This window comes from Carassius auratus, unplaced genomic scaffold, assembly GCF_003368295.1.
Source record: "Carassius auratus strain Wakin unplaced genomic scaffold, ASM336829v1 scaf_tig00214183_4049273_7079891, whole genome shotgun sequence".
Lineage (NCBI taxonomy): Eukaryota > Metazoa > Chordata > Actinopteri > Cypriniformes > Cyprinidae > Carassius > Carassius auratus.
Genome location: NW_020527547.1, coordinates 1,110,565 through 1,232,460, shown reverse-complemented (window position 1 = coordinate 1,232,460; position 121,896 = coordinate 1,110,565). Strand labels below are relative to the sequence as shown.

General features: G+C 36.8%; 5 protein-coding genes across 15 annotated transcripts; 2 read left to right on the top strand and 3 right to left on the bottom strand.

Annotated features, from left to right (window-relative positions):
- Window positions 1-6,056: 6,056 nt before the first annotated feature.
- Window positions 6,057-13,964, bottom strand: LOC113091324 (diphthine methyltransferase-like). 5 transcript variants are annotated; one of them, XM_026256768.1, is made up of 9 exons: window positions 13,590-13,964; window positions 13,362-13,498; window positions 12,957-13,044; window positions 10,595-10,689; window positions 10,354-10,511; window positions 8,187-8,259; window positions 7,975-8,040; window positions 7,201-7,373; window positions 6,057-6,735 (listed from the first exon to the last, which is right to left on the bottom strand). In XM_026256768.1, the coding sequence occupies exons 1-9, from the start codon at window positions 13,728-13,730 to the stop codon at window positions 6,314-6,316; spliced, it is 1,353 nt and encodes a 450-aa protein (XP_026112553.1). In that variant the 5' UTR covers window positions 13,731-13,964; the 3' UTR covers window positions 6,057-6,313. The 5 variants fall into 5 exon arrangements, with proteins under 5 accessions (XP_026112553.1, XP_026112554.1, XP_026112555.1 ...); XM_026256769.1 differs by having other exon boundaries at window positions 10,354-10,508; XM_026256770.1 differs by lacking the exon at window positions 13,590-13,964 and having other exon boundaries at window positions 13,133-13,498.
- Window positions 13,965-13,994: 30 nt separating this feature from the next.
- On the top strand, window positions 13,995-16,062 carry LOC113091325 (protein PAXX-like). The gene is made up of 7 exons (XM_026256774.1): window positions 13,995-14,233; window positions 14,698-14,758; window positions 14,857-14,906; window positions 15,010-15,194; window positions 15,297-15,347; window positions 15,629-15,719; window positions 15,824-16,062. The coding sequence occupies exons 1-7, from the start codon at window positions 14,121-14,123 to the stop codon at window positions 15,861-15,863; spliced, it is 591 nt and encodes a 196-aa protein (XP_026112559.1). The 5' UTR covers window positions 13,995-14,120; the 3' UTR covers window positions 15,864-16,062.
- A 69-nt stretch (window positions 16,063-16,131) lies between these two features.
- LOC113091322 (ATP-binding cassette sub-family A member 2-like) lies at window positions 16,132-74,232 on the bottom strand. Of its 6 annotated transcripts, none has more exons than XM_026256762.1 (50): window positions 73,698-74,232; window positions 48,549-48,642; window positions 47,244-47,246; window positions 44,485-44,596; window positions 43,876-44,039; window positions 41,923-42,044; window positions 41,395-41,505; window positions 40,159-40,335; window positions 39,826-40,047; window positions 38,649-39,001; window positions 38,401-38,560; window positions 38,031-38,159; window positions 37,760-37,927; window positions 37,494-37,590; window positions 36,443-36,616; window positions 36,066-36,168; window positions 35,219-35,333; window positions 34,920-35,110; window positions 34,643-34,793; window positions 34,336-34,540; window positions 34,060-34,218; window positions 33,059-33,239; window positions 32,678-32,890; window positions 32,397-32,593; window positions 32,098-32,277; window positions 30,283-30,449; window positions 30,043-30,163; window positions 29,650-29,931; window positions 28,557-28,769; window positions 27,737-27,851; window positions 27,306-27,631; window positions 26,326-26,539; window positions 25,790-25,895; window positions 25,588-25,699; window positions 25,377-25,437; window positions 25,110-25,284; window positions 24,910-25,025; window positions 24,648-24,795; window positions 24,256-24,379; window positions 24,035-24,167; window positions 23,831-23,951; window positions 23,562-23,740; window positions 22,886-23,027; window positions 22,553-22,687; window positions 20,025-20,128; window positions 19,856-19,948; window positions 19,661-19,763; window positions 19,252-19,389; window positions 18,851-19,060; window positions 16,132-18,082 (listed from the first exon to the last, which is right to left on the bottom strand). In XM_026256762.1, exons 1-50 carry the CDS (start codon window positions 73,761-73,763, stop codon window positions 18,047-18,049), a joined length of 7,521 nt encoding a protein of 2,506 aa, XP_026112547.1. In that variant the 5' UTR covers window positions 73,764-74,232; the 3' UTR covers window positions 16,132-18,046. The 6 variants fall into 6 exon arrangements, with proteins under 6 accessions (XP_026112547.1, XP_026112550.1, XP_026112551.1 ...); XM_026256765.1 differs by having other exon boundaries at window positions 27,749-27,851; XM_026256766.1 differs by having other exon boundaries at window positions 27,306-27,628; window positions 27,749-27,851.
- A 4,052-nt stretch (window positions 74,233-78,284) lies between these two features.
- Window positions 78,285-81,912, top strand: LOC113091364 (carnosine N-methyltransferase-like). Its single transcript, XM_026256840.1, has 8 exons — window positions 78,285-78,472; window positions 79,356-79,551; window positions 79,702-79,868; window positions 80,194-80,334; window positions 80,654-80,832; window positions 80,923-81,036; window positions 81,125-81,228; window positions 81,337-81,912. The coding sequence occupies exons 1-8, from the start codon at window positions 78,324-78,326 to the stop codon at window positions 81,511-81,513; spliced, it is 1,227 nt and encodes a 408-aa protein (XP_026112625.1). The 5' UTR covers window positions 78,285-78,323; the 3' UTR covers window positions 81,514-81,912.
- Window positions 81,913-91,544: 9,632 nt separating this feature from the next.
- Window positions 91,545-114,732, bottom strand: LOC113091355 (nuclear receptor ROR-beta-like). Of its 2 annotated transcripts, none has more exons than XM_026256825.1 (10): window positions 114,445-114,732; window positions 99,915-100,000; window positions 99,162-99,303; window positions 98,609-99,028; window positions 98,302-98,423; window positions 96,971-97,103; window positions 96,727-96,834; window positions 96,469-96,579; window positions 96,158-96,270; window positions 91,545-96,065 (listed from the first exon to the last, which is right to left on the bottom strand). In XM_026256825.1, exons 1-10 carry the CDS (start codon window positions 114,449-114,451, stop codon window positions 95,907-95,909), a joined length of 1,401 nt encoding a protein of 466 aa, XP_026112610.1. In that variant the 5' UTR covers window positions 114,452-114,732; the 3' UTR covers window positions 91,545-95,906. The 2 variants fall into 2 exon arrangements, with proteins under 2 accessions (XP_026112610.1, XP_026112609.1); XM_026256824.1 differs by lacking the exon at window positions 114,445-114,732 and adding an exon at window positions 101,525-101,608.
- Between the last annotated feature and the right edge of the window lie 7,164 nt (window positions 114,733-121,896).

The window sequence follows — 121,896 nt, the reverse complement described above, 5'->3', positions numbered from 1 at the left end:
TCACCTGGCCATAATCAATTCATAAAAAAAAATTGAGACAAACTCAGACAAAAGAGGAGAGTTAGTATAAAAAAGTGGAGATATCCCAGGTGGAAAAGTTCCTTTCTGCTCTATATGATACAGATTAAAAAAAAAAAAAGTTCCACATACTGTTGTTTTTTCTTGGGCAAACTCTGAGCTTTCAGAAGCAGGAAATATATATCAAGTTCAAGTATAAGACTGGGTCGAATTCCTCTGGTGACCCACAGGTTACTGTATGTACGAAAAATGTGACATATGCCAAATCGAAGCATAAACATGTGCAGATCGGACATGAAAAGACAAACCTCTTAAAATTTATGCTCTCATACCTATATCCTGTACGTATATATGGCACATAAGTTAGAATCTGTCCACACTTAACCTGACTGATGTGCTTTTTTCCTTTGAGGTTTTGTTGGAGAATGTTCTGTTGAACAGGACCATGAGTGAGGGGTCTGGGGGAAGCCTTGGATGGGAGCTGGTACAGATGCCTGCGTGAAACATAATCTAGAGAAAGAAATGTTAGGTGATGTAATTAAGTGAACACAAAGCAGCCCCTCTTTTTCCCACTAGTACCATCCCCCCATGCTTCTGAAGGCCCACTGGTGCTAGAAATGTCATGTGGAATCAAATAGACAGAAGACTTAATACAAAGATCTATCCTCTGAGATGATATATATCAGGGCCTGGAGATGGATCGGGAGATCGGGGGGAGATGGGGTGCATGAGCTGTGCTGGCAGGAGTCCAGACCTCAGACAAACAGAGAGGAGAATGTACTTGCCTTCCACTTCTCTTTGTAGCTCAGAGGTTCCACAAGACACTAGTCTGGAGTGTGCTGCCTCCTAGTGGTAAGCAACATTGTCAAAAAAGGTATACTGTACACTGCATGTGTGTGTGTGTGTGTGTGTGTGTGTGTATGTCTACATGCTTTTTTTATACTGGTGGGGACTTAAACCTGAATACACACCAACTCATGGGTACAGAAGCTTATGAATCATGCAGAATGAGTTTGTTTGAGATTGTAAAAATGCACTTAGTTTTCTGTGAGGGGTAGGTATACGTGTAGGGCAGTGATCCTCAAATCTGGCTCGCGAGATCCAGTTTCCTGCAGAGTTTAACTCCGACTCCAATTAAACACACCTGCCTGTGATTTTCTAATGATCCTGAAGACACTGATTAGCAAACTCATGCGTGTTTGATTAGGGTTAGAGCTAAACTTCGCAGGAAAGTGGATCTCGCGAGCCAGATTTGAGGATCACTGGTGTAGGGCGATAGAAAGTACAATTTGTACAATATAAAATTATTACGTAATAGTCAATAATCATTACGCCTATGGAGAGTCCCCCGCAAGGATAGGAATTATTTCAATAATTCACAAGTAATATTTTACAAATAACTGTTTTACAAAAAAAAAAAAAAAAAAAATGCAGCGTTGGTGAGCATAAGGGACTCCTTACAAACACGTAAAAAAAAAAAATTTGACTAGTAGTGTATATGAAAATGAATAATATAGTATACATTTTCTATATACAGTGGGAGCCAAATGAGTTCCCAGCTGAGACCACATCAATTTAAACCTGGAAAATAATTATGTAATTGTCACTAACAAAGTAAATTTGTGACAATGCCAAAATTATTATAATTTTTCTTACTTAAACTGTTCTGCAGGTCAATAATTTGCTATTGCAAACACACACAAAAAAATAACTATAAATTAGATTCACTTAAAAGTTTTACTAAACTTTATGGCCCCATTGCATATATTTTAATCTTAAAATCTTGATTCTGAAAAAAAGGTTAATGGATATACAATATTTGTTAACTACCCATGCAGATTTTCTTTAGATACCTAATGTGATGTGTTTGGACGTGAAAAGATCAGCCTCACAGCTTTATGAAGCATTCCTCCTCACAGAATTGATATAAACTGCAGACTTCAGTGAATTCCTGAGTCCTGACTGAAAATAACAAAAACTCAACATTGATGAAAAGACAGATGTTGAGCGATGACAATCTTAACTTCATTGTGCTACAGAGGTCTACAGTATATAGTGCATTACATGATCAGTAGCTTATACAAAGAAGGGTCAATTTGTAGGGAAAAGTTCTGCCTGCAGTCATTAAATGGGATCAGACTGCCCTCTTTGCATCTGGTGTGACTTGCGCTCCTCTGTCAGATCTGAATTTTACAGAAGCATCGGCAGACTCCGGAAGGCTGGGTAAGAACATCAGTTTATCATTACAGACCATAAAATATGTTTCCTTTATGCTCAGTTTCATCCCAATTGGAGTCTCTCTTTTACGACTTTAAGGCAGGGAGGAGAAGCACTTTACAAAATATAATACAGAAGTAAAAACCTAAATCCTTTAAAATAAATATAAAGCAGAGGAGTGTGACTTTAATTGTACCTCCAAGCAGGTCTAAAGCAGTTAAGTGTGTTGTGGAAGTCTTGATGAGGAAGTCTTTAATGAGTGGCACGGTGAGCCACAGACGGAAGTCTGTGTGAGGTTTACTGATTATTTCCAGTTGCCTTTGTGAACATTAGAGACTCAAAAATATCTAACTATTTTTATAATTTCTGCAATTTTGTGCAGTCTCCCCCAACACAGGGCATTAACAGCTTATAAACAACATATTGACTTGCCTTTCAAACCTTTGCACCTGCAATTAGAGATGGCTGAAACCCTGATCCAGTCTGATTTTATTCAGTTAATTCTGATCACTGGAAGTAAAAGGCATAAAAGAGAGACACCTCAGTATCAATCTGCTCATTCATACATCAAAGCAAATTTAAGAGATCTCATGGAGCGCCAGATAAAAACAAACAAACAAACAAACCAGTAACTCATGCCAACCAGAAAAAAAGCTTGAAAACACTGACTTCATCATTTCTTCAGCAAGATGAAAGGGGGGATCTAGTTATCTAAACTTCAACTAGAGTTACAAACGTTGAGAAATCCACTGTTCTAAATACAGTATCTTCATGGTTGATATCAAAACAAAAAGCTATTATTTTCTTCAGCTGCAGAATAATTTTAAGAAATTATTCCCCAACACAGAACTGAAAATATGTTGTTCCATCTTAAGGCCTTGTCCAAGGTCCTGAAAATAAGTTTTACCATGACTGCTCCACTTTTGAGAAAGAGACTGCAGGTCCAGATATTTCATGTACCTCTAGTTTAACATGTCTAATTCATGTTGTCGCAGTACAATGAACTCTCATGTCAAAAAAATAAATAAACATTTTTTTTTTTTTTTTTTTTTTATTAAAAAACCTTCTCATCATGCAAGGTACTAGATATCTAGTTTTAAACAATCAACCAGGAATTCAGACAACTATGAACTTTTATTAGGCCAAATAAAACTAAAACATTGCCAATTGCTTCAATCCAAAAATGGCCTATAATCCCAAATATAAGGTCCAAAATCCTGTTGTGCACAAAAAAGAAAAAAAAAGAAAAAAAAAGAAAACTCAATTGATGGTTCTACATGTACAGTATGAGTGTTCATTGCCTAAAGGTCTCACCATGGCCCTGACATGCCCTAACTGTAATATGACTGACGCTTTGCTCTTCAGCATAGAGTGCTCCTATCAAAGAACTGATGGAAGTGCCACCAATCAGATCCACAGAGATCCCCACCTCACTCAATGCTCAAATGATTCAGCCTCTGCAGGTGTGTTTCCATATTCACACATTGGCTTAGAGTAATTACTTGTGCATTGTGTGATATTAGTATCTTTTTATAAAGCACTTTAAAGATAAAGTGAGGAGTTTTCATTAAACAATCAATTTCATCACTGTTTAAAAGTCATTTGTTGGTTGACTTTCTGAACGAGTGTGAACACTGTTCCTGTGATGCTTTGAAAAAATTGCTTGCGTGACATGAAGTGAACTTCTGGATTAACCAATGGCATGAATTAAGGGCAGGGTTAGTACTTAACTGACAAGAGGCAGAGGCTGTGAGCAAACAGGGGCTGTGGGCAATTTTGTACCTGCCCCCCACCCTCCTCACAGTACCAGCGATAGCGTTCCCTGTCAGGATTCGAGCCAGACGCGAGAATTCAGAATACCATTCGGGAGGCTTCTCAAATACCCGCCGATACATCCCTCTCTGACAGAAAAAGAGGAAAGTGGGAGTTTGCACAGATAAGAGATGAAAATGAGTAGATAAATCACACAGAAATAGTTTTGGAGAATGGTTAGTTAATAAAAGTGGATGGGGTCCAGCTGCATTACAGAAACTTCTTAATTCTTAATTCCTGACTCAAGATTAGAAAAGTTCTGCTTCTTCAGTGAAATTACCATGGTTACTTAACAGGGGGTCAGATTACAGGCATTTGCATATTGAGCGGACAAAAAACAGGCCAGATAGGTTTTACAGTTATGACATCAAAGATGCTGAGAAGACTGTGAACACTGTCTCCCGGAAAAATATGCTTCACCACAACCTCAGCTGCACAAACACCATATATCAGAGGCTTCTCAAAATGACCCAGAACACATTAGCTGCTGAACAGCACTGCCAGACCACTGGAGCTTGAATTCTATGCACTGTTTATTTTGGAAATTATATCTCTTGTAGGTTGGCAGGACAAGGTTCCAACCTCACATTTTTTCAGCATAAACAGGACCTAGAGAGCAGGTGAAAGTTCTCCAGGTCAAATTCAGTCAGATCTGCTTCTCTTTCGGCTGAAGTGTTGGTGGCTTCCTTCGGATACGCAGGATTCTGATCAATTGCAAGCTATTGATAGAACTTTTTTCTTTTTCAATTCAATTCAATTAAATTTTTCTGGTTCGCTTTTGAGATACTGGACCTGAGTTGGCTGGTAAGGACAAGGTCTGGACCTAAATGGCCACAAATAACAACACTCCAAATATCATCCCATGACCATCATATTAACCATAGTGTTGTTTTGACAGCAACACATGTAACAAGGTATTTTCCAGCCAAAGTAACAAGTTCTGGTGCCTTTCTCATTATCTTCCTGCCATAAAACATGACTTTGTCTGTTTTTCTGAATCAATATTTAGGACCTAGAAACGTAATCTTCTCCTGGAAAATCAAAAGAAAAACGTTTGATGAAAAACTCAAAACCTTAAAACCTGGATATCATAAATATAAGAGTTATATAAATAGAACTCTTTAGCACACTGTAGCAACCAGTTTATGCCCAAATAACATAATTACTAAAAAAATGTGTTACTACTGTAAAAATGCATTTAGTTTATATATCTCATTCAAACAATGTGAGATAAATTGTGTAACATTGTTAAAAATATAATTATTTTCAGAAGTAATGTAATGTAATTGAGAAAATACAAGAGGGGAAGCTGTTCAAGCTGCATCCCAAGTTCTTTGTTCGTCAAATGGACTTTGTGTTTCAGTGATTTATTGATGTGATGTTTTCTTAAACTTTCCAATGAATTGGTGTCATATTCATATTTAGCTCTTCATCTGGATATTCTTCAAAACTACTGGAATGGAAATGGTCCAACCCTTGGCAAAACTGATATATTGCCAGTGAATAATTTTGTAAATTAGGGGTTTTCAAATTGGGGTTGGGGTCAATGGAAATATTTACAGAAAAATAAAATAATTATAGTACTATAACAGCACTATGATTAAGAAAACATAACTATGCAGCTTGCAAGAAACTGAAGATTTTCCAAATAATACTTTAGACATATACTGTCAAAAATGTATATAATTATACATTAGATCAGATTAAATAATAAAAACCTTAAAATATAAAATAGACTTAAAAAAAAACTTTTTGATTAAATGGAGTAAATTAATAAAACAGTACTATGGAGATTAGAAAAAGAAAACAACGGTGTACCTAAATAGAAACTAAATATTGTCCAAATTATATTTTGGATATACAATAATATAATTTTTTCATAATGCAAGTAGAAACTATATAGATGCCTCTTGCAAAGATATAATCATATTTTGGGGTATTTAAAATTTTTTAAAACCCCAACCTCAGACAAAACACAATTTTACAAAAGAAAGGAATGTAAACACTTGTAATTATTAATATAGTTATGGTTTATTTGTTATAAAACGCCTTTGTCTGGTTCTCAGAGTAAAACTAGAAAATGTCCTTTACATTTTCGAGCTAAAATATATAGTCAAAACAAATGGCTCTAAATTGAAATAAAGAGAGCATCTCAAAATTGCATATACTGAATGCTAAGATGTTTCAGCAACACAATGCATTGAAATGTGCAGGTCCAAATAACCTCAACTTAAAAGGTTTTTAAAGCCCATCATATCGGCTATGCTCAGGAAGAGGGGACGGGTTCAGGCGGCTTCTGTTTCTCCTCTGGGCTCCAGTCCCATCTCCACACATGCATCATGTGGTCGTAGAAGGAGCAGGTAGCCATTAGGCAGGACAGAGACTGGGAGTCTCTAGCAGGGCTGGTGAAGGGGTCTGGAATTGAACTTTTTTCTGGTAATGAACACTGCTCGGGTATGTACCGCCCCGAGTCATCCTCCAGAGAGGTGTCAAAGCTGGCAGTGGGCGATTCATACTGGATCCTGAGATGACCTCCAGATTCTGTGAGCCCAACGCTAGTTTGGGGAGGTTCTTGAGGAGAGGGGGGTGTGGAGTTGCTTAAGGGGAGTCTGGACCAATCTGCTCCATATGCTAATGAGTTGTGTAGAATATAAGAGGCCAGAACTGGGCATGGTGCATCTTGTCCCTCTACAAACATGAAAAACAAAGCATAAAGAGTAGAATTCAATATCAATAATTATTTACACAGCTGTTCAAAAGTTGTTCAAAGGGTTTGTAAGATTTTTAATATGTTTGAAAGAAGAGTCTTATGCTCACCAAGGCTGAATTTATTTGATTAAAAATACAGTTAAAATAGTAATATTTGTAAATATTATTACAGTTTTTAACATATTTTTAAAAAAATAATAACATTTATTCCTATGAGGGCAAAGCTGAATTTTCAGCAGCCATTACTCCAGTGTCATATGATCCTTCAGAAACCATTTTAATATGCCGATTTGGTGCTTAGGGAATATTTATTTGAAATAAAATTTATTTGAAATAGGAACATGTATATCTGTTTCTTTTTAATCTTGACCCCAAACTTTTGATCAGTAGTGTACATTTTGTAATTTACAAACAAAGGGGCACATTAGTTAGTGTAATTCTTACCCATAGCTTTCTGGCAGTGGAGAATGTGGAAATCATTATGCATGCATGCAGCTAGCAAAAGATGCTCTTGACTGGGGTGCCACTTGAGTCTCCACACACCTCCATCCACTGCAGTCTCACTCAAGGGCTGCTTCATGTTCCTCCCATCCCAGAGCAACAAGTTCTCATCATAGCTGCAAGAAAAACAAATTTTTTTCTGTCATATTTTCCATTATTGTGTGGTCAAGCAAATTCGCCGCTGGCCAACAGCAGCTGTGTACTTTTGAGTCCATTCATTTTTCCTTTTTTTTTAACCCGGAAATGAAATACATAAAATGTTTATTTTTTCTGTAATGGTTCAAACACTAATGAACAGAATAAGTAGACACAAACTCTTGTGCTACTGACATGCTAACTGGTAAACTATTTTTATTTTTTGTTTATATTTTTATGATCTTGATCATTTTTCAAAGCTAAAAACATTTATATAAACATTAACGTTTGTTTTTTTTCCACACAAAAATACATACACGGAAATAATGACTTATAACTCCAAAACTATAGCAAGGAGAGTCCAAACGTTGGTATTAGTTTAATAAAATAAAAATAAAAAAGTGACCACACCTTAATACAGATGCTGTAAACTCTAAATTTTGTAAATCTATCTTCTGACTCACATAATCAGTTTCTATAGAGTGTTTTTTTTTTGTATCTTTTGGAAAGTCATGGAAACACATTTCTTGTTGGAACAGAAATGCAAAAAAGATATTCGAGATGTACCCCAGGGGCACTTACCTTCCAGTGGCTAGTATGTGCTCGCGATGAGGATTACTCTGTATGCTGCATACTCCCATAGTGTGTCTGTGACAGGACAGCAGTATTTACTCACAATGACTGCATAAACACCATGAAACTGCCATATAAATCATTAATGAAGTTAAACAGTAACTTAATAAAGACTAAATGTAATGTTGGTGGATAAAACAAAAACATAGCTATTGTCTGACCTCTTGCTGGTGAAGAAAGGGGAAGAGGGACCCATTCTCAGATCCCAGCCCTTAAGTTTGCAGTCATCACCACCTGGGACAGCAGGTACACAAAGGTTAAGATGGTCAAATCAAAAATCATGGACAATGTACAAATGATTTTCATCGATTACAGTTCTGCTTTTAACACCATATTACCAGACATACTGATCAGGAAACTGCTACACCTTGGCCTTTCAACTAACATCTGTACATACATTATGGGTTTTCTCACAAATCATCCACAATCTGTCAAGAACGACTCCCATCTCTCCACCACTCTTACACTCAACACTGGCTCTCCACAAGGCTCCGTGCTGGGTCCACTGCTGTACTCTGTGTACATGGGAAATCGTGGCCTAGTGCTTAGAGCATTTGACTCCTAACCCAAGGGTTGTGGGTTCGAGTCTCAGGCAGGCAATACCACGACCAGGGGCGTCGCTAGGCCCTTTTTAGGGGGGCTTCAGCCCCCCTAAACTTATGCCCAGCCCCCCTAAAACTTATTTGATTAATTAATTAGTGATCGCTTCAGTCCCCTTTAAAATCTCATTTGAGACGGTGGCAAGTGCATCAAGGGCTCCTCCCCTTATCTGAGTCTGCATGGATTCAGCGCGTTTTTCAATCCACAGGGGCGCCGAGCAGAGCGAACATCAGAGAGTACAAGGTGTGTGTGTGTGTGTGCGCGTGTGTGTGTGCGTGTGGTGTGTGTGTTCTCGCATCCAATACCAGTAGCCTACGTCTTCGCTGCGTTCACTTTCAGCCTTTATCACAGTGTGACAGATTTTTTTTTTCTTCCAACAAAAATGAAGCGATTAACACCCATGAAAACATACTTTAGAAAACGATCATGATTTATTTTAATTTACTTTTTGAAATTGAAAACATATTATTGTGTATTTCGGCATTACATTATGCAGCCATGCAAAATAAATTATTAATGACACACATCATTGTCTGAAAGTACTAAATGGCACAGAGAGAGAAACATCATGTGGAGTTATTTTGTTTTCTATTATTAAACATAATTTTGTATTAAGTAATAATTAATCATTAGTGTATCATGATACATATATTAGAGTAAGAGTAGGCTAAAGGGATCTGTGATTTTTTTTTTTTTTTTTTAAGTAATTGATTTATAGAAGTGGCAAATTGATAATGATGTTATTTTTAATAAATATAAATAAATATAGAACAGATTAAACATATTGCCAATAGACAATTACATTAATACATGTTTTGTCTATATTCTTAATGAATATTAGCTGGTTAGTTAAATGATTTGAAATGAAATGAATGTTCATGGGCTGACATGATGTATAACCAACCGTATTGTTGATTATAAAGGCTAAAAAGCTAAAAATTAATAATAATAATAATAATAAAATATAATAATTTATATTTCATTGTAGATGGATATACAAAATTTTTTTGTGTTGTGCGGGAGTAGGTCTGCAAATGAGCAACAGTCAGGTGAGAATAGAACAGACAGCCTCACACACACACACACACAATACCACTGTGTTCCCAAGATTCATTGCAGTCATTGAACCCTTATGTTGTTTTAATTTTCTGCCAATTTCCACGTACATTTCATAAGAAAAAGCAGTGGTATCATCAAAGGATAAACATGAATGTCCTAATACTGAATCAGGAAGTCTTTATTGTAAAAAAATAAAAATAAAAATAAAAAAATCTACATTCCCAATTCAAAATTTTCCAGTGACTGGTCACATGTAAAAAACTGTATTCGTTTTTTTTTTACAGTGTTATATATGGCTCAGTCAGTACTCCTACTCCCATATATGAAATACAGGGAATACAATGGAATAGTGGATTGCAATAAGGTTAGCAGTATACAACCCTACCCTAATAGTAAAATAATATTTTTTAATCATACCCTTATTGGGGGCTGAGCCCCCCTAAAATCAAAATCTTAGAATCGCCCCTGACCACGACTGAGGTGCCTTTGAGCAAGGCACTGAACCCCCAACTGCTCCCTGGGCACCGCAGCATAAATGGCTGCCCACTGCTCTGGGTGTGTGTTCACTGCTGTGTATGTGTGCACTTTGGATGGGTTAAATGCAGAGCACAAATTCCGAGTAAGAGTCACCATGAATGTCACAAAGAATCAAAATAAATACCCTCATACCTGAATAAACAATCTGTGTATCCCAGTAACTAAATGCTGAGATCCAGGCTTCGAAGTCATGAGCTTTCCACTGACACACAGCAGTTAAACTGGCTTCCCCCAGAGACAGCACTGTAAGAGAGCCACTCGAGTCACTGGACACCACACGCACATCACTGCTGCAAAAACACAACAGTAACCATTACATACAGAGACGATACAATGCCAAATCATCAATCCATCGATGACAAGCGCACTTTACCTCTCACCTCTCCCTGTGGACCAGTCTAAAGACAAGGCCAGTCTGTCAGGACCCAACTCGGTGCTCAACTCACACTCCAGAACACAGGTGCCCTGCTACTGGAGACACAGTCCAGACAGGCAGAAGATGCTTTATGAAGTACAAATACAGTCAGCAGTAAAACATCTTAACACAGTTACCAATCCCTACAGTGTTTAAAGCAGTGGTTCTCAACCAGAGTACCTCAGCAAACCTCCAAGGAGGCTGCAGGACTAAATTATAAATTACAGTTCAATTTAAGTTTACTGCCACATCAGCTTCACAGGCTATTTCATGGCAAAGATTATACATTAGAAAAACAACATAGCAGTACACATTACAACATAAAATAAATTATTTTAAGTAAGTTTACTTTTGAAATAAAGTGTAAACGTTATTTTCTGGTTCTGACCATAAAATACATAGTATTATTAATATACAGTGCAGACCAAATGTTTGGAAACACCCTCTCATTCAAAGAGTTTTCTTTATTTTCATGACTATGAAAATTGTAGAGTCACACTGAAGGCATCAAGGGCTATTTGAGCAAGAAGGAGAGTGATGGGGTGCTGCGCCAGATGACCTGGCCTCCACAGTCACCGGACCCAAACCCAATCGAGATGGTTTAGGGGTGAGCTGGACCACAGACAGAAGGCAAAAGTGCCAACAAGTGCTAAGCATCTCTCGGGGAACTCCTTCAAGACTGTTGGAAGACCATTTCAGGTGACTACCTCTTGAAGCTCATCAAGAGAATGCCAAGAGTGTGCAAAGCAGTAATCAAAGTAAAAGGTGGCTACTTTGAAGAACCTACAATATGACATATTTTCAGTTGTTTCACACTTTTTTGTTACGTATATAATTCCATTTATAATTCCACATGTGTTAATTCATAGTTTTGATGCCTTCAGTGTGAATCTACAATTTCCATAGTCATGAAAATAAAGAAAACTCTTTGAATGAGAAGGTGTGTCCAAACTTTTGGGCTGTACAGGATTTAAAGGAATAATTCACCCAAAAATTTACATTCTGACATCATTAACTCACTCTCAGTTTGTTCCAAACCTGTACAAGTTTCTTTCTTCTGTTGAATATAGAAGAAAATACTTTGAAGAATGTGGGTAGCCAAACAGCTGTAGGTCCCCATTGACTTTCATTGTATAAAAAATATTACAGAAGTCAATTGGGACCAGAAACAGCTTGGATAACAATATACAGCACTGTGCAAAAGTCTTAGGCCACTAGTATTTTTACCAACATTTTTTTTTTAAGTCTGTTATTTCTATCTTTTAGTGTAGTGTGTTATTAGGAAATATCAGTTTACATTTCCAAACATTATTTTTGCCATAAATTGTAATCAAGTGAGATTTTTGTTTGCACAAAGAGACACAGAGATCTGATCTCATCGTCATCCATTCCATCATGACATGAAGAGACAGAACAAACTGAAACAGAATAAATCCAGAATAACTTTAGCAACGTCTGCAAAATGCTTCAAGAATCCTGCAAAGCTACAGTACTGTGCAAAGTTTTAGGCACTTGTGTAAAAATGCTGTAAAGTGAGGATGCCGTCAAAAATAATTCCATAAATACATTATATTAATTAACTTCTATTAACTTAACTAAATTAAACCAACATTTGGTGTGACCACACTATGCATTAAAAAAAGCTTTTGTCCTAGGTGCACTTGCGCATTGTTTTTTAGGTAGCTTCGCAGATAGGTTTCTTGAAGCTTTTGGAGACATTGCTCTTCTGGACTGAGTCTGTCTCAGTTTTTTTCCTGTTTCTTCATGTCATTCCAGACAGACTGATGAAGGTGAGATCAGATCTCTGTGTGGAGCACTGGCTGCTGTCAGACTCCTTGTGCGAACAAAATTCTCACTGGAATATTAAAATGAATGGCAAAAATACACTTAAAATACACTACACCAAAAGATAGAAATAACTGACTTAAAAAAAAAAACAATTCATTTGTGGAAATACTAGTGGCCTTAGACATTTTTTTCTTGTGTTTTCAGCAAAATAAAGAAATTCATATAAATTTGAAACAACTAATATAATTCATATTTTAATTATTGATCACTTTAATATTAATTAAATTTTTACTTAATTAAAAATGCTTACAAAAATTCCTTTAATTTTTTTACATTGCTTGACATTAATTCAAATAACTAGGCTGTACATTCAGGAGTTCAGGTTATACATCTCCAACATAATTCCAGTGGCATTCTTTAGTAATTGTAAGTTGAAATAATAATAGATGTCAAAGAGATTCTAGACTTTTATTAAATCTAGTGCAGTCCTTGAATTTGCAATTTCTCATGCAGCATGAGTGTGTTTTGTCACCTGAGATTCCATTAGCTTGTACAACTGGATTTCTCCACTTGCAGTGGCCATACCCAACATTGGGTGCTCTGATATCGGCACGTGACACCTGAGAAATAAAACATAAACAAAAAAGTAAATAAAATACAAATAAATGGAAACACTCAAAATTCACGTGTATTGGCCAGGTCAGTTACATAAAGCATTTGATTTGACTCAGCACCCACACCATTACTGGCGATCTGTCAAGGGTATTTTCTCTGCCTCAGCCTACATAGGACAAGTGGTCTGGAAAATCGATGAATGTCATCACATTCAATAAACAATACACATAATATATACACAGAATGCACAAAATACAGTAGTATACATACGGAGTGTGTGACGTAATTGTATTAAGCAGAATGAACAGTGAGCTTGACTTAACATTTGAGATCGAGTAGAGCAGGAGTGTCTATCCGCTGAGTCTCAGTCAGTGGAGGGATGAACGACGCGCGCGGATTACAGTCAAACAGATAAAGTCGCCCGATTCTGCTCGGGGCTGTAGAGTCTAATGCGGTTTGCTGCAAACAGAAAACACTGTTTCAATCTAAAACTGACCAGTTTAATCCACACAATACCACAAACTAAAGTCGAACAATATTTTTGCGTTACCGTATCATCGCCTTTTTGAAGTTGGTAAGTCCCACAAGCCAGAACATGAGAGAACTGTGGTAATGGGCACCACTCCACGGTATCAGCGCTTAATTCCGTGTCAAACACTTGCAGGGTTCGGGTTCGAGACTGCCAACCCATTTAAGCGACTCGGCATAACATGAAGCAACTTAGAACGGATAACGTTAATCAGTCTGCGACGCCTAATTCACATAACGTTACATGCAGCACTCTAGACCAGCTGTCATTAAATATTTTAATTATGAATTTAAATTGATATCATTTATTTGAAATGTTTTTCAAGTATTAATTAAACTAAATAATACATTCCAGTTCATAAACATTTTCGTGAAACTTCGTCTTTTATCGGTTTTACGAGGTAAACAGGACGTGAATGGCGTAGGAACTTCCGGGTGGCTGAAGTCTGACTGGCTGAGCGTTTAAATCGCGATCTTGCTGTTTATGATGAGCGGTTCCTGACTGAGAAGCATGCGGGTTTTAAGTTTTTATGTAATTTTACGTTAAATCAGTATGGAACAAAACTCCGAGTCCAAATCTGTCCTTTGCACATTGCTGGATAAAAACGATCTGTCCAAGTATGTGTTTTTTACGCAGAAGCGATCATCAGGAGACCTAAGCATAGGGTGAGTAGACAGGAAATGTCAAACAGTGACAGCAGTTTGATGTGCTATACTCCATCTAAAACTACTTTAAATAATACATAGTCTACATGTTTTATTTTTTGTGTAATTATTATAAATTCAGGTTAATTGCACCACGGTTATTTTAGTAGAACATACTGCTATAGTATTTACATACGGTATAATGTTTTATTGATGTTTTAATATTTTTTAATTTTAGTATTTTTACGCGTTTTTGTAATTGATTATTATTTAAAATATTAACATTTAGCTTTAATTTCATTTTTATTTTTTGTAATTATAGTAGTTCAACTTAAACTTACTTTACGTGGTTGCTAAGACTTTTTTATCTTACAATTTTGTTTTATTTTATTTCAGTTTTATTTTCGGTATATAATTATTTATATAAATGATATATTTCGGTAATTATTTTTTATATATATCTCATGATGTCCTAAATCCTGTAGATTTACCAATGGTGAAGATGTCTGGAAAACATGTCTTTCAGAGGAGAATTTGTCTCAGCTTGTAAGGAGTTTTTATTTGTAATTTTTTTAATGGAGTCTTTCTGTATGACAGATATTCTTCTTTTATAACAATCATACACTGCTTTTATTTCTTTACAGTTTAAGAAGTTTTCATTAAAATCCACAGAGGATTATACCTTCAAACTCAAGTGAGTGGCAACTTGATGAGCAATTAATAAATCAATAACCTGATTTCTTGGTTGACAAGATCTTGTGTCCTCTCTGAGAACCATCTCTTGTGTATGTGGACAGATGTGCGTGCAAAGCTGGCAGAGCATTTGTGAAGCTGCAGGAGGACAGTGCCGTGCTGCATTTAGGAGCGGAGCCCACAGACCTCAGTCTGTCCCTGTCAAAACTCACTGACTCGGAGGGAAAGACAGAAGTCAAGGATCTGCTTTTTAAAATGGCAGACAGCCTGCAACAGCTAGAAAGTCAAGGCAAGCAAAGATGTTTTCAATTATTATACTCACTATTTTTTTTTCACATTTTCAGTAACAAAACCCTGCTTTTCGAAATGTTCACTGTTTTATCATTTTTAGGTTCTACATCCTCATTTAATCCAGTCAATAGCCCTCAGAAGAGGAGTACTGGTAAGTTAAGGCAGCACCTTTTTAAGCTTGTTAGTTGTCAAATGGATTTAAATCACTGGTTTAAACATCCAGGGAGCCTAAGAAGTCTTACAATTATTTTCTTATATTAACATTCTTATTTAAAATGCTAAAACCCCATGACATTATATTTTTGAGTTTTTTTTAAGTTTATTTTATTACAGCAGAAGTACCAGCTGTATACTGTACATCAGTTATATCACAAGTAAAAAATTACTTAAGCTCATTTAAAAATGAGTGATGACATGTTTTTTTTTTTTTAGAATTTGAACCTAGGAAACAGCATAAGGGTCCAGTAGTAGCAGTTAGAAAACGTCTTCCTGGGGATTCTCTCATCAACCCAGGAACCAAAAGGTGAATATTTTTATTGACTTTACATTCCAGAATAAATAAACAAAAATCTGCCAACACCTTTCATAGGATATTCTGTTTACTGACCATTTCTGTTTATTTTACAGAAAGAAACCTGCAACAGGTGTGGCCTTTGACGATGAATGATGTCAACACAACCACATGAACTGTAGCTTTTTAACCAACTCAACACTATCTGTTTTTAAAATGCAACTCGCACACAAATCACAATATGAGCTGTTTTACATCATGTATCCGTTTGAGGTTTTATTGAATAACATTGCTAAATGATTTCTTAATTTTTTTCCTTTCTGAGATTTTTGCTAATAAAAATTTTATTTTTAAATAATCTTGTTCACCGAAATTATTTAAATCAGTAGGCTCAAATAATAAATATAATATAAACAGTCAGAAATTCAATTTAACAATTTATTGATTCTCTTTTCTCCCTGTTAATATGAAAAACATCAGTTCACCACAGTTAAAAGCAATTGAAAACAAGCTGAAAAGGTCCAGTCAATCTTGTTACAAGGGAATCCACCTGAACATCGGTATTACTGGATGAAAAAATAATAATAACATTCATAAATATTGAATCATATTCACATGTACTGAAATAACATTCCAAAGCACTGACTAGAAAGATAAAACTAAATCACCCCCTTATCCATAAAGCTATCTTATATGATACAGAACCACACTCATGTTTGCTGGTGTCTTAAATCACTGCACTGTAAATTTCCAAAGTGAAAAGCAGCTTGCACTGATCTTTAGTTAGGCTGTTGAGGTGTCTAAGTGGCCCAGATGCCTTAATAATCAAAGCAAGACTTCTGATCATTGTGTAAATAAGTGTTCATTAGGTCAGTTTTCACATAGCTGGTCACAATTCATTTACACGTTTCAAAAACTATGCTTCATTTCCCTTTGGACATCATACAGGAAAATGCTTTCCTCTCTTTGAGCTCAAAAATATAGATCGTACTCTTTTATGCAGCAATGTCAGAAAAATAAGACCATTTTATAATTAAGTGCCGACAGCTGTGCAAGAGTCCAAGAATAAGCACGGTTAGACTTTCACTGAGCGATAGGACCTAACCATCATCAACATCGCTGACATGAAGGAGAATTTAATTTCAAACAAAAAATATAATCGACTAATTTCAGACCAAAAAAAAAATCCAACATTTACACTTGTATTACATTACAGTGCAAACAACAGAGTCAAAACCTCCTGCTATTCATGAAACATTTCAAGGGTTCTCATAAATACAATAATCAAGAGCAATGACCTGATTTCTGTCTATCTGTTATAACAGTGACTCAGAGTTCACCTTTGGCTTCACAGTGATAGCACGACAATTATTATGAATATTTCTAATGACATCTGGTTTTATGCAGCTTTTAACCATTAGCAACAATGCAACAGAAATTTACCACAGAGACGAACGTCAAATTAATTTCAGAATTCAACCAATCAAAAAAAAAAAAAAAAAAAAAAAAAGTATGCCATTTACATTCAATTACAAGACTATAAACATCTCCATAGCAGGGCTGGTTCAGTCCGGTTCCACTAAAGGCCTTTGGATCGGTCACAAGCCATTCACTATTGAATGTCCGATTTAACATTTTTAATAAAGGTGCACAGGTAAATTTGCATTTTTCAACAAGAACAACAGGTCTGTTCAACACATGTAAGCATAGTAAAATTTCTTCAACCCACAACACAACAGGCTTGTCTTTTATAGCATGCTCACCCGATGCAGGTACAAATAAACAAAGTAGGTCCGAGTACAGAAAAAAAGATTGGTTTGAACTCAACGTGAGGATAAACAGTCATAGAAAGAACAAGTTGCAAAGGCAAAGTCCTATTCTTTGAGGGATGATTATGCAACACTACAGTTAAAACAATTCAACATGTGATCAGTTTAAAGATAGTATGACCATATTTAAGTTTCGAGAGATATCAAAATAAACCACACGGCCGGGTCGTATCTAAGAAATACATTCTCTTTGATTCCCATCCAGCAGGCTTGAATATAAAGTACAGTAATACATGATTCCATAAACCATCATCTCCGAAACACAGGAGGGGAGGCCGTGGACGGAGTACCTCTCAGGCCCAGTCGAGTTCAGGCACCGACTGTGTCCGCATCTCTGTTTAGAGTTCCCAGAAGAGCCATTCTCTCCTGAAGTGCAAATGGAAACAAGAACAATCCTCTCACTGGGCCAAAGAGATGGATCCTCTCCAGCTAGAAAAAACACACTAATGTCTTTCACCATACAGACACATTTTTTTTACTATCTCTCCGGCTGTGATATGAACAGATGTTTCAGCACAGAGTGTCTGTATTAAAAGACAACTGCACCTGTGAGAAAGCAGAATGAAAATGATTAGAGAAATATTTGAAATAAGGTTGTTTAATAGTCTTGTAATAATTGCTGTTCTTTTGAACTTCTTACTCATCCAAGAATCCTGAAAGAAAGCAGCAAAACCATACAACATATTTCTTGAGCAGCGTATAATTAGAATTAGAATGATTTAAGGATGTTGTGAAATTGAAATCGGGAGTAATGGCAGCTGGGAATTCATTTTAGGAATAAATTACATTTCAAAATATAATACAATAGAAAACATTTATTTAAAATTTTAATAATATTATGGATTTATTGTTATGTATTCATTTATTTTTGATCAAATAAAAGAAGCCTTAGTGAGGACAAGAATCTCCTTTCAAAAACATAAAAGAAAAATCTCTTAACCTTTGAACTGTAGTGTAGTATTTTTAGTATGTAGTATATATATTTATCTTGCCCTATTTTTGTCTTCCATTGTTTTGCAAAAGTTAATGTTAACTTGTGAGATGCATTAAAAATTTGAATCCATTTTTTATTCACTTAACTTTTTTTTTACTGCCACAGCCTGATTCTAAATCCATAAGCAGCTCACTTGATATGTTCAATCTTTTTTTTATATATAAAATAAAGCTTTCTAATAATAGATGTCTTTATAAATCATAACTCAAGTGGGTTGGTATTAAGAGTAAGAGTCTTATGCAGACCGTGCCAAGCTGATTTAATTGAATTATCTAATCAACCGAAATGTAGTTTTTATGTGCCTGTGTCCCAAGTCTTACCCTCTCTTCCTCAAAGCTGATCAGCCCTTCATCATCATCAGTCTCAAGTTCTTCTGGCTCTTCACTTACGAGGGCGTTGAGTTCTGTGTTAGTAGGACCAGGCCTGAGGATGCTGAGCAGACGCTGCAGTGGTGACTGACCAGCACTAGATGGAGAACTTTCTTGCTGTTCTAAGTTATCACTTTGCTTTTTTGCAAAGTTGACAAAGACCTAAGAAAATAACATACAGGAAGAAATGACTACTTTTCCTTGTTACAGTATGTACTCTTTGGATTCATATTTCATACATTTAGTTAATCGTTTAGATTTTGACCAACTGAATCACTCAATGTAATTTCAGCCAAGTAAACTAATATTCACTTTTAATAATGACATGCTTCAAGTCACTGATGTATACTTACGTTGTCTAAAGTGGTCTGGCTGACAGAATAATCTTCGATGCTCAGCACCTCCACCACCTGCTCCATTCTGCTGAAGACCTGAGCCAGAGAGATGTTCTCGGACTTCAGCTGGTACTGAATCTTTGTGTGGTGCCTCTCCTTGTGTGAAAGAATATGCAGAAGTTTACCATTTTTAACTGCAAGTGAAGCAAGCTCAAAATATACTCCCATGTACACTTAGTTTTGTCAGCACTGCACAAAAAACACCTTGCGAGAGCTGCTTGCATCTTTGAAAACTCATCATCTTATATATTACAATCCAAACTGACAACATAAATGTACTATGGCCATCTGTTTTGGAGGAATCTGAGCTGATGCGCAGCAAATATGTAATCTACATTTCCAGTCAAACTCTTGTCCTTAAACGTACCTTTAGGACGGCCTCTGGAAAATTCCTGTTGAAAAACCGGATCACTTCCTTGATGTTAGCGGTGTTCTTAGTTCGTACTGTTATCATGTATCCATCCCCAAATCTGAAAAAAAAGAGAAAAGAAAAGTGAATTAACATTTTATAGGAACACTGCACTCCTGCGTCACACATTTTAGTGGCGGAGACTTTTCAAACCTGTTTTTGAGATGCTGGATGCTACCCAGACACTTGAACCTGCCGTTAACCATGATGCCCAGTCTCGTACACAAGGCTTCACACTCCTCCATACTGCAAACAAATACATTATTATATCAGTGCTATTCAAATAATTAAACAGAAAACAAGATTTATATAGTTACCACACCTGTGTGATGTCAACACCACAGAGCGTCCGGTCTTGATGATGTCAAGAATCAGATTCCATAAGAAGCGACGAGCCTTTGGGTCCATGCCTGTGGTGGGTTCATCCTATAATGATAAACAACAGACAAGGACATGTAAAAATGATTTTGTTTTGCAGCAGTGTGTGTGGAACAGGATGAAAGAAAAGTATGGAGCCAGAAGAGTCTCAATAAAGATAAATGCACACACTACAGTCACATATGCACACACAGGATTCATAGATGCACACACATGATTCATAAATACACACACAGGATACACAAATGCACACAAAATTCACAAATGCACACACAAAATTTAAAAAGCACAGAAGATTCACAAATGCATACAAAATTCAGAAATGCACACAAAAATCAGAAATACACACACAATTCAGAAATGCAAACAACCTTTACAAATGCACTCAAGATTCACAAATGCACAGAACAAGATTCACAAATGCACAGGACAAGATTCAGAAATGTATTTCTGATGCACACACACATATATCTTGATTTACAAACTGCTTGCGGTCTGTGAACTTCACTGCACACAAATGCTTTTTTTTTAAACAGGGAATGATCAGCAACCAATCAGATATCTGCCTTCTTTTAGCCAATCACAAGAATGCACCCCATGTGGGGGGGATTGTTTACTTATAAGCCAATCACATGAACGTGTTCACACAGCAATTGAATTAAATTGTATGAAAATACAGATGTTTAGATTACAATTCAGGTTTATTTTTAATTATTTTTTACAAAATATAAATTAAAAAATGTCTCAATACATATAGCCCAGTGACTGCAGAAAAAAAAGTTAACCATGGATTCATAAATTTGCAATAGGCAATTATTTCATTTTATTTAAATATTTTAATGAAAGTAAAAAAAAAATGTTTAAACCTTTTGAATATTTAAATATATCTAAATATTCTTTTGGATGCAATATAGAAGTCACTTTAATTATAATATTCAATCCCTACATGAAGAGAGAGTCAGTGGTCCGCTGCGAGAGGAAAGTGGCTCTCTTATGGAGCCAGAAGAGTCTCAATAAAGATAAATGCACACACTACATTCACATATGCACACACAGGATATCTGATTGGTTGCAGATCATTCCCTGTTTAAAAAAAGGCATTTGTGTGTCGAGCCAAGTCAGGGGAGTCTCAAAATTCACACACAAATGCAGTGAAGTTCACAGACCGCAAGCAGTTTGTAAATCAAGATATATGTGTGTGTGCATCAGAAATACATTTCTGAATCTTGTCCTGTGCATTTGTGAATCTTGAGTGCATTTGTAAATGTTGTTTGCATTTCTAAATTGTGTGTGTATTTCTGAATTTTGTGTGCATTTCTGAATTTTTTATGCATTTGTGAATCTTCTGTGCTTTTTAAATTTTGTGTGTGCATTTGTGAATTTTGTGTGCATTTGTGTATCCTGTGTGTGTATTTATGAATTATGTGTGTGCATGTATGAATCCTATGTGTGCATATGTGACTGTAGTGTGTGCATTTATCTTTATTGAGACTCTTCTGGCTCCATACTCTCTGGCTTCGAAAAGTGGGTCTGCGGCTGTCGTTCGCTTAGGAAAGTGAGTTGATCGCTGCGTGAGGAAAGTGAATCGTTCGCTCAACTTCGCTGCTTGAGGAATCGTTCGCTGAGGAAAGTGAGTCGCTCGCTGGGTGAGGAAAGTGAGTCGTTCGCTGCGTGACTCCTGAGGAAAGTGAATCGTTCGCTGAGGAAAGTGAGTCGCTCGCTGCGTGACTCGTGAGGAAAGTGAGTCGCTCGCTGGGTGAGGAAAGTGAGTCGTTCGCTGCGTGACTCGTGAGGAAAGTGAGTCGTTCGCTGCGTGACTCGTGAGGAAAGTGAGTCGTTCGCTGCGCAAAGTGGGTCGCTGGCTGCGCAAAGTGAGTCGCCGGCTGTGTGAGGTAAGTGAGTCGTTCGCTGAGGAAAGTGAGTTGTTCGCTGATTGGCTTATAAGTAAACAATCCCCCACGTGGGGTGCATTCTTGTGATTGGCTAAAACAAGGGAGATATCTGATTGGTTGCTGATCATTCCCTGTTTAAAAAAAGGCATTTGTGTGTTGAGTCAAGTCAAGGGAGTCTCAAAATTCACACACAAATGCAGTGAAGTTCACAGACCGCAAGCAGTTTGTAAATCAAGATATATGTGTGTGTGCATCAGAAATACATTTCTGAATCTTGTCCTGTGCATTTGTGAATCTTGAGTGCATTTGTAAATGTTGTTTGCATTTCTGAATTGTGTGTGTATTTCTGAATTTTGTGTGCATTTCTGAATTTTGTATGCATTTGTGAATCTTCTGTGCTTTTTAAATTTTGTGTGTGCATTTGTGAATTTTGTGTGCATTTGTGTATCCTGTGTGTGTATTTATGAATTATTTGTGTGCATGTATGGATCCTGTGTGTGCATATGTGAATGTAGTGTGTGCATTTATCTTTATTGAGATTCTTCTGGCTCCATAGAAAAGTGTGACAGGCAGATCTAACCAGAAAGATGAGTGAGGGGTATCCAATCAGAGCAATAGCTGTGGAGAGTTTCCGTTTGTTGCCTCCACTGTAGGTGCCAGCAGGTTTGTCAGCATACTTGGACAACTCCAACTTCTCCAGAGCCCACTGAACCACCTTCAGAGCGAGACATAACAATTTGATATTTTATTTTTAACAGCAAGAGCAATGAATTTCAATTATAGATTGCTAAGTGCTTTTGCACTTTTTCAAAACTGATTTCAAGAGAGCTTTCAGGAGCTCTTATCCACACTCGACTATCACTGATAAGTGCATTTTTACAGAATGCCTTGTGACTTCACAGAGTGTGCTCACCCGTTCCTCATCTTTCCAGGGGATGCCGCGGAGGCGTGTGTACAGCTCCAGATGTTCTCGAGCAGTCAGGTCATCAAACAGAGCGTCAAACTGAGGACAGTAACCGATGCTCTGCTGCACGTGTAAAACCTCCCGCAAGATACTGCAGGACAACGAGAGACTCGTACTGACCAAGCCATTCACATTAGCAGTATATACACAAAATAAAGAACAACAAGGAAATATAAAGACGCTTTAAATAAACAACACAAATGTATGGTTAATAAAATTACCAATAGTGTAAAAAAACAATCACTTTAACTCAAAACATATTCTATATTCTGTCGAAAAATACCTTGTATTTTTAACACTGAAAAATAATCAGTAGTGTTGTTAGCATAGCAACATATAACAGCTAAATCTCCTAAATAAAACTAAATAGCATAAGATTGTGCTTATTTATTAACATTTGGTGGAGGTTTATGCTTTAAGAATTACAAGTAGGGTAAAAACAATAAACCTATTTCAAGATTTACTCTACATTCTGCCAAAAATTACTTTGTATTTTCAGCAATGAAAAATTAATGAATAGAGTCATTGACAAAGCAACATGCTATCATCAAATCTTCCTTACAAAAAGTCAATAAAAAATAATTTACTTAATTTTATATATAGTGAAGAAGAAAGATTTCAGCACCTGTGTTCCTGAATAAAGGCCTCTCCCCCTGTTGTGCTCTCATCTCCTGTCAGCATTTTGAAGGTGGTGGTCTTCCCTGCCCCGTTCACTCCCAGCAGCCCGAAGCATTCCCCAGGACGGACCCCCAGACACAAGCGGTCCACCGCCAGGATCCGGCCCATCTTGCGAGACTTGTACACCTGTGAGGAAACACAAGCTCTGAGGATCATGCGTTCAGCTCAGACAGACGGGGTTAAGCTAAAGTCTTCAAATGTCATGGAGTGTCTGACCTTGGTTAGGTTGTCGATCTTCAGCATGTCACTGTCAGCGTCTCCCCTCAGCACTCGGCGTCTCTCACAGGCCACATCAACATCATCATCCTCAACTGGCTGACTGTTGACAGGCATCCTCCTTCAACCAGATGAAAACGGTGACCTTTAGAACACTTTCATTTGAATCGCTCACACACAAACTGTATACAATATCCCACTCACTGGGCTTTCCTGAGGAAGTTGTACTGGCATAGAATTGTAATGAGAAAGCCAACGAAACCCTCAATGGTCATGGCCACCAGTCCCCGTGTCACAATGTCCCATTCAAATGGAGACTTCACCTTATCAAACTGGCCTGCAGGGAAGAAAATGCATTTAACCATCTGAAAAGAGCAAAGAACACTCATCAACAGGGCCTTGAGATGGAGAACACATAAACACACCGATCTTGGCGTAATACTCATTGATATACTCATTATAGGCCATCTCCATCAATCCATGACCAAGGTTATAGTTAGGAAAGATGAGAAAACAGGACTTCAAATAGCTGTTTACCAACTTCAGATCCTGTGAGGTAAAACATAAAAATAAAAAGTATATCAGGGATAAAATTGGATACAGTCGAAAAGATCAAGAACACTGATGTGGGACAGGCCATCATTGAAATCATTTCTTTAATAGAGCATCAAATCATCAAAATAAAACATCGAAAAATACATTTGCAAATAAATGTATACAGTAGTATATTTGTAGCTCCCCTATAGTTATAAAGGTAAATTAGTTACCTAAAAAAAATCCCTGTTTATACACATTAAACCTTCTCTGTCTGACCTACCTTGTCACGTTCGAACAGCTGTAGAAGGAAAGTGGCCACCGTGGCTGTTATGCCAATGAAGAGATTGATGACTATGAGGAAAACATAAGCTGTGCTGGGCACCTCAAACCAGAAAGAGGCCGGATACATAATGGGGGTTATAGACCAGCTAGAAAGAGAGAGCGAAAGTCACATTTTATGTGGCATTTTAAGTCCTGAAGAAAAAAAAAACTGTAGTTACTGTAACACTGTCTGATTGAGTCTTCATACAGAAAGAGCTTACCCATAAAGGAGGAAGAGAGAGAGCACTGCTGGGAAATTTGTAGGTGAGGTGTACGCAGGAAGGTCAAATACAAACAAAATGAGGACACAGCACGTTGCTGGAACCAGGTAGTTCAGCTAGCGAAGACAGGACAAAAGAAATCTGTATGAACATTTTTTTTAGCCCTCACTAAATCCTACATAGTCTCTCCTTCATCTTACCATGTCCCATATGTAGTTTGCTAGCCAGTAAGTGACAGGGTCACATCCGCTGACAAACTGCAGGTGTTTGGCTTTGGTGGATTTTTCTGCTACCAGGAAGACCACGAAGCTTGCTGGCACAAAGGACATGGCTACTATGATGAAGATGGCAATAACCACATCAGTGCCCTGGAGCCTAGAAGAAGATGAAGAGCGGATATGAAATCAGAAATAAGCTATGAGCACTCGAGCGTTGGAACGGGAAGAAGAGAGGAGAGTAGGACTTACAGATAATCCAAAGAAAGACTGGCACTGGTTCTGTTCATTGGATGATTGGTCACTGTGATGCCTGTGAACACAAACAGTATTTTTACTGCAATTAAACAATCTTTCCTGAACGAAAATGATAGAATGAATATGAAAAGTGCACAGTTATAGAGTAAAGACATAGTCAATCAAAGTTTTCAGTCAGTGTTTCCTACAGCTAATTCAGACTCACCATATGCAGCAGGGTTTCCTTTACTACTGGGCAGATTGGCTCTGAGGATGGCATTGTTCAGGACATTTAGGTAAGTGGGCATGCTATGATACCCTTTGTTATTGTAAAGCACCTGTAGAGGAAGACAAAAACATTAAACTTGGGACGAAATATTAGCTAAAACAACATATCAGCTATAAAGAGTAAGGATGCTCTGACTCGCCTGTGAGGATCGCCTCACTGCTATTTTGCGCACCATGGGTGGAGTTTTTCTCCCAAAGGATGCTGGGACAGATTTCTGAATGTTTCCTACAGTAAAGCCTCCATATCTACAGGATAAGACAAGTTTTTGAGCTCTTGTTAAAAAAAAAAATTAATAATAATTTTTTCCCTTATTGATTTTACCCTTATCCCACTTATTGATTAAAAATCAATGGGTTGAAACAAAATCAACATAGATTCTTTTCTATTTTGATAATCTGTTTAACTCTGGCTCGGACTACAAAATATTCAGTATTCAGCAAATTGGTCTGCTCCATCACTTTGCTGGCATTGCAAAGATGCTCCTTAAAAAACTTTATTGAACTTGGCAGCAGACCCACAAATTCAGAGTAAGCATTTCACATGCAAGACTTTTTATATAAAATCTTAAAGGTACAGTAGAAAAACAGCCATCTTGGCTGCTATGTTACTTATGAATTATGAAATGAATTCAAACAATTAGGAAATTCACTCAAAAAATGCCTTCCAGAAGATTACCTGTGTAATCTGAGACGATCAGAGGTGTACAGGAGATATTCTGACACATTGCGACCTGTGATGTCCACCAAGATGTCTCCGGTTACTACCTTCATAAGGGGCGGTCGGCCCCCGACTCCACTGGGGCAGGAGAAGCCTGTGCCCTGCATGGAGCAGATACAGCGTACTGGCTCCCGGATGGTCAAGGGCAGAGTCGGGGGAGATGTTGCCATCTCTGTGGGAACACAGCAAGGGGAGAGGTGCAATAATAACAAATGAGTGGAAGAATACATATTACACATCTTAATGGAAAAAGACAGAGTTGGCACCCAGGATGTTTTAGAATAATCTACATTATGCAAGGAAATGCATTTTTTACTTTTAGCAATAGTCAGCCGGTGTGTGGTTATTTTCAGTCTTTCCTAATATCATATCCAAAGGTGCATAACTTACAGTATCGATCACAATTTTTATTTCTTTTATATCTCTTGGCTGCCAGTCAATGTTATCTTTTGTTGTAGTCATATTTTTGGTCTTTTGATGATTTTTTTTTATTAAATTTAGTTTTATCATGTTATATTCATTTAACTTTACTCAGTTAAAAATGCTAAATTAAACCAAATATTAATTTTGAAATATAAATTATAGTGTGGTGTATTTATATTGTTCTTACACTGCTGTAAGATGTAAAAAAATAACAACAAAAAATTATATAGCACTACAACTATTTTCAAAATTTCTTGAGCACTAATTCTACATATTCGAATGATTTCTGAAGGATCATGTGACACTGCAGACTGGAGTAATGACTGCTGAAAATTCAGCTTTGCCATCACAGAAATTAATCATATTTTAAAATGTATTAAAATAAGAAACTGTTATTTTAAATTGTGAATTTAAAGTGAAGGTACAGGTGTATCTACATTCGATCAGTTTTGTGCTGAGCTTTGTTGAAACGGACCCAAGCATTTTTAACCATACACCAGTCTGTGAACTCTGACCTCGGACAGTAGTGGGAGGAGCAGCAGTGTAGTTCCAAAGACCATCTTCAAAATGTGGGTCTGGGTCATCTGAGGGGGCAGGAGATGGTGGAGGGGGCACAAAATTTGACAAAGGCACACCCTGTGTGAAGGAATCCAGGCACATAGAGTCAAAGTAGCGGGCTGCCAGGGTTTTGGAGTTGTTGGCATATGGATTCAGGGATTGGGCCAGTTGGTCCAGAGTGCTGTTGAAGGGAGTCTTCAATACACACGTCGCGCCAACTCCAGAGGGTAAACGCAGGGTGTTAACGATCCTCTGTGGACTGGCATCTGGAGAAAGTTTACTTCTAGGGCAAAGAAAGGTTGATAGGGATTGAGAGCGAAAATGTCTGTGTAATAATGCAAAAGGAGCCTGTAGATATTGAAAAAGTGTTATTTTGCTGTACATTGACCTTGTGGCTGACCTGAACTGAAGCCTGTCTTCATTGGCATAAGGGATGAAGTTTCCACGAGGCTGTGTGTAGTTGTGATACTGAGATGGAGAAAGAATCAGGGGAGGGAGGTCACCTAAGAGCCAAAGAGAGACCATTAGAACATCCTTCACTTAGGTCTAATTAAGATCTGCATCATAAACTAATAAACACTGCTCTGATTCAATTATATAATATTTTATATAAAAAAAAAAGTTATTGCCTTTTAGATTAGTTGAATTGAGAGTGGTTCTTTGAATAAGTGGTTCTTTGTTAGTAGCTTGTACTGTATCTTGAATTTGGAAAATATTTAATACTTAATATGAAATATAATTACATAAAAATGTATATCGTATACACTTCTGTTAAAAATTTTGGGGTTTGCAATATTTTCAGTGTCAACTAGGCTGCATTTATGAGATCAAATCAAATTTTTGAAAATATTTGGAAATTTTATTAAAAAAAAATTTATATTGTGAATTATTACAATTTGAGCAACTATGTCATTTAGTCTTGTGATGGCAAGGCTGAATTTTCAGCAGCCATTACTCCAGTCTTCAGTGTCACATGATCCTTCAGAAATCATATTAATGTGCCCATTTGGTGCTTAATAAACATTCCTTATCCATGTTCCATATTAATCATGATTTATCCATGATACTTTGATGTATAAGATCTTATTGATCCCAAAATTTGAAACAGAAATGTATATCAAAAACAAAAAAATCTTTATTTCCTATACATTATCTATGAAAACAGCACATACAACAATCACAATTCAACTGCTCCGTGTCCTTCTTACCAATCTCAGGCACAGATAGAGCTACAGTCATTGCCACGCAGACAAAGAATGCAGGCAGCAGGATCTGTGAGAAAATGCCCTTGGTGTTTCTCTTCGCACAGTGAAACCTTTTCACTATCAGCCCGTGAAACTGCCGGAGTTTCAGCCACCAGCCCTCAAGCTTAAAGCTGCCCTGGCCCTCCTGTATGGTCCGCTCCGGAGAGGACTCTTCATCTGGAGCACAGAGGGTATATAGTACACTGAGTGGTAGGTAAGCATCTTATCTTTATCTGTTACCTTCAGGACTTTCAGAGATGCACTTGTCTGTGACAGACTTCCTCTTTAAATTTCCAGAGGTGGCAAACAGCATTAGAATGCACAAAATGTTCTTTTTAAAAGCCTTAAAGGTATAACTATGAAAAGAGCAGTTTACTAGTTTGTTCCTTCACAGTTTACAAACTACCAACTGAGCTATTAATAAAGAAAAGTGTCTACACATTTTAATTAATTAAATACATAATAATACAAATAGATTATTAAATAATCATCAATAGTTGATAAAACGTTTACAAATATTGAATACAAATGATCTGTAATTAACAATTTACGTCATGTTTAAGTGTCTAATAAGTTTTGTTCATTTTTTTAGACCTTTTAGAACTCTTACAGACCATAATAAAAATGTATGCTAATAATAATAATAAAACAAATAATATAATAATAATAATAATAATAATAATAATAATAATAATAATAATAATAATAATAATAATAGTAGAGAATTATGGCTCTTACTGGATAAAACATTAAACAATATTTAATAAACGTTATTGTATTCAGTTTTTTTTTTATAAGGAAAGAAATAATGTGAAAAAAATCCTAAATAACATGTGTGTTATATGTTTATAATCAACAAAAAAAGTTAACGATGTTAATAGTTTGTTTCTAACGATCAGTTCTAATCACTTCTGAATGTCAGTTTTTAGGAATCACACAGCACAATGAAACAGTTACAATGTCTAATTTAATAAATGTCTTAATATCATAAAATAATCATTCAATTAATTTGATTAAATAATAATAATAATAATAATCTATATGCTATTTTCCTGACCTCTGAGACTGGCTGAATCAGGGTCCGGGCCATTGTCAAATAGTGGGCAATAATCTCCATAGAAGTCAGAATAAAGGCCCCCTTCATCCCCTCTTATTGAGCCCAGAGAAGAACTGGATTGTAGGGACGCTTGGCTTGGGCTGAGCCTGGAGGACATCATCAGGTTACTGAGCTCCACCTCTGGGCAGATCACAGCAGCAGGTGTTGCCCCCTCACACTGCGACCCTCCTAACAGATTAGAAGGCTTCCCAGCTGATGCTCCACCAGGAGAGTCCTTCATATCTGACAGAGGAAACGATAGGGATACATATGAAATGTAAACCATAAATACAATTTCACGGCTTTACATGCATGTCTACAGCATTCTTCAGCAGATCTATCTGACCATCAAACCTGCATCGCTGTTCTCCAGTGACAGATCTTCTTCTGATACCTTCAGAAAGACCTCCTCCAGCGTGGTGTCCATCACACCAAAGCTGGTCAAGGCCAAGCTGTCCAAACTCTGTTCCAGAGCCTGAAGAAAATACACCCCCCACACAAGTGTGCATCAGTAAACACCTCATATTCAATTTCATAAAGATTTTACTGAAATCAGATTATGTTTTTCCAGTGGTCTAAAATGTTTGTGTGTACCTGAAACAGTCTCTCGAAACAGCCTTTCCTGACAGCCTCAGAAGGTAGGACATAAGAGAGCTCAGTGTTGGAGTCAGACACCAGCAGACAGGAGGCAACGTACTGACGGATGAACTGTGTCACTCTGCTCTCTGAACATGGAGATATCGAAGACTGGCTTGACTGATCTAAGAGTAAACAGAAACATGATGTTGGGTCATGGCAGATGAAACGGCAGAAGAAAACTAGGAGATTTTTCATCTGCTCTTTAATATTTTAAAGCAACAGACAATGAAATGAGGAACAGAAGAACCATATATATATAAAATCATTTATCAATTTTTTTAAATCTCAATATATTGGTAAATATCTGTTTTACAATGTAAAATACAGGTAGTTTTTGGGTTATCTCTGTAAAATATATATATATATATATATATAAATGATGATAAATGATTTTATATATTTACAATAATGTTATTTTAGTATTATTTATATACTATTATCATTTTTATTAATATTTAAAATTAGCGTTTCGTTTTATATTTTCCATTTCCATTTTAATTTGAGATTCTTTTTTATTAGTGGTGTTAAGGTTTCTTCTTGGTTTTTTTTTTAATTACTATTTAAAGGGGTCATAAGATGCGGTTTTAATTTTTCCTTTCTCTTTGGAGTGTTACAAGCTCTTGGTGCATAAAGAAGATCTGTAAAGTTGCAAAGACTAAAGTCTCAAATCCAAAGAGATAGTCTTTATAAAAGTTAAGAGTCAACCACTCCTACTTAAAACGGCTCACTCTAACACCCCCCCACATCTCTCATCATGATGTGGGAAGATTTGCATAACACTGCCCAAATGTTCACGCAACGAAAGAAGGCGTAACTTTTATTCTCGCTGTAGTATTGTCGATGCCGCGCCCGCTGTGTTACGGAGACAGGGTCTGTTTCATTGGCTTTCATCGTGGACGAAGCGTAGTCCAGCCCTGGGTCATCACATGTGGTTGCCACAAGACCATCGTCCGCTCCTTCGTTGAATCTGCTGGCCGGACCGTTCTCAAGCCCAACTTTGCTCACAAAAAAGCCGGCGTCTACACACTCTAGCCCGCCGTGAGTGATGCTGTGTTCCGTAGTGAAAGCGAAACTACTTTGTTTGGTCTTCCAAAAGTGGACACAACTAAAAATCAGTGCTTAAGTTGTATTTACAACACATGTTCCAGAACAGTTCAACGAGTAGACTAAAATGCCGTCTATTCTGACTCTCAGCCTGTAAGTAAGTTTTTGATATTTGAAGAATTTGCCACTGATGATTCAAAAGTGAGTTTTGAGCGGTGTAAAGTAGCACTTGTTGTTTGTCATTTCTCCGATCACAAATGCAGACATGGTTTTTGTTTACACTGTGCGATACGCAACGCAACATGTTAAAGACAGTATAAGTCATTAAAATCAGTAATTATGTCAACACGGGATAATACAAATGCCTCGTTTAGAATGGGTTTTAATCACAGACCGATGAGCTTTGTAAAAATGTATGCTTTTCAGAAAGGTGGGACATAGAGGAGAAACAATAATGTACAGTATGTGGAAAATAATGTGTTTTTTTAACCTTTTATTTTTATATATATATATATATATATATATATATATATATATATATATATATATATATATATATATATATATATATATATATATATATATATATATATATATATATATATATATATTGGGGGAAATAGGGAATCAGGTAGGTAAACGATGTGAGCTGGTCTCAAACTCACAATGCCAACATGCCAAAATGTGCAAGTCTACCAATGAGAAGACGCGTATCCGCACATATACCTGCAGTGTGTGAGTCACTCTGTTTCTTGACAAGTGTAAGTTTGTAGCCGTCTCCATATGTGCTCTTGAGGAACAGGGGGGAACCGCAGCACTTGAGTTTGCCATGAGAGATGATGGCAATACGGTCTCCCAGCAAATCCGCCTCGTCCATGTGGTGAGTGGAGAGCAGGATGGTACGACCTGCTCACACACACACACACACACATTCTAGTTTGGGACTGATCATATATTTGGTAACTGATTATCAAACCCACACTTTTAAACAGTATTGTTTTTCTGATTAGTAATGATAGGATCACCTTGTTTATATTTAAGAATGAGGTCCCAGATTGCTCGGCGGGCATACGGGTCGACTCCTGCTGTGGGTTCATCCAAAATCACTGCCCGGGACCCACCTACAAACGCAATTGCCACCGACAACTTCCTCTTCATCCCCCCAGACAGAGTCTGAACCAGACTGTGACGCTTGTTAGACAATTCGAGATCCTCTATCATCCTGTGAATTCCAACACACAGCCTTGATGAACTCAGGTATGGGTACAATTGAGAAAGTGTTAACAAAATGTGAGTGTAAACCCACTTGTCCATCTCCTTCCGGATATCTTCTTCAGCCATGCCCTTCAGACGCGAGTAGAACCACAGGTGTTCCTCCACACTGAGCTTGTCAAACAGAACGTTGTGCTGGGGACACATGCCCAAATTCTGCCTGATGCGCTCCATCTCTGTGCGGATGTCATGGCCGTATATAGTGGCAGAGCCAGAGGTGGGTGGAAACAGTCCCGTGAGTATAGACCTATAAGAGATTCATTATATACTAAATTCATTTTCTGCAGGAAACATTAGTTTCATACATACATCCAATTTTACAGTTGTAGTGTGCCATTATCAGCCAATAACAAGCACAGTATGGTTCCAGAACCACCCTAACACACATTAAGAAACACAATATCCTAACACTCACATGGTGGTGGTCTTGCCAGCCCCATTGTGTCCCAAGAAGGAGACAACCTGGTTTTCATGCAGGTTTAGACTCAGCTTGTTTAGGGCCAGTTTGCTGCCCGTCTTGTAGACTTTGGTCAGTTTGTCTATGCACACCACCAGCGGCAAGTGACTGGGTTCTTCTTCAATTCCACGAGTTTCCTCTAAGCAACAAACAGACAATAAATTTAGTAACATGCCAAAAAATATCTCAACAAATGACATTTAATCACAAAACATAGCTAAGTTTAACAAAGAGTGCTTGCTGATAATACGATGGATGATTAGAGCTGAAGATCTTTGCCGGGACCCGACGGGTTGGATTCAATAATGCTCCTCCACAAAAACATGTAGGCTTAGCCTAATCTCTGTGAGTAAAGGTTTTTTAAATGAGAAATAAATATTCATTGAGTCTTAAATGCATAATGTGGACAGAATATTTACGCTAATGTTGGCATTATTCTTTTATTAAATGTCAGCTGCTAGTGGTGAAGCAAATCCGTTGGAGCCTTTATCTTAATTTCGTTATTGCCAAATACCCATCTTAATTAAAAATGTATTTTAATTTAATTTGTTAAAAAATACTCTTTTTTTTTTTTTATTGGTGCGTTGGTCTATTTATAGGCTAAATAAGCCTATGCCTATTTAGAGTGCTGAGATGTTACGATATTACAGACTCAGAGGACTTATTTTATTACTTTATTCCAACTTCCACGTGGTCTAGTTTACGTTAGTTATGAATAAATTATGTTAAAACATGTATAAATGACTCATTCTTGACACAAGACCAAAGAGCTGTTTGTGTGCTCACATTTTAATAATGTCAGGCTGTAAAGGGGTTTGGGCTTTTAAAAAGCTGTCAATCAAAATGTAGCTACTTGTCGTGCTCGGGCTGAACCTGTCGGGCTCGGGTCCTGTCAGGCCTAACTTTTATGGCCCGATTACAGCTCTAGGATGGATGGATGGATATGGAACAAAGTGTACCTGAACGTCTGTGTTCCATAGCACAAGCTTGGTCCTCCTCCATCACACTCAGTCTGGTGCTGCCACCCCATGGCCACTCCCACGTCTCAATGCGGCCACTTCCCAACCAATAGGATTTCTGCAAGGGAAAATACCATGGCCTGGGCAGTCCATACATTCCTGAGGGGAAAAAAAACATTATGGAAAAACCAAAAGCATATACTTTAATCTTGATGCTGTGCAAGAAGACAGTGGGCACTGTTTGCATTGTACAATAATGACATCACTGCAGCTTACCTGGATGCACAGCCTCTATATACCAGGTCAGCACACCATATACAATGGCATCAATGGTGAGCATAACCATAGACAGCAGGAGGTTAAAGTCATCGCCCTCTACAGGTGACTGGTTGATAGTGCGCCACTGGATTCCAACCCCAGCAACTTCATACAGTGCAAAGTACTTCGATCCCAGACCGAATGCTGTGGTAGACATTAAAGACTGCACACACACAGAGGAAGAATCACTTATGAGAAATGTTTACTGAAGATCAACAGACTATCAAAATGGAACATGAAAAGGATCTGTGGGATGTCTTCATACCGCTATACACTTCTCAAAGGCAGTGATTTTGTCATGAGCCACCTCTTCTCTTATGGCCACGTACATGTATGGCACATAGCTCAGAAAGTAGATGATTCCTCCACATGCTGAAGCCAGTTTGGCTTTAGAGTACAACACAGACACTAGGAAACTTCCCAAAAAGAAAGAACATTTACATAACATTAACAACTTTTGGACTACTTTTCTTTGTTGAAAAACTATGTAAATTAAATGAAACCAGGTAGTGAGCAAGTAAAAATAATTATGGCTCCGGTACCAGAACATGATGGTGGCGACGGCATAAACTGTGAGGAAGAGCCAAATGATAAAGGGATCGCTGTGGAGGAGGACCTTGCCATATTTCAGTATGAAAGTGAGGGCTGTCACTGAGATCGAAAGCTGCACAAAGCCTGTGATGAACCAGGCCACCCAGTGCACTGCGTTATTCAAGCCCATCATCTTCATCACCTGGGGAAAAACAGCTTGCATCAACCAGGGCAGAGCACCACTCTTGATCTCTCTCAAGTTTCTCAGCAAAGGGATTAGTTTGTTTTAAAAGAAAGTTCAGTCTCTAACCTCTTTCAGTCGTTGCTCCTTTTCTGCTACGATATGCTGGATCATCATGGCCACAGAGTAGACCCAGGATATGACCATGCACAGAGGCATCATGTGCTCGATAACAAACAGGAAACTGTAAATGGAAACACCTGTTACAACTCCTCACCTGTATGTGTGTGTGTGTGTGTGTGTGTGTGTGTGTGTGTGTGTGTGTGTATATATATATACACACACACACACTGGCCTGCAACCTGGAGGTAAAGTGAATGATTCTGATCTAGGAGAAAGTTTTTAGATTACCTTTTTTAAGTATACCTAAAAGTTTGCTTGCAGCTGCTTTTCCCCACAGTATTGTCTCCAAACATGCAAATGATACAAAAGGCTATAAACCCCAAAATGTTTACACTTTAAGATTTTCTAAATGGGCTTTCCTTTAATAGTAGTAACACACACAAAAAATATACCCAGATCTGCTTGGCATCAGAAGCATCACAGCACAAAATAAACTGCCCTAAAATGAGTTTATGATTGTCTTCTTTCCCCTGAAGACTGACTAATGCTGTGTCATTTGCAAATTTAATGCAGAGTGGAAGCAGAGCTTTTGCAAATATACCTGGAGCGAGGGATGCTTTTTTTTATTTATTTATAAGCATCTGTGTTCTTTCTGGCTCCGAAATCATTCAGATACCACTCCATAATGTATATAACACACATTAACGTGATGCAACTGAACATCTGCGATTAACGCAATGCAACTGAACATCTGCCATTCACAATGTCTTAGACACAGTGTTTTAGACTATGAGCAGTCAGACGGAAAAAATAATGTACACAAAATATACACAAATATAAAGACCAGTCTCACTCGTCTCTAGTGTAGCATGGATAGGGAAACATCTGCACGTAGTTCCCAGGCTCAACAACATCATGGCCCACAAACGTGTTAATGATTGCCCGCTCAATCATATCTAAAAGAGGAAGAGACATGGAAAATCAGCAACCAACACCCCATCAAGTAAACATGCTGAAGCTGAATTTACACACAGCAGCTTTACGCTGTGAGAAAGCTTTGATCCTCCTGCTTTTTCTGAGCTCTTAAATAAGTGCAGCGTCCAGAAACACTAAGCCAGCACTTTTCTGACTGTTGCACCAAGCCATACATAAACAGATTCACATTTCATTTTGAATAAAACATCAAATTGTATTTTTTTGGAAAAGACAAATTCCTGCTTTTTATCATACCTTGGATCCAAACAAAACCATAAAGGAAGTAGAATTTGCCACCCGTGTTCGGCCCAGGGCGCCAATAAGCTCGGCGGATTTCATTTGTTTTCTCTGTGAAGCTGGAGTTCTGACGAATCTTATACAAAACATGGGGTGGCAGAGATCCATCTTTATTGGTCTGGAAAATCACACCTAGAGAGAAAGCACAGATTAAGCATATGGCTACATTTAACAAGGTATGACTAAGGGCTAAATGAATCATGAAAATGTAGTTTTAAGGGAAATGGATGAGTCAGTGTCTCAAACCTTGTTAAGAATTAGCCGAGTGAATGAGTCATATTTCACCCCAAACTTGAAAAATCGTTCACATAAAAAATTAAGCCTTCATTGCATTGTGATATCTTCAGGACAATTTTATCACCCCAAATTCTCATCCCAACAAATGCATATATTTAAACATATTTTCAATTATGCTTCTCATTATCACAAAAAAATATTACTAAAATGTACAGTTGCATGATTTTTAATAAAAAACAAGGAATAATATGATAAGCTAAGAAGTTCTGTAAGATATGTTTGAAGGTGCTCTTTGGCATGGACAAATTGAAATCTAAAAAATAATAATCCAATGCAATCTCCAAAAAAAAAAAAAAAATTCCTTCAACTGGCCCTTTCATGAGAGAAAACTTTTTAAAAAGAGTACCAACAGTGAACACTGAGGCCGAAACAAATGGGTTTGCAGCCCTTTGTTTTTTGTACTCGCTCTTTTTAAATGTTTTCGATTATAAAATAGTTTGTTGTTTATGTATGTCTATGTTATAATGTTTATGTATGTCTATGCTATGTATGTTTCTGTATATGTGTGTGTGTGCATATATGTACACATCCAATATCCAAGCATGTATACAACCAGTTGTATCAGTCATAAAAAAGGCTTAATTGTTATTTCATTTTCTAAGCAAAATCTACTTTTTTATTCCTTTGTTTAGATTTGGGAGGGAACTTGACTAGTTATGTTACAATCACTTTTTTTCCACTAAAACTTTTATGAGATCCAGTGATTACTCACTTGCAAAGACTGAGACGTTGTCCTGGTAGGCCTGGTTCAGCGTGTAATTGACAATGCTCTCTTCATCAGGGAAGCCTCTGAAGATATCCACACTGACCTGAGGCATTTAAAATAAGCTTTAGTTTTTAGAAAAATTTTGAAATTAAAAGGAAAAAAGGAAATCGTTGTTTTCATGTTCATTCGAATTCCACTTCAAAACACATGTTTTTATTTTATTTGTATGGATATATAAGATAGACCTAGTTAAATCGAATTGTTCTCCGGACCTTTGACATGAAATTTGTCCAGCCACAAGCAGCATTATCGATGGTGTGCAGCTGCTCCAGTAGTGTGGTTGTGTTTGGCAGGGTGAAGTTCTCCTCCAGCAGACTGTTCATCAGCTCACTGTCTGAGACGTTCAGCAGTTCATGGTGCCTCTTCAGGTCTGCAATGAACTACCACATAAGGACAAAACAAAAGTCATCAAGCACATGCACAACACAAAGTGCTTTTCAAACTAATAGCACTTAAATTAGCAGCTGAAAGACAGAATGTTACCTGCTGGAGCCACATCAGGTGATTGTGCAATTTACCCTCCTCCAGGAAGGCCCTTAATTCAGCTGAGATGTTGAGCCACACTCGGGCATAATGAGTCACATTCCCCACAAAAGCAAACGTCTCATTAGCCTATAGAGAAAACAAAAACAATCCGATCAAAATCTTTATAGCTATCCCAAATGGTTCTCTATTAATTGGGTACAACCTAAATCTAATGAAAGAACGCCCAGCACAAAGTTTTAGAAGGTCATTTGGATTCAGGATTCATTAATCAGCATTTTTTTTTTCTTGCAGAAGGGTTTGGGCTGCAAACCCAGTTGCTACATTATTTTTTTCAGCCTTGAAACACCTTAGCCTTTTCTGGGCTTACCTTTTGTATGACCTTATCCACCTCTGAGCCAATAGGAGAGTAGAGGATTTTGGGATTTGTAGTCATGAGATGGACAAGTAATCCCAAATTTCTTTGTTCTTTGCTGGTAAAGCCCAGGGAACTCATATTGCCCTGTTTCAGAGCTTCTGGCTCAATAATCCTGATGAAACAATAAAGATTTTTGAAAAATAAATAAATATTTGAAATTCAGAAAGTTAACGCATTGTAACACTCATACACACACACACCTGTTATTCCCACAAAGAATGGGCTGAAGACCTGCCCACAGCTGAACAAAGGCAGAAAACTGTGATTTAGGGTTTTCAGCCTCAGCTTCATTTCCTGCGGCTCTGTCTCCTTCCTCCACAGGGCTGTCGGTTGTGTTGAGACCCCATGTTGTTGTGTTGGAGCTCCAGGACGTGGTGTTGGCTATAGGAGGAGGCTGGTGGCCTGCACAGGCCCCTTTAGGGAGCAGTCTGGCCAGACCTGACAGCAAATCCACATCCCTCAGGAGCCGTTCTACATCCGCCAGGTTCTTCAGCAGAGCGCCGAGATGGGATTGATCCAAGAGACCAGACATGTTAGACTGCTCCAGACGCAACTGAAGAAGGAGGACGGGAAACAGTGCCATACAGAGAAAGGAAAGAGGAGAAAAACTTAATCGTAATCAGTAAAAATGTACAGTATCAGTGTTTCTTCAACTAATGGGCACTTTTAGAGACTTATAAAGTGTATTAAACACTTTTTTTTTTGTACTTTTAATAAATTAATTTGTCCACTTATGTCTTACTAGATGGGAGAAGTCTTTTATTCCTGAAAGTAAAGTTATGAAATGAAAATTCATATGAAAGAAAATTCATACCACAGTGTAATTTCCAGCACATCTCAAATTACATGTGTTTAAATTATTTTTTAAATTACAGTGGAAATTACATTTTAACAATAATGAATGTAATAAATGACAGTTTCCTGTGGCTTTTTAAAGCTAGTTTCACCGTTAGCATTTCTATATCCTAAAACACACTATAAAAAAGGCAATATTTGCATAATTTAATAAAATAGATTTTATTAAAAATTAAATGAAAAATGATAATTGATTTTACTAGTGAGCACTTATTTCAAATTTTTTAGACTTCTCAAACATGCTTTTCGCTGACATTGTGGTCTACCTGCTACAAAAAAAAAAAAACACACACAATTTATGGAGAAAAAAAGGCACAATTGTTTGGTGTAACAAATTACACTACAACTTGGACAGTTGCAATGTTTGGAAAATTAAATAATTGTATTAATTGTTAATTTCTTTATGTATAAAGTATGTATGCATGTATAGGTTACCTTTAATCAAAATGAACCCCTAAGACATAAAATGCAAATACCACGTTGTGTCCCTTTAAGAAGATGTGCTGTTCTTCCATATCGTACCTGATCAAAGACTCTCTGTGTATCAATCTGATCTCTCAATTCTTCACTCATCTCCTTAAACAGCTCGGCCCTGTGCTCTGCCTTTCCACCACAAACAGTCGTTCGATAGGCCTGTAAAACTGCTTGTTGTTTCTCAGGGACCAATAAGATTTTTCTTATCTCACTGTTCTCTCCTTTCCCACAAGTGAGCGTTTCAAGCACTGCACCATTCAACAGAATTCCCTGAAAAAAAAATTTTTTTTTAAGAAGATTTGTGAGGTGTCGTCATTAAACTGACGATTATGATTTCTGCGGAATGAAATTGCAAAAAAAAAAAAGGAGTGGCAGACTGACCTCCATCTCATGCAGAGCTTGAGGATCCAATGTTTGGCCTCCTCTACCTCCAGTGATCCCCAGAGCCTGGGACAGGACTCTGAGCAGAGCTTGACGGCCAGCAGCTTTACTGGGGTCGCTCAACGCCTTCTGAATCAGACCACCCTCCAGACTATGCCAGCCTCCAAGTAACTGCTTCTTAGTATGAATCAAACATTCTGATTGTTTTATAATTGCAAGGTTATAAGAATTTGCGTGCCCTAATTGGAAGTCCTTTACAGCAAATGACTAACTATACTACTACGGTATCTATACATAGCAGGGATGTTTTGTTCCCGTTTTGAGTATGCCATGTCTTTGCAAAACAAATTAGCGCAAGAAAATAATAAACAGTCTAAATTTACTTTACTTTTATTTTATTTAAAAAAATGCTCAAACTTGACAATACTGGTGTGACATAAATATGCAAACATAATTTCATTTGGCCCAGCATCATGAAATGTAACCGCAAGCTTAGAATTTATGAAGATATGAACACACCCCACAAAAAAAATACTAATAATAAAATAAATACAAATTTGCTATACGCCAATGATGCATTGTGAGATCACACCTAACCATCTAATGAATCTAAACCGTATTCGTTTTCAGATTTAATTTTCATGGCTGTCAAAATAAATATTGTATAACTCATATTATATTTAACATTTTCCATCCATTCAAGCATTATAAAAATCTGATATCCGATATCTTAACCTCACCAACCTCTCTCCAAAATCACTAACACATAGACATATCATCAAATCAGAAAACAGAGCAAATGATTTACAGGCAGAAAGCATTGCGGATACTACAAAAAAAAATCAAATAGGGCTGGGACACAGACAGGTGATTTCTCAGGACTATCTGTCAATGAGTAGGTACATTATATGTGTGGTATTCAAAAAGGTTGCTTAGAGAAGCTCAACAAGTATAAAATATGAATGAGAAAGGTACTGCAGCAGCACTGGCAGTGCATTAAGTAAAGTGTGGGAGAATTATTATATTATTGGAGACTTGCATTACTGTAGGTTTATTGTTTGCACTACTATTTTTAAGAAATAAAGAATTAATGTTTGTTTTTTTCAAACCACATTTATTTTTATATTTATTCAATTAGCAGTTACTGTTATACAAAATGTGACCCCAAACTTTTGAACAGTAATGTATATACACACATGCACAAGGAAATTTGTGTGTGTTTTTGCCATTCTGTACCTCCAGCTGTACAAGCTTCTCTCCAGAACTGTGAAGTTCATGCTGTCCTTCATCTTTTTCTCCTACCTTTGAGCCCACTTTAGGATCCGTCCCAAAGATGAGATTATACACCTGAACAGAGTACACACACATACACAAGCACAGATTTAGAAACTCCAGTCTCACACATAAGCTTAAAATAGCCAGAGAAAGGAAGAAAGAAAAGTCCCTCAGGAAAATTAACATTTCATTCGTAAACTCACAAGAGAAAATCTCAACACTACAGAACGTTATCCCAACACATTAAAGGGTGTTACGCTGGAGCTCCTCTGCCCTAAAGCATTAGAATCTATCGCACATTCTCTCTCTCTCTCTGTTGTCATGAAGCAGAATCATTAAGGGTGCTGCAAACTCGAGCTGAGACACCAAAGAGGATGAAAGAGGAAGAAGGCTCAGAAGAGCATGACGCTGAGTCATGATTTGGACTTCAAAAGCACTGCTGTCTGACCTGGGTTGAAGGAAAAAGGAAGTTGAGGTGAGAAAACAGACCTCTTTCAGGTTGATGGAGGAGGAGAGAAGCAGGCTGGCGGTGTCGTTTGGCAGGGAAAGGTTTCTGATCAGGAACTGCTGGAACATCGACTGGTTCCGGAGGACACTTCCCACGGTAAAACCTAAAGCAGAGACATGCACACAAAATTTTTCATCAAAATAATCTTTTAATTAATGCAGTTGGCATATGTACACTACCATTTACAGGTGTATCTCAATGAATTAGAATGTCATGGGAAAGGTAATTTATTTCAGTAATTCAACTCAAATTGTGAAACTCATGTATTAAATAAATTCAATGCACACAGACTGAAGTAGTTTAAGTATTTGGTTCTTTTAATTGTGATCATTTTGGCTCACATATGCTGGCATGCCAATCAGCTAATCAACTCAAAACACCTGCAAAAGTTTCATGAGCCTTCAAAATGGTCTCTCAGTTTGGTTCACAAGGCTTCACAATCATGGGGAAGACTGCTGATCTGACAGATGTCCAGAAGATGATCATTGACACCCTTCACAAGGAGGGTAAGCTGCAAACATTAATTGCCAAAGAAGCTGGCTGTTTACAGAGTGCTGTATCCAAGCTTGTTAACAGAGAGTTGAATGGAAGAAAAAAGTGTGGAAGAAAAAGATGCACAACAACCGAGAGAACTGCAGCCTTATGTCAAACAAAATTGAATCAAGATTTTGTGTTAACTTCACAAGGAGTAGACTGAGGCTGGGGTCAAGGCATCAAGAGCCACCACACACAGACGTGTCAAGGAATTTGCTGAACCACAGACAACATCAGAGGCATCTTACCTGGGCTAAGGAGAAGAATAACTGGACTGTTGCCCAGTGGTCCAAAGTCATCTTTTCAGATGAGTGCAAGTTTTGCATTTCATTTGGAAAGTCCAGTTCATTACCATTAATTTCATTACTTGAAGTCCAGTGTTAAGTTTCCACAGTCTGTGATAATTTGGGGTACAATGTCATCTGCTGGTGTTGGTCCATTGTGTTTTTTGAAAACTAAAGTCACAGCACCAAAATTTTCATGCTTCCTTCTGCTGACCAGCTTTTTGAAGATGCTGATTTAATTTTCCAGCAGGATCTGGCACCTGAAGTATTCTTATTTGCTGAGAGTGAGTTGGTGGGTTTTTGTTAAATACTTAAGCTACTTCTGTCTGTTTGCATTGAATTTATTTAATACACGAGTGTCACTATTTGAGTTTAACTACTGAAATAAATGAACTTTTCCACAACATTCTAATTTATTGAGATGCACCTGTAAATGTTTGAGGTCAGTATTTATTTTATTTTTGTTAAAGAAATTAATACTTAGCAGGGTTGCATTAATTGACTAAAAATGACAGTAAAGACTTTTACATTGTTACACAAATGTCTATTTTGAACTTCCTATTCATTAAAGAATTCTGAAAAAAAAAAAAAAAAGATTAGGGTTCCAACTAAAATATTGAGCAATATTTCTTGAACACCCAATCAGCATATGAGAATTTTTTTTTAAGTATCATTTAACATTCTGAGGACTGATACCGAAGATACTGAAGACTAGAATAATGGCTGCTACTTTACCATCACAAAAATAAATATATTAATAAAGAAAACAGTTATTTTTTATATTTTTTTATTATTAGTTTTTACTGTATTTTTGAGAATGCAAGAGACTCTTACAAAAACTTACAAATATATATATTACCAACCTCAATTGAATGGTAATGTAAGATGATTGATTCTTGAGCTCAACATTCTTTATGCAGGTACAGTTTAAAGCAATCAATGTGATCATTTAGGTCGTCTTTTAGCCATATGTGTTTAAACTATGTAAATATGCAGGTTACATTGAATTTTGGTCGGAAACTTCAACTTCACCTGTAGTGTTCTGATTTCTAATTTGCATCTAACGCTTATGGTCAAAGATGGTGTAGGTATGTATGTATGCATGTGTTTCCTGACCGTGGCTGTTGTTGTAGTGGTTCTCTAGAGGGCCTTGTGCTGAGCTCAGACTTTCAAGGTGCTGCTGCAGTGACTCCAGCTCCTCTCCCAGACTGGGCCTGTCTGACGTAAACAAGTGATTCTGCTCCACGACTTCGCTGATCCTTTCTAACAGCTGAGTCACACTGAAAAACGGGAGGACAAATAAGAAGTAGAGAGGATTATACTAAGAAGAGAGGGGCAAATCATATGACTAACCAACCGAAAATAAATAATATAGCTTAGACTAGTGTGGTCCAAACTGGCCTATACCGTTTAAAGAATTTAGATTACAGATGAGAGGGGGAAAAACATTTGGAAAACACCTGTAGTAAAACTGATCAAGGATTTTCAAAACCCAAGAAATGTCATGCAGAGGTCATAGTTACATCACTACAATCTACCAAAAGATCAAATCATATCCAAGCACAAAGATAAGATCCATTACACAATCAAACAGCTCGTAAGATCACTAACACAGGTTGTGATAGTGACTGCTCTACACACCATATAATGAGAACAGAAACCATCAGAGCCCATCTTAGTCATCGAGAGAGGACAAAATCAGAAACAGAGCGTAGGTGGACTCACGTGGAGTTTTTATACTGCAGGAAGCCAAACTCATCCCTCTGACCATCCGGACACAAGGACTGCATGATGGGAATGATGCCCGCCGAGGTGAGAGGGGCCGCGCTGTAGAAGGCTGGACAGAACCGGGGGAAACCAGACCACCAGGATGGAGGGACGGAGAGGATGGAGGTGACAGAAAATTGAAATCCAGTATGGCACAGATGTTTAAATGGTTTTGACGAAGGTGCAGTTGTGTTCAGATGAAGAATTGGAGAGGAACATAAAACAGAGAGGTGTATGGATGGAATGTGAGAATGTAAATAAATGAGCGGGATCGTGGGATGTGGGATAATAGAACAAACAATGGCAACGATATTACCCAGGGTCCGTGGATCAAAGATTTAGGGAGAGATTAAAAGATGGGGAGAGAAAAAGTAACAGCCGTCACATATCAGAGAGCAAACACAGAGTCAGAGAGGGTTTCAGATGTCAGATCGCTCCGATAAACTCCAAGTGACCTTCAAATGATTCACTTCATCACACACAAACACACAGAGGTTTACTGGACAAGCCGTCACTGAAGCAGAGAAAAACTAGTATTGCTGTGTTGCCTGGTTATTCTACACCCACATGCTGCCGCCAGTCACGTCTTTTAGAACACGGTGTTTAGATGACTCACTTCCTCACTGCAAGCTGCTCCTGTGCACACTTGATAAGGAGTCAAATCTCAGGGATGGGTAAATGATCATACTAGTCTCGCAAAGGCCAAAAACACTGTATCAGGATGAGTTCAGAAATTATGATTATGTCATGATGTGAGTGATTCAAATGCACACTGAAAATTTCATATTTTATAGCAAAGGGAAAATTGCTCCAGTCCAGAGAATGATGGGAAGTGTAGTTTGGTAATGCCTAAATAAACAGTTTTTTTTTTAATGCAGGAAACACTACCATTCAAAAGTTTCGGCTCAGTATTCAGTCAGTGTTTTTTTTTTTTTTTAACTTTTCTATTTTAATATTTTTTTAATGTAATTTATTCCAGTGATGGCAAAGCGGATTTTTTTTTTTACTAGCCTTCATTCTTCAGTGTTACATGATCCTTCAGAAAATGTTCTAATTCAATTCGGTGCTCAAGAAACATTTCATATTAGTGTTGGAAACAGTTATGCTGATTGATTAAGCATTTATTTGAAATCGAAATCTTTAACCGTAAGAAGAATCCGAACTCTTGACATGTGTAATATTATAAAATGTCTTTACTGTCACTTTTGATCAATATAATGCATCCCAGCTGAATAAAACAATATATATCCCAACAATACTAACTTGCTTCCTATATGATAAAAAAAAGAAAAAAAAAAGAAAAGAGCCCTGCCGCAACATGCCACGTCGCTTCACCCAGAAGCAGCAGCGTTAGCTAAACACCGCTTGCCATCAGCATCTGACGACTCTGCAAAAAACGTTAAACACTGCTAAACACGGAGGCATGTTATATTTCTGCTGTTCCAGTGACAGGTTGTCTGCTCACAAGAGGTAGCTGTGTTTATGGCCTCGGTTTCCTAACTCTTATATATCTGACATCTGCTCCCGCTCCACAAACACAGCTGAGGATTAAAAGAGCAAAGATCAGTCAGGGGAAATAACCTGATGGCTCAGTAAGTGGATGAATTCAGTAAGTGTGTGAGAGAGACATGAGTCTCAGACAATTATTATAACAGCTTATTGGTTGAGGAATACAAATGTGTCAAGACGAGGTGTTTGAATAACGTGTTGTTGTAATAAAGATCTTTCATTCACAGTGGATTGTGGATTATGTTAGTGTTCAGAGAGACATATGGGGGCCCAACACCTAAACCTCTTACACCAGGCATGATGCAATAAAATGGCAAGCGATAAAAGCTATGCTAATCCTAGTTTCTGAAATCAGCCATTATAACGACTGGCGCAGCACTGTGACTAATGTTTAAAAACGCTCTAGGTGCAATAGGGTTCTGGACAATATGATATTTTGAAATTTTTTTACAATTTCAAATGTTTTGTTGTTTTTTTTAGCAGCCAAGTTTTCAAAAGCGTCAAACGAGCCTTCAGAAATATAAATCTTTCATAACATTATAAATGTCTTTACTGTTAGTCTCGTGCTTGCTGAATAAAAGTATTAATAAAAAGAACTCTAACTGACTCCAAATGTTTGAACAGGAGTGTAAAACAATACTAAATAAAAAGGGGCTTGTCTGACTTTGACGTTGTAACTGTATTTTGCCTTTATTATGGAATACAAAAAAAGCATTATTACTGGTCTTCAATAATAAGCAGTTAGTTTAATGCATTTATGCCAAGAAATGGAGGATTTATGCTGATATTATCTAAAATTCTAAAGTAGTGCATTTCTAAACTTTTGGTGCTTACATGAGCCTTCAGTGCAGATGTACAAATTTCATATTGCTGGAATCTTGATGCATCACACCTGGTTATGTCACAATGTTATTATTATTATTATTTTTTAATACATTGTGTATTCGTTGTGTGTATGTATGTTGACATATGGGAAGGCTCCAGCCATTACTGCTTGAGTCATATGTGCCCCTTTAGAATTAGATTGATGCATGAGACAGTTGATATGACAAATACACAATAGCAGCACATTAAACACATTTAATAGAGTCCATGAAAAAACACCCACTCACAATTAAAGGACACACAGTGAAATGATCCCACAAACTCAAAAGACTCAAGAATTCAGCAATACACACACACACACAAAAAAAAACATTTTGACTTACACACTGGTCCAGCATGCAGTTAACATGCACGGTGAGGGAAAAAAGAATGAAAGACAGAAGTAGAGAGAGAGAGAGAGAGAGAGAGAGAGAGAGAGAGAGATACAAAAGTATTGAGGACAGACGACAGAAAGAAGCAAAAAATAAAACAAAACATGGTATGATTTCAGCACTGAAAATAACAGACATTGTGATGACATACAAATGAGGATGTTCAATGAATAAAAAAATACTACAAGGCTAAAGCTCTGTCTAACAGCCAAAAATCTTTGCAATCAATGACAGATTGGCAAAGTTGTATGAACCATTTAGAAAAATGATATACCACAAACAACACTTAGAGTATAGTTCACCCAAAAAATTAAAAATATATCATCATTTTATAATCTTTGTGTCGTTTCAAACCTGTACGGTATGTATTTCTTGTCTTCAGTGGAACACAAAAGGTTATATAAGCCAGAATGTTCTCCCTTTTCCATACAAACGAAAGTTCAACATTCACTGTTGGCAAAACCTGCAATCTGAATGTACATGAATGAGCACAAGATTTAAGAGCTACAATAAGATTTAAAAAGTGAAAGAAAAAAAAGTAAGAGTGACAGCCAATTATGGTGACCCATACTCAGAATTTGTGCTCTGCGTTTAACCCATCTAAAGTGCACACACACAGCAGTGAACACACACCTGGAGCAGTGGGCAGCCATTTACGCTGCGGCACCTGTGAACAGTTGGGGGTTCACTGCCTTGCTCAAGGGCACCTCAGTCGTGGTATTGCCGCGAACCCACAACCTTAGGGTTAGGAGTCAAAATACAACTAAACTAAACACACAAATCTTATTGCTTCAGAATAATTGGAATATAATGGAGAAGTTACTGTGGACTACTTTTATGGTGCTTTTTTGGAGTTTGACATCTTCAAATTGCATAGAAAAGAAGGGTCAGGACATTCTGCAAAGTAATTCCTTTGGTCTTCTGCAGAAGAAAAAACCCCACACAGGTTTAAAACAACACAAGGGTGGGCAAATGATGACAGAATTTTTACTTTTGAATGAACTGTCCATTTATTTACTGTTAAAGGTTAAAGGACCCAGTTTAACTAATTTAGGCACACAGAACATTATTGCAGTACAGTAGGTATGTGAACTTCTTAGGAACCCCAGGTGACAACTGAAGTAATCGGACCTCTGGATGGCGAGAATGAGCTGGGTTGGGGTAAGAGCCAACTTACTCTTCCTTCCTTTTTTTCCTTCACATCATACTCATATTCTTCTTCATATTCTTCTCTCTCTGAACTGTGTTGAAACTTACCTTCTTTCACTGGAATGGCTGGCTTCTTCTGCCGCAAGCCCAGGAGTATGAAGAAGAGCACCAGTGGGATGAATATCTCAAACGCAAGAACCCACTGTAGAGATAAACATACAGAGAAACAGGTTATGAAAGCCACACTAGCCACAGAGGCTGCTGGTGGTTATATACATACTGCAAAGTTAATTCACGTTTGGTCTGAACCTCTTTGATTGAACATCTGAAGTGTCACACAGTTCAACTAGGGCTCATCAATAAAAATGGCCCACTGGAACAGGGGCAAGTTTGTTTAAACTTTTTATTAAAATATATCTGATATGTAGTGTAGTTTCCACAAAAATTGCTTTTTTGTATTTTCTAGATTTTTTTTTATTTTAATATTTCTTGAGCACCAAATCAGCATATTAGAAAGATTAATGAAGGATCATGTGACACTGAAGACTGAAGTCATTTTTGATCAAATAAAATACAGTAGTAAATATAAAAATACATTTCATTTTTTTCATAAAAGCGGTCAGTAAAATTGTTGCCTTGTTCAAGAATATAAGGAAGAAAGAAATCTCAAGGTTGAGCTCTGCCAACTGATCGAGTCCAGTGTCAGGAATTGATCTGGTAAAAACAGACTAGCCAATTGGAGAGTTTGCTTGACATGCAATATTTGCTAGTGTGTTGGCTAACACACCTGCTAGTGCTTCCAAACAGCCTGTTCCAACAATTATTAAAAGAGGTGGAGGAGAATATTGTAAACACACACACACACTCACACACTCCACAGCAGGTGGCTGCTGTTAGGCACGTTGTTTAAAGTGTGCAAAGTACAGCAGAAAAACTGCATCTTCCAACATTTACCCCTGAATTATTTCCACTACTTCCTTATTTGCTCTCTCTCTCTCTCTCTCTCTCTCTCTCTGCAGGAGGCTCATCTTTGGACAAATCTGAACTGAAGTAACTGAGAAATAAGCTTTTGGTTGAGGTGTAGACTGTGGTTAGGAACTCACAGGGTTATAGCTAAGGATGTTATTTATAGCTGAACTGAGATCAGCCTTTTACTCTTCATCCCTCTAAGAATGCTTGCGGCTGCCACTTGTGCTTGACCGAGAGAGCCTGATCTCAGATCAGTATCTAAGGGCATCCTGTCCTGACCACAATGTGACTTTCACTGCAACGTCACCACAACAACACTGACCCCACATCCCGTCTCTGTTGACAAGTGACGAGAAGGTGCAGAGGTTTTTCTCTTGCTGCTAGATATTCTCCCCATCTCTACCATTTCTGAAGGTCACAACAAACAAGAAGCTCCTTTTACATGCATCTCTCAAAACACAAAGCTGCATCTGACACAGCACACAAAGCTTTGCTTACGAGACCCTCGGTGCTGAGCACGGGAGTTGTAAACACCAGCCAAAGACTGCTTGTTTCTTTTTAGAAAGTCCTGTGGCTTATTGAAGGGGCAAAGAGAGATTGCTTCACTCACAGTCAGTTTTAAATTATAATTTGTATGTTAGAGTCTGTTCATCTATTATGAATGGAGCTATTGTGTCTGCCTATGAGCACTGCTCCTATTCTGAAGTGAAGTCAAGTGTATCTGTATAGCGCTTTTCACAATACACATTGTTTCATTGCAGCTCTACAGATCGAACTACTTTATTGTGATATATATCTATACCGTGACACATCTCATGGTACAAGATTTTGGTCATATATCACCCACTGTTCTGCTAGAAATGCATACACAATTTAAATGCGGAAGACAGAAAGGGCATGCAAACAATCAATAATTGAGTTATGACAGTAGGGCTGCTCGATTACGACAAAAATCATAATCACGATTATTTCGGTCAATATTGTAATCACGATTATTTAACACGATTATGAGGGGGCCATATGACCAAAACTTTATATGAGTGATTTATTTAAAGAAAGTGTTACATATCAAATATGTATTTTCTGTAAATAAGGTTGCTACGACATCTACGTACATTGAAGAGACCAGCGAAATTTCAAACAAACAAACAAAAAGTCCACAAAATTGTTGAAAATTATTAAACTGTCAGTAATAAAAAGCAAAGGATAAATACAATAGAATAAAAAGATACAAACTGTGCCGTAATGTTTATTTTATGCAAGTCTCAAGCAGTTTACAGCCTACTACAGAAATTAATAATCAAATGCGAAATAAAACAGCAGTCTTCACTGCAAGAATTAAACTTTTTTTGTTTCTTAAAGCTACAAAAGTCCTTCAATCAAGAGCAGTGTGTGATTATAGATTTGTATTTTGTTGTTTGATTAATAAACACACAGTCGCAGCAGGAAAATAGCCCACTGCTACTTTAAGAGCCACACAGATCCAAATTACCGTAACACACGTATTTTCATTCTCAACTCTTTAAGTTCATTTATTACATGACCAACGAAGGTATACATGAATCACTAAGCGCAGCATTTTGACACATTTTTGCGTGTATAAGTTGAGCGCACCATGAGCTAAATTATGACTTTACATGTCCGTGTTCTGTTCCCTCTCTAAGCGCATATCTCTTCCCGAGGAGCAGTGAAAGTTCCCTTTCACGCTTTTAAAAACATGAATAAATATACTTTTATAAATAAAGCATGTCCCATTATGCAAATGTCATGTAACCTGATTTTACTGATTTGCCCAGGAAATTGGGATTTTATGGAGGAACGATAATAAAAAGTAGGTAGAATGGGGCGCAATAATCGTTTTATCTCGATTTTTTTATTTTCATGATCATTGGCCAAAATCGAAATCTAAAACTTTTTTCAACAACCTTATGAAAGTGATGGATTATTGCGGTGGAGAAACCTTAAACATATTTAGTTTTGGTAATAATCTAATTTGTCTAATATAAATATGCAATAACAGTAACACTACACGACCCAGATTTTTGCACTGATTTACAGTCGTCGCATAGTGTATGATGGTCACTATAGTGTATGATGGTTTAGCTTCATAACTGCTTTTCCATGGTCAGATCAAATGGTGGTATAGCCAACGGTTTGATTTCTCACTCAGTCGGAGGATATGAAAGATGCTTGATATTTTGAGCCAATTTCAGAACACGTGTTATAGCAACATGTAGTTTCTACATAAAATAGTGAAATGTTTTGTGCTGTAGGACTCCATTTCAACATCTCCTGGAATGCTGCTCAGCCAATTAAATTTGAGGACTACCTGATGTATTGAACTGGTCAAATTTGTCGAACCCGTAAATTATAGAGGTAATTCTAACTTACTTTAGAACTATTGTATAAAACCGATATCACCATCTTCACAGACCGGTAAGATTTTTGTACGTTTTTATCAGTGTTCACCAAGGCTGCATTTATTTAATCAAAAATACATTAAGAACCATTTTCGTCAGTCTTCATCGTCATACTTATAATTATTAACCGTATGTTATTGATTTAATATATCTTACATCTAACCAAATTCCCTTTCTCTCACTAAGACAAATTCCATGTATGTGTAAGCACACTTGGCAATAAAGCTCTTTCTGAATCTCATTCATACGACCAACGTCTAGTCAGTGTCTTTCAGCTGTCCCCTCTTTATACTTTATCTGCTAAAACACACCTTCCATTCACCAAATGACTGAATTAAGTCTTTGTGCCACTGTCCACCAAGCACAGCATCCATCACCAACCAACAGGCAAATAATGCAAGCTAAAACACTTATCCTCCAATAAGAGTATGGCTCATATAAACCCTTTGTACACACCTCTTTTCTCAGGCCGTCTCTCCCCAGACAGCTCATATGAACAGAGCCTGCATAATCAGACAAAACTCACATGCACAAAACATAATTTAGAATTCATAATTAGATTCTACTAATCAGTGCATGCAAACAGGCCCCACAGTCACCCGGGTCACCCGGTCACCCGGGATCGAGACACAGAGCACTATTTGTGTTTGTGTGAGCTGTGTTTTAGAAATGGGTATGTTTCGGAATTATTATAGTGTGCATGATCAGAAAGTCTGTGTGTTTCAGTGAGAGTGTATTTATTGCTTAAAATGGCAGCAATAGCACCATTGTCCAATGAAAATGACGTTACATTTATTATTAACAATTATTGGAATAATTATTGATGCAGTATGTAATGTGCAGTGTACAGCTCCTTTGCTAAACTAGACACACCCATCCGAGTTACCAAACCACTGAATGTATTTATATAGCACCTTCTATTTGTTTGTGATTACTGGATAAGGATTAAAAAAAAAAAAAAAAACTTTTATACATTTTATGTGTGTTATTGAATGGATTTCCATTTGCATGCCAGCTACAAATCCTTGGAAATAATGGTTTTAAAAGATTACGCTTAATATACTAATTAATCCAATAAATCTCTCCTAAAATGTCCTGAGGTTTGAACGCAGTTATCCTCAAAAGATAGAATGATGTTATATCATATCGGCATGACATATCGGTACCATATCAGTTATTAGCTGATATTAGACATTTTTTTTTAACATACATACATTTACATAATACATACATGTAATACATGGGAGCGTATTTAAATGAGGCGTTTTAGCCCGGTCTGGATCAGTCTTCTCTTTTAGATTAAATAAATCCTTTGGTGGTAGACTTTGAGCTTTGTGTTCCCTGTTCTAAGTTTCCTGGTTGGCAGTAAATGTCTTTTTGGGTTCCTTGCAAAATGTAACTATATCACCCAGCTCTTTATATAAAGTGAGCTGCTCTGAAACAATGGGCATTTTGAAAAGCAATATATAAACACATTGGACATGAACGGAATTGACATGACTTTTTTTTTTTTTTTTTTTAGACAAAATCCCCATTTATTGGTAGGGCCCAGAACTGTTATAATGGGTTATCCCTAATGTTATCCATTATTGTAGGAACTCAGATAGACACTGGAAAAAAGGGAGTGATGAAAGAAGTTGTTTTCTCAAGGTCAATCCTCTTGTGATCCTGCACACGTCTCACACAGCAGTGCTTAAAGGGGGGGTGAAATGCTCGTTTTCACTCAATATCCTGTTAATCTTGAGTACCTATAGAGTAGTACTGCATCCTTCATAACTCCAAAAAGTCTTTAGTTTTATTATATTCATAAGAGAAAGATAGTCTGTACCGATTTTTCCCGGAAAAACACGAGCGCCTAGAGGCGTGACGTGTGGGCGGAGCTAAAGAATCACGAGCGCCAGTAGGATTTTGTGTTGAGCGAGTCTGCAAGCTGTGACACAGATCCAGAGGCTGAAATTTAACAAGAGCAGCATCAGCAAAGGCTTCTCTATGTGGTATGTACTGAAACTGTATATATTTGCTTAGCGGTTTTGGAAAATGACTAAGTTCCACTTTGTCGTCTTTTTTTTTTTTTAAGCTGTACATGTGGAAAGTGCAGTTTGATAACAACATCGCATGTTGTTTACTTGATGTGCTTACGCGCTGATAGCTAAGTTAACAACACAGAGATATTTGAAGCAGTTTTACTCGTGCAGTTTGATGACAACATCGCATGTTGTTTACTTGATGTGCTTACACGCCGATAGCTAAGTTAACAACAGAGAGATATTTGAAGCAGTTTTACTCACCGCCTGCGGTTCCAACACACGATCGTGACCCTTTTTCGTTGGGATTGCATTATCCTTAAGAAATAAACGATGTGCAAATCCAGCATCAACCTGGGCCTTGTTTGTAAAACAAGCATCTTCGAAATGCAGGGGAACAAACACAAACACTTGCACAACTCCGTTGATGCTCTGTAAAAATAAACTCCATCCACTGGTCCCTTAATGCTGTTTCTCCTTTGGTAATCTGTGCAGGGTTGTCTTGCCCTGGCAACCAAAAACACTCCTTTTGTGACATTTCCCGACACTCTCGCTCTGATCAGTGATTGTCTGTGCACAGCCTCTCAGTGCTCTGCTATACGGGAGCGCGCGCTCTTCCGGCAGACGTGCCCTCAGGACCCATATAAGGAAATTCCGCTCCATCTAACGTCACACAGAGCCATACTCGAAAAAAACTTTCCGAAACTTGTGACAAACCGGAAGGAGTATTTTTGGAACAGAAATACTCCTTCAAACGTACAACTTAATTTTTGAAACTTTGTCCATGTTTAGCATGGGAATCCAACTCTTTAACAGTGTAAAAAACTCAGTTTGCAAGAAATAGCATTTCACCCCCCCTTTAAGGTATCACTCTCAGGGTGTATTCGCACCAGTCTTGTTTGGTTCGATTGAAACAAACTAGGTTTTGTTTTCCCCTTTGGTGCGGATCGTTTTGGCAGGTGTGAATACAGCAAAAAAAATCATGTTGAGTTGGTGTTTTTCTTTATATCTAATTTGTCTTCTGTGCAATGCCATTGTCAGTACGCCATGGTATGCTAACACATAAGAGCATCCTCTCTCCACCAAAACAGTTTTGCTAATCTTCGTAAAATCCTTGTTCCATCTTATGGATAAAATTGTCTCGTCTGATATTCGTAAGTGTCTTCATATTGCATTTGTAGCTGATAACAAAAATCTGTAAAATGATAACAATCGCACTACGAAAAATCTCCATGATTAGCCTGTTCTCGAACTTCCTGCTTTTCCATGCTTGAGAATTTCTGTCCAATTAATGGATGACCTTAGCGCACATGTGGTTTTGTTTACAATTTCTGGCTCTGTGAAAGTGAACTGCACCAAACAAACAAAAGAAATCAACATTGTTTTTGGTACGGACCAAAAAGTGAACTAGCAGACTATCCTAGTGTGAATACACCCTCAAAAGCCTCTGTTCTTCATCTACTATGACGTTAGGCTCGATTCAGAGATCCTGTTTCTTTTACTCACAAAGGCAGGACAGCGCTTCACCTTATTGAGTATGAAGAGTGTCTGCTTCACTTACGAATTTGTGACAGCTAATTTTGACAGACCTGCTTAGAATTGATAAACAAAGCTAGAAATTATTTGCTCAGAAAAATGGAAATAAAATGTAAAGATGACACATAAAATATATACAGATGTAACTGCTCAGAAAAGTGGAAATGTACAAATACTGTAAAACTGTATATGTTAAAATGCACTGGGCCTGTGTCTGGAGGCCAGTTACGTAGATGGCAGCATTACAGAAAACGGCTCACCTAATTTAAAGGTTAATTAACCTCTGTGTTCTTTCAGTTGATAATTCATCTCAGTGTAATGACTGAGCAGAGAGTCGTTACAGATGAACCCATGGCTATAAAAAGCTTCTGAATACAGGAGTCAGAAAAGAGGTGGAATGAGACAAGACATCTACATGCATGTGTTAAAATTGTAGGTAGACTTCCCTCTCTGTGGGATCACAGTGCATGTGAAATAAACAGAGTGGGAGTCAACAGGATTTAAACAGAAGGCTGGAGATTGTGAGCGAGAGAGAGAGAGAGAGAGAGAGAGAGAGGAGGAAGGGTTAAGAACAGGTCATTGGTAGGTGGTGTATTTTAAATTTGTTAACTAGCTTTACAACAGCTTCCCGTCACCCAGCACACCCATAAAACAAGATAATACACAATGCAAATAACTGTTTAATGAACATCCAAGAAGGGCAATAAAGAACATATAGAAATATTTCTAAACAAAGTGAATGATGCACTATTAAATAAAATTCACAGTAAACAACATTAAATACAAAAACATGCCTGCAGTTTTTATTGCATAAATGGGAGGCGGCGATGTGGAAACTAATTAAAAAGGGACATGATAATAGATGCAATAAACAGCACCTGAACACATTTAGTGTTAATTTAGTCAAATCTGCCATTATGGTTTCTACATTGTTGAAATAACAATAATAAAGAAACATTTTAATGACCAAAAACATGGGTAAAAACTACTCTAACCACAATACTGAAGTGGGTCCAGTCAGAGAATTTGCCACTATCATAACATCAGCGACATATCCCGCTACCATTAATTACTATTGGGAACCTCGACAAAGGTCTGTTCTCCTTAAAATAATTTGAATATCTTTAACAAACATTATCATGATATTTTGTCTGAGCTTACAGCTCAATTAATCTTCTTTTTAATAAACTTTGCACTTTTAAACTGAATCGACACTGAACTGATGTAAGGCAAGGCAAGTTTATTTCTATAGCACATTTCGTACACAATGGTATTGTGTGGTTCAAAGTGCATTACATAAAAGAAAGTAAAATAATCATGAAGAAAAATGATTTTAAAACTTTTAAAATGATTAAAACATTTACTTAAAATGAATTTAAAAACAGTGAAAATATAGTGCAATCAGTTCGGACATGTCACAAGTGCTCATTCAATAAATGCACAGCTAAACAGATGGGTTAAATATATATGTAATATATATGTATATGTAAGCTAAATATAGACACTATAATCATCTGTAGAGCTGCTTTATAGTTGAACTCTATTCACTTCATAACCAACCTCTGAGATTTGTTTCATAATTGAAGAACTTTCAACATTAATACTGTTATTTTCTTTCTTTTATAACTGTGAAGCTGCTTTGAAACCATATGTATTGTATAATGTGCTATATAAATTTAACTTGACTTGACTTTAAGTCACACATTTTTTCACAGTATGAGGGAAAATGGACACAGACAACAAGAAACAGTGAAAAAGAGAATACAAAATGAGGCAGCCATTCATGAAATTCCAGTGGGCATTCAGTCTTTTGTACTATGACAGGTGTAAGGTTGAGAAAGGGCATATTTTCTAGAAAGGGGAAAATGGAACCAAACTGTGCCACTTCCTTTTAAGGAGAGACGATAAGGGGTGAAGGACAGCATGTCAATCCTATCATGAATTATGCACAGCCGAGAGAAGATGAATAGATATGTAACTCTTACCACAACTCAAGGCCCAGAGCCCGCATATGACATAGCAGCTGTAATCTATAGCAGACCTGACTGTGAATCAACCTCCTAACCTAAATACACTCCTCTACTGGAACAACTCCACACTTTCTCTGCTTCCTTTGTTTATAGCATTTAAGTCAACTATGTAACTAACTATTCATTTAACTATGAAAAAGAATGGGAGAGAGAGTCTTGACCAATTGTCAATTTTTGTTGATAGCGATAATTAGACAACATTTTGCTGAGGGTGTTATTGAGCTGGTACCTTGGCAAGTTTAGGATGGCTGTAATCTTTTGATATTCTTCATCTTAGGGATGCCCCAATATGAAAATTTTGGCCGATAATGATAATTCTTTAAATTTGAAAGCCGATAACCGATATATTGGCCGATAAATCTAAATCTTAATTTTTACATAATTTTTGAGAGCCTGATTACCAAAAAAGTCTCACTATTAAAAGGCATTAAACACTTAATCATAAATCAAACATAAAGCAGCCTTACAAATAAATAAAATAATGCTTAATCGAAGCAAGTTACTGGACAACATTACTTACGTGTAAAAAAATAAATAAATAAGGCGATAAGACGATGGAGTGTGTTGAAAGAGGACATGAAGTGTCTCTGCAGGAAATAATGCATTATTTATCGGCTCTAAGATATCGGGCAAATTCTTTTATCGGTAATGATAACAGAAAAATTTAAATGTATTGGCTGATATCCATATGGTGGCCAATATATTGTGCATCCCTACTTCATTTTCTGAGGTGACATAAAATCATATGAAAAACTAAGGCGAAATACATTGTATTTAGCATTTATAGACGAAATCAGATAAAAGCTTATGTTAAAGTTTGTATAAAGAGGTTCCAGTCAGTTCCTGTTCGTTTTATTGTTAGTCAAATAAGACAGATTACTGAAACACTCACCATTTGTCGTTAATACTCTTGATGCCCGTCCCATTCTTTAAATATTTATGGTGACTGGATTAGGACTGGTGAAATGGGGAAGGTTGCTATACCTGAATACTTTATTTGAATGATTTAAGATTGTCTCCTAGGTGTTTTGACTCCGATTTCTAGGCTCTGCCCCTAAATGTATACAAACTACAATGTAGCACAAGGTTGTCTTCAATGTAGCAGGGTTGTCTTCAATGAGCCAAAAAAAGCTCACATTACACCTCTCCTCATCAGGTTACACTGGCTACAAGTAGCCGATCGCATCAAATTCAAGGTACCGATGATTGCCTACAAGACGACCACTGGCACGGCACCAACATACATAAACTCTGTGGTTAAATCTTATGTGTCCTCCAGAAGTTTGCGCTCTGCAAGTGAACGACGCCTTGTGGTGCCATCACAAAGAAGTTCAAAATCACTCTCACGGACCTTTTCCTGGACTGTACCCAGCTGGTGGAATGACCTCCCAATCTCAATTTGTTTAAGACTTGTCATGGCACTTGTATACTGTTGTTGTTCTCTTGTTGACCTGACTGATTCTATTGTTCTCATTTGTAAGTCGCTTTGGATAAAAGCGTCTGATAAATGATTAAATGTAAATGTAATGTAACGCAGTGCGTATGCAGTCCATGTGCAATATGTATGCGGTGCAGAAGCAGCACAGACTCATTATGCTTTCACATAGGACACGTTTGCAGTGGCTGTTGCTGAAAATGCTTTTTCAGCATTGTGATCCTCTTTTATCACAATACAGTAACAATGTTTCATAAACTCAAAAAATAGCTATAAACAATGTAGCCTATTATTCATGCATTTGACTTCTAGGCTTGTATAAGTTGCACAAGCAGGTGCCAACACATTTAAACACAGCATACAGCCTACTTTTCTTACGTTAAAAGTAGGCTATCAGAAACATTTTAAATTAAAACTCACCACTGACAGAAACAGTCGACCCTTGTGCCTTTTTTATTTTGCATTTAAATCTTTATTAGAAGCAATCCCGCAGCTCTTAAAAAACTTTAAGTTTGCTTTTCTATTACCACATGTGCATCTATTATGTTGCCTTATCTAAAGGTGCACTTTTCCTGGTTTTAAACCTAGTCAAGAAGCCACGTGTTAACTATGAAACAGTAAACTTTAATTATATACATTTATTGTGAAATTACTACATTTCGTTGTCAATCAATGTTAATTTTTTTTTTTTATCCAAGCAACTCTCAGTCCTTTTCTTTCTCCAATTCAAGGCCTTATTTCTGTGTAAAACAAAAGTCTGTCCTAGTCTCTCCCACACGGCATTCTTGAGATTGCAGACCATTTTGGTCTATTGTTGTCCTTAAGCACATTCCTTCCCTTTCTCCATCATTCAACACCACCGACGGAGGTAATCCCTCTATCAGGCAGAGCTTGAGATCGTCTCTTCTAGAATAGGAGTCTCTTGGAGGACAGAAGAGTTTCAAAAACTCCTTTAACTTTGGTTATTAGTTTTTATTCTAATGGCTCTACGGCCCACAGAGCATAGGCTAGTCTGCACTGAGTGCAATCATACATCTGTCCTCACAGGATTCAGTCACAATGAGAACAGGATTTTGGACGTAGGAGCAACTCAACAAATCTTATTTCCATTTTGAAACAAATAAAGGTGAAAGGCAAAAGTAAAGAAAGATTCTTAATACTTTTGTTGAAACTTAGTTTTAATCTATTTAGTTTCTGTATTGATCCATGTACATTTCGTACATACTAAACCCTCAATAAAATGACCTAGTATCTACTCACAAAAATGAACAATGTCCAAGGTATCTCTGTAAGCTGTCGACAGCAGAAGACAGATCTAACTATAATTTTTTTTGCCTATGGGAAGTCAACTGCATTGTTCTGGTTTGTGTCTATAACATCTGTGCTGTTGACACATTAGTCCCTCAAGGCTGTTTCCGACTCTGCAAGTGCATGAAGGAGACAGCAATGAAAACAGCAGCTGTCATAGGCGCAAATTAATCCTCATGCCACAGAAAGGTAATCCTAATTAGAGTAGCATCATTTATTTTAATGGTGTACTTAACACACTATTCTATGATGTTTTTTTAAATTTTATAAATAGTGCAGGTAGTTTGTTCACACTGAAAATCCCAAAAGAAAAAGTGCACTTTAAATACTTGGATGATGCACTTAAATAACAGGAAAAAAACAACAACAAAGTTTGGAATGTTGGACACTTCATGGACATAACTGTCGCAGTTATAATTAAGTACCGAAGGGGGAGGGGCTACCAGACTCAGATTAAGCGTTAATTCATAAAATAAACCTATAATTCATAAACTAAATGGTTGAATGCATAGTGAACACGTACATAATGTATGAGTGCATAGTATAATGTGTCATTTGGGTCACAGCTTTACAGTCTCAATTCCGCTAATATTGATAAATGATTTTGATGACATCACCTTGCGCTTCAGCTTCCCGCCAAACATTCTGCCCAATCAAATGCTCTCTAGATTCTAAATTGTCCCGCCCCCTACACTATAAATAGACATTGAAGCTGTGATTGAAATGATTTATGACACTGAAGACTGCAGTAATGACTGAAAATTCCATTTTGCCATCACTGGAGTACATTACATTGTAAAATATATAAAAATAGATAAGTGTTCTTTAAATTGTAATAATATTTCAAAATAGTACTATTTGTATTATATTTATGATGAAATAATTGCAGGCTGTGTGTCCTTGTGTGGTTACCATTGTCCTCCCATTACACCTGCACCAACATGACTCTCCTGAGAAAATGTATCATCTTACAACCAGGATACTGACTGTGAATGAAGATGACAGGATCGGTTACAAACCCTTGAAAGTAGACTGTCCTCCATATAACATTTCTCTCTTTTCTGACTTGGTAATCTCCCTCCTTCAAATGTTCTCTTCTTCACTAATTCCCTTCAGCATGTTCACTTTGTATCTGACTTAATTAAAGGGAAACTGCAGTCTTCTTTTCCACTGTTCTCTCTAATTCTAATTGCTAGGCTGTGAAAGGAGAACATCTTGGCACATAAACATGCTCTGCAGAGAAAAGCACAGAAACAAAATGGATACTTAAGTAGCCAGAAGAATATCATGATTCATTAGCTCATTTTTGATGTGTGATGTCTGGGAAGACTGTAGTACTCTATGTTTTATCACGGTCATTATTAAATACACAAATTAAAATTAAAATACACATAAATGATGAACCTAGTTAATAGAAGTATATCTAAATTCAAAATCAATAAAAATAATATTTCTTTATTTAATATTTGATGAAACATTGCGCAAATAAATAGAAATAAACTAAAATTTCTAACATTAAACACTAACCCATTTTAATGCACATTAAAGAAATATCAACAAAAAGTCTCCCTGCTGTCTATCAACAGTGGAAGATTTATGGAAGAACAATGCTCTTCCATAAATCAAAGCATTTGAGAAATATTCATTTGATTGGTCAAGACTGTGAAGCACAATTCTGCTGCCTTTAATATTTAATATTTAATAATTTCTTATTGTCTCTGAGGTATTTGCATGACAAAATCACAAACTTTAGGTTTTTATAAGAGATTAATATTTCATGTTTATCAAAGCACTAAATATGTCTTGATTTGCTTTACATGAGGACAAAATTAGCTCAGGCTGAGAGCAACTGCACCTCATTTCAATAAGAATACACTCTTTTTCCTTAAGAGGAGGGTAAGAAGGAGAGAGACAGAATATGAGAGCAGGAAGAAGAAAGGAAGAAAAGAGTTGAAAAAGCAGTTGAGCTGTGGGAAAAGAGAAACTGAGAGCAAGTGTTCTTGAGAGTGAGAGGACAGTCACAGAGCTCACACTCTCCCCATGGCTTTTCAGTAAAAAAAAAAAAAATATGCATGCAAATTACAGCAACAGTTACCGTACGGTGTTCAGCAGTGCACTGTTAGCAATTGATGTAATTTTTACAATAAATTTTACAACAACGCACTGTATTCATGTTTTTGTTGTAAATGCAAGTGCATTATGGGAAATTAACGGACAGTCCTGTAAAATTATTGTAACTACACTGTAGAAGCATTTTTTTACAGCAACCGCATAGCATTGTGGGATCGCTGCTGTTTGAATTTTGAAATTACGCGGCCAACGGACGGTACTTTTTGGAAGAAAGAACATGTCTCAGGTATGTAACATAAAATTTGTTTTATAAGTCTTTATATATTAATACTGGTGATCTGAGTGAGTGCTGATTGTTTCATTTGGTATAATTCAGTGGAATAGGGTGAAGTTAGTTAAAATCGCGTCTTCATACTCGATCCAGATTTACATCGCAAGAACTTTACCCAGAAACTATGGACTTTGAGCTGGAACTCGGTGTGCTTCCACCGCAGCTACCATGATCTAAATAAAGTTCTGGGTAAAAAAAATGCCCCTCAGAAAGTCCCTGCTCGCGAGGTACTTGTTCAAAGGTAACGTTACTGAACTTTCGGGAGTGGCAATGCAGCATTGTAGTTTCAACCACCATTTCTTTTGATAATTTTTAAAATATTACTGACATCGTGTCATGAAAGGTATAACGTTAGTGTTTTAACTATTTCAGGCGAGAATGTAGTTGTTTAAAACTCAAATATGCGGTTTATTTATAAAGACTGCGTCTATTAAAAAATGTGTTTCGCTGATGTCGGAGACGGTCAACTCCACGCGATCAGCGGGAGCTCAGGGATCATTAATCCGTCGGGAGCACTCTCAACTCGGGTAGACATCTGACATTTGCCGCTGGCTGTGATGTCTCTTTAGTGGTAAAGCATAAAATATAATTCGTTTTGGGTGAACCGAACAGGTAATCTTTGGTCTTTATTCAGTTAATCTTTTAATATGTTAAAATGAAAATAGGAGACAATAGGCTACTGTTTGGTATAATATTTTGTTTTATATAATGAAGGCCTAACGTTACACATTTCCCTGAACTTTATTTCTGCGGCTATTAATATGTTTAACGAATGAAAATGAGAACGAAAGGAGGCAGTGGTGTTTGATATCATATTTCGTCTTATTGAACTGTACCACGGTCATGAACGGTCAAGGCAGAAGGAAAAGACTGAGCGGGAACAGCTGTAGACCGTCCGCAGGATCAGCTGCACACTGGCTGCTAGATGGAACATATGTTTGCTTGCTTTAAGCCCTGTTAATAATTGTCATATGGTTATATGTCAAAGAAGAAAGGAAAGGCTGTAATTCAACATAATCCTATTGCATCCTTAAAATGCCTAGTCTAAATTAGGAAAAACCATACCATAACTTATTCTCCCACCTGATAAAATTGGTACTTTTGCCCATCCTGCCAATACTGCCACTCATGCGTGTGTAGTGAAGGGTTCTAGTGCTCTTTTAGTTATCATATTGTGTATGCATTTCAGGAGAGGCACTAAGTGCAGACAAATGGATGATGTCTTTGGAAGGGACAACTGTGATGGGGCCCCACAACAACCTTCTGAATGGAGTGCAGCGACCTTCACTGTCTACATGTTTAACTAACAGTATCCTAAAGAGGCCTCAAACACTAAAGGTATGTTTAAACTGTTTGCACACTTATAAAGAAAATAGACTCTACGATATACTCTATGCACTGATGTCAAAAGACAGGTTTCCATCCAATTCCTTTGCACCTTTTAAGCGCATTCGTAGAAATTTGGCAAAGAAACCCTATAACTGGAGAGCATTTCCATCAGCTCTGTTATGTAAATTAGAAATGGACAGGAGAGTAGTCATGAAACGCTGTGGGATCAAAACTTAAGGGGCAACTTAAAACAGCCGATAGAGTTGCAACAAATGTGCATTTATGTTGCATTTATTAGCAAGTCAACCCACATAAAAAGTTTTATTCACATTAGAATATTTTGTGAATTTGAACCGTTTCCATTCAGGATTTTTTTGTTTGTTTTCAAAATGTTAAAATGTGCATTAAAAAGCTGGATGGAGACAAAGCTATTGCTATTAAGTGTCTAACATAGAGTTGGTATTGCCCTGCAAGACATTTATGTAAACACAGAGAAGTCTGACAGACAGCAGTTTAACATTACAATTTTCATTAAGTCAATTTTGGGGGTTAAAGTCATTAGATGTGATTTTACTTTTTCCTTTCTCTTTGGAGTGTTACAAGCTCTTGATGAATGAAGAAGATCTGTATAGGGTGGCCATATGCGCCGTTCATACGGGACACGTCCCCGCCAGGATTTTAATATTGCCTAAAACATCCAGGTCGATCGAGAGCTAAAGAGAGCAGAACAGACAGCTCCTTAAGCTTTTGAAATTGCTCTCATGTGTTTGTTCGTTCGTTTAAATTGAAGCGTCACTCTTAAACGCTGTTTCTTTAAAAAGGGAAACTACTTTGTTTGGCCTTCCAAAAGAGAACACGACTAGAAATCATGTTTATATCACATTTATAATGGGTTTGACATTATAATGAAATAAACATTATAATTAAATGTTTGTCTCGTTGCTTCGGCCGGACAGGGCACAGTATGTTAAGTGGCATAACATTTCAGTCACATGATAGATAGATTGGATAGCTGGTCAATCAGAGCACACTTTGCTTTTCAGAACGATGAACTTTGTAAAAATCAACACATTTCAGAAGGCGAGGAGAGGAGTACCTGTAGAGGAGAAACAATAATGTGTTTTTTTAACCTTAAACCGCTTAAACATTTCATTACACCAAATACACAAAATAATGTTCTTTTTAGCAACGTCATATGACCCATTTTGCAGACACTTTTGTCCAAAGCGACATTCAATTTACAGTGCATACAGTGACATTATATATTTAAGAAAAACAATGTAAAAGCCAATGTAATTCTAAATGTTATGTTGTTAAATGTGTTGATGTTAAATAAATACATCAACGTCATTTTTTTTCTACAAGCAAGTTTACTTTTTATGTTTTTTTTTTTTTACACAGTATTTATCATTACCTGATATGAAAACTTGTTTTTACTCTCTCTGTTTTCAGAGCTTTTTGTGGAATCAATTCCAAGATGTCAGCAAAGCAGAGAAGAGACGGAGGATCAACGCACCTGTCTGCACCCTATTAAGAAGACTCCTGGGTTTTGAGTTGATGGGCTAGTATTGATGCCCACCCACACCCCACAGCTTCCCCAGTTCAAGACTGGTTGGGACCTTTTGTTATTTATTACCATGTTCCCCCTGATGATAGACTGTCTGGAAGTGAGCTAGATTCTTCAGTGAAACTGTAATTTTGTTTGTATGAAAAAAAAAGATAAAATACATTTGTAATATGTGATGTTGCATAGTGTGTTAATAATAAAAAATAATAAAAAGTTGCCATTGTTTTGGTTTTAATTTTGGAAGATGGAAAATTGCAGTATTTTATTATATTTAGAAATTACAATATTGTAATTGTCTCCTGTAAAATTACAGGAAATTCCTGGCAACTGAGTTGCAGTAAATATACAGTAAATTTAAATAAATTACAGCATTTTACTGTAATAATGCTACTTTAATCACAGTAGCACTGCTGTAAAAATACAGGACTCTATTGTATTAAAAAAACAATATATTACCTGTATATTACTTGCTGTAAATTCACGGCAATTAGTTGCCAGGAATTTCCTGTAAAATTACAATAAAGGGTGACAGTGAATTTTATTCGATTTATTCTTGTAAACACAGAGATGAGAATTCGGTCATCAATTACATTACTACACAACCTTGCTGTTTGTCAAAAAACAGTAGGTAATTTGGCCAGGGATTTTTATGCAGATGGTGGGAGAAAAACACTGACATGCTGGATTTCGGTCAGCAAATCACAGACGTAAAATGCTTAAAATAGCTTACGTCCCCATGAGAAACAATTACTGTCCGAATCGGGCTTTACAACGAAAGCAAACAGATCCACTCTTAAAAAGCAGACTTTATTTCTTTGAGATGGATAACAGGTTACTCATACAGCAGGACCAAAAGAGAGCATCTATGGAAAGAACATACATGCTTACCCACACACACAAACACACATAAACTCTGGATATCCATCATAAATATCATAAATATCTCCCAAAACAAAAACGGATCAATAAGATGCTTTCGTGACACTGGATGGCTTTGATTCATTTCTCTCGTTTTCCAGGAACTGGGGCGGGTGACAGTGAGAGAGTGGCATTTTGAAGCATTTAAAAGATAAATGAAGCAAAGAAAAAAGGGTTGGGATTCTTCATTATTTTTTTGGGTGATGATTAACTGTCACACAAGATAACTGGGATTAAAAAAAATAAAAACGTTAATTGATTTTTAACAGAATTTAAACCCAGTAAACACAGGTTAAAAGGAAAATACACATTTAAAAAGAAAACATATTTAAAAGATTTTATTTTGTATTTTGTAAAAAATTTAATATTTTGTATCTTCAGTATATAACACTATTGTCCGTTTTCACAAGTTCAAGGTTATTTCGATTATTTCAGTGTTAAAAGGTTAATCTGAAGTAACTGTACTTCACTCATACTTCCTCATTGTGTTAACTAAACAAAAAGAATGAGGAAATAGTCTCAATAGTAACTTAATATACTAATAGAGATCTCAATGGTAACAAACGTCATTGTTCGTTATCTGACTCGGCTCGGTGTTCATCTTCAGTTCTCTTCACAGCAGTTCAGTCAGTGTACTGTTTGAGTAAATGAATTACTCCGGGATATTGGTTTGTTTGAACTCAGAAGGAAAGTGAACTGACATTCAGCCAAGTATGGTGACCCATACTCAGAATTTGTGCTCTGCATTTTACTCATCCGAAATGCACACACACAGAGCAGTAAACACACACACACACACACACACTGTGAACACACACCCAGAGCAGTGGGCAGCCATTTATGCTGCGGCGCCCGGGGAGCAGTTGGGGGTTCGATGCCTTGCTCAAGGGCACCTAAGTTGTGGTATTGAAGGTGGAGAGAGAACTGTACATGCACTCCCCCCACCCACAATTCCGTCCGGCCCGAGACTAGAACCCACAACCGTCCAACCCTCTAACCATTAGGCCACGACTTCCCCATGGAGTGTTAGCCACATAAAAAAAAGTTGAAAAGCTTCGGAAGCGAGTAGAACAAAAATGGCGGAGAGATTAGAACGATTGATATTGTCTGTATCTGAATGTGCATGTCAGGTCAGCTAAATGTGATATAGTGGTATATAGGGCTGCAACAACCCTGCACTCGAGTGAGAGAGACCGAGTGTGTCCGAGAGCGGGGGGCACGATATTTAATTATTCATTTTAATTGTATTAACTGCCCTTATAATGTTATAAAATCATGAAAATAAAAAAAAACATGACATGAAAACGTGATAAAATCATTATTTACTTTATTAAAAGTTATGAATTCAGGTTTGTTTATCAGTACCATAGCAACGCTAACTTCTGCTGGAATTGTCGGATAGGAACCGTCCGTAGCCTTTCGCAAGAGTTACATTTTTTGAACGCATCCGGATGACCAACGGACACGATTTTTTTCACATCGCACTCGTTCGGAACCGGTTCGTAGCCATTCGCATGCGGTCTGATGCGTATTGGAGACGCAAACTATTTAAAATGATTCAGTTCGATTTGGTGAACTGGTTCAAAAAGTTACATCGAATGATTCGTTCGCAAACCGTATATCACAAACTGCATTGTTTTGAACTCTCTCACAACAGACAGCGAAGAGAAGACAATGCTGAATAAAGTCGTAGTTTTTGCTATTTTTGGACCAAAATGTATTTTTTATGCTTCAACAAATTCTAACTGACCCTCTGATGTCACATGGACTACTTTGATGATGTTTATCTTACCTTTCTGGACATGGACAGTAGACCGTACACACATCTTCAATGGAGGGGCTGAGAGCTCTCTGACTAAATCTAAAATATCTGTGTTCCAAAGATAAACGGAGGTCTCACTGGTTTGGAAAGAGATGAGTGTGAGTTATTTATTACATAATTTTGATTATTGGGTGAACTAACCCTTTAATGCAGTCTTTCGTGAGCATAAGAGACTTTATAACCCAAACTTTAGAACAGTTCTGTTTCACTTTATGATATTAACAAAAATCATTTGTGGTTTCTTTATGTTTTTAGTTTACTATCAAAACTTAAATCATAAAAAAAGTAGCTTGTGATTGCATAAGGATAAAAGTTTTCACTTTTTCAACTTTTGTTAGTTTTTAATGTTGTGGTTTAGAATAAAAAAGATCTGCAGCTACAAAGCTCAAAGTCCACTTCAAAAGGAGATAATTTATTTTACAGAAATCACTTTTCAAAAACTACAACAAACAAGTCATTTGGACTACAACGCATATTTTCCAAGTTGACGAATGGGTCGAGACTTGGTTGAGCTACATTAGAGAAGGCAAAGAGAGTTATCACTATGTTGGAGACACGCAAACTTTCCCAAGGCGGACTAACTTAAGAGTGGTTGCAATCATCCAAGTTGAAATTGCGCTCAAATTTATTTGATTTTGACGCTGTATTTACATAGAAGCTCACAGGTATGTATGGTAAGGGTCAAGACATTTCCCGACAGAGAGGTGCAGAGTGCTGCCAATCACAACACACACTGGCCCAGCTAACCATTCACAGCACATTTCATATTTTAGAAGGTGGACCTTCATTTGATACTTGAACTATTCAAGCCAGAATGAGGAGAGAGGTGTTGTAATAATGTAAAATATGTGAAAAATAATGTGTTTTTCCAACAACCTAGTATGAGAGCCTGTTACAGTACACCCCCAAAACAAAATCAAGACTTCGTAAAAGAGCACAATTAGGATCCCTTTAAGGATTGGCATCAGGTATTTTCTTGTGTGAAGGGTACATTATGTAGTGTTAGACAGTTAGCCTAAATCATCGTTCAGCTCTCGAAATCAGTGGAAATACAGGCTGGTTCTGAATGAGGTTCAGACACCTTACTCCAGCATAAGAATAAGAACTATTTTGGTGGAAAACTCCAAAACTAACCCAGTTCTCTCCATCTCTCTCTCTGCCCCAATTTATGGCTCCCTGCCTGAGCTTGGATTTACAAGGTCAACACTGCTGCAATAATTATCATTTAAGAGGGACCGTCCCTGCCTTAAATTCCATTCAAGACAGGCACACATTGAGAGGATTAAAGATCAAGGATTTAGCTGATCTTGTTGCCAAAGTAAAGTATAACTCATTGCCTCTCCAGTTCTGTAATCCACAATCCCTCTTTCCTGTATCATATCATTTCATTTCTGTCTTGTCTTCATGCCCCCTTCACATCTCTCTACCACCTTCTCCAAACACACTCTTTCTAAAACCTCTATTTTCTCACTGGATCCTCTTTTAACACACTACCCTGTCCTCATTACAGTCCTCTCTCACTCCAGCACTCATGTCATTAACTCTCGCTTGTCAGCACCGCACTGACAAAAGACATTTCCATCCATCAACTTTCTCCTACCTAAATCCTGCTCCTCCAGAATGGTTGACCATTATAGTACTCTCTGCCTCATTCCTTTTCTCCTCTATCTCATGTTTATTTCATTCAATCTTCCTTCAGTGCCACTTTTCTCCCAGGAGTACGGAGAGATCTCAATAATTCAGGAGGCTGTCTGAGCTATGCTGGGCTAGCAGGACAACAATCACTGGAAACGAGGAACTTTCAGTGCCCCACCTACTCCACAAGCAGACTGACGGTCATCAATATTGCTCCAACACATGGCTTTTACTGACCCGATCACTATGATCTACAGTAAACTGTCCATGAACATCTATGCTATCCTTAATGCTGCTTTTTCTTTTTGCAACTGGTGGATGAGTCACAAAGCTGCATAATCACACAAAATGTAAACAGCATTCTCGTCACAAAATCATCCTAGTAAATGTTACGGTGCACATATATATATATATATATATAGGGTACCAATATATTGTGTGTTGTTATTCAATCAATATTACAATTAAGTACAAACTAAAGTTAGAGTGAAGTTGTAAGCAAGTTGGGGCTGAATTAATTGCAGAAATTACTGAGAAGAGAAGAAATAATTAAAAGTAATATGAAAAATATCCATACAAGGACCGTAATTTCTCTGCTGCCATATCACCATATTACAACACATTCCACAATGTCATATCTAATTACAATCCAATGGATCTCAAAAACATACTGCTTCTCAATGAACTTCCTTTAATGTAATAGAATCATTTTGTGCTTGCATGATTTGTCTTCCAATGACACAGGCTCAATCTCAAAAGTGGGCTAGTGCAGCATAACTGTATTGCTTGCTGAATCAACAGTATTTGAACACTTAATATTTAAGTCTTCCTATTTAATTTTCATCACAAAAATGGAACACTTTATAGTTTGCCAAACTCAGATTGCATTTCTGCCAAACTAGAGGAGCACTGACGTACTCTATATTCATCACAGCACTGAAAGGAATCTAATGCAATAATGTAAAAGGAATAGGGCTTTCTGTAATGCTACAGTAAATGTCAAATTTACATTGTCTTTTAATGCTTATGTCAATATATCTTATATATTATAAAATATAATATAATTATTGCACAAATCTATGATGTCATCTTAGAAAATTTGAGGCCCACATTTAGCTAGCATTTTAGTAGATGTTCTTAATGGAAATAAATGTGTAACACAATCATCTCCACATACATAAACTGAATGATGGAATGGTACAGCATCTGCATTTGAGCATCTGCATTTGTTATTTCACTACTAGTGAGATCACAGCATCTTTCTATCTATTTCATCAGATACGCAGACAGTTTTGTCCATCCCTGCCTCAACCAATTGTTCAGGGATTGAAGCTTGCAGGCAGGAAGTAGGCCAGTCTGTGTTGCACTTGGCATAAGGTAAAGGCAGCCGGTGCATTAAAAGACCAATTTTGGGTTAATATTCATCTAACCTTCAAACAGGGACCATAACACAATTTATAACACAGACTATGTTTTGTATTTTTGACGGGGTATGAGGTGAAAAAAAAAAAAAGTACCCAGTCTATTGTGACTAAAACAGTCGCAAATGAAATGTGGCGAAATATAAATAGATAATAATAATAAAACTTGTAACAGCATCTCATTGGCATCACACAACACAGACCAATCCATGATTTGTGCCCTTATTGGCTGATTTTTATTATATAATGAGTCTTGATCTAAAAAATGAACACTTTGCTAATTTGTTCCCTCAATTTGCTAAATTGTGCACCCAATTTTCTAATTCTTTCTCTTGATTTATAAATCGTGTTTTAGCCTACTATTATTTTTTCTGAATGCCATGTGTGGGGCTCCATAAGTTACAAAACACACAAATACAGTCAATCACTGGGAAATCTAAACATAATGATAAGGAAAACGTGCTTGTTTAAATAACCAAACATAGTGATAAAAATAAGCATTTCAATTGAAATTGAATTCACTGCAACAAAGTAACATGTAAAGTCAACGCACTATTTTGCTTTATCTAAGCTGAGCGGTTTGGTTGTTTAGTCCTAATTTAGTCCTAGGACCTGGGTTCCAAGATATTTTTTTAGTATGGATACCCATTTATGCTTGATCAAGTATTTTGAATGGGATATAGAGAAGCAAACAAGCTGTCATTTAGCTGTGCTTTGAATATAACTGCATCCTCACAAATCAACATATCAGTCTTAGATTGCAAACATTAGGGGAACTGACCTAAATAAAGCTGTTAGCCACCACCTGCATCCCCATCAACAGCCCAGTAAATCATGACTACATTAGACATCTTTTATAGATGCATTGTCTCTGACAAACTTCTGAACACACCTGCAATCCACCACTATCAAACCACACACTCTTTCTTGACAAAAGGCTGACAGCATCAGCACTGACATATCAGCAGTGAGTTACCAATAAAGGCAGGCAGCCAGTGGAGAGCTGCACTCACTGGACCTCATTCATTTAGCATCTGAAGGACAGCGCAGGCGGAAACTTTCGCTGACTAACCACTTCCCAGAGTCCCATCAATCTACAAAGCCTTCAAACTCCCCCTGAAATTGGCCCTATGTGATCAAACTGGCCCAGTGACGTAACTGTTACTATTCTTACGGGGCGATCCTTACCTCCAGGGAGCTTGACGTCTGCTGCAAACGTATTGTAAAATGGTGCTTCTAAAAATAACATAACAGAGCAGCAAGTATCTGGCTTGTAAAGATAGGCACAATGCTTAGTAATTAAGTATCTTCTTGAGGTCAAAACGCAACTCAATGTACTGTGGTTTATTTCCTAATAGAGTGTTAGGACAAGGTTCTTGAGAGCCCACTTCTGTTCAACACCAGATTTGGATTCACATTAACATAAAGTTGATAAGATAAAGATAAGGATTAAGTGGCGAGCGTTCTTAAAATGTTGCTAGATTTAGTCATACAATATATCACTCCCAAAAACTCCCAGTTATGAGCCAGTTTGCTCTAAGGGCCTGTTCACCTCAAGAACGATATCTATAAAGATAAATAAAGATAACCATATTTGCATCCACCCCAGTGCACAATAATGTTCTGTTTATTACACTATAAAAGCACACTGCAGTTTTGTCAAGCTCTTTGAAGCTGTACATTTTTAATAATAATTATAAAAGTGATTCCAACAACGGTGTTCCTCCATTGTCATTATAGTTGTGGTGTGGACTAATGCAATTCTAAAAATGAAAGAACTCCATGATTACACTTTCTTTCAGTAAGAATATTCTTTTGTCACCTGGTATAAGACTGCTGTGCAGTACTTCAGTCCTTAAAGCATCAGAATGATATTTCCTTATAGTTTCCTTATAAGGCCAGTGACATGTCATAAGCCAGAGTTTTTGCATAGGTCATATTTGTTTAAGTGCATCTGAGCGTTAAAATGGGTTGAGCTTGATTCAGTACATAGGAAAACACTGATACACACTTCAAGGATAAATCTGATAGTTTTTATTAACATCAGAAGCAGGTAACAATTTATCACCCAGCTAATAAGTTGTATAGCGGCACCTCAACTTGCTAGAGATGTGTGGTTATAGTCGAACTAACAGGTTGTTCATGCAACAACCTGTTAGCAGGTGATCGACTGACAACACAACTTCCTTTCAGTTACGTTGTTCCGCCCAGATGTGGAATTTAAAAGAAACATTTAAAAGGCCAGATCGTGTTGAAACTCTATCACTGAAGCCAGCGGATTAACGTTACCATATAATTTCGCCTGTAGGCTCAATGTTTTGCAATACGTTACCTCAACGTGACTGACGCCCTGCTCGTGCATCTGTCGCGACGTGTTCAAACCAAAAAGGCCTAAATTAAAATAAAAATACGCGCGACACTTGTAAACAGAAACACTCTTACCGGTCCTCTGCGCTTTAAAGTCACGTTTTTCCACAGGAGAAGGTGTAGCTGGTGTAGAAATCCCATTTTCGACGAGTTGGAGAATGAAGTCGCAAATTATAATATATTCATCACAGTGTTGTTGTGGTTTTGAGATTCCGCTCTGTCTGCATTTTGCCCTCCCCGGTGTGTGACAAAGCCAAACATCCTGAATTAAGATGGCTGGGTTTGTGAACAAACTGCTCTTTTGGTAGCGGCAGATGTAGAAATTCGCATCTCATTGAGCAATGGGCGGAGATACTCCCGTCAGCTTCAGCCAAACGTAGCGAAAGAACATCTGTTATTTCTATAGTAACTTGAGCGCATTGAGCGCGCGACCGATGTGTCAGGTAGTTCAGATGTGATTTTTAAAATAATCTAGCGGCTGCCTCAGCTGGATTACTGATGCGCTGCTGAATCCTCATCATTCTGCGACGCCTGGCTATTTATAGAAACTCCATCGATGTGAGAACATTTTAACCGCACCATCTTTAGCTTTATTTCTGGGATTGAGGTAATGATGACCTAGCTGGACAGACTTCACAGAGATCGCATTTTATTTTGTGGCTCTCGTGGATTGCATGAAGTCTATGATCTTTGATCAGAGTACTGAATGTAATTGTAGCTAGTTACCCTTGAAAAGAGTTGAGTGAGAAAAGCAAATAGCACCCTCTGTAGCATAGCACTGGTTTCAACAGTTCGGTGGAGAAAAAACAGAGCTCGAGTGACCAGTTCCCACAGGCAGCACGAATTATAAAGAAAAAACATGATATATATAATAAATATGGTCTAATGGTAAAAGCAACCATTAGACACGCATCAAGGCCAGTTGTGGGGTAACTCTGTGTGACACCATTAACTGAAGGATTATAAATATTTCCAGAGGCAATGACAGTGGCAGGGCCGTGCAGAGACCTTTCAGGGACAGGTGCTTAAAGTATTAAAGAGGCACATGTAACACGGCTTTTAATAGGGCTGTGCTCATTTGCTGATATATGTATTGAAATGGATGCTTCATTATTGATACAGCAGCAAATGCTGTGACGCAGTTTTGAAGAAGAAACACAGAACAGAAAAGAGCATTTTAAGTTTAAAAGTTAAAGATCGTTTTTTCTTTCCACATCTTAAATACTCTAGAATTAGAAACTGAATTGTATTATTTATATTGTTATTATTATTAATGAGTTTACAGGGTATGGTGGTTTCTACTGTTGCTGTTTCTATTTAAAATAGAATTATATTCTAATCTTCTTCTGAATGTATTAATTTATTGAATAGTTATTAAAACAGGATTAAGTATAATTCGGAAGATCAGAAAATCAGTATAAGCCTGTTTACCAGTGCTGTGATAATTATTTTAATGCACTTTACATTTTTTTAATAAATACTGTAACAATAATAGTTCAAAATATGAATAACTTTTAGTCAGATAAAAAAGACAAGACCCCTTGACTTCCTTTAAACTTTTCCCAATCAAACAGCAAGAACGAAAGAGAACAGACACCTTTGTTTATATTGCTGTGTGTAGAACTATGTTAGCTGCATTTATTATATTTAATAAATATTTAATTTTAATAAAATGTATATTCATCCCCTGCACTTTAGTCAGTCAGTTTTTATTTATCCCCTTGCGGAAAGTAATTTGCAGCATACTCCCACAGATATCACAAACATATAGCATATACAAGTTAACAATCACTGATTACAATCTAAAAAAAGTTGAGTGAATTTTGCCAATCACCTTATCTGATCTTTGAAAGCACTGTCAAGTGTATTTTAAACCTGTCCAGGGACTTCAAAGTGCTAGTAAATTGTAACATTGATTTTTCCCAGTATTGCTTTATTAATATTCAAACGGGGCATTTGCTTCTTATTCCAACCTTGATTTCAGCATCAGATGCTGTTAGGTTACTGAATATTGTTGTGTGCACTCAATGTGTTGGAACGTCCTTACAATTCAGTATTCACAGGTTGCTATCAAGTTTTCATCAAGTCCTCTTATTGTTGTATATTTTCTGGATCTGGGGTTTTATGAGTCCTTGCAAGGTCTCTGTTTTTAAATGGTATTTATGTAAAGCATTTATGTTAATCCAACTTCATTGCAAGATTTTGCATATCCGTCTGTGAATCAGTAGCATTTTATATTCAACTCATCCTGATTTGTTTTATAAATAATAATAATAAAAAATCTTCCCATAACCTTCTGTGCTAAATATTATTCTTGGTGCAGACAAACACCAAGCTACTATTCTACAAAATTGCTATAGTGCTAAAGATAGCACTAGAGTCAAGGAACCTTCTGGATATTTCAGTGTGGTTTTGATGCATTGTCCAGAGGTGGTGGTGTGAAGAAAGGCACCACACTCTAAAAATAAAGGTGCTACAAAAGATTCTTCAAGCGATGCCATAGAAGAACCATTTTTGGTTCCACAAAGAACCAATCAGTCAAAATCTCTTTCTTACCTTTTATTATCTGAAGAATCTTCTTTCGCCACAAAGAACCTTATGTCAAACAAAAAGGTTCTTTAGATGTTAAGGATTCTTTATAGAACCATTTAGAATAAAGGGTTCTTCTATGACATCATGAAGCACCTTTATTTTTAAGAATGCAGACTGGTAAAAATGGCAGTATACTGTCAGTTATGCAAAGTGTGAGTGAAACCATGCATTGAGATGATTAACTGTTCCTACATTCTCATCCCATCACATCATATCAGATCACTAATAGTAATTTCTCTAAAGACTAAACTGATTGTATGCTGTCTAAGATCTGTGATCAACTCATCTCTTTGTCTTCACAGCCTTTCTGTGCTTTTTCACAAAAGATTTACTGACATTGTTTTCATTTGGACAGATGCAAAATCAAGATGGTTCATGCTCTGAAAAACCTTTCTTCTCTTAATGTGTTGATGTGAACATCCTGAAAGGGAACATTTTAAATGAATCTTTTTGGCAGGTAGAAATTTTTGTAGATAATTTGCATTATTATTTAAGGAGAGTAGACTTTATTTACATGATTTCTGATAAACACGTAAAACATAAGATTCTAATAAGATCAACATTTTGTCCTGAGCCATGGGTAGAGGATCTCCTGTTTCTCTCATCACTATGGAATCAGTAAGATTTTTAATTATTAATTAATTCTAGGCCTATCACACATGCTCACGTTTCTGAATAGAATACAAATATCTGATCTGATTTTTCTAAAAAGGTTTGTGGTTCATGTAAATGGTTTTTAAAACTTAACTTCCAATTTAATTTGTTGCGTTTAAATGGCGTGCAAGCAAAATGCTAAAATAAATGCTTATACTGCTTGTCATTGAATGTACTATTATTACATTGATTTAATGGTACAAAAAGACGGTCACTTGTCGCCACCTATTGGCATAATGGTGTATCCTGCAAAAAAAACGAAACAAAAATGAAAAAATAAAATTCACATTTACAGGAAAAAAAACAACAACAACAGGATTTTAGGTATTTCAATGTTTATAAAGTCTAAGACAGATGTTTTTATACCAAGGATGCCCACATGTGATTGCCTTACTATGAACCTGCTTCCTAAAATATAAAGGATTATTAACATTATTAAGAACTTTCATGTTAAGAGCTGTTTTCTACATTTCTAAATTTACTATGACCAATTTCACAATAAAAATACTGTTCTTAAGCAGCTGTAGAGAAAGAAATTATTGACCTTTAACTGTCAGGAAGCAGAATTGTTCTAACGCTCATTTGAAATTTAGTACAGTAATACTACTTCTACTTAAGTTAAACATTAATGCTTGAATTATTCTCATTTGTAAGTCACTTTGGGTAAAAGCTTCTGTCTAAATTAATACATGTACATTTAGAGGGACAAATTATAATTTTTTTTCTCTGAATGCAGTCTCATAGTCCTCTCCATCAAAACCAACATGGTTATACCTATATATCTGTCCAGTTTCATCGTCCCACTAATGGTGGCATATCCACAGATAAGTATATACATCTGAAACAAAAGTTTGGGCTGTATGGGGGTGAAAGTTTTAAAGAGACCTGTGAAAACGTGATGTGTTTCTATATTTCTCTTAGTAAAATTTAAAAGAAAGTTACAAAAAAACTGGTATGTAACTTTTCTTTTTAATGTCAAAAGACTTTTTCAATTGCCCCTACACTTCATCATTAATATCTAAATACCATTAATATATTAATATCATTAATAATAAATTCATATAATTAATATCTTAATATAATTCATATATAAATATCATTAATATATATATTTTCCTTAAATTCAAGAGTTTTATCCAGTTTTGCTTGGGAATATATTAGTAAACACCATGCTACATCTGTGATGACCAAAGTTGACTAAAGGGATGGGTCAAAATTCCTTTTAACGATAATTCTTTTAAATAATACACAACATATGTTGAGTTGTATGGCATCGTTATATAAAACAGATACCTTATAAAGAAATATCTTTTTACAGAGTCTGTATTTGACAGTAACGTTACACACCGAACAACGTCAAGCCGAACCCACGAATCGACTGTGCGGGATCCATTATCTTCCCTGTATTCAGAAATGCTGTCGATTGTTGATTACTTACCCCTACAGTGTACGACAATGGCTGACAGCGCGGATGAAACAGTCCCTGCTTCCAAACCAGAGGTATTTTACAACTATCGGGAGAGGATTAAATGTTCCCCAGAGGAAGATGCGCGATTAGAGAGACAACATTTCTGGAAAGTCATCAATGCATTTAAATACTACAGGTAAACACTTGATTCCTGGACCATCAAAGTCCCATCTGCTCCACGCAGCCACTGTTCTTTATTTAAGCTTTTATATTATTTAACCCTCTGGCATTGTTCATTTGGGGTGACACCTGTGTCGTTCGCGTTTTTTCATTATCAGTAAAATCAATGATATATATGTTTGTTCAATAATATATATTTTATTTTATATTATGAGAGAGTTTTATGATACTAATTAATATGTATGCAATCATTATAATACAATTTTCCTATTGAAAATAATAATAAAAAATATATTCTTTTTATATTACTTTTCGATCATGTTAAAATGGAGACAATGTCTTTTAAGTACAGTTTTTGAAGGCAGATGTGAGCCATCTGGTGGTAGTAAAAAAAACATCTGCAATTCCATGGTTTAGCTAGTATGTAGCTATATGAAAGGTGTATACATTTTCTAGTTGTTTATAGACATAAAAAGTTGTGGATTTTAATATGTATTTAGACATTCTCAAAGACCATTTTTGTAAAGGCTTATATAATAATTATTATTTTTTTTAAAGTACAGGATTTATTAATTATAATAATAATATTAATTTATTTATTTTTGTGTGGTCACAAAGCGACTGCCATAACAGACAGTAGCGGTTTTGAAAATTTTAAAACATTGATTTATTTTTTTTGGTCTAAAATGACTGAACAACACCAGAGGGTTAAAATGAAAAATATATTTATAGAATTCTGTTATGAACCCAACTGCTGATAAAGTTTTCATTTGAAATTTACAGATAATGCCCTGGTCCATTAAACCTAATTTAATTTATTCTAAAATCAACATGTTTATTTAATTTAATTAACTTTTCCCTCTATCCTCAATATATTTAATGGATTCCACTGTGTTCAGAATTCATGTTTATGAACGTGTGAACCGAGCCGAGCGGCAGTTCCGATGCCTTCCAGATCACCACCAGCAACTTCTGACAAACTTCCTTCCCAATCTGAACAAGATACGCTACTGCGTCGACCGAAACCAAGAGGTGCTGCAGGCCATAGTGCACAACTGCCTCCATATGTTTGAGAACATGGAATATGGACAGGATGTAGGTGGCAATCAGTGGCTGTAGGTCTTACAATTAATAATGCTGTCGTTGATGTTTTGTCTTTTGTGATGACAGAAGTGTTGTTGTTTTTTTTCCTTTGTTAGTTTTAGTGAGGCTATTCATCTATAATGTTTTCCCTGCTTTTCAAAGGGTGACCCAAGGAAGGTGCGGCCCTCCACGACTTTTGACATGGACAAGCTGAAGTCAACCATAAAGCAGTTTGTCCGTGACTGGAGTGAAGCAGGAAAGGCTGAAAGGGACAGTTGCTATAAACCTATTATAGAAGAGATCCAGAGACTGTTTCCTCCTGACCAGTGGTAAATATCAAATAAATGCAAACTTGATGAGCAGAATAAACTTTTTTCAAAAACACTAAAAATAGTAATGTTATCAAACTTTTGGTCTGTACTGTGTGTGTGTGTGTGTGTGTGTGTATGTATATATATATATATAGAAAATTCATCAAAGAAATCTAACATAGGAATAAATTGCTATTTAAAATTTATTTTACTTTCAAACAGCAGTAATATTTCAGTTTTTATTTTTTGTTAAATAAATGCAGCCTAATGTCAGATGGGCTCAATTTCTAACGAAGTGAAGTAAAGAAGTGAATCAGACTCCTGGTGATATTTCTTTCTACAGTGATGTGTCTCAGGTCAGAGTGTTAGTGCCGGGGTCGGGTCTGGGACGGCTTGCATGGGAAATCGCTCATTTGGGCTATTCGTGCCAAGGCAACGAGTGGAGTTTCTTCATGCTCTTCTCCTCTAACTTTGTTCTGAACAGGTACACCACATTAACATCTTCACAATTTAAGTAGAACTGTTCACATCAAAAATTATGACATATCAGAACAAAATATATATTTATATATTATATATTTTTTAATTTCTCTCTGTAAACTTGGGGAACTGCCTCTATTAAGTATTAGTGACATGTTAAATTGTCTAACTTGGAGGCATATGGTAAAACATACTAGAACTTTAATTTCTGGTTGAACTTCTAGGACTGTGCACATCACAATACTGACTAGAAATGAAAAGCAATCGGAATGGTTTATGACATCTGTATTAACGAGGAAGCTAACTGATATTTTGTCTCTCAGGTGTGATAAGGAAAATGCACTGACTCTGTATCCCTGGATTCACCAGTTCAGTAATAACAAAATGTCCTCAGATCAGACAAGACCTGTGTCCTTTCCTGATGTCAATCCACAGAGCCTCCCAGAAGACTCCGACTTCTCTATGGTCGCTGGAGACTTCCAGGAAGTATACAGTGAACCTGGTGGGTTGTGTCTTATTTTAATTATAATTTGCATGTGGAGACAATTATACATCTGAAATTGTAACATTTCAAGCTTTATCTTCCATACAGAAATGTGGGATTGTGTTGCTACTTGTTTTTTCATTGACACCGCCCACAATGTTCTCGATTACATTGAAACCATCTGGAATATTCTAAAACCTGGTGGTGTCTGGATCAATTTGGGTAAGTCACAGATTCTGCAGGATCATTTTCAGTCAAATTTAATCTAATCACAGGTGTGGTTGAAAGCTTTTTGTATCTATTCTCAAAGGTCCACTTCTTTATCACTATGAGAATATGGCCAATGAATTGTCCATTGAGCTGAGCTATGAAGAAATAAAGGCTGTCATTTTAAAATATGGATTTGTCATGGAGGTAAATAGTTAATCTATATATCTAAACTCATTTTTCCTGCAAGCTTTTTTTTTTATTTAACAGTCAATTATGTTGTTATAAACTGTATTACTGTATTTCTTTCCACAGCTGGAAAGAGAGTCTGTTCCCAGCACGTACACAGAGAACGACCGCTCCATGCTCAAGTACCTTTATGACTGTGTCTTTTTTATCATACGGAAACCTGCAGAACAGCTGATCAACGGAGATCAGACACCAAAAGATGGCCAGACTGAGGATTCTTTACAGAAAACAAGCTCAACATGACATTTAAAAGAGAGAAGCTCTGGACGAATTCACAGACATACAGTATGGCCCAATAATAAACTGATGCTTTTAATCATGAATGCCAACATTATAGCATATTCCTGGTAATACAGCAAGACTGGAGCTTTATTATGTGCTGAATTATCTTTATATTTACCAAAAATGTTATGTTTTGGTGCTTTGCATTCGTATTCCTCAGGTTTTCGGTGCTGCTTCAGACATACATTCAGTGTTTTCTTGCAATTATTTACAGTATCAGAGTTTCTATGTCCAAAATCATATTTACAGTCTGAATATGAGCCTCTGGATCTTGCGCAATTATTTCAGCCTCTCCTAGGAAAAATGTTGACCATCAAATTGTACTAGTTGGCAGAACTAAAATAAAAGTTGTTTTAAACTGATTTTTCATGATCTTGTACATATACACGGCAATAAAACTTTTACAGTCAAGAAAATGGGAATAATTTTTTCAAAAGCATGACCGTTTGTTCTAAGCATTTGCTTCTGTTTATTATTCACCCCACAAAGTCCACAGTAATTGTTTGGAAGGTAGTGAATAAATGATGACGTTGTTGTTCGACCTCTCTGGCCACAGAGGGCGCTGTATTCAAACACGCGTCTCAACTTCAGATGCACCGCTGTCGTAAACAACTGATTAAACCTCTGCGTAGTGCGTACATTAAAAAAAAAAGCTTTTTAATAGATGCTAAGCTTTGAATACGTCTGATCACATACATCATGACCAAACGGAGAGCAGAAAACATTTTGCCTCCCGAAGTCCTCCATAAAAGATGTTTTCGTTCTCTCTCCGATAAAGACAAACCTGTCGGAGGTGTGAACGTGATCCAAAACGCAAATCCGTCCACGTTATTATTATCAGTGGCTGGAAAAAGCTGCAGGAAAAGACCCAGTTATCTTGAAGATTCACTGGATACCGATAACCTACCGAGAAAAGTGGCTTTAAACAAGGTTAATTCAGTGCTGGGAGACAGGAAAGCATGCAAGTCTAGAACATTCGAAGATGATGATGATGATGCTGGTAGACCGGTCACGCGACGGTCATCTCGCGCGCTTCAGACTGAGACAAAAAAACAGACAGACGAAGGGAATAACATTACTGCCGGAGAAAAGGTAAAGTTTCACACGAACTAGTACAAGCACCTCAGCGCAAACTCGTGGTGTTTGGCAGCAGGTAGAATAATGTGCAATGATGAACATGTGGTGGCGCTAACGTTACGTGAACACTATGATATCAGTCTACATAAATTTCAATAGGCATGTGCGATGGTAGACAGACACTTCTGCTTATCTTAATTATATGTAAAGTAAGACTTAACTATACGTGGGTTTATATAAGCTATATGTTATATAGGTATATGTACATCCATTGTTTTATTTATACCTATCTATCTATCCATCTATCTATATCTATTTGACCCAACTTAGTTTTTTTCTGTCTAAATTTCTGTTTAACTTAAAGATTTTAAATGGTACTTTAAGTATAATTAGCATAGTTGATTTAACTTCACCCTTGTTGGTGCTGGTTGTTGCTGTAGTAAACGCTTTGGAAATTCAGCTCTGTTTGTGTCCCACTAGGTGATGCACACAGATGAGGATCTCTCTCCGTTCAATTCCTTCCAGTTCTGGCGGGTTCCACTGCCTGAGTTAGATCTCTCTCTCCTGGAGACTGAACCCTCAGCTGGCTCCTACAAAACCACTTCCACCAAAGAATTGGAGGCAATGGAAATGTGACGAGAGCCCTAATGCACACAATGACATTCTTGTTAAGATGTTGTATAGGTGTTGCAAAATTACCTGCCTGGAAATGATGAGATGATTCCCCCTGGTCTGCACTAGATGAACATAAAAACACAGTTTTGTGATGTGTACAGTGTGAAGGCCTCCAGCAGAAGCTTCCATTCTGGTGGAAATACATGATGGTCACATGACCTCGTATTCCTGTCCTACAGAGGTCAAGTGTTCAGAAATGTGAAAGCATATTTGACTAATCATTTATGGTGTTTTTTTTTTCAGTATAGCTGTGAAACCAATTATATGTCAAGGTGACGCAAACCTTTCTTTTGCTTGGACTGAGCCAGATTTGTTTCATGTTTATGGTGTTCATTAAGAATATTTTGTAGGTATTTTGTTTTTTGTAAACTTTAGGGCTTTGTTCTTTTCGTCTGAATAACATTATCATTTTGGCAACAGTATGTGTTGCTTCAGATCTTAGTAGAGACAGCAAGTGCTTTGTTTGTTCCAGTGACCAGAATCGTAATTTCAAAAATTGCTCAAAAGCAATAAAATGTATTTTTTATACTTGATATCGGCTTGCAACGTCTTTGACCTGTCTGATTTCATGACTCTTACTTTTGAACAGTGTTGGGGTAGTTATTCAAAAAATGTAATTAGTTACTTGTTACTTATTTTTATGCTATAATTCCTGAATGGGATCAGTAAATAAAAATCTAAATATGTAATTGTTGGCATGATCGACATACTTAACTTTTATGCCATGTATTTGATATAAACTTATATATGAGGGCCTATTATATGGACAACTAAATATCTAAAAATAATGGCAGTAATCAGCCAATGCGATTTCATAAGATATTCGATATGATTAACATCAAACTGTCAGTAAACTTGGTGGGGCTGTCGAAATTCGAAAGTTTGCAATGTTTCTTCGGTTTTTGACAGAAGGAGGCAGTGGGAGACAATTTAATGTACATACAAACTGGTGTTTATTATATCATTAGTTATAGTTTTATTTTAAATGCGAGTGATCGTGAGCTTAAATATGCAAATAAACCAAGTGACTGCTATTTGCAGCTTTGTTTAATGATTATTATGCAGTTGATGTTTGTCTGCCATTCTAGCTCCGTCTGCACAGCGTGCGTGACCGCGCTGATGACGTATCCTATCTGCGCGAACAGGGTGCGCAGAGGTACGCAGATACATACATACATTGACAGGCTGGTAGGAAAGCTATTTAAAAAGCTCGGACCGAGACGTAAATTTCTTGGTCCTACGTCTTCCACAGAATAAATAAATACAGATAAATAAATTGAAACCACTTACCTCAATGATTGCTGTAGGGATGTGAGGAGACTTTCAACCAGTATCACAAAAAATGTTTCTGAAGGCAATCACCTATTGCACCTTTAATATGAAATAACAATCCATATTTTTTTTTTTGTAGGTTTTTTACCTGTGTTTCTAAATTCCACACTGCATTTAGTGTTTTAAGGTTACAGTGTTACAACTTAAAGGATAACATCCTGGCAGAAAATGGCTAGTATGGGTTGGGGTTATATATACAAGCTAATAATATGCTGTTTCATAAATGTGCATTTATTATTTGACCAATTGTAACTAGCAACTTTATGCACATTGGATGTTTGTACTGTTATCTTTCTCCAGCTCTCTCCAGGCTGATGTGCTGTTTGGCTGGCTAGATGTTCAATGGTTTCCTATTTTCATGTAATTTAAGTGAAAATATGTGCCTCATTTTAGTCACTTTAAAAAAGTTGCTATATGTTGCCAAAAAACTTTTTAACTACATTTATTGCTAGGTGCTTTAAAAAAAAAAAAAAAGTTGATAGGGTAGTCTGAAAAAACAAAATCGTTAAGTTGGCAATTTTTTTTTCCCATCTGTGCCTGGTAATTTCACCTAATAATTTCTGAATGTATAGACATAATTTTCCATCTCACAATAATGCAAGTTTTTTTTTTTCTTTCTAAATGTGAAGTATTTTTAAAAGAGTCTTTAAAAAAAAGTCCTTAATGTTAATTAATAACAAAAATAATGAAACTTTGTTACATTTTATGGAGAAATTCTTAATAATAATGCCTTATGCCGCTATGCTTTTCAACTCAGTTGTATGGTAAATGTGTCTAGGGAAAAGGAAGAATTTATTTTGTTCCTGTATGATGTATGATTAACATTAATAGGCTGTGTAGTATTTTTTTTTTTTTTTTTTTTCCTCAACTGACTCACTCAGCTCTGAAGGAGATTTGAGGAGTAATGGTATGTTGCATTACACACACACACACACACACACACAAACACAGACAATATAAGAGTGTATGTAGGCTATATCTGTGAAAATAACAAAATAATAAAATGCCAAATTTACACTGCAAAGGTGGCACAGAGGCGCTTTTGAAGTGGCATAGATTTTAGATGTCTTTACATAAGACAGTTGAATGCCTCTCAGTGATGTCAGAATTAAATGCATTTTATAACTGTATACTTTGATATACAGGTGCTGAAGTGGGTCAGAGCGGGCATAAATTAATCTGGTTTTTATGCAGAATTTGCACAGAGAAGCCTTAACTCAGATGTGTAAAGTTTATGTATATCTCTATTTCTTTATGACCACATCTGTTATTTTAGCATTATTTATATACTATCATCATATTTTAAATATTCTGAATTAATTTCATAGTTTCAGTTTAGTTTTCATTTTTTGAAAATGTTGTAATGTGTTTTTGTCATTTTATTACCAATTCAGTTTTTACGTGCACTTTATATCAAGTCTTCTGAACTGTTGATAACAAACACACACTTACTTAGCCCATTGAAAGGCTTGGAAGACCAAGGATATTTTTAATATAACTCCAGTTATTCTGAAAGAAGAAAGTCACACACACCTAGGATGCTTCGAGGGTGAGTAGAAAATGGACAAATTTTCATTCGTGAACTAACCCTTTAACTAAAACAAAAAATGTCCACTGTCATGGTTTCAGGAGATACAGATCAGTTTGCAAATTCTAATCGCCAGTTCATGAAATACCATTCAGTCCTCACTTAATCTTGAACTCCACACTCATCAGCAAAGTTCTTGTGTTTTAAGCTGTGAAGCTAGTGCAACATATTCAAATCCACTTCTGCATTTCTCTGGCTGTTTCCTCTTCTCCTATCTTCTTCCTCTCTCCTCCTACTTGGCGGTAAACACTGGTTGTTTAGTGTGATAAGATGCCTGCTGTGTATCGGTCTCTGTCACTACGCCGTTAGCTCTGATGCTAAGCCTCCATCAAACGGAATGTGGTAGTTTACCACACCCATCCCACATCTCTGAGCTTCTAAATTAAGAGAGAACAGAATAATTGGAATGATGGTGCATGAAACATATTTCCATATTAATCGAGTAGAAGGGATTAATTTGGTCCCCAGGCGCACAGATTCTTTGATTGGGTATGAATCACTCTTGTGAAGAAGAAATGCCAAAGGCATGTTAAGAGAAGATCATATCCTCTGGGTGTCTTCTAGAGTTACATGCATTTATATATTGGCATGAGAGCCAGGTTTAAATAACTGCTGGCTATACTGAACATGACACAACCACAGTGCCACTAGTTTACAAATCTGTTTTAATGCTGGCCATCTGTGTTGGTTAAAATTTGTTTTTCTTTATGGACTGATTTTTTTAATCAGGAACTTTTAACTTTTAAACGGAAACTTAGACAATTTTTCATTTTAGATCACTCTTTTTGATTCTGAGGACCTTCAAGAAGCAGATGCTGCGATCCCGATTACATCACTTAGAGGTATGTAATAATGTTATCATGTGAATTAAATGTTGAATTCGTTAAAATACAGGTACCAGAGCTTCCCCTGAGGAGCAGCTAAATATCACGTTGGCCTGGGACAGAGCTGATGTAGCGAAGGACAACATTCTGGTGTACGGGCAACAGTGGCAGGTCCAGTTGTGATTTTACAGCCAGGAATCATGTATTTAGGAGTTAGAACAGATGTGTATAATCCAGTGCCGGATTTGGTAGATGGGATCTCTGGAGCAGACCATGTTGGATGCATTGTTAATGGATGGTGTCAGTTTTGTGAAGCTGCTGATTGAGAAGGCATGACCACGAGCCGCTTCTTGACCATTTCTCGTCTGGAACAGCTCTACAACAGATTAATTCCCATTTACCGCTTACATGAATCTTTTGTATCTGATATAAGCACATATCTCTGATCCTTCTTATTATAAGTAGACTACATCTGTATTTTATAGCTTTAGGCTCCTCAGATCATTTCCTTCGACACATCATTGAGGATGACAGGCAGGTTAGTATAGAGCACAACCTTGAAGCTATTTCTGTTCTTCATTGGGTGGGAGTCAACAGGGAGTCAGACAATTATTGTTAGATTTTTTGTGGGAAAATTGACATAATTTACTAACTTAATTAACTAAGCACCAAATCAGCATATTAGAATGATTTCTAATGGATCACATGACACTGAAGAATAGACTTATTCTCAAAGAAAGAAACTGTCTTTTAATACACACAAACACACACACACACACACACACACACACGCAAACACACACACAAACACACACACATACACACACACATATATTTATATATATAAACAGTCATTTGTGTTCCTGTAGCTCAATTGGTAGAGCATTGCACTATAAAACTACGACTTTATTCATCATTGTCTTCTCTTCCGTGTCTGTTGTGAGAGAGAGTCAAAACAAAGCATTTTGTGATATCCGGTTCGTGAACAAATCACTCAGTATAACCGGATCTTCTTGAACCAGTTTGCCAAATCAAACTGAATCGTTTGAAACGGTTTGCGTCTCCAATATGCATTAATCCACAAATGACTTAAGCTTTTAACGTTTTTAATGTGACTGGTTTGTTTGAACTCAGAGGGAGTGTCAATCTCCCGGAGTGATACATGTATTCAAACAGTACACTGACTGAACTGCTGTGAAGAGAGAACTGAACACCGAGATGAACACCGAGCTGAGCCAGATAACGCCTCGTTCTGGTTAAAGAAGATCTGCAAGAAGATGCTCATCATGTTGCACAGATGAGCAACATGTTTTATATCATAGTCATTATGGTGATTGTGCTGGTCAGTTTTGGCACGTCCAGGAAGTCTATTCTGTCACCTAAATGAGGATCTGTCCTGGAGTCTTGTCAGAGATGTAGTCTTTCAGCCCTACTGGATGATCTTTGTGGAGGTGCATGATGGAGAGATTGATGGTGAGTGAGACAAAAGGACACCATTCAGTCTGGTCAGTTCATCTGATTTGAATAAACCTTTTCCCATAGCTTCTATTTCTTGGTTGTCAGGTTATGGTCCACTCTTCATGTCTTGTATACAATCTTCTCTATTATTACTATTATCTATTAACATTTGTAAGATATTTTATGATATATCCTATTGTGATCATCCCTTTTTGTATTGACAGCCTGTAGTAATCCTGAAACCTGTGTCCCTGGAGCATTCCTCAACCCGTTCCTGCAGGCCGTCTACCTTCTTGTTCAGTACATTATCATGGTCAATGTACTCATTGCATTCTTCAAGTATGCACTTCATCTTCATGACTTGGCATAAGCATCATTCAATAACACATTTTCATTGGTTTCCTAGTGTGATGGTACTTTGGTCTGTTGAGTTGTTGGACTAAAATGCGCCATGACATCCAGAGTGGAAGATTGTTGCAGGAGTCTGTGTTTGTATATTGTTGAGTCTTGGTTTCTTTATGATGGTTTAACCTACTTTGCCTTATTATTTACTTCACAGCAATGTTTACTTTGATATGAGCTCCATATCCCGTAAGCTGTGGAAATACAACAGCTATTGTTACATCATGACATATCAGGAGAAGCCGTGGCTGCCGCCCCCTCTCATTCTCCTCAGTCACATGACTCTGTCACAGCTCAATGTGGCACAAGCACAGAAAGGCGTCCAAATGGGGAAGAATTGGTCTGAGTAAGTGTGAATTATATTTGAACCATCATAGCCATCGTTATGTCAACTCACATGTCTTACATGATTGACATGAAAGGATTGTAAAAAAAAAAAAAAAAAAAAAAAAAAAACACTATACCAATACCAGTTTAAGGTCCTTTAATTAGAAAAAAAGGTTCTTAAAAAAATTGTAAGAATTATCTTTATTCCAAAAGATTTAAAAATATATATATTAATTTAAATATGAACAAATTAAAACATATAGACATAGAAACTCATGCACCCAGCACTGTGCAAGGACAGCATTATAAATCCTTTCTGTGTTATTATGATGACATTATTAAGGAATTAAGGTTTTTATTAAGGAAAAACAACAATAACACAGGAGAGGAGATCTCACCTTCCTCTGGTCTGGAAGAAGCAATACTAGCGTTCTCTCACTGGACATAAGAGTATACCAACAGGGAACTGCTAGTGTTGGATCTACAAGGTATAAGATAGGCTTACTCTACAAGCCTGTAATTGTTATTATTATTATTATTGGAAAGTTGATGAATTATCTTTATTTTTGGCTGAAGGTGTGAGAGCAGACCTCATAGACCCCTCACTGATCAGAGCTGATGATAAAAGGTATAGGTATGCGTAATGTCCTAAATGTTTAAATATATCTGCTAAATTTTGTACTTCTCAATGCATTTGCTTCCTCTGCTCCTAGGTAACGTTTTCTCCAGTTGTATGACCGAGAGATGGCGTTTGGACCTGCCAGTTTGGGTGGTGATGCAATCCAGAGCTTTGTTATCAAGCACACCTGCAACTCCTGCTGCAAGAAGCTCGGTCTCTCAGCTGAGGTAACACTCATGTCACAGGTTGAGGGCTGAACTTTCAATACTCTTCTATTTTTCATTCCCTGCCGTGGCAGCTCTCGCAAATACGTCCACATGGCATACCTCCATGTTTCCAACTTTAGAAGTGATTTGATCATTCGTTTGAAAAGAGCAAACTTCAAAATGAATAGGAAAAGCCGTCTAATTAAGCCTGAAGGTTTAGAAAAAAAATTCTAATGAGGCAGAGATTATTTCATTTCCATGACAGCAAAGGCATGCAGAAGAGGGGCGTGGTTTCCTTTGTGGCATGTGGAGTGTTTTCTTTGATTACATATTTAATAGTTCTTTGTGCGTTAGAGAGTGTTGACTTTGATTAGATATTAATTACTGTCTCATGGAAGACATATGAGATGCCTGTTGTTTGTATCAAGAGGGAGGCTTTGCTTCAGATGTACAGGGATAAAAAATAAACAAACAAACAAAAACGACTCCGCCACATTTGTTCGATATTTCAAAGGTGCTTTGTTTTTATTCGTCTTCGTCCTCTCCAAGAACCACATCAAATCAAAACGAAATATTAATGTACAATCCACAAATTGATTTTCGGTTCGTAAGAAAAGGATCTCTCTGTGATAAATTATGAATATGCATCACAACTGAGTATATTGTGTTTGGCTTTTTAGATTTGAGGAGTTGTGGCAGCCAAAGGAAGTCAGTTCCTGCCTTTGAGATGAGCAGCGCAATTTAACCTCTGACCTGGAAGTAGACGTTACCAGAAGCCACACCTCAGGGGACTTCAGCTTATTCACATCATATTTCATTCTCTGATCTCTATTTGGAGTTTTCACAGACTGAATATATATGTATATATATACAATTTTAAAGAGCTGCTCAAGGTGAAAAAACAGTTACTTTTGCGTGGGTCATAGCTGATTTGTTTTTGTACAACAGATAAGGGAACTCATGTTTCAGTGATCACATTTTTCCATTTCACTTTTTTTTTCTTTAATTAGTTTATATCTGTCTGTACCTTTTGAAGTTTTAATGGTTTAATGTTAAACTCCCCATGAATGCAAAATATAATTTGGGATTTTTGTCATTTTTAAGTAAAAAATAAAATACAAATAAAAACACTAAACATTAAAAACAAGATGCATTTATTTCAGTTGATTCAGAGTTTCTCACCCCACTGGGGAAAAGCCTTATCTCATGCAATTTTGCTTCCAAAGTCAATTTATTTCATAAGATTACTGTTTAAGGTTATAAGAATTGTTATTTTTGTTCAAAGTTTATTTTTCCTAACCCACTGGCGATTTATTTTTATTATTATTTAAGCATACAACAAATTTTAATAAGAAACAGATCAAAAGTTTTTTGGGATCTTTTATCTTGTTTTTCACATTTTGCTCCTAAAATAAAGGAAGTTTCAATATTTTTCCTTGAACAAAAGACTGATTAAGAATGAAATGAAATCGAATGAAGACCACTTTGCATCCATAAAGTTTTCTTTATTTTTTTTTTATCCCACAAAGAAATGTCTACAAAAGCCATAAAATATAGAATTTGACAAAAATCACTTAATTCCTTCGCTAAGTATGTACAACATGGAGGAGACACTTTAGGTCTCGATTAATCAGTACTTTTACATGTCCATTTCACAATGTTTGCACATCAAGCTCAAGCCACCCCGAATCATACAAATACAAGCACACATATTCAGTCCATTAAACAAAGTGCTATTCACACTTCACTTATATACTCCAACTCACATATACAGTACATACACACACACACACAATCACACTGTTGGCAAATTAACAGAACCCCCCTCCCCCCTCCCATGCTACATGTGCTGTACTTGTATTGTGGACATGTGCTAAAGTTCTGTCAGTCAGAGCCTGTTCTCCATGAACAAGTTGGTTGTCTGAATATTCACACTTGCATCTGAAATCCACTTTTTGATTGCTTCTCAAGTAAACAACTTATACAGTAAAGCATCTGCCTCATATGCCATTCAGCTTCACTTCACACTAGCTATGGCACTTGAAAAAAAAAATTGTTTACATATTTATTATATAAAAAGATTCTGCACACTAAGTACAGTCTTAAGGGTTTTGGTAACAGATGCTACCTGTTTTGCCGGGGTTTTTTTTTTTTAGTTTTTTTTTCATCCAGGGAGACAAACAAATTCTGATTTATAAATTAACAAAAATATTTGTTAATTTATATAACTGAAATGTGTAACGTTAGTATGCATCAGTAGTGTTGTAGGAACTTCAGTAATAGCCATCTGTGGTAACGTAGGCTTAGGCCTACCACTCAAATCCACATACAAACATGTTTCCTTCCTTTTAAGCATATGAATAGTATTTGCCAAGTTGATATATTCATATTAGATTAGCGGAATACAGTATAAGGGACTTTAATCAACAAATCTGTAAGGGCTGAAACATACTAAAAAAACGCATGCACAGACGCAAGCACTTAGTCGACGCACTCCAACGTGAGCTCGTGAGTTGGTATAGCGGCGATAACAAACCTCAAGAGGGCGAGATAAAGCTACATTCAGATGTCTGTGACATTAAACCAGATGTTATCATTAAGGTAAGTTTTTATAAACAGTCGTTAACTAACTGTTGCTCCGAAATAATAGCATTGGACTACAAAGAAAGAGCAGACCGTAATAGAAAAAGCGCAGCTATTAGTGAAGTCGACCTTTCGTCCGCGTTCACGTATTTGCGTAGAGTATGTTCTGACTTTTAATGCCCTTACATAACTTTATTCCTACATAGTAAGAAATAGTTTGTTCTTGCGTCTGTGTGTGCGAACAGAATGAACAGGGTTTGTTTTGTTCCGTCAACACCAACCCAGAAACATTCAGAGTAAAACGAGCCCGAGCCCAACTCCATCCCCCTCCCCACTGCCCACTCTCCATCAGCATCACATAAAACAAAACACAAAAGCCCAGAGGTTTCATTATTATGAGCCAGCATGCAAGAGTAACTGAACATCGATAGGCTAATAATAATATCATTATAATAAAATAAAAATAATCTTAGAATGCAAAGATGACTGTAGTAAATGCTTCCAGTTATTGCTACAGTACCTAACAGTGTTGAACTTCTCAAATAGATACAAATTCCTCTCATCCCCTAATACAGAAAAAAAAACCTTCATAAGTTTAAAATGATTTCTGACTGAATCCATTTTCTTTAATGAGCATAGAAATAGAGAGCAGCTTAGTTATGCTCTGTATAAATAATCTAACTTACATAAAATCCATTTAATTTTAGGAGATGCTTAATAATTACAACATTTTAATTTGGAGCACAGGCACCGTTGCTAGTATGCTGCTGCACATTGATATTTACAGAGAGAAAAAGAGCTTTTTTCTGGGACGTGCAACAAGCGATGCAGTGTGGTGAGGCCTGATTCGCAGTCAAGCTTGTTTCACCTCTCAACAATGGGCATTCGCTTTATACACACACACATACACACCAAAGCCTTGTCTGGGTAGGTTTTGTATGTGAAGAAACCCCTGTGATTGTATTTTTTTCCCCTAAAAACATCCATATTTTTTTTTTAAATAGTACTCTTTTTTTATTTATTATTGAAAACATTAAAAGAGAAGTCCCTGAGATTGGCGGCAAGAAAAATTGCACCCAGAAATGATTGTCTTGAACAGGAAACTGAATGAATTGGAAACATTCCCTAAAGTTGGGCTGAGAGCATTTGGTTCAGTAGGACTTGAACAGGTAGTATGATTGCTTCTCAGCAGACTTCATTTGTGCAAGTATTTAATACCAATACCATCTGTAGTTATTAATCCTTCATTGTTTAGTGATTTCAAGTGCATTTCACAATATTAATGCATCAAGACATATTAAAATGACCCACATATGAGTCAGCTCCTAGCTTGTATGCTTATTTTTTCCTTCATAAGAAACTGACATATGGCTTTACATCCTGTGAGTACAGGTCAAGAGAAGGGGAAAAAGCACTCACAGTATCTCCACCTGGTGGTATGAGATAGTACTTTATAAGATTTACCTTGGATTTAAAAGGGTCCAAACCCAAACTTCCCTTGTAGAACTCCTAGTTTTCCTACAGTAGTTGCATGTTGTGGTTCAATACTGCAGTGTGAGTAGTTAAACATGATTGTCATTTACCACTTGCATTCAGATTTTACAAAGTCAGTTGATTTAAGCAGGTTAAGTATGCTCAGCAATTCTGAGTTACAGGAAACTCTGAGGATGACTGGTAATGTTGTTGTATTTAAAAATGCTTTGCTAAAATAGTTTCTTAACCAGCTAAATTCCAAGACAATCACCTAACCAGAACTATAATCCTTTTTTTATTCCCAAATGTAGCAATTTTGTGTTAACAAAGTAAATAAATAAATAAAACAATAAATACATAAATAAAACATGAAAAATAGATATTTCCATTTATCCACTAGCATCTTATTTTATAGAGGAATTCGTATTTGATTGTCATATTTCAGGATTAGTTCAAAATTATGATAAAAAAAATTCCAATGGAATTTTGAAAGGATTAAAAAAAAAAAAAAAATCCAAATAAGTTCCAAAAGTTCCAAATGATTGCTTAAAACCCTTGACTGTTTTTTTATTTTTATTTTTTTATCATTTTTTGGAGTTGACTGATTCATTTTAAGTGACTTCAGATATTCATCATGAATTATAATAAATATCTAAATAAGTTGTTGTTCGAAATAAGGATTAGTGCTTTACATTAAGCATGAGGTTAAGAATACCCCAGCCTGACCTGGGCATGTTTGACATATTAGACATTATTGCTAAAGTCAGAGAATCTTCTATGAATTTGTAGAAAAGAGATGAGTTTGACTTCAGTGATATCAGTGACAGTAAACACATCCTGACAGCTGCAGCTCCACTACACTAGTGCTGTATTAGTTTGGCAGTGTGGCAGTAAAAAACAGCATTTTGAGGCATTTAGAGCAAACAGGATAATAGATCTGAAGCAGTTCTGAGGGCTTCCCATGATGTCACATTTGACCGGATTGTTTTTCAGCAGTTACAGAAACTGTTATTGCAGCTATGACTGACGAGATGTTAATCGGCCATACAATTTTTGTAAAATATATATCTCTATACTTTTTGTATGGAAAAGTATCCATTATCAATTATTTTTCCACTTCAAAAATCCTTTCTTGTAGGATTAGTGTGGTGGTGCTGTTTATACATATCTACATAGCCCAGACAAGGCTTTTAAACGTGACCAAACAAAGTTAGTCCCCCGTTAACCTTATACCAGTTTCAACATCACATATTCTGTACAGGTAAAACTACAAAACAAATACGAAAAATTACATCGACAAGGTAAGGGCCTTTTAGACCACTGTTGTTTTTAAATTATGACTAAAATATTAACAGAACAAGATTTAATACTGGAGTACCACTTTGTACTAGAGAAATTACTACATAATAATTTTTGTATGCACTCCCCACCTTCTCATTTCAATATAACAATATTTTATATATAAAAAAAAAGAAATCGAGAGAGAGAGAGAGAGAGAGAGAGAGAGAAGTCAAACTAATTAACTTACCCAATTTAAAGACAGCTAAATTGTCTTAAAGTCTGTACATTTCTGGTCAAATGGAAGTCGCCTTTTGCTGCTGGCGCATATATATACATTCTTATGACTGTACCGGTGAAATTGAGTTGGATTTTTGAAGTGCAGGACATTCCTAGAGTTAGTTTTTACTGTTGTTGCAGCAAAATCTGCGGATGCTGCGACACGGTGTTCATCCTCCGGGACACTTCCAGTTGCTGAAGACTTTGTGAAGAATGCGTGTGAACATGTGCGGTCATTTGGGCATGATGCCAGCTGCGTCAGGATTGAAAAGCTCCTTATAGAGGGGAGGGAATAGCATGTTAACCGTCTCTGGGTGGAGCTGCTGGAAGGCCTGAAGCTCCTCTGTGTGGAGAGTGCAGAGAGCCGACAGCGTGGGGATCCGGCTAATCAGCTGCAGAAGGAGGTACAGAGGAATAAGGGCAATCTATTCGAGTTATATCAGTCATGTGATCAATTCCTGTTTGAACTATGTCATGGTCCTACCTTGGCTAGCGCGTCCTCATCCAGATGATTCTTTTGCATGATGTGCTGCAGGGCAAAGTAGATTTTCTCTTGTAGCTTCTGCACTTTTCTGGGCTCCATTAACCATGGCCGTTCTAGAAATGCAAGAGAACCATCTCTTAACATCTGCTGGTGTGAAAGCACTACTGTAATACTGAGAATTCTGCTATAATGTGTAGGACTAAGTGATATTCAATAAACATATTAAATGTTGCTTTGGCCACATTAATATTCAATGAACACATCATTATGTTTCAACTAAGATACTGGACAGGCTTGAAGTGAGGCCTGACCTGTAGAAATGAGCACTGCAGCGGAAAACAGGGCGATCTCCTCTTCCGTTAGCTGCAGTGAACACAGACTCTTGGCAAAGTCAAACACTGCACTGACCAGGTCGTCACAGCCTGCAGGAGGGAAATATTTCAAATTAGATGCTTAAATGATCACTAATAGTTTACAATTAATGCAGTTTTATAACCATGATGTTCAGCTATTTTTATGTACATTTGGTAAATGTATGATAAATGAGTGAGAATTGGAAGTAGTTGTACCTAGAGCTTTAAATATCTGCATGCCTCCATATTTTCCCTCGAACAGAACCGTGTTGTTCAGAGGGTTGAATGCCCGGCACATTCTGACCAGCACTACTTCTAGACAACCTGAGTATGTGAGAAAAGTGTTAGGTAGGCCAATCGTAATCAGTGTACAGTAGCAATATGGTATGTACATGTACAGTTGGTCATTCTGATTCATAGTGTGTATTCACGGAAGAGTTTAGCAGAGGCTGTCCCTCACCTGATTTCAGCAGTAATATCTGGTCATTCTGGCAAAGCTCCATGAAGCCAGTGATGCGCTTTGCAAACTCTACCACATACTGAATAGCATGAGTTATCTGCATAGCGCACTGCTGCCACAACACGTCCCGTGTCTGAAACACACACACACACATACAGACCTCATGGATAAGATTGTCATCTGTAACTTCTTCAGGATAAATTATTTCATGCTTCTGGGAAACTTTTTTTCCTCTGTTAATAATTGCAGTAAAAGTAAATTTTTTGATGCATTGAAATTGATATTTGAATAAATATCATTGTATCATTGCTGATAACTGTTATTGTCTAATCATATCCCCAAATATATATAAATATATATATTATAAGAAGTGTCTTATGCTCATCGAGGCTGTAATAAAATGATTTAAAATAACTGTTTTATATTTTAATATATTTTAAAATGAACTTTATTCCTGAGGTGTAAAAGCAGAATTTTCAGAAGCCAGTAGATTTCTTAGATTTCAACAGATTATTGATCCTACAGGAATCATTCTAATATGCTGATTTGGTGCTCAGTAAATATTTCTTCTTTTTGTAAGTGTATCAATGAAAACGGATAAAAAAAAATTCTCAAGATTCTTTGATGAAGAGAAAGTTAAAAATAACCTTTTTTTTGTCTATTTAATTCCCTGACTTAAATGTAGACCTTTCTCTTTGTAGAGTACACTTTGACTCTTTAATTTACTTTTAAAAGTAATGATTGCAATTCTCAATACTCATGAAAAATCGCAACAAAAAAGGCAGAATTTTTAGTTTCCCATTTATGAAACATCCTGACGGAGCACACAGAATACTGAAAATGTGATATCAGCAAATTGCTTTTGTGGGCTCTGCAATTCTCTCCCTGTATAGCGAATCTTCATAGGCACTATATCAAAGGGCTTCTCGGTAATTACCCATAATCCATTTGACACAAGGAAATGAAGAGGGCTTGTAGTACATCTGACACCCTCCCCTATTGTGCTTTGAGTGTTCGTTTGCTAAATCCGTTAGCTCTCTGCCTTTCTCTTTTTCTCTATATCAGTGCAAACGCTGGATAGGATCAGCTCCAGGGGGCTGAGATACTCTAATGAACTCTGATCTCAAGCGTGTAATCTGACTATGAAGAGGGAACGAAGTACGAGCGAAGTGGAGCTAAAGGGTGAGAGATGAGAGAGTCAGCACCAGGTGTAAAAGCATGTAAATGAATGTACGACTGAGAAGCTGGCATTGTGAACGAGATTCAGGGACAGAGGAAGTGTTTAAGCCTGTAAACCGAGATCTTTGCTCATTGAGGGAGTGACCTCACACCTTGCTTTGGTACATCTTGACCTCTTCATAGGAGTGCGTCTGCCAGGCTAGCTGCTGAAGCTCCTCTGCGGTGTACTGACACGTCTCCAGGTGGGACTTTATGATGTTCTGTGCAATTCGGTCTGGTATAGAGAAAAACATAAGTCGTGAAGACAGGAAATAACTGCAGTTGAGTTTTAAATGCAGTGCAATGCAAGGGAAATCAAATATAGGGCCACTATTTTTTGCAACCAAAGTGAATGTGTTTGATAGAAAGCATTTTAAACATACATACATGAACCATGAACTTGAAGACCTAATTCCATACCTAATTCCCCCATGGACACTCCAGGTGCTAGCTGGCTGTCTTGATAGGAGCCGTAGGTGAAAAGGTTGGGGACAGGGGTGAGATCATATATTGGTTCCTGTTTGATCTGCTTCATTCCAGTTATGTCCAGTCCAGACTGATCTGGACTGGCCTGTGTGGAGTCCATGCCGTAGTAGCCCCCGTGAGCGCCATTCGGCTGACCCTTGGGCATGTCTATGACGTGACCATTGGCGTACGTCCCTCCAATCTCGTGGTTGAGGGTGCTGAGACCGTTGGTGAGGCTGGAGGAGTAAACACGGGCAATGGCCTCCGCTTCGCCTGTCTGTTGCTGCCGCTGCTCCTGCAGCCTCTGCTGGTGTTTCTGAACCTCTGCGTACAAAGAGTCCCTCTGCTTCTTGGACATGCGGCCAAATTTAACAGCTGATACGGAGGAGGGCGAATGAAAATGAATGAGACTAGTGCAGGTTAAAAGTCATCAATAAGATCAATCCAGCTTGACAACAAGCAGCTGATTACTATGTTTGTTTGTAAGAAAGAATATGATATCACTTACCATCCCGGGACATGCCCAGAGCCAGGCACTTCTGGAGCCGACAGTGCTGGCAGCGGTTGCGGTTCGTTCGGTCAATCAGGCAGTTGCGCTGACGGGGACAGGAGTAGGACGCATTGTTCTGTTGACTGCGCCTGAAGAAACCCTACAGTGGGCACAACAACAGAACATTTAGTTAAGTTGCTTGCAGAAAAAGTATACACTCTCAAAAAAAAAAAAAGAGGTACAAAATTGTCACTAGGGTGGCACCCCTAATTAATAAACTTTAGGTATTAATATGTACATTTAAAGTAGAAATAGAGAACCGCTGTCCAACCCTAAAACCCAAATCAAACACACACACACACACACACACACACACACACACACACACACACAATTGAACAAGCTAATCAATGTCTTCAGGATTACTAAATCAATAGGCAGATTAAATTTTTTTTCTTTTAAGGGTTGGAGCTGAACTCTGCAGGACAGCAGCTCTCTAGGACTGAACTTGCCTACCCCAGGTCTAGAATAAAAAGAGTATATAAATGAAAAAAATATATGAATACAATTTATCATTAATCATCCATTCTCTGAAATTAAGTATTACTGTTGAACAGTAAAACTGCATAAGATAAGTTTATCTTGTTTTAAGAATGCTTACATAGTTTCCTTGCAAGAAAAAATAAATAAAGATTTTTTTTTCATGGCTGGCTGGAATACCTGTATGATGACTAACAAATGCACAGAAGAAAAGGCACATCTTTCACTGACCTTACAGCCTTCACATGTGATAACTCCATAGTGGATGCCTGATGACTTATCTCCACAGATTTTGCATGGTATGACTTCAATTTGGGCTGAAAACAGACAGAAATAAACAAAAATACAGTTATATAACCATATGCTTTTGTTTGCTTGATAAAGACTGTGGCGTGCACATCAGGGCTTCTCTCAGGTGACACAATGACCATTTTGATTCTAAGAGTGACTTCACTTTTAGAATGGATGAGATGTACCCTTCCTTTAAATTTGTGTCAAGACACTTTGACATTTTGTAATCTGTGGGTCTTTGAGAACAAGGAAACATAATGCCAGCTGCGAGATGTGAGTCAAAGTCCAAACCCCTTGCTGTATTTCTTTCAGGTTCACCAGAATGGGATCTCACCTGTGCTTTTGACAAAACTTCTGCTTCCATTAATCATTTTAAGCATTATGCTTGAGAGATTTCCTTGATGAAAACAGCCTTGCACAAGTATAAGGCAAAGGCAGGAGCAAGCTACACTCTGAATTATGTAACCAGAATATGGCAAGTTGTTTAATGAGGAAACAAATACAAATACATAGCCGTGAGACTCAGCTCCAACCTTCCCTTCACTTGCAGATGTAAATCCGGAAATGCACAAAAAAAGATAAAAGGAGACAGAAAACATTTGTGAGCGAGAAAGAGAGTAAGGGAGAGGAAGACAGAGAGAGAAACCCATCTCCCTGCTGAGACTGCATACTCACAATAAAGAGATTAGCCACCAAATCTAATCCTAACTTATTTCTACACATGCTTGTTCCCCTGCTCTCAACTGGCTTATCTGATGCAGCAATTCTCAATTAATCTTTCCTCACTCAAATGCAAATTCACATCTGGCTATAATGAAATAAAAGAATACAGAGAAGAACAAATGCTATAATTTCTCTCTTACTATTATGGGTAATTTTATTCTTGTACATTTGCATTTAGATTTTGATTTTCTTTAGGACCAAAGAAACATGCAATTAGTCCAAGCAGCTCGCTAATGAAACAAATGAAAATGCAACAGCAGTCTCAGATGCAATTCCTATATAGTTTAGAAGTAGAGCCAACTGCTTAGTGAGTTCAATGCAATGTCCCTCACTAACTCACAAAATAACTTGCCAAAAATGAACACAATATTAATAGTCATATAATGTCTAATGAGCAATATGAGCTAAGATTTAACAGCAATATTAGTTTACACACATTTTTCTTTAGATTAAATAACAGCTTTGACTGTTTGACTGCTTTGACAAGATAACCAAAACAGTTCAATTCTTTCATAAAAAATGTTTTGACAATAATTTTATATTTGAGTTTATTTCCATCTCTGCACAGTTTACATGAAACTGAATTAAAGAATAAGATAATACATAAAAACTAATACCATCAAGCATTAAATGAATGTTTGTAAAAAATAATTTACAAAATGTATAAAGCACAAATGCTATTTTTTGTTACCTGCCAAATTCATTATTAAGAACAGTTTGCTTTAGATAAAAGAGACAAATGAAATGTTACTGTACTTGCTTGAATGTGAAGTGAACGTTTTTAACTGCAAAACAAACTAACCTTTAAATTTGAAATGTTGTCTTACCTACAATATCTGTCTTCATTTTCAGACAGAAGCACTGCAGATGCAAACGCACACCTGACTCGAGACAGCAGTATGAAGCTCAGAGGTTTGGAAGTGTGAGTGCATCTCTGGTTATGAGCGTGTGTTTGTGTCTGTGTGTGAGTGTGTGCGCTGCTAATCTGACTGTGAGAATATCAACTCAGAGAGGCTGACTAGTGTATATATTATATGCTGACAAGTGTGTATCTTGTTTTAATACTTTGTATACGTGTACACATTTTATGAATTATATGTGAATATGTGATTTTGTGCAATTTGTGCAATATGTATTAATATATGAAAAGTTAAACACAGATATAATGCACATAATGTAATGGGATTAACACACACACACATATACATTAACTAGTGCTGCTTGGTTAAGCTGTGGCTAGTCTGGGCTGTAGTTCTTCCAGTCTCAATCTAGTGCACACTAGACTTAAGCCACAGTGTCTGTGGGTTTGGTGGTTATGGGGGTGGGTGTTTGCCCCCAATGACCCTCAGTAACAGGGACCACAAACAAGGTTGTTTCTATGGCAATGTCACCTTGAACTGAATCCCCTGTATGAAATGTGAAGCAGTATTGGCAATTGTAGCTAAAAAAAAATACTAGGAAGAAAATGTTAGTGCCCTATCATACACCTGGCATAATGTGGCGCCATTCATGACACAAGTGGTTTTTTTTTGTGTGTGCTAGTTTCAGCCTGACACAGTTATCATTTTCACGTCCAGTTGTTTAAAAAATGCATTTGTGCACCTATGGGTGTGCTGGTCTGAAAACAAGGTGTGTTCAGGTGCATTATTGGTGCATAATTGTTGGTGCATAGCTATTTCGAGTTAACTGAAATACACGGCTCCTTTGATCAACTGAAAAATGATCAAAAGTGGATTCGGACATGCCCTAAGGGCACACGCGCCATATGCTTAAGGCAAGCACCTTGTCCAAATACCCTTGTGGTCTTTGCACTTGACCACTTGACAACTTACATGGCGCATTTCCTGTATTTGGTCCAAGTGTTCAAGTGAGGATGAAGACCACGAGTGTGTGTAGAAATTTACATTACTTGATGGAAAACACTTATCATGTTGTAAAAACGCCAGTGTTTACAAAGCTTTAATTGTATTTTCAATCTTTTGCATTTTAAAATCAACTACTCAATGTTTGTGCAGTAGTCCCTAGAACAGATGACACAATTTAATATTGTGGTGCTTCTAATTAAGTGATAAAACGAGTTGCAGATGTTTTATTTATAAATAATTATCACCACTACTCATCTGCACCAATAAAATGTGCAACTCTTTGTTTTGCTACCAAATTACATGTAAAATATAATTATTATTAATATTTGACATACTTTGTACATCGGAAAGGTTTCCGTGACCTCTTGCGAGATCTTGGTAAAAAGTCTCATGATTTATTTCCATAACATGATTCATGATGGGATACACTAAGCCTCAAATGTATTCTCATACATTTTATCAAAAATATCTTAATTTTTGTTTTGAGGATGAACGAAGGTCTTATAGGTTTGGAACAACACTAGGGTGAGTAATTCTTTAGAATTGTAATTTAAATTATGCAGCCATAGACGAATGGTGGGAAATTATACAACAACTACAAAAAAATAGCACAGTAAACGTAATTGAGGATTTTTTACACATTTCAGTGTCTTATTGTCAAATTGAATTACAAAATGTGACTATTTTTAATAACATACAGATAGATTAAAAGAACTATTAATTATTCTGTAATACACAGCATTTCATCTTGAGGCACTAATATTATCATCTGCGTGGACCCAGTAAAACGTGAAAATATAAATTCAAAAAGAAAAACTAGCACACCCTGTCCTTGCTTTTAAGGTCACATAATACAGAGTGGTGGTTTCAGCAGTGTAAAATGCCCTGTTACTTAAATCTTCAGGCTTTGTGTGTGGTAACGAGGACTGTGAGTTCTTCATGATTGGCCTCAGACTCTGAAAACTGGACCAGTTCCTCTCATGACCCACTTTGACCAGTGCCAGAGCCAAACTGGGTCAAACAAGCATTGAGACCTGAACCTGTTGTGAACACATTCATACAAAAAACGGTTTTGTAAATAACTCTGTTAACCTTAAACTGCACATAACAGGCATGAAGTTATGTATAGCCTTTTAAAAGCAGGGCGCCGGATCACTAGGCCATGGCAGTATTGACCATCGATAAAATATGCCATGCTGCACGTGTTTATGTTGTGTTAGAATGAGTTTAGCTACTATCAAGCCAAAATTTGAATCTATGAATGTATTACAGATGAAAGTTGAGAAATATTCAGTCTATGTGTGTTGAAATGGTTTGTGGGTTGAGTATGAGTGTGTTTTGGTCTGAATGGTTATATTGGATGTGTCTGTTTGTGTGAGAATGGCCACAGGGCTTGTGTGTGTAGACCTGTCATATGAAATAAGGAGACGTCCGTGTCTGTGTCACTGTTGCCAGGACTACCACAGCCTCCCCGGGGTTTGTGGGTAGGAGGCCTGTATAGTCTGCCTGTCAGAGCAATCATCCACACCACCATGACATTCCAACAGGACATGATGTCATCGCCATCCCTACCAATACAACGACGCTGTACATTTGTCATTGCTATCTGTACGATCTGACTTCCTTAAGGGATTAAAAACCTAAAAGGACAAGATGAAATATGTAAATAGAAAAACCTAGAGGGATGTTAGTGACGGATTTGACTACCTCTTTAGATTTGTAACATCTTAAGTGTTGCTAAAACCATTATAGATTTGCCAATTAGTTTTTCTGTTTAACTGCCCCAAGACGTGTGCATCTATCAAAAAGCTTCAGTGCAGAACCAAGGAATCCCAATTAGTGTACACATTACACATTCATAAACAATGCTATTATTGAGCAAAAACAAGCATGGTTGTTCTCGCAGGCTCCTTGCCCCTGTCCGCTGTTACGCATAAGGGTTAGGCCTATCAGAGGGTTACGTAAGTGAGGGAGTGCAGTGCTGGCGATTCCGTGGTTAAGAGGAGCTCAGCCCTGCAGGCTTAGCTGAGGACAGACTGGAGTAGCGGAATACTGCGCATGCTAGTCTCACAGTTAGCAACAACAACTTAGCACACACAAGTTACTAAGTGCATAAATAATGTTCATACTTCACAGATGAGAGAGAGAGTGTGTTATTTAAGGAAAAATGTACCCAATGAAAGTTCTGCCATTATTTACTCACCCTCATTACCATTATCATTTTCTCATATACACATAAGTAAAAAAAAAAAAAAAAAAATATGTAGTGTCATAATTATAAAGCTTTGACAATTAATGTAATTGTTGCATTTGGCTATGAATTAATAAGCGTTTATTGAAAATAACTATTGTATTTTCATTTACAGTAGCATGAACCACGAGTAGTCGAGTAACTCGAGTATTTTTTAAATAAGAAATCGACTGGCCGAAATCAGTAGTCGTGCAATATGCAATATGCCTAATGTAAATTGACATCCCTATATTCAAGAACTCTTAAGAATATGAGGTAGCACTTTAAGTCCTGTTCCTCATGTACATGCTATGTACTTATCAGTCTACTCAAAAATCAGTCTTTACTCATAGGTAATTTCCTGTTTTTACAATAATTTTGCACGGTTTCAGCATACAAATCATACAGAGCATTTTTAATGATATTTTGGTGCTTTTTTTGTAATTGTGGAGCTTGACAACCTTATTTACTTTCATTATCCAGAGAAGAGTAGCCAGGAAATGTCCAACAGAAGAAAATAAGTCATATGGGCTTGTAACAACAATTAGGGTGAGTAAATAATGATGGAATATAATTTTGAATTAATTGTTTTATTTGGAATTCATTTGTTTTCCATTGTGAGTGAGTGAAGAGCCAGCCAGACAGACACAGACACAGACACACACACACACACACTTGGATTTTATAATTGATTCCTAATGATATGAAGCTCTTTTCTGTCCCAGGAGTAGTTCCCTCTCTCTCTAAATAGTTCTTTAATTAGCTTCATTAAAGTGGATATGCACCCCTGCAACTTAATTTATTATAACACTTGCTCACCCGTACACTCTGGAGAACACCAATAAATATTTGCTGTCGATACCAGCTGTCTGGGTGACAGATGTGTACCAACACGGCCCACGATGCAATCATTTTGTAATTCATAATTTAAATGATAATCCCATCACTTGTGCTTTCTCCTGAAAATGTGATGGATATATCACTTCAGAGTAATGCACCAACAGCTTCCTTCTGATTTCTGTCTGTGTGTGTTCCTTATTTTTGTGTATTAGTTTAAGATGATGATGATGATGATACTTGGCAGTTGCCTCAATGATACCCACAAACCTTGTTTGCAGCATTCCTTCAGGTGAATGTACTGATAGTGTCACCCTCTTTTAATTTTAGCCTGCAGATGGAAGGCCATTTGAAGTCTTTGTTGTAAATCTTGCCTGTATGCATATGATAAGATGTTGTTTTGTCATCTGGCATCTGGCCCAATGATATTCCAAAGCCTTGTTGGGATATGCTAAACAGTGATACTAATACATTGTGTAGGTGGGAGATTATCTTCAGCACTCACTCTTGTGAGCATGTTGACAATCCATGTTTCTTTAATACAGACAAACATTAAAGGATGCAATCATACTCATAATGCTTCAGACTGTCCATCCCAGACAAATGTGCATGTGTTTTTGAAGGTCTAGGAGTGAGCTGGGGTGAGAAGGTTGTGTAATGGCAGCTCGTCAACATTAGGTGGCACATTGTCCAGATTGACAGTGGCTTAAGGGGTAGTGGTTGCAGAGGGGCAGCATGCGACAGCATGTGGTGTTCATCCATGTTTTACATAATTTCCTTCAGGGAAGGACTCTGAGATGAAGGCCCTGGGCACTTACTAAACAGCTTTCCCTGCTAAGAAAATAATTAGGACAATTCCACAGGGAAATCCACTTTTATTCCACCTTTTCAACACTAGGTGCTTTAAAATATTTAGATGTATATGATCACCTGCATTATCTTTACGTAAAAAATAATCTTCAAATCTTCAAGTTTCCAAGAGACCAGCTTCTGTACATGCAGCCTAACAGGCAAACTATTAAAATCCGTATGAAACTCCTACAGCATAACTCATCTTCTGGACAGTCTTTTGGCTCATTGATATAACCCTTGACATTAAATCCTTAGCATTTGGGTTCTAGTAAATCACGTAAATGAGCTAATTATTAGAATATATTGTTTTGAAGTTCAGATTTGCTTAATGATCCATGCTCAGAAAAAAGAATAAGACCCTGTTATTCTGTTGCCTTTACTGTCCTAGCACATCTTTTTAGCACATTGACGTTTATTAAAATGAATGCATGTTTATAGACTAACATAGTAAATGGGTTCTGTGGTACATTTCAGGTCATTTTGGTGAAGTCATCCATGCCACATACTGGTGCTCTAGACCTTTTTAGTCTTCTGTGTTTAACTTTTTGCTTTCTATGCGAGTCTAATTTGATCACCAACCTTCAGATACATATTTGACAACCTCTTTTATCTTATGTCAAAAAAATACAATTGCATTATAAGTATATATACCTTTACCCCACTTTACCCCACACATGTTATTATAGTTAACAGAAAATAGTTAAAACCATAAAAAATACATTTCTGTTACTTGAAATAAAATAAACTTTGAACTAAGATATATATATATATATACATGTATATATGTATGTATGTATGTATGTATGTATGTATGTATGTATGTATGTATGTATGTATGTATGTATATATATGTATGTATGTATGTATGTATGTATGTATGTATGTATGTATATATATATGTATGTATGTATGTATGTATGTATGTATGTATGTATATATATATATATATATATATATATATATATATATATATATATAAACTTAGTAACACTTTAATAACACTATTAACTTATTAGCATGCCTATGATTAACATACTGTCTGCTTATTAAAGCAAGGCAATGTTTCCTTTTTTTAGTTTGGACACACACACACACACACACACACACACACACACACACACACACACACACACACAGATATATATATATATATATATGTACAGTATATATAAATTATATGGCAAAAACACAAAACAAAAATAGTAAAACTATAACTACAGTTACAATGAAAACTAAAAGTATAAAAATTATAGAAAATTAAATACTAATAAATCCAATAATAGTATCTCAATTATGCTAAAATAATATTAACATCGGCTGTCTATGCATCTCTATACATTTGTGAATGAAAGCGTAGACTATCAGAAAGTGCTCCCTACTGTAAGTGCCACAGTTTGCTGGGATTTGATCTCTAGTGCAGAATATGTATGTGTTGATGAGGCTGCAGGCATTTCCCCATTGGCTTGTCATCAGCTGTGCTAGACTCAGGCATCTTTGATCTGAGATGTGATTGGCTGCCTCGGTGAGGCTACAGAAGGGGACACACTGGCACACATCTGAAGTATATAAAACAACATACATCTCAAATTACAGAACACTATGCTACAGTTCATAACATGTGTGTTCAACCAGTCACTGTATACTACAATACTGAAGCTCATTATTTTTAACATATTTGTTCAAGAGAAATTATTAGGAAAATATACCAATAAAACATATTAAAACATATTAAAACATAAAACATACGTTTTTTTTAATGTTTTTAATTATCTTATCCTCAGGAAGGCTGATGCATTTATTTGATCAAGATCAAACAAACAAACAAAACAATAGTATTGTGAAGTATTATTATAATATATACATTTTCTATTTTAATATCTTTAAAATGTACTGTACTTTAAAAGATGAATTTTTCAGCAGCCATTTCTACTAGCCTTCAGTGTCATATGATCCTTTAGAAATCACTTTTATATGCTGAAGGGCATACTTTTTTATCTGAAGTTTTTAATATTTCTGTGTTTCCTTGGTAGACATCAGGAAAGTTAAGGCAAACTATTTTTTTATTCAATTAATTAATTAATTTGTTTATAGCTTTAAGAAATTTTACACTGTAACATCAATGACATAAATACAATTTTGAATTAGTGACTGTACAAAAATTCAGCTTAATTTAACTTTTTCCGTCATTTCTTTTTTTTTTTTTTATCTCACCTTCCAATAAACATGAAAGAACCAAGGAACCAACTTGTACACAGGCCCTTAAACATTATGAAAAAAATATAAATTTACTTAATATTTAAATTCTGATTCTTTCTTACACATTGTGTAAACATGGATAAAAACTGTCTTACCAGTATTTTAAATACTGTCAAATTTTTCATATTAGCATACTTTGGGGGCAATTTGTAATACAGAAAAAAATTCAAATGATGCAATAACTTGGCAAAGCTTCACAGCAAAATCTCACATTTTATCGGAATATTATTTAGTTTTTAGCCTATTGGCCTGTTGTGTCTTCCTAAGAGGTGAAAAACACATGCACCAATACAGTGAGACACAGCAGAACCCCTAATAGCAGACAACACGGAGACTCCCATTACCACCCATGATTTTATCACTGTCAGTGTGAATCTGTGAAAATTCACAAAGCTGAACTAGTGGAACCCAGAAAAAAAAGAAACACAAATAAGAAACTGTGTTAAAGTCAGTTCTGATACTATGGGTGTAACCATTTACTAGTCACAAAAGGACTCGCACTCCATCAGTCTGACCTTCATGACCTGCCCGCTCTCCACCAATACAACCTCGTTGACCTCATCAACCCCTTGACCTTTCAGTGACTGTGTGTATTTCTGGATTAACTAAATTCAAGAGTTTTCACTAAGATAAGCAATCAGCAAGACATGACACAAAGTGCCTTATTACAGTCTCAGACAATATATTTTAACCTACTGGTTGTTTGTATGCATAGTAATCATATCGCATCTTAAAACATATTTTGACAAGTGTTTATAGGTGGTTTCTAGTTGAAACTTACAGTATACTGGAGCACTCGTAGAGCGAGGTGTGAACTCTTAAAGTGGGTTAGTAAGTCACTCAAGCCTAAGGGAGGCATAGCCTTGTCATATCTGGGTGTTTGGACAGTGTCCTCTCTCACTCTTTCCTTTTCAGAATGACATAATCCTACATGATTGGTCAAAGGAAGTATATAAGGATATGCTGTAATGCTGAAGGAAGAGGTTATTAAATTGAATCTATTAGAAAGCATACACTGTGAAAACTGCTTTGTTGGGTAATTTAAAAAAATGCTTCATGAGGTATTTTTAAATTAAAAGATGTTATTCACAAATAGCAAAATTGATATGCTCTTTCAAATTATGGTTAATTACATAAATCAAATGCTATAATATATTTAAAAAAATATCTGTACTGATATGTTTATTGGTTTGGGACATAACTTTTTTATATATATATATTACATGGCATGGAAACATCTGGTGCTTTCAGAAGTTAAATATAGATTTATATTTATAGTTATAAATTGGCCTGATATTCATCAAAATGCCTGTTCCCTAAATGTGTATATATCATAGTGTGTGTGTGTGTTCTGCATGCCTCTTTACAGCTTTCCTCTCAGGACGGGATGGTAATAGCTCGCCTCAGGGCACAATTTAATTCCATGTAACGAGGTCCTTCCCCAAAGTGGCCCCAGGAGCCCCTCTCTGAAAGAAGCAAATTGATCACAATCTAAAGGCCTCTCTTCACCTGAGAGCGCAGTGAATCTCTCTCTCTGTCTCGTTCATCTGCCTTGATCACTCCATCTCAGTATCCTTATGTGTCTTGCTCTTCATTTAAATATCTTTTAAGGGCCTCTGTTTCAAAAGCTTGCACAAATAGTACTTCTGTTACACATCTCTTTGTTTAACATTTCCTCTCAATGCCATTCCTAATGTAATTTTCCTAGACGATTCCTTAAAACAGATCACACACATTAGCATGCTTCACAAATCTGGTTCAAATAATCTGTTGTGTAAGAGCGTGTATGTAGTCAGGAGGAGAACTGCGAAGGTGCAATGGATCTGAGCTAATGAGATTTCAGTGTATATAAACATTGAGGTTTAAAAGTCACTGAATCCGACTTTTGGACAAAACTAGCATGATTTTAAAAACTTTACAGACAAAAATGACCATGTTCATCATGGCACATCATTGTCAGGTTTGAGAATGGTCTCTTGAGAATGGTGATGTCAGCTCCCAAGACCCCTCCTGCACCATATTAAAAGCCCCAGGTACCATTTTCCAAAGCGCACATTACTGAATGAATGGACAGCTATTGAAGGGTGAGACCAGTCAAAAAGAACTAATAAATCTGACACGCAGCAAAGTAGAGAAAACATGCAGTAATGCCACTGCTGCAATACCACAGAGAGCAAAATGCAAACATGAAATGGAAATGTTTAGCCTTTCAGTTCAGGCTCTCTCAGTGCTCCTCTCTCATGCACACACAACCATCTCAAGCAAGAGCTCAGCAAACAGATGACATACTCTACTCCACACATTCCCAGCTGATACTCAAGATCTGTTCACAAAAACACTACAGGGGACAAAAGCTGACACGCTCACATGCAGAAAGAGATGTCAAGACATCTGGTTGATGTTATGTGGTCAGCTAGAAGGTGATTTCAAATGTCCGTATGCATCCAGAATTTATTATTTCAAGTGTAAAGGCCTGTAAAACTGAGTTTAGAATAAAGAAGCCAACATACTAAATGTATTAGGATCGTGCTGGCTGTGCAACTTTGTTTCTGCCTCACTTTAGGGGATTACATCTCTTGGTTTTCTTTGAGTAATCTCTCACAGGTTACGTAAGTACAAACCTTTAGTCAGCAAAGTAAAAAGAAAAAAAAAAACTAGCAGCTACTACAAACAACTGACCAGATGATATTAGTACCAATACAAACTTAGGCTTCAAATTGAAATATCGGATAAACCCTGCCTTGCAATTTCATGGTTATATTTATATGAAGACTTTATTGTCTTTTTTAAAATTTCATTTAACACACCAGATGTAGCCGTATAACAGCTGGTTGTTGGTAGTTTTAACTAGTTATTGTTGGCCTACTGCCTGGTTAGAGACTCCTTATCCATATCTGCGATGTGGTCATGTGTATGGTGTCGAACAAACAATGCTGTGTTGATGCGTCCATGAACTTCGATATAAAAAACACACTTGTTTGAACAAAAAACAAAACTTTAGTAAGCAATATATTTACACACATACATTGATGGGACAAAAGATTTGTCAAAAGGATCCTGTACGTTACACAGCTATAATATATGTAAACACAGTTTACAGTAGGAATAAAGCTCATGGTGGATGGATATTGATCGTACGCAACATCAGGCTGGTCGATGGAGAGATGGCCTCTCACTCTGGAAGCCAACGGTAAAGCTAAAAGCTATTGGCATTGGGAGTTCATGCGTAACTGTCTCTCTTTGTGTCTGTGGCTCAGAGTTTCAGGGGTACAGCAAGGACTAAAATGAGCATGGACAAAGCAATGCAACTCAGAGGCATTTTTGGAAATTATGGCCAGATATGAAGTAAACACGGGCCAGGTATGTTTCTTTGCTGTTCTTTAAAGACAAACAACTAAAAAAGCAATCAAGACATGTGCTGTGTTGTGTTGTACATGTGTGTGCGTACAAATGCAGTTTGAATGTGATCTGCGTGTGACAGAGTTGTGGGAAAACTAACACCAGCCCTGAAGCAGCTCTGCGCACTGTAATGGAGAAGAAAAGGTTTGGAGCTGATGCAGAGCTAGAGTTACTAGATTGGGTACCACAGTCCATCAGATATATGCATTGGAAAACACTGCATATCACTCTCTCATCAATTAAGCAACCTGATGTTTTGACTAATAGTGCACATGTGTACACAAAATAGACTCTAAAACACACAAACAACTAGTGCACTAGATGTTAGGTACCAAAAACACCTTTTGTATCATATTCTACCTCGTTTAAAAATATTTCTGTACAATGGATATTTAATTAAAAGATTTTTCTCGTTATATCGGCTAAAATGTTTCTCTGTTGTTGAACCGCACAAAATTAAGCGTAATTATAAAAAACTAAAATGATGAAAATAATTAGGTAAACAATTTAAAACAAATAATAACAATTTTTTCCGCCCTGTCACTGACATTTAAAAGAGGTAGACAGTAATCTAGTCTAAAAATGTATTATCTGGTTCTCTAAAAATAAACTTTATTTCTAAAAAAGATGCCCATGCAAATCTCAAAAGTAATTGGACATTTTACAAGTTTCTATGTAGATTGCATATTTCACTGTTATTTGCAAATATGAGGCCCATGCTATAGGCTGATGTCAGTGTCGGAGAGTCGGGCTCGGTGAGAGGCCCCTGATACTGATTCATTCTGACACGGCCCTTTGGGGCACAGAAAGAGAAGCAGAGAGGTGCTCTGGGGGCATGTACAGGTTGTGACACAGAGATGGAGAACTGAGTTTTTGGTGTTTCCCAGAGCACGCGCACTAAACGTATTTCTTTGCAAAGAAGAAGCGAAAAAAAGCTGCCTAGAACCTTACAGATTATAGATACTTGTAAAAAAAGTCTACAAATATATATATATATATATATATATATATATGTATATATAGCACACAATGCATGTGCATGGCATTACATGAAACAATACATTCTATATATATCAGAATGTGTTGTTTCGTATAATGCCATGCAAGTGCATTATGTGCTGTATTTGTTTAAATATTTAACTACTGAAACCAAAAAAGAAGATTGGTTACAATATAGACTTCATCCATTTAAACCAATCAGTTGTCTATCAGAAAAATCTTTTAATCCATGTTTTAATTAGCAGTTTTTTTTTTTTTTGGTCTAATTATCTAATTATAGATGCAAGAAAGACCTGGCCATGAACTGTAAATGTTGTACATGAACAAGATTTTATACATTCTTACTTTTTTAGAAAAGGCAGGCTTATATATATATATATTTCAAAATATCATCCAAAATCTAAAATAGGAATTAAAATAACTTTGAAGTATTTCAGTAAATAAGACAGAGCATGATTAGTATGCTGCACTTCAAACCAACCACGACCTGTCCTTTTTACACTTTATTATTGAAATATTTATGCATTTTATTATTATTATTTTTTTAACAGAAAGTATCCAAACAAGACGTCATTTAATTACAGGTGTAACTGCAATGAGTCCGAAAAGCAGGCAGTGCTCCACGCGTGTGTGAACTCGTCTCGCGCGGACAGTGCTGCTGCACTTCGACGCTTTCAGCGCGCAGCGGCGCCTGACTGACGGAAATGGGTCAGTAGAACGCACGACACCAACTCCACTTTACCCACGCCGTGGTGGTCTGCTTTAGAACACTTCCCACATCACTAAAAAAATAACACGAATAAGTTTTGATGCAGCGAGTTTCCCTGCTAATCTGTAAACCTGTGACAGTCTAGAAAGAAGCTGCCACTACTCACACGCACATAGGCTAAATGCAATTAAAAGCCCAAGACTAATACATAATCGGGCATTTACCGTGCTAAAATCTTCATAGGCTAAAAATAAATAAAATGTAATCTCTAGGAAAGTTGGAGTGAAGTTGTCTCAGATGAACTAAGGAAGTCGCGTGCACTCCATCAACAACAGACTCTACGGTCTAAAATAAAAAAAAAATTTACATGAAAAAACAGCTGACCAAAAACAGTGTGTTTAGAAATTAATTTACACGTTAATCTGACAGATTTCTGTATCATAGACCGCATACGAACCCCTTCAGGTCTGTATGACTTTATGAAACAGACAGCACCATGGATGATGGACAAACTGTGCGAACAGAACTCTGGGAAGAGAATAAAAAGACACTCTATTCTTCATTATTCAAATGAGCTGTCACAAACAGTTGTATTCCTACCTCGCATAGTGGTGGTAAGTCGCTCCCGAACGCGTCAGGCATGAAGAAACATAAACCAGAGTAAAAAAAAAATAAAAAAATCCTCGGTGGTGAGGTTTGGTCTCGTCAAAGTGGTAGACTACTGTGCAAAACCATTCCGGAGGTGCGTGAAGCAGTGATCGGACTCTTCAGTTGTGCGGTAAGGCCAGCATGCGGGTTTTCACATGACATCTGCGAGCGCATATACCCGACGGAGGTTTTCACTGCCTCCGTGAGCGCACGGGAGAGCGCACAGCAGGCGCACGGGAGCCCGGATTGGACTGACACTTTTCGCTCCGCCCTCTTTCTAGCGTCTTCAGCGGCATAAGCAGAGACGGACACTGTGTGGTCTGCGCGAGCGCTACGCGGACCATGAGTTCAGACACAGATAATTTTATTCATTAAAACCTTCTTATCGTACTTATCACCTTATAAGTCTTTTTGTTTATCTTTAATAGATTGCTTTTACAATTAGGCTATATAATTATTATTATTAGTAGTAGTAGTAGACGCAATCATTATAGTTTTATGGTAATTATAGTTGCACTTCATGGTTGATCATGAGGTAGTAAAGATGTGTGGATAAGTTTATGGATTATAGTTTCAAACAAACTTTCAAAGTCTGTATGGCAAAATAAGGCTATATAAAACACAACTTTATCAACTTTAAATCAAAATGTATATTTTATAATTTAAAAATTTTACTAGAGACTCTCTCTCTCTCTGTCTCTATGGCACAGAAAGTAAAAAAAATAAAATATGTATATATATTTATATATATTAAATTGCATATGGTTTCATATTTCTATACATTTGGCCGATGAACAAATAATCTATAGCCATGAATTTAAACAGCAAATAGGAGTGTGTGAAATTGCCCACTGCATGTGTCTGTATGGGGGGAGGTGGAGACAGAGACTGAGCTACAGACCCATCCATGAAAAGGCAGAGACTAACTGCCCAGAGCGCATCACCACTGACCTACATTCACCCCCCACCTCACCACCCTTTTATTTTCCATTTCCCCTGTATGAACAAACTCATAATTGTGATGTAATGACAAAAAGCAAGCATGACAATAAAGTCAGACCAGTCCATTTGAGATTGTAAGGCACTGTCTTGGAGAGACAGCACTTTTGTTGAACAAAAAGCTTTTTCTGGCTATTCAGGAAAGGCCTGAGTGTTGCAATAAGTAATACATGTAACATGTGAAGTGGAATAGATAGGTTATAGTGCGTTTAACCTTTATGAATCAATATGCAATATTTAGCAATATTTTTATTTTACAAAGTTGATCATAAACAGAATTAAAAGTCATTCTGCCTTACAATCAGAATTTGAACCAAACAGATAAAACAAATTTCAGGGCTGCAGAATTATCCAAAGATGAATGCTGCCATATGGTGCCTGAAAACTAGTTAAATTAAAAGTAAACATATTTGGCACTGTAAAAAGGTTTAAGAAAGAGCTTGTTGTGCAAAGTGTGTATTCTCTTTTATTCTCTGCATCGGTATACTCTGTCAAATAGAATAGCTCAATAATGTCTAAATTGTGATGTTATTTCACATAAGTACAGTACATAGTTTTCCTCACAAATGACTAACTGTACTGTTGGTCATTATTTCTGAGAGAAGACAGCAATGTGGTCTAAAGATAGAAGCAATAAATGAGTTGGTAGATCTCCCTGTTTTTAAGGTTAAATCATATTTGTGCAACTCCTTTGTCCTTGAATCGACCATCAGGAAGTTAACTTAAATATAATTGGATAACTTTCCACTGAAAATAAAAATTAGGGCACTATTTCTCAAAGGGATTCCCCTTAACTCTCAAATGACATGTCTTTAAATTGTACTCTGGAATAATCAGGTGTTTTTTGAAAAGATACATTTTTACTGAGAAAATGATTTAATATCATAGACCTACGTAACATGATGCTTTTTTTATATATGTGTTAGGTGTGTGTGTGTTTGAATCTATTTTTGATCCCTGTTCAACATGATATTTAGGTATATAGATCAGAGCTCACCCGATAATTGTCTCCCCTTGCAAATCTACATGTCAAATGTCAACATGCTGAATCTCAGACAAAATCATCGCTGTAATGAGTCGAAAGAGAGAATGACATTGGCTCTCAGTGAGAGAGAGAGAGACAGAGGGGAAAAATACACTTGAGAAATTTACAGAAAGATACCACAAGTGACAGAGGCAATTTTCTGGGAAAAAATTACTTCATCATAATTTCAATCCCAAAAAGAATTGGAAAGAAAGCCCTGAAGGAGCCGTTGTGTCACCTTGAAAAATGGCAGTTGAAAAGATCACTAAATTTCTCCACACACACACACACACACACAATCAAACTAAATATTATTTTGTTTCTTTATATACAATTATATTCTTGTACTACACTGCTTTGTCACTTCCACAGAGATGCTGCAATTTCCTTTTTCTATACACAATTACATTACAAAACTTGACAGAGCACTTATCAAAAGTATGGTTAAAAGTCTAAGATTTGCACACTAATAAATGATCAGATCTAGTATATGGAATAATTCCAGCTGGATGTCAAAATGGCCAAAAATAAAGCCAAAGGGACTGTAATATAATTTTATTGCTAGACTAATAAAGTTGGAGCTCATCTCATCTGTATCAGCAAGTAATAAGCAGATTTTTTTTCAAAGCTCTTAATAAGACCAATCCTACAAAATATAACTGCCTTCTCATCAACATAATACAGTAGACTGCCAATCAGTTGATTTTAATTGGATTTTTTTTCTTAATCCAAGATTTTTGTTCTCCTTCTCCTTCCTTGTTGTATCCTCTTGTAACAAAGCTATTAAGTTATTAAAACTAATGTTACATTGAGTGTGTGTGTTTTTTTTTTATGACACATTAGAATATCTTTATATGCCCTGAGGCAAACCCTCAGAATAATGTCTTCTGCTGATTTAGTTTTCAGAGCCTAATAAATGTTTATGTTGGATATGCTAAAAGAGACTTTTGTATAGAAACTCTTTAAAATTCTGGCTTCTGAAAATGATCTCAATTCAGCATATACTAAAACAACATAACGATCAGCTACTATTTCATCTATTTCTTATTCAGTGATTAATGTCAGAACAGCTTCTTCAGAAGTTGGAAAATACAATGCAGCATGAATGAGAAAAATGTGCTCTAAAATGTAAATGCAGCTCTCTGTAATACTTGATTCTGATTGGTCAGTCAAGCCACTCGAAGATCTGCTGTCATCCATTGAAACATTGAATATTAGACCACTTATTCATGGAAGTGGCTCAACGTCTAAAACTCTCATATCACAGCGTGGATTCATTCTGTCTTGTTTCAGAAATGCAGCCGACACATAACTGCATCTCAGTTATCAACTGTAGAGAAAATTACTTTGGAGGACTTCAGTATTAATATTATAGTAATATTGTAGCTGTATTCATATTGTTTTGTATGTAACTTTAAAGGAATAATTCACCCCAAAATAAACCATCATTAAGATGTTTTTTACTTCATAATGTTGTTTCCAGCTAAATTTTGAGTCCTCTATACATAATATTTCTTCCATTAATGAAATAGTCATCTCATCTGAATCAGGAGATGATTATGCGTAGATCAAGCACCATTTACAAGCAAAAAACAGTCCAAAACTGTTCTAAACAAATATGTCTGTAGATTTTTTAAAGTGAGAGGACAGCAGAAGATGACCTTTTCTCTGGAGGGAGTGTAATGGAGTATGGAATTTTTGGCCAGAAGCAAGGGTTTAAAGTAAAAACGTTTTAATGATGAATTTGTTTATGACAATCATGCAGCTTTTTGCATCTCAAGATGTTAATTAATTGATGGGGTCATGTGGATTTTATGGTATTTTTATCAGCTGTTTGGACTCACATTCTGACGGCACCCATTCACTGCAGAGGATCCAATATAAGTGATATAATAGTACATTTATCCATATACTGTAAGTTCAGATGAAGAAAGAAACACATCTACATCTAGGATGGCCTGAGGGTGAGTAAATTTAAGCAATTTTTTATTTTAGCATGAACTGTTCTTTTAAAAGAATATGCTACACAGGTATAGATTTTTAAATAATTGTAAGTCTTACTAATATTTATATATAGCAGATATATGTTATATTTATTAGTTTATTTGGTAAGTAGCCATGAAATAAATATGTGGTATTATAATGTACAGTCAGTTACTCAGTCATTATTGCAAAATAAACCTCGACAAGGTGATAAGAAAGAGATTAGAAATCCCAGTCCAATTCAAATCCTAATTTTTTTGCAGTTAGAGTCACCCGAAGCGACCGGATTCTGTGTCAAAGTGTGACCTCCGTGTCCTACATAAGCCAAGTTCAAACAAATCGACACTTCTCAGAACTTCTTAGTCTACCACAGATATACACCATTAACTTAACATTACTTATTCATCCACGGACATAACTCGCAGTTAATAATTCACACCTACATACTTTATTTGCGCAATCACTTTTACGGGACCATTATCGCAAATTGGTCTCTCCAATTTATGAATCTAAAGGGATGGATCTAATAGGGGAGACCTTCACCTCTCTACACTCCTAAAGAGGAAGTGTCTGATAAAGAAAGGCTAATGGCTGCAGACACTACAGCCACCTCAGGGGCTGAAGACCGGAGTCAGATGGGTTGAGGTAATGGAACATACGCCTGCAGTAGCTGAATTATTCACTCGATCTATTGATGCAGCACACACACACACACACACACACACACACAATACTGGCTATCTGGAATGAGACTAATTTACTCTGTTTTCTCTGATGAGCAACTTGCTGTCATGTGCATATTTTCAAAGAGTATCCCAGTGTTTTAAAATCCCATTCTTCACTTTGATGAATGCCATTTATCTTCCATTTGTTAGTTCCACAGATGTCCACTGATAAACTCAACAAGTTCCTGATTACATTTGGCCATTGACCAATCCAAATCTTCTAGCATGATTTTAAATAAAACATAACACCGTCACGGATTCCAGCACTCCTTCCCTCCTGCCTTTCTTCTTTGATGGGCATCATGTCTGTGCAAGCTGAGAGTTAGGCTACATGGACAAATGAAGTAGCATTACAATACAAGAGCAGAGACAGACGCAAAAGGAGGGGCTGCATAGCTTCCCTATTGTTCAGCTGGGAGAAAGGTATAGAAAGGCTTACAGACTGCTTGTCTCACAAGCCAACCAGGAAACAAAGGGGAACTTGTTGCCAGTGTTGAGGAGAAATTATTGTAGTGTCAGGATGCTTGTAGGGATGTGGTGGGCACCGTGCTCATAAATGCACAAACAGAGACATATTTACTGTAGCAAACATCTGAGTGCCGCTTACAGCTTGGACCGTTGGAGAATTATAGGGCTTCTCGAGGGAGTCTGAGTCTCTGAGAGCCATAGGAAGAGGATGATGATGTCTTTCTTTTATCATCCTTGATATAGATACCTCAAAAGCGAGGAATATGTTAGTGAGGCAAACGTGGTACAACTTTTGCACTCTCTGAAGACAGTAACTGAAGAAATACAGTGTTATAATTTATCATCTCCATACAGAAACTCATTGACCTTTGCCCTCTGAATATTGGCATCATGTTGGGCCCCATCATAAATCATGTGGTCATTTGGAGCCCACCAGAGTCTGCGGTCTCGCTATATCCTCTTAGAGTCAGCCCAGTCAACGCATCCTAATTTAATCTTTACTTGAACTGTAGTGTAGAAGTGTACACTGGGGAGTTCGAGGGGGACTGGTGTGTGCCATGTGTGTGTTTCTAATGACAGTGATGGGGGGGTGATGAGACCTTCTGTGTTGAACCCGTCCCTCCCTCCTTTTCGGCCCTGGCCGGCTTAATCCCGAGTCTGGGAGAGGGATTAGAGGGCACTCGACCATACCAGCATCTCAAAACAGACATCAAATTTTAGTGCACACATCCAAGATTATGTAAATAAGCAGTTTGGCGTATGATGGCTGTAGGAAAAGTATAATCTGCTGAGTGATAATGAACTTTTATACAATTAGATAATGCTGAAAACACGCATGTAAACATAAAGACAAACACACAAATAGCACACAGACTGTTATGCTTTTTTCCTTGATAAAGTTTTTTCCAATGTTTCTTGTAAATTCAGCTGGTTTATAAAGCAATGGCAGAGGTTATATTTGGACACTTATTCCTGACTTAAAATATCTGCATTTTATTGAATTAAATGCTGAATATCAAATCAAGTGGCTGCAAACAAGTAATTCTAAAGCTTTTCTCAGAAAATTCACCTTTTCTGCTTATTTTATCCAGCTCTCTTCACTGGAAGTAGAGTCAGTTCTTATTTACACAGATTTTTACATTTGTATTAAAGTCTGTGTTTAATTTATACTTTATATAGAAAGGACTGGATGCATTAAAATGAATTAGAAGATAGTTGTGCTTTTACATTTTTTATTCATAAAATAATCTTGAAAAAAATGAACCATGTTTCCACAAAAATATTAAGCAGCTTTTTCAGCATTGATAATAAGGATTTTGATGCTAAAGAATTTAGTAAGCTGCTCAAAATGTCCCATTGACATCCCAGGAATATAATAAAATTTTAAATATATTTAAATATAATGTAAAAAGTAATTTTAAATTATCATAACATTTTACAATATTACTATTTTTATTGTATTTTTTATCAAAAAACATACCGACCCCAAAATCGAGTTATGTTCAATACAAGAGTCACAATGCAAAAAAATGAATTTTGTGTTTTTGTGTTATTTATGAATGTATTTCTGTCTCTACCTGATTCCTCCTTCCTTTCTGTAATGCTGACTGCCATCTCAATTCTTCTTTGTTAAGTAGTTGCAACAACTCTAGCAACTTTGTGTATGTATTTGTGTGTGTGTGTCTGTGTGCGTTTAGTGGAGAGAGGATGGGGGAGAAAAGTACTCAGCTTTCTTATTGAAACAAACTACACACACGCATGTTTATTATGTATATAGCTGATTCACTAGAACAACAATAGCAAATTTGACATTTCTGATATTGCAAACATGACAAATGGTGGGATATCTGAAATAAACAAATTTGCGACATCATACAAAATTATTTTTCAAGTGGAAATGCTCTCATAATCTTACAATGTCTCTTGCGGTAGATATTTACTTGTGGGTTTGTATTTGTGAGAGGAGGAAATGGAAGGGTGGAGGGGTTGGGGGGAGACACAGCTCCATATGTAGAGGATGTAAGCCTTTTATTTCTGTGGCATTATGTCTGCTTTAACATATACCTCAAAACCACATACACTTTTGTCTGATTCTGCATGCTCGAAAACATCTTTTAACACACACACATGCACAAGCACACAGAGATGCAGACTAATAATACACATTAATACAGTCCAACTGACTCATTCAATACCTAAAGAAAC

Bases quoted from the DNA above. Each gene is read 5' to 3' on its own strand.
- LOC113091324 (XM_026256768.1), bottom strand. From the start codon at position 13,730: ATGGGTTGGCAGTCTCGAACCCGAACCCTGCAAGTGTTTGACACGGAA. The intron at 10,690-12,956 runs GTGACAAAACAC...TGTCTCCAGTAG, and splicing joins ACAAGCTAATGGAATCTCAG to CAGGGCACCTGTGTTCTGGA. The intron at 7,374-7,974 runs GTAAGTGCCCCT...TTTTTCTTGCAG, and splicing joins CACATACTAGCCACTGGAAG to CTATGATGAGAACTTGTTGC.
- LOC113091325 (XM_026256774.1), top strand. From the start codon at position 14,121: ATGGAACAAAACTCCGAGTCCAAATCTGTCCTTTGCACATTGCTGGAT. The intron at 14,759-14,856 runs GTAAGGAGTTTT...ATTTCTTTACAG, and splicing joins AGGAGAATTTGTCTCAGCTT to TTTAAGAAGTTTTCATTAAA. The intron at 15,720-15,823 runs GTGAATATTTTT...TTTATTTTACAG, and splicing joins ATCAACCCAGGAACCAAAAG to AAAGAAACCTGCAACAGGTG.
- LOC113091322 (XM_026256762.1), bottom strand. From the start codon at position 73,763: ATGGGATTTCTACACCAGCTACACCTTCTCCTGTGGAAAAACGTGACT. The intron at 34,541-34,642 runs GTATGAAGACAT...GTGTGTGTGCAG, and splicing joins CCTTTGAGAAGTGTATAGCG to TCTTTAATGTCTACCACAGC. The intron at 24,168-24,255 runs GTGTGTTTATGT...TCTTCCCTGCAG, and splicing joins TGAGTATTACGCCAAGATCG to GCCAGTTTGATAAGGTGAAG.
- LOC113091364 (XM_026256840.1), top strand. From the start codon at position 78,324: ATGGCTGACAGCGCGGATGAAACAGTCCCTGCTTCCAAACCAGAGGTA. The intron at 79,869-80,193 runs GTAAATATCAAA...TTCTTTCTACAG, and splicing joins CTGTTTCCTCCTGACCAGTG to TGATGTGTCTCAGGTCAGAG. The intron at 81,229-81,336 runs GTAAATAGTTAA...TTCTTTCCACAG, and splicing joins AATATGGATTTGTCATGGAG to CTGGAAAGAGAGTCTGTTCC.
- LOC113091355 (XM_026256824.1), bottom strand. The intron at 99,029-99,161 runs GTAAGTGATATC...CCTCCGTATCAG, and splicing joins TCTGGGCATGTCCCGGGATG to CTGTTAAATTTGGCCGCATG. The intron at 98,424-98,608 runs GTATGGAATTAG...TCTCTATACCAG, and splicing joins AGTGTCCATGGGGGAATTAG to ACCGAATTGCACAGAACATC.